This window comes from Macrotis lagotis, chromosome 2 (assembly GCF_037893015.1).
Source record: "Macrotis lagotis isolate mMagLag1 chromosome 2, bilby.v1.9.chrom.fasta, whole genome shotgun sequence".
Classification (NCBI taxonomy): domain Eukaryota; kingdom Metazoa; phylum Chordata; class Mammalia; order Peramelemorphia; family Peramelidae; genus Macrotis; species Macrotis lagotis.
In genome coordinates, this window is record NC_133659.1 from 175,374,367 (window position 1) to 175,518,545 (window position 144,179).

The 144,179-nt window shown below is 38.2% G+C and overlaps 1 protein-coding gene across 5 annotated transcripts; it reads right to left on the bottom strand.

Annotated features, from left to right (window-relative positions):
- Positions 1 to 49,965: 49,965 nt before the first annotated feature.
- Positions 49,966 to 108,074, bottom strand: AKAP1 (A-kinase anchoring protein 1). Of its 5 annotated transcripts, none has more exons than XM_074223653.1 (11): positions 108,005 to 108,074; positions 76,192 to 77,873; positions 73,011 to 73,144; positions 66,762 to 66,888; positions 64,903 to 65,030; positions 57,634 to 57,811; positions 55,685 to 55,835; positions 53,279 to 53,346; positions 50,990 to 51,063; positions 50,624 to 50,686; positions 49,966 to 50,154 (listed from the first exon to the last, which is right to left on the bottom strand). In XM_074223653.1, exons 2-11 carry the CDS (start codon positions 77,849 to 77,851, stop codon positions 50,080 to 50,082), a joined length of 2,658 nt encoding a protein of 885 aa, XP_074079754.1. In that variant the 5' UTR covers positions 77,852 to 77,873; positions 108,005 to 108,074; the 3' UTR covers positions 49,966 to 50,079. The 5 variants fall into 5 exon arrangements, with proteins under 5 accessions (XP_074079754.1, XP_074079752.1, XP_074079753.1 ...); XM_074223651.1 differs by lacking the exon at positions 108,005 to 108,074 and adding an exon at positions 107,879 to 107,949; XM_074223652.1 differs by lacking the exon at positions 108,005 to 108,074 and adding an exon at positions 102,827 to 105,985.
- Between the last annotated feature and the right edge of the window lie 36,105 nt (positions 108,075 to 144,179).

Here is a 144,179-nt window from a genome sequence, read left to right on the forward strand (position 1 = left end):
CTGCAATTATTTTATTTAGTCAGTATGTGTCATCCTTTGATTACATTTTCAAGACATGAACAAAAATATTCTTTTTTTTAAAATTTTATTTATGGCAATGGGATTAATTGACTTGCCCAAGGTCACACAGGCATTTATTAAATGACTGAGGTCTGATTTGAACTCAGGTCCTCCTGACTCCAAGGCTGGTGCTCTATCCACTGCACCACCTAGCTAACCCTGAACAAATACATTCCTGATAACTTTTGTTAGATACATCCCACCTCTAGCCAGGAATCTATCATCTCTATTTTTTCAGTTATGATCCAGAAATAAAAATACCACTCCCAGACCTTATCTTCCTAACCTGTTGTTCTCCTCCCAAATTAACCTTTCTCTTCTACCTTTATCCCCTTCCATGCACAATAGGGAGTAAAATATCAACTGTGACTCTATAAGATTTCACAAGATTAACAATATGTTGTAGGGTCCTTCCAGCAGCATCATTTGTGTTTGAATTAATCATAAAAAGTGGGTACTTGGGGCAGCTAGGTGGCACAGTGGATTAAGCACTGGCCCTGGAGTCAGGAGTACCTGGGTTCAAATCCGGTCTCAGATACTTAATAATTACCTAGCTGTGTAGCCTTGAGCAAGACACTTAACTCTATTTGCCTTGCAAAAAAAAACTAAAAAAAAAGTGGGTACTTGTGATCCATTTTGACAAGACCTGGGAGGTTCCCTGTTATGAATACAATGTCCCTGAGAAGATAACAGACCTCTCTATTATCAACAATCAGGTTGCTAAATGACTGCCCCAGTTCCCTTGAACCAATTATTACTATACTTTTCTGTTTTCTTCCCTGATCCTTATAAATGATCTTTCACCTGAGTTTTTCTACGGTTCTTATTTGAAGGATAATCAGCTTCCTCCTTTAAATTTCCATCTCCTTCTTCTTCAGAAAGAGCCTTAAATCTTTTTTTAGACTCTAGTTGTATAGCTATCATTTTCCTTCCCTCCCTCCTTTGAGTAACATTCTTATACTCTCCAATATCCTAACAAAGATCCCCTCTCCTCTACCTTCCTTTTTTTTCCCCCACTGAAGCCTTATTTCTGTTGTCTTGAGGATGCCCTTTAGCAACCTGGAATGTGGAGGTTCACCTTCAGAAAATCTTTATCTTTTTATCAAGAGGGAAATCAGCCTACATATAGAGATAACAGTCACTTGCCTATGACAGAAATACAAATATCACAGCAAGATGTAAGTCACTGCACAATTTTCCCTACTTTTCATATAGATTGAATATTCAGCTTAGATTGTTTTTGTTTGTTTTAACCATCTGTGGGTATTTGCATTTCAATTCTAAATAATTTTACAAGCAATTATTACCTCTTAACACCTTGACTTTCCCAGTCAGTTTCCTTTCCTTAGTCTCAGTAACTCCACAGTCACATCCACTTCCCCTTCATGTTTGAACCAACTGCCTATTTCATCAATTTGCCCCACCCACCAATCCACTCCAACTATATGCCTTATCCCCTAGTTGTTCCACTTACCTTTTCTCATTTACCTTGTCTTGCCAACTACTTTCTCTTTCTCCTTAGGTCCTACTTTTTAATTCTTCTTGATCTTCCTTAATCATTTTGTATCCTGAGTTAATTGTCTTTGATCTCAGTTCTCTTTTTACTAAGAAGTAGTGGAATCTAAACCTATACAAAAGGCTATACAAAAGTTGTCCTCAAATGACATTTTCAAATATCAACTACAAAGATTCAGCTCTCTCAGTCAGGTTCAGCCCCAGTCATGAAACTCTAATTCAATTTTTCCATTCATATTTCTCAGTCACTGGTAAGAAATATTCTCCTTATCCAGGCTGTGCCAGAATGCAGAGACTTAAGTTGAGACAAATTTTACCCTTTGATCTTGTTTTAAAACTTTTCTTTTAACAACAATGAACTTTGTTTTCTGTCTTCCCACAGCAATTTAACACTCTAATTTAACTCTCACCTAACTTGTGATAAGAATTACATTCTAATTTTTAGAACCTACACCCCTTGATTGAGATAAATCTCCCTAGGACTCTACTTTCTCAAACATAAATAAGATTGAGAAACATTGTGGTAAAGAAACTATTCTAACCTTGTCCTGTTCTAAGAACTACAAATAACTGTATTGGTTAGAGAATTCCAAGAAGCTCTTGATATGTGTCACACTTTCCCCTGCCAGCACATCATATTTGGTCTCTTGTTCTAACTCTTCTACATCAGAATTAAGGGTTAAACTTTATTCAATAGGTAATGGGGAAATGACTGAAGATTTTTAATAGAAGAATTAGATGATCAAAGTTGAGCAGTAAGAAAACTTATTCAGGCCATTGCATAAAGGTTGAATAAGAAATAAAGCAAGAAGAGCAATTAAGGAATGAGAGTTCAAACTAATTTGGTTACAGTTCTAGAGAAAAGAAAAGGGCAGAACTGAGAAATAGGTAGAGGTAGAATTGAGAGGACTTGAAATTTGATCAAATATAGAGGGAAAAGTCCCTTGACAGGGAAGAATCAAAGATGGATTAGAGATTACAAACCTAAACTATTAGGAAGATGGTGATGCCCTCAGCAGAAATTTTTAAAAAGCTAGAAAGAAGGCCAAGTTTGAAGTGAAAGATGAGAAGTTTAGTTTTAAGCATATTAAGTTTAAGGTTTTAAGAAGGATATCTGGGTGGGGATATCCAACAAAAAGTTGGAAAAATCTATAGAAAGTTTAGAGAAGAGGGGAATGAGAGAGAGAGAGAGAGAGAGAGAGAGAGAGAGAGAGAGAGAGAGAGAGAGAGAGATTTGGGAATCACCTGCAAAGGAATGATATCACCTAGGAAGGACTCAGTCCACCACTTTATTTGTTGAATTTCTTTCTTTTCTTCAGGATTCACTTTGGGTACCACTTCTTTCAAGAAACTTTTCCTAATTTGCTTCAGATTATCAAGCCATAAGTATTTATTAAACACCTACTGTGTACTTGGCAATTGTGCTAGGGACTGGGGATGCAAGTACAAAGAATGAAACAATCCCTATTTGTAAGGTGCTTACATTCTAATAGAGGTAGACAAGCAGTCCATATAAAATGAAGCCATAAGAGGGGATGATAATAATAAGGAAAATTGTGTAAAGAAAGGAAAGAGCCCAAAGATAGTGCTGAAGAGAACCAAGAACAAGTAAAAGAAGACCAAGGGACAGTAATATTTCAAGGTTAACTTGAAGATAAGAAACCAACAAAGAAAACAGAGTAGGAGTGATCAGAGACACTAGAGGAGAAACATGAGAGTGTAGTGTCCTAGAAGGTAAAGGAAATATAGATTACCAAGAACAAGAATATGTTGTTTAAAGTGTCAAGTATGAAAACAGGCAAAAAAAAAAAACCAAGTCATTGGATTTAAAGATTACAAAGTTCATTTGTGATCTTGGAGAGAGCTATTCAGCCACAAAGGGAGTGGAAGGCAGAATTAACTTTGGAAATAGCTCTAAATATAGTAAAGAATGACAAAGTGGATTATAGATTTAGAGGAAGCAGAGGACCTGAGAGGCCATCTAACCTTCATTTTATAGATAAGGAAACTAAGGCTTAGACAAGCTAAGTGACTTGTTTGAAGGCACAAAGATAGGAAAGAGCAAAAATGAGATCTGAATTCAGGTCCTCTCACACTGATGATGATGATGTTTGTTCTTTAGTCTTGAAGACCATGATGGTCATCAGGGACACGATGCCATATCAAGGACATATACTGGATTTGAGTGATGATGGCTGTGCTAGGTCATATGCCTCACTTTCTCCTCCAGAGCCATCTGAGTCCAGTGATCAGATATGAATCAGGACAACTAGGTATGGTCCCAGATACAAAGAAAGACTGGTTAAGTGACTTACCCAAGGTCATACAGCCAGTGTCAAGTGTCTGAAGCAAGATTCAAACTTCCTTTCTCCTCACTCCAAGGTCAATGTTCTATCCACTATATCACCTAGCTGTCTTCTCCCACTAAACAATACTCTGAAGCTACTTTAAATTATTCAAAATTAAAACCGGCATCTTCAGGAGTTGGTGGATCTTCCTTCCCTAGGATATTTCAGGCAGACTGAATAACCTTTTGTTGTTGTTCAATCATTTTCAGCCTGTCTGACAATTTGAGATTTTCTTGCTAGAAATAATAGAATGGTTTGCCATTTCCTTCTCTAGTTCATTTTACAGTTGAGGAAATTGAGGACAATAGGGTTAAGTGACTTGACCAGGGTCATATAGCTAGTAAGTGGTTATGGTTAGATCTGATCCAGGAAGATGAGTTTTCCAAACTATAGGCCCAGCTTCCCTGAACAACATGTCAAATTTAAGTGGTGGGAACTCTCAAGAGATCCCTTTTAGTATTTATATTCTATGATCCTTTGATGCCTAAATTACAGACTTTAGTAAGTTATTTAAAATCTCTTGGCCTCAGTTTCCTCATCTGTAAAAAAGAGGGTTAGACTGGAACAGTTCTTTTATATGTCACAGACTTCTGTGAGCATTAATGAAGTCTTCTCAGAATGATCTTTTTAAGGGCATAAAATAAAAAATATATGAGTAAAGAGTCAATCAATGGTTAGAAAAAATAAAGATATATTCCCCCCCCAGTTCACAGACCAACTGAAATTTATTCATAGATTAGATAATATCTAAGATCCTCTCCCACTCAAAATCTATGATACTATCATCCCAAATGAAGTTATATAGAGAGGTGAGAAAAAACCTTTGATGGCCTCTGCAGACATATGATGTCACATTTCCCTTTCATGACTTCTACAGAAGCCAGGAGATGTGCTGAGGGCAGCAGATCCAGGAGAGCAACCAAGGATGGTAGAAGCCTCTTAGGGCAGCTGGGCCTCTTTCCTTTCAAGGCCAATTCCCTGCAGGGCATTTGCTCAGCCTATTCTTTAAGGAGTTAAAGTGGTGGTTCAACATCTTCCCTGGGGATATTGCTCCTCAGTCATCTAATCGTTCTCCCTAGAAAAGATGTGAGAGGAATGTACAGGGTCCCCTTTGCTATCTGGAGTGCACCATGTTCTTGACAATTCTCAGTCCCCTGTGGATTCCCAATAAATATTAATAGATGAGAAATGAGTTGACTAGTCAGGCTGGGTTACAGAAGAAGACAATGAGAACCAGGATCCTTCATCTTCCTTGTATCTTGTTTTAAAACAGTAGGTCTAAACTGGAGGGGCAATTAAATGTCCTTTCCTTAATTTGTCTAATAAAAGACATCTTCATACTACAGGGCCTCTGACTTCTCCCCAGTGTGAGGGATGGGGAGGGAGATTAGAGGATCAACATGCAATTACAGAGGCACTGGATACAATCAACCTGTATATTTATTCAGTAAGCAGCACTCATTTTAAAGCTCCTAACTTCCTATTTCATGACTGACATCAATATAAATCAACCTACACTTTATACGTCATATTGTGGGGGGGGAGGGGGGAAATTATTTGCATGATACATTATACCTTTAAAGCATCAATAGCCACCTGCAAATGGAATTTTTGTCAGTGTCAAACAAAAAAAGATATAGATTCATTCTAATACTGACCTCTATCTGAGATACAAATGGCTTTTAAAAGATAGAAATGAAGTTTTAATTCATCAGTGATTTCATTGCATACTCCTAGCCCTCCCCCCAACCCACCTTCCTATTTGCAAGAATCTGTTTTTCCAAGGTTGTCTCAGGAAAGACTTCCAGATTTCAGTTCATTAAAACAGAGACAGACAGATAGACATACACACACACACACACACACACACACACACACACACACACACACACATATGCACACACACACACACACACACACACACACACACACACAAAACACCACCACCACCACCACCAACAACAACAACAACAACCATCACCATCACACAGTATTTTGGAGCCACAATGTATGAAGATTTAAGTCAGAACAAAGAAGCATTTAAGCTCCTAGGAATATGCCAGGCTCCCAGTTCCTTTCTGGTCCTGACAGGAGGGCTAGCTGATATCCAGAGAGCAGTGTCACATAAGTCTTTTGGATTTGAGGAGTCTAAGAGTCAGATACAGAGTCTTCCACACCAAGCAACTCTTTTGTTTGGTCAAGATCTGTGATCCTATTGGCAAAAGGAAGTCCCTCCACTGATGAAAGAACAACAATTCTTCTGTTTGTTATAGATTTAGAGTAGGACTTCTAAACTTTTGTTTCTTTGTTTTAGTATCATGGACCCCTTTAGCAATTTGGTGAAGCCTGTTCTCAGACTCATGTTGTTAAATTCATAAAATAAAATGCACAAAAATAACAAAAGAAACCAATAATATTGAAATACAGTTATCAAAAAATTGTAAAAACAAAGTTATAAAACTTAGAAAATAGACTTAGGAGTCAACTTGATGGAATTAGTTGAAAGTCTAGTTTCCCTACCACTTCTCTATAAAGAGCTAGAAAATAAACAGGATCAAATCCTAATTGGAAAAATCCAAGAAAAAAAATCATGATGAGTAATTTTTCTAGCCTAGTATGATATAGAGGATAGATAAAGAGATCCATGGATCCTGGGGAAGGAGTTTGGTAAGGAATATACCAGCACTTAGGGACTCAAAGAAAATCTGCAAACAAGAAGGAAATTCTAGAGCAGGAAGAAGTCTTGGGGACCAGGGAGAGGAAGATGCTTGAACCAGTCTCCCTCCATTGCAGGAAACAAGTGTCTCTGGCAACTTTTTAGCCACTGAGTACTGGATCACAGAGCAGAAAGGACTAAGAAAGGAACTTGTACCTAGGAATGATGGAGAAAAACCGTTCACAAGCAAAATGTGTGGCTCTGACCTGGAGCGGGATAGAGTTGGGACTCAGTTCTGAAAACTGAAACCAGGCTGAAACCTGTAGTGGAATAACTAGGACAGAAATCCCAGACAAAAGAGGAAACTGGTACTACAGTCAATATGAACCTGCAGAGCTACCCAGTGAATGGGGTGATAGTAACTGAGTTTAGAAGCAGTCTCCTGGAATTTCTAGCTAGTGACAAGTCAAAAGTATCTTGCTCAGATCTAAACCTGGATCAGAAATTGGCAGAGCTCAGATTAGGAGGGCAATGAGAAGGTTTTATACAAACTCACTTCACTTTCAGAACTCTGAAGCTTGCAGATTCCCAATCTGAGCTGTCCCTGAAATTCTTAAATGTCACAACATTCAATAGCCTAAGAAAGTAGCAGAAGGGCCAGATATTCATTCCAGAAATTCTAAGAAGCTAGTCCTAAAACAAAGTCCAAAATCAAGAAGTGGACAGAAAGAATGAGCAAACAACAACAGCAACTACAACAACAAGAAGAGCTATTATGGTGACAAGTAAGCTCAAGACAAAAATACGGAAGAAGAAAATGATTTGGAAACATCCATGAGCAAAGCCTAAAAAGAAAAACATAGCTTGGGAACAATTTCAGCAAGAATTCCTGAAAGAGATGAAACAAGAATTTTTAAAAAAAAAGAGAGAGAAAGCTAAAAAATAATTTAAAGGATAGCTAGGTAGCACAGTGGATAGAGCACCAGCCCTGGAGTCAGGAGGACTTGAGTTCAAATTCGGCCTTAGACACTTAATAATTACCTAGCTGTGTGTGATCTTGGGCAAGTCACTTGACTCCATTGCCTTGCCAAAAAAAACCTTAAAAAATAAAATAATTTAAAATTCAAAAGAGAATAGTAGAAGAAATAAAGGAGTTGGGGAGTGGGGGGGGGGGGGGGGCACAAAGAAGACCTGTAGAAGAAATAAATGGAAAAGGAATTAATAGGTTGGAATAAAAGATACAAAACCTTAACATTCCCCCCCAAAAAAATTCCCTAAAATTTTAACTGATCAAAGATAATGATTCATAAAACATCAAGAACCCATGGGTGAAGGTACCAAGAATTTAAGTGATGGGCAGCTAGGTGGTACAGTGGATAGAGCACTGGTCCTAAAGTCAGGAGGACCCAAGTTCAAATCCAACCTCAGAGACCTGATACTTAATAGCTGTGTGACCACAAAAACAAAGAAGTTAAATGACTTGTCCAAGGTAATAACTTATTGGGAGGGGGAGATGTGGTGTTCAAATCAAAGGACTTGACTTTAAATCCTAACTGCCACTTAGTAGCTAACTGGCTTTAATCAAGTCAACTATATTTCTTTATCCCTCAGTTTTCTCCTCTGTAAAATGAGAGGGCTGTACTGGAGGACCACTGTGTTCCCTTCCACTTCTAAATCTATACTCTCATCATAATATAAGTTGCATATATCAGAGATAGAATATGAACCCAGAAACTTGACTCTAAGATCATCCACTGAAGAAGGCTTTCTCTCCAAAAAAGCCCTGAGAAAATTAAGGACTAAAATAAAACACCTCAATCACCATGAAGAATTTATATCTAGAACTGAAGGAGACCTTAGATACTGAGTCCCTCATTTTACAGAGGAAGAAACTAAATTCCAGAGAGTTTAACTGACTTGCCTTAGAACATACAGCAAGTAAGTGGGAGAGAGCTGGGATTCAAATTCTTCAGTCAATAAATTTTTATTAAGTACCTACAATGTACTAGGTCAACTAGGTGGTGCAATGAATAGTGAGAGGCCGGCTCAAATCCAGTCTCGGTTATATCCTAGCTATGTAACTTTAGGCAAATAACTTAATCGTGTGCTTCTGTTTCCTCAGCTCTAAAATGATCTGGAGAAAAAAAGCAAACAACAATCCAACATCTGTGCCAAGAAGCCCCTAAAGTTGTCACAAAAAGTCAGATATGACCGAAAACAACTAAACAATATGTGCCAGTAAGTGGTAAGTACTGGAGATATAAAGAGGCAAAAAACAGTCCCAATGGGGCAGCTGGGCAGCAGTGGAGCAGGAGTTCAAAGCAGACCTCAGACACTTGATAATTAATTGCCTAGCTGTGTGACCTTGGGCATGTCACTTAACCCCATTGCCTTAAATAAATTTTAAAAAAATAAATAATTAATTAAAGTCTGATCAGAGATAACATGTAAACAAATCTATTCAAAAAATGATATATGATAGGAGGGCTAGCTGATATATAGACAGCAATGTCACACAGTGTCACACACACATATATGTATATGTATATGTATATGTATATGTGTATGTGTGTATGTGTATGTATATGTATGTGTATGTATATATGTATGTATACGTGTGTGTGTGTGTGTGTGTGTGTGTGTGTATGTATACGTGGTAAATAGGAATATCTGGTATATAACCCCCTCTCTCCTCTGGGCAGACCTATATTGTCTCATGCCTGGACTGTAACAACAACCAGCTGGTGGGTCTGCCTGCCTCATCTTTCCCCGTTCTAATCAGTCCTTCATTCAGACACGAAGATGATTTTTCTAAAGCACAGGTCTGCCCATGTTAGAGAAGCCATTAGAATTAAAAGGAGTGGATTTTAGTTGGAACCTAAAGAAAAACAGGAAGATCAGAAATCAGAAAAGAGAAGGGAGGACATTGTAGGCATGAAGGAGAGCCAGAGAAAATATCTGGATCTGAAAGAGGGAATGTCTTGTTCATGGAATAAGTCCCTTCATCATGTGAGACTAGGTTAAAGGGGAAAAAAAGTAGCAGAAGGTACCAGAGTGATGGGAGATGAGAAAAATGGGGAGAAGAGAGAGCTTATTTGTTCACTGTCAGAGAAAATCTTTTCCTATCCAGGTAGATCCCCATCCTTAGGTCACATAGGAGGCCAGTTTTTCTGGGAATAAGCAGTAAGAAGACTGGGAAAGTATTATGGGAGTAGGATTTGAAGGATTATGAATGTCAAACAAGAATGTCCCTTCCCCCTCTAAAGCTAAACTTTCATCATAATATAACTCATATATATATATATATATATATATATATTGTATTTCATCTTGGAGACAATAGGGAGCCACTGGAGTTTATTGAGTAAGGGAGTGACATCACACATGTGACATCACACACACACACACACACACACACACACACACACAGTAAAGGGAGAGCAAATGGAGGCACCTAGTATAGTCTTTTCAAGAAATTCAGTTATAAAGAGTAGAAAAGAAGTAGGATGATAGCAGGAATGGAAGAGACTAGTAAAGTTTTTGTTTAGAATGGGAAAAACATGGCACATTTATAGGAAGTAGGAAATGAACCAGAGAGGGAGGAACTGAAGGTAAGTAATAACAGTGGGATGACAAAAGGGGCAATTTATTGGAGGAAATGGGATGGAATGGGATCACTTGAACAAGTAGAGGGGTTAGTCTTGCTAAGGAATAAGGTCCCTTTATCATGTGACACTAGTGTAAAGGGAAAAAAAGTAGTAGAAGATACCAGAGTGATGGGAAGTTGAGAAAAGGGAGGAAAAGAGGGAGTTTATTTGTTCACTATCTTTGGACAAGAATAGGTCTGTCAAATTTTCAATCTGTCAGAGACAATCTTTTCCTGTCCAGGTGAGATCTCCAAGCTCAGGTCACTTTAGTCCACTCCTTGACATTCCTTCACCCCCGCACCCCCCTCCCCTTCATCTTCCTAAATGACCCAGCTGGTGAATTCATTCAGGATGAGATAGTTACTGATGGAGAATGTAACTGGCTCCAAGGGTTGTGCTGCACTACCATCTACTGGTCAGATCCCAGAATCACCACAGTAATCATCAAAATTTTTTGCTCATTCCTGTGTCAAGTTTTCCCTAGCCAGGACACAATGCTAATTGAGGATGACATGAAAAATGAACAGATATTAGGAGCCATGCAAATTATACATACACATACACACACACACATATAAATATGTATGTATACATATATTCAGTAAGTCCCTACATCAGCAAACAATGGACATCTTATTAAAGTAGTTTCTAAATGATGTTTATCTCTTCTCAAAAACAGATCATGATATAAGGAAGGTGACACCATGATAAGCAAATGAATTGGATTTGAGTGAGAGTCATTTGAGTCCAGTAGCCAGACAAGGACAATTGGAGATAACCCTGGATGAGAGGCAATCAGGGTTAAGTGACTTGCCCAGGTCACTCAGCTAGTAAGAGACAAGTGTCTGAGACTGGATTGGAACTCCTGTCCTCCTGACTCCAAGGTCAGTGCTCTACCTACTATGCCACCTAGCTGCCCCTGTCCAGTCCCTAGTATCCACACAGAAAGACCCTGGGTCTTGGGGCTGGAGAGACCTCCATTCTGCAGTTTTGCTTTGTTTCAAGTCCATGGAATAAGAATCTTATCCCTAAGCAGCTAACTCAGTCTTGGATATTCAACACTTTCCCAACCCTTCAACCTCCTTTACCTGCTAATTAGTGGGTTGGAGGATAGACCATTAAATTCCTCCCAAAGTTTTCCTTTCCATCACTTTCCATCTGCAGCTCCATGGAACCAGATACCTGTTGAGATCCCCTTATCTCCACCCCTTTTCAGCTTTGTTTTGTGTATGTAGTCACCCTATTAGACTGCAAACTCCTTGAGGACAGGAACTGGGTTCCCCCCCACACACTTATTTATATCCTAACACATACTAGGTGCTTCAATAATGTTTATTGAATTGGAATTAATTAAATTGAATCAAAGAACTTGAGAGGCAGGTGGGCACTGAAAGATCATTGATGTTGTTAGCTAGGAAGATTGGATTCTATATTGAATCATTGTGATTTGAGGCAAGTGACTCAACTTCTGTATAGGATCAAATATACAATCCTCTAGTATTCAAATCTTTTCACAATCTATGCTATCCCTTAGTCACTCACATACCTTTTCAGTGACTATACCATATTCTGATGTCCAATGGCAATGCTGTTCCTCATAGAAGGTATTCAATCTCCCAGTTCCAGGCATATCTCCTTTGCCTGGAAATCTCTTTTCCTATCTCTGCCTCTTGGCTTCTCTGATTTCCTTCAAGTCCCCACTAAAATCCCATCTTCTATAAGAAGTCTTTCCTGCTCCCCTCCTTAACACTAGTGGCCACCCACTGTTGATTACCTTCAATTTTCCTGTATATATCTTGTTTGCAAATTATCTCTCTCTTGTTATACAGTGATTTCTTTGAGGACAGATTATCTTTTGCTTTTCTTTGTATATCCAGAGCTCAGCACCACACCCTGCACAGTCTATTGACTGACTGACCCAGGCAGGTGGGTACCAAAGTTGATAGAGTGCCAGGCCTTTGTCTTCCTGACTTCAAATCTGGCCTCAGATGCTTCTTGGCTCTGTGACCCTGGGGAAGTCACTTATCCCTGTTGGTCTCAGTTTCCTCAACTGTAAAATTAGTCAGAGAAAGAAATGGAAAACTACTATCTTTGCCAAAAGTAAAATAAGAACACAAAGAATAGATATCTGAACAACAATAAAGCTGACCAGGACTCAATTTCTTCATCTACATAACAAATGAATGAATATTTCTGAAATGCTTATTATATGCCAGATACTGCTTGAATGATTCATTTATTAAATAGTTATCAACTGGTTAGAGAGTGTTGCCCTAGGTATTGGAAAGGGATATAATCATATTTAACATAAAGTATTTTTCACACATCCTCTCATTTGAACCTCACCACAGCCCTGTGAGATAGGCATGATAGCTGCAGTGCCAAGTGTGTGTTGGCATCCAGGGCACCATAGTGAACTCATAGGGCCATTAAGGGATATTTTCAGTTTTGAGGGGAAACACAGTGGTCAGACATTGTGCAAACTACTAATTTGAAAGAATTCAGTTTCAAAATTAGATCCCACTCTATTCCTTTTGATGATGTCCTAGAATGTTTGAGGTGTGGTTTTGGAGTTTTTTTCTACTTTCAGCTTCTCCAATAACTTCCTGAACTTTGTCATTTGCCACATCAGATCTTTTCAAAATTGAGTTTTCAGTGGTTGCTAGAATAAAAAAAGATTGTACAAAAATCAATGAAGAACAGGAAATGAGGGTGGAGGATATCCAATCTGATTCCAGGGATGAGAAGTTTTGTAGTGTCCAAGAAGCATACATATCCCATTACTAAGTATTTGTGGTTACTTAAGAATGAAATTTTAAAGTGATGCTTTCTTTCCCATTTGAGTATATTATTTTTTTCAAATAGAGCAGCCAGGTGGTTCAATGGATAAAGTATTAACCCTGGAGTCAGGAAGACCCAAGTTCAAATCTGACCTCAGACACTTACTAGTTGTGTGACCCTGATCAAGTCATTTAACCTTGATTGCCTCAGTTTGCCATCCAAAAAAATAAGCTGGAGAGGGAAGTGGCAAGCAACTCTACTATCTTTGCAAAGAAAACTTCAACTGGAGTCATCTAGAATCAGATACAATTGAACAATAATAACATTTTTTGAATGGCTTCCAGGTTGTTATGACATGAATATTGTTTCAAATATTGAGTTGTTTAGATGTGACTATTTAATAAATAGAAGCACTAAGAGGTTTTTTTGACCTAGAGAACAAAAAAAAATAATGAAGTAATGAAATCTCCATGAACCAAGAAAATTCCATTATGCAGATGAAGAAACTACAATTCAGATTGTGACATGACACAACTCATAAGTTACTAAAATAGGATTTGAATCCAAGATTGCATAATTCCAAGACCAACATTGAACCATGCTGCCATTTCACATTGGTCTCTGTTCTCATGTAGTATATAGGTCAATAGGAGGAGTAGTTGCAACCAAGATAATTATTCTACCCATTGATACTGTATGGTAAATATTTTTTTGGCAAGGCAATGGAGTTCAGTGACTTGCCCAACATCACACAGATAGGTAGTTTTTAAGTGTCTGAAGCTGGATTTGAACTCAGGTCCTCATTATTCCAGGGTCTGTGCTCTACACACTGTGCCACCTAGCTGCCCCATATGGTAAATAAATTAAAAGAAAGGGATACAACAAATTTCACAGGTAGCTAGGTGGATAGAGCTTCGAGTCTGGAGTTAGAATGATCTGAGTTCAAATCAATTTTAGATAGTTACTAGCTGTGTGACTTTGATCAAGTCACTTAACATTGACTTCATCACTTTTCTCCTCTGTAAAATGTGGGTGATAAAAGCATCTACCTCCTTGGGTTGTTGTGAGGATCAAAAGAGATCATATGTGTAAAGTGTCTGGCACATAGTAAGTATGCTTATGATAACTCTGTGCAAAGGGAGAAGTTCATTACTACCTAAAGAGGAGGTCATGGTAGGGGTGGCATTTGAGATACATTTTTAAGGATTGAAATTCAGCAGATAAAGAAAAAGAGGGAGAATGGGAAAGTAAATAGTATATTTTGGAGTCAAGAATAATTCACCCTGACTAAAGCACAATATGTCTAGAGGAGACTGATGAGAGATCATATTAGGTGACATCAGGTAGGGTGGCATCTAGCTATACGGAGAATGCCAGGAAAAGAAACTTATATTTTACTCAAGAAGCAATAGTGAACTTTTTCAATGTATCGATCATGCTGCCTTTATCCTTGATAAAATTATACTATTTGATGCGGGATGACTATTGGGAAGCAAAAGGGGAAGACATATATGGGATACTACAGTGGTTTAAGAAACAGAAAACATTCATTTAAAATATTTTTAAAGAATAAACCAAGTATAAAAACAGAGAGCTACTAAAGACTTCTGAGAAAAGACATGCCCAGGTATGAATACTAAAAGCACTGTGGTCACAGTATACACTTGGAGAGGAGTGTACTTACTAGAAGGTTATTGCAATAATCCAGTCAGGTAATGATAAAACTTATATTAGGGTAGAAAAGGTGAGATAGACAGAAGAAAATGGACATAAGGAATGTTGAAGATTTTTTTGATCAACAGACTTTTGTAATAGATTAAATTTGAGAAGGAACAAAGAAAGAAGCTGAGATAACTTCAAGAGAAGGGGAATTGATAGAAGTTTAGAAAAAATAAGTACAGTTGTGAACATATTACATTTGAAGTAGAAATGGAATGTGTAGCAGTATATGTTCTAGAGACATTTGGAAATGTGAGACTAGAATGCAAGAGAGCTCAGGACTGGATATGGATTTAGGGCTCCTGGAGTGATAGCTGAAGCCATGGAATTGCTTAAAGGAGAGAATGCCAAGAAGAATTATCAAGGATCAGTCAAGACTGGAAAAATCCACACTAAGAGGAAGGGATTAGGAAGAAAAGGAGTTAGCAAAAGAGAAAGAGGAATGGTTAGAGAGTAGTAAAACCACAAGATTAGGGTATCTCTGAAACCAAGGAAAGAGTATCTAATTGGAGCAAGTAATCAATAGTGTCAAAGATTACAAGGAACTCAAGGAAGATGCAGGCTACTTGTAATAAGACTACTTGTGATCTTTGGAAGAGTAATTTCTAATTAGGTAGGGGAGAGGGGGAGGTGATGCAAAGTCAGATAGAGGCATTGAGAACAATTTTTTCAAGGAATTTAGTACTAAAAGGGAAAAGAAATGGGATAATAGCCAAATGGGTAGTAGAAAAATCAAGGGAAAGATTTTTTTTAGTATAAAACCTTGGGATACCACATAATTCAAAGGGTATGTCCCTTAAAAAAAAGATTCACAGTACTCAGTGGATACATGTCCTCTCAAGAACCCCCCCATACACATGATTATCTTTAGTAGTCAGCCAAAGGTAACAATTAGTTCAAAGTAAAAAATAAAAGAATTTAATAAAATGGTAAAGTAAGAAAAGAACCAATAAAACATTTCTCTCAAAAACCAATGGTACACTCTCTCACAAATACATCCACCAATAATGGGGAAAGTGTACAAACTTAGGGAACATACATAGAGGGGAACACACATAGAACACACACATAGAACACCTCCAACAGTGCAACACTATTGATGACTTCTATTAATGTCACACATGGCTCTTGAAGGACTGGCTCCTTGCTAGTCTCCTTTGGATATTACTATGTTGGCATCTCTGCTGGACCCAGCTCTACTGGAAGTTACTCTGCTGGTTGAGAATCATTCTGTCTAATATTTAAATTGGACTACACAGGTTTCTACTACTCTGTTTCCAGCTTCAGGCTTCAAATGAAACTTTTGGTTATAAGGGAATGCCATATTTCCCCCATGTATAAGACACTCCCATGTATAAGACACACCTTAATTTTGGGGTGTGAAATTTGAAAAATAATGTATTAATGTTATCGAACTCAAGTTTTATTCATCATAAAATTCACACAGCTCTTCATCACTGTCAAAACTCCCATCCATTAGCTCATCCTCATCTATGTCTGATGATGAATAACTGTCTTAGGAGAGGCTCTGACTGCTCTTCCGCCTGTGCTCAGGTCTAGGGGTTGACTGCAAGCATTCCTTGGGCAAGTTCGGTGTGTGGATGCATGCTTGGTCCATCCTGTTTCATGAACTTGAAGCACCGATTGTGTTCTCAATACCATTTGAAATCAGTCATTTCTTTTTCATCAGCAACTCTTCTTGCCTCCTGATGAACCATCTTTGTGAACACAGGAATCCCAATGGTCCTTTGCTCTTCAATTTCCTCTCTACATCAGGCCATTTGGCTGACTTGCCTCCCTTGGCCTTTTTCTGCCATGGCGTTTTCAGGAGGGTTTCTTCTCCCCAAAGTCAGTCTTAGATTGTTTTCTCAGTTGGAGAAGGATCAAACATATTCAGCAGCTCGATTTCCATTCACTTCTGCAAACTGGATCACTTTGAACTTGATTTTGGCCCTATAGGGAAATCTTTTCTGAGCCATTTCTGGACAGCACTTGGCAAAACGTTACCTAACATGTGAAACAATTAGTGCAAAGACAACAAGCACAAAAAAAACCCAAACAAACAGGAAATGCAAGTAAAAAAACTACAACCACTGTATAAGATGCTCCCAGTTTTTAGACCCCAAATTATTTGAAAAAGGATGCATCTAATACATGGGGAAATATGATATCTTCCATAGTCCTTTATGGTTCTTTCAGAAAAACCAGAAAAAAGCTTTCTCTATAGAAAAAAAAGAAACAAGGCTTTCCCCCTTTTTCAAAGCAGGAACTCTCAATTCCACATCAGGAAACTCTCAGTCCCAGGTTATAAGGTCTTTAGAACAAAGAACAGAGACTCTGTCTTTTCTTTGGCCTAAACTTCTGGGTCACTGGGATGGTCCCAGGAAGTAATTTGACCTCTAACCCTGGGAGCATTATGTATTCCTTCTGAATTTAATCTCTGAAAGCAGACATGGTCCATTAAATTACCAAAGAGCTTCAGGGTCTCCCAGTTTTCCATCCCTAAACCTCTTTCATATTATCATTTCAATGAGTGAACAGGGAAAAGGAAAAAAGGAGAGAAATATAAATTTGGGGTTAAGATTATTATTTCCCCTCCCATTCCAGTTAATTTCTGGGTCTTTCATATGCTGGCTGGTCAAAGCCTAAAGGGATTTGGGGGTCACATTAGGATAAGGGAGAGCTAAGCATAGTTTTAGACAGTGGTATGCTAGTGAATGTTTGATAGCCTGCTTGGAGGAAGGGAGAAGCTATGCTTGCCACATTTTAAAATTTAATCTACATTATTAATATTTTCCTCATCACTTTAAGTCCAGATGGCCAACAAAACAATAAATTAAGCCTTGATCTTTAGTTTGAGGGGTTTCAAGGGTGTAACCATTTGCACTGAAAATTTAACTATTAGATCTCACAAGCTAATATGAACTGACTCCAGCATAGATCTGCTGGGTAATCCATTTTAGGGGAGTGACAGCCCCTGCTCCTATTACTTTTCTTTACTGTTTATGCTAGCCCCTCTTTCTTTGGAGGGCAACCTGCTCTTGGGGGGGGGGGGATATCATCTCTCAAACTCTCCTACCTCTTTGCCCTTCTCTATTACTTATCCCCGATTTGCCTCTTTTCCTGTGGGAAGTCAGCCAGCTCTGGGGGGAGTTTGATTTCCCCAAAATATCCCACCCTCTTCCTATTTTTTTTTTTTTTTTGCAAGCCATGGGATTAAGTGGTTTGCCCAAAGTCACACAGTTAAGTAAGGATTTTGAACTCAGGTCCTCCTGACTCCAGGGCCAATTCTCTATCCACTACGCCACCTAGCTGCCCCTCTTCCTGCTTCTACTGAAACTATCTCACTGCTTCTCCAAAGAACCTAACCCGTGAACTTTTTATGGTAAATTGTAAAATGTTTGTGCAACTTTTAAATTAAAGTCTAAGCCTTTCTTGCCTTACTGAGTCAGAATGGTGAGTTTTTCACCCCAAACCAAATCTCTAAGCCTCCTTTCCCTGAAGTTATTTTCCTGTCATCACGAGGAGCTCTATATACTTTGTACAGCTCTGCCTCACTTATTTTCAATTCACATGCAAGTCAAGATATCACCTGATGATCTCATTAGTCCTCTTTGAAAATGATGGATATTGAAAATGGACTAATATGGTACATTCAGCCTAGAATATATTCATATGATTTAAGAAGGGGTTATTGTAGCTCTTTTCAAGTAATTGTGTCATTCAGTTGTGTCTGACTTCACGACCCCACTGAGAGTTTTCTTGGCAGATACTGAAGAGGTTTGTCATTTTCTTCTCCAGCTCATTTTACAGATGAGGAAACTAAGGCAAGCAGGATGAAGTGACTTTTCTAGAGTCGCACAACTAGTAATCCTCTGAAATAGGATACAATTTTGGGATTACCTGACTACAGACCTGGAACTTTGGCCACTCAACCACTAAATTCTGAGAGGTCTCAACCCTCTTGGTGAGTTAGGGGTTGTCTCCTACAAGCATGTGAAGACTTTCCCTAGTAGAAAGGGCAAATGAGAACATTTTGTTCTAATGGCCATAAAGCACTTAGAACTTAGTCAGATATTGAAGATGCCAAGGTCATCCACTGCATTCTGAGCCAGTCATTTTAATTTTTGTTTTGCCATTGGACTTCTGACTATGTATGCTGACAACTTTGTGCAGCTGTCTGACAAATCCAATTCACATGCAAGTCGGAGATATCACCCCATGATGCCGATAGTCCTCTTTGAAAATGATGGATAGTGAAAATGGACTAATGTGGTATGTTCAGTCTAGAATACAGAAGACTTAAGGAGGGGTTATTAAAGTTCTTTTCAAGTATTTAAAGAGCTGTTAAATGGAGATTAGAGTTCAGTTTGAGACCAGAAGACAGAATTAGGAGAAATAGATGGAAATTGTGGGGAAACAAAAACTTTATGACATTTAGAACAACCCAAAAGTGAAATGAGTTGCCATAGGAGGTAGTTTGTTCATCTTACTGGAAAAAATCTTTTAAGCAAACTGTAGATGGCCATTTATTGGATATGCTGTGAAAAGCATTCTTGCTCTCTAATGATTTGGATGAGATGGCCTTTGAGAACATCCTCTAATTAGTAGATTCTGTGTTTCTATAGTAAAAATGAATCATTGGCTAAAGTAAATATAACACTGTGAGGAATAATAAGAATTTTCTGACTAATATGAAAATATTTAACCTGATTTTGCATATATAACCTATATTAGATTACTTGCTGTCATGAAAAGGGAGGACTGGAAGGTGAGAAAAAATTGTGGAACTCAAAATCTTATCAAAAAATTAATGTTGAAAATTATCTTTACATATAATTGGATAAAAAAATTTTAAAAAGAATAAGAATGCTTCTTCTGAGAAAAAATGAAAATGTTTGGAGGGGGGGGGAGTGCCTGGGTCAAATGAGATTAGGTCAATTAAAGTCATTAAATGTTTACATGTGCAAGGCATTTAAGTTATAAAGTTGAAAATAAAACAGCCCCTTTTCTTGTGAAGTTTATACTCTCAGGAAAGACATGTATGTAAACGTAAATATTTCCTAAATAAAAATAAGGTAATATCAGAGGAGAAAATACTAAAAGGTAGAGGGAGGAGGATCCAAGGTCTCATATAGATTGAAGGAAACAAAGAATTCTCTGAGACAGAACATTCCAAGCATGGGGACAAAGGAGATGGAATATCATGTGGGAGGAAGAGCAAATCTAAATGGTACAATGGCTGGGTCACATGTAGAGTTCAAATCCAGTCTCAGAAGTTTATTAGCTGAGCAATCCACTTAGCTTAGCTTCTATCTGCCTCACTTTTCTCATTGGTAAAAATGGGAATAATAGCATTTATATCAGAGTTGAAAGGAATAAATGGGATATTTGTAAAAACCAACAGCACAGGGGCAGCTAGGTGGCTCAGTGGATAGAGCACTGGTCCTGGAGTCAGGAGTACCTGAGTTCAAATCCTACCTCAGATACTTAATAATTACCTAGCTGTGTGGCCTTGGGCAAGCCACTTAACGCCATTTGCCTTGCAAAAAATCTAAAAAAAAAAAATCACCTAGCTATGTGGCCTTGGGCAAGCCACTTAACCCCAATTGTCTTGCAAAAAAAAAACTAAAAAAAAAATACCAGCACAGAGGCAGCTAGGTGGCACAGTGAATAGAGTCAGGAGGACCTGAATTCAAATTTGACCTAAAACAATAATTACCAAGCTGTGTAACTTTGGCCAAGTCATTTAACTTCATTGCCATGCCAAAAAAACCCAAACAAATCCCAACAGCACAGTGCCTGGTGTATGACAAGCATAGAGCTTTTTTCCTTTCTCTTCCCTTTGAAGGGGAATATGTTGGAAAGGTAGATGGGGTGCAAGTTGTAAGAAGCTTAAGATGCAAGAAGAATTTGAATTTGTCCCAGGTTATCATGGGGAATCACTGGAGTTTACTATATTAAGCTGATAAGAGATATACTTTAGGAAAAGCACTTTGGCATTTGAATGGAGAGGGGAGATCAATTAGAGAGGGGATTGAGTTTTTAATCTCAAATGGTGGCCAAGTGAGTCGAAAGAGTTAAGAAGAATGGGGAAGAGAGTGAGAGACCTCCCATACTGAATATCCCAGAGTTAGTGACCAAGGCCACAGCCTGCAAGGTCTGTTATTGTTGCCATCCAGGGCCACCTTGCCTTCAGCAGGTGTCCCTATTTTCCAACATCTATCCTCTTCCAGGAATTAATAGATGGAATGACATTGCTCCAGCTTAAGACTTTTAATGTAGTCTTTTCCTTTGACCTCTGGCAGGAACAGAATCATAAATATTGCCTTGGAATTTCCTTGTTCATTTCCTTCCAAAAATCTTTCATAGATCTCCTATTTATCCTCACATTCCCTGGGAGGCAGAAATTATGGGGTGTGTGTGATGACTATCATTTGTATTAGAAGATAAAAGTTGATCCAGTAATCTGTCTGTGTGAGAGATGCTATAACCAAAATTGACAGACTAGTGACCTGTTACCTTATTCTTCTGTACTTGTTGTTTCTTACTCTTTGTGATGCCATTTGGAATTTTCTTGGCAAAAATACTGGAGTGATTTGCCATTTTCTTCTACAGTTCATTATACAGATTAGGAAATTGAGGCAAACAAGGTCATCCAACTAGGAAGTGTCCAAGGTCTGATTTGAACTCGGGGAAAATGAGTCCTCTTGACCCCAGGTCTGACACCCAATCTACCTGTACTTATAGTAACTGATGAGTCATGGCTGGGTTCCATGCAGGGGACTGGTTGCTGTTTTAGACTCTGCCTTTTGGATGACTGAAATCTCTACTATAAAAGAATCCATAGTTTTTAAGAAATGACAACTAGGTTGAGTTTTTTTAATGATCTTCTTTTTCCTGCTTCCCAGAGTTGCACCATATTTTAATTCCTGAAAACTTAGGAAGTCAAAGGCCTCTGGTGGTAGCTTAATAGTCCCAATAACTTGTGATTAGTAATATTTATATAGCAATTTATATAGCAATTTTGCTATATAGATTTGCTATATAGATTTCATTTTATCCTCACAATAACCCTAGGAGGTAGGTGATATTATTAATCCCTCTTAGAGATAAGGAACCTGAAGCAAAGATGTGACATGGCAGTCACACAGGTAGAGTCTGAGGCAGGAATTAGACAAAGCTTCTAGACTCCATGTCCAGAACAAGTAAATTTGACCAATCCTCTCATAGGAAATCAAGATCCATTGAGGTAAGAAGTGCTATGCCCTCCTTGAGAAACCAGGATCTTGTAAATTATTCAGCAGCCTAGGATAGGATTGGATAAACATTCTCCTCAATGTTGGATGGGACCTCACCTAACTGGGAAAGCTTAATTAATTTTGGTGAATTCAGCCCATTGTTAATTATATAAGTAATCTGAGGAAAGGTGGATCCCTTTGTCTAGATTGCCCAAGGTAGTTGTAGTCTGGGTAAAGATGTCTTGTCCCAGAGTAACAGAGATACTGCCCCATCCCACCATTAGAATAAATCCATTTCTCATAATAATCATTCTATCATTGTTAACCAGAGTTTAGTAGGGAATATTGTACATTTGTTCAACAATCCCCAAGGTCTGTCTTTGGCTTCTGAGAGGGCCACTTACCTCAATTTATTATTTGCTAACCATAATTAATTGATTATTACCTAGAAACTATGTTTCTCAGACTTTTTAATCTGTCACAAGACTGATGCAGAGAAAAGATGTAGAGAATTATGAATGCAGAAATTAGGTAGAGATATAAATGGACTACCCTGGAAAAAATAGAGAGAACTATGACTGTAGCAGAAACTAAATCTGTAATCTTAAAGGGCTGTTAAATCTTGTTAAATTGGGTGGAGGTCTCCTAGGTCTCCCTACTCTTGAAATGTAGAAACACTACTATTGTTTCATTGTTTAATGTAAAATTTGCATCCCAATCTGTTTAGGCTTCACTCTCTACCTCCCAGACAAGACTGGGACTTCACCTTTTGCCCTCTAGATGAGGAACAAATATAAAAACTTGGGTTAAACTCTGTTCAAGGACACCAGTCTTCTTTGATTTGCTGGCCCAGACAAGCTCAGCTTGACTGCTCTTTTGTCTCTTTCTTTACCTACCATTTTCTTATGTGTTGTAAATTCTTTTAATAGTTTTTTATTTTCTTTCCACCCTCACTTTTCCAAGGCTGAATAATGATTCCTCATGGGGGGGAGCCAAGATGGCAGCGTGAAGGCAGCATTTCCCGAGAAATCCAAACCCCCAACCCCCCCCAAAAAAAGGATGGCTTTAGCCAAAATTTAGAGAGGTAGAACCCACAAAAAGACTGAGTGATACATTTTCCCAGTCCAAGATAACTTAGAGGTTCCATGGGAAAGGTATTTTCACCAGGACAGGGGGCTGGAAAAAAGTTGAGGTGCTGTGTGGTGTGGTGTGGTGTGGCACAGCCCAGCCTAGAGATCACCAGCAACAGCTTGAAGGGGCTTGGAGAGAACTCTGCTGCACCTGGGTGAGTGTGGAGTGAGGAGCAGGGCCACAGAATCTGCAGCAAAAATCAGGAGAAAGCAGCCTGCACCCCCAGAGACAGTAAGGGAAGTCTGCAGAGATTTCTCTGCTCTCCCTGGGGTAGAACTCTACTGTTTGCCTACACTCACATATTGCAGTTTGGGCTTCCATACTAAATAACCAAGCTGGATCCCTCCTTATAACCCCAGGGCAGAGGGGAGTACTGGGTCATCTACATAACAAAGCACAGGCTAGAGGGTATAAGACCTTGGAAGAATAAAGATCCCAGTGGGGTGTCCCCCCCCAAAAAAAACAACTCCAAAGCATTGGAAGTGCTGTAAATTAGTCTTGGTCTGAGAAAAATGAGTAAACAACAGAAAAAGAAGAATCTGACTATAGAGAATTACTTTAGTCCCATGGAAGATCAAAACACATACTAAGATGATGACAAAATTGAAACTTCCATATCCAAAACCTCCAAGAGAAATAGAAAATGGGCTCAGACTATAGATGAGCTCAAAAAAGACTTTGAAAAGCAATTAAGGGAGGTGGAGGAAAAATTGGGAGGAGAAATAAGAGTGATGCAGAAAAATCATGAAAATCAAATCAAAAGCTTGGTGAAAGATATACAAAAAAATACTGATGATTCCTAATAGGAGGAACCGAACTCAGGTAGCCAGCAGCTAAATGACTATGCCCACATAGCTATAATAGGCTACATGAATTGGAAAAGATCTCAATGCTTCTTACTGATCCAAACCACATCTGATTGGAGAACTTTGAAGGTTGAATTAGAGAAGGGTTCCATGTGAACAGCAGTTGAACATGTTTAGTGGGGCTATGGCCTCCTTTGACCTTGGTTGGATGGAAAGGAAGTCAGGTTTAGAACTCTGAATCCGGAGCAGTACACACAAGGGCCAGTGTGTCTGGTAATGCCACGGATCCCTGAGAAGCCAGAGAAGCCACCAGGACCCCTGTGAAAACTCTTTTCTTAATGAAGGGGAAGGCTACCCTGGAAGGATTCACTGTGAGATAGGGTGCCTTGGAAAGCATTGAGATTCTGAAGCCAAAAGAATGGACATGGGGAAGGGGGGGTTAAGAATGAATGTGAGATGTCATGGAATACTATCGTTCTATTAGAAATCAGGAGGGACGGGATTTCAGGGAAACCTGCAGGGATTTGCATGAACTGATGCTGAGTGAGATGAGCAGAACCAGAAAAACACTGTACACCCTAACAGCAACATGGGAGTGATGTTCAACCTTGAAGGACTTGCTCATTCCATCAGCGCAACAATTGGGAACAATTTTTGGCTGTCTGCAAAGGAGAGTACCATCTGTATCCAGATAAGGAGCTGTGGAGTTTGAACAAAGTACAAGGACTATTCCTTTTAATTCGGAAAAAAAAAACAACCCAGATGTCTTATGGTTTGATCTGGTTACCTCTGAGAATTCTGTTCTCTTTAAGGATATGATTTCTCTCTCATCACACCCAATTTGGATTGAGGTACAACATGGAAACAAAGTAAAGACTGATGGAGTGCTATCTGTGGGGTGGGGGTGGGGGGAGAGAAGCAAGATTGGGGGAAAACTGTAAAACTCAAATAATATCTTTAATAAACATTCTATTGCTTTTTTTTAAAAAAAAAGAACGAATGTGAGTTCAGAATCAATGTGGGTTCATTCTGGGTAAAGAAATCACCAGGTTCTCTGACTCAAGTGGGTAAGACAAAACAAATTCTAATTCACAGGTTATTGTAGAAATTCACAGGTTACTACAAAAAAGCTCACAGTTTTTTTTGGAGAAGCCGCAAGACAGTGAGTTTCAGGAGGAAGTAGTAGGATTAAGCAAAGTAGAAACAGCCCACAAACTAGATGGGTGAAAACATTAAAGATAGTTAAGAGGGAGGAAAGAGAAACAGTCATGAAGATGATAATTGAGCTTAGATCAATATGGCTCTAGCAGCTTGGATTAGAGGATGGGAGAGTTTGTGTAATCATGTTCCCCAGAGCAGGCTGCCCTCCAAAGGAAGGAGAGCCATCAGGGTATAAGCAGTAAGGAAGGGTAATAGGACAGAAGAGTCTGCTATGATGAACAGAAGCTAAGGGAAAGGAAGACTAAAGTGAAGGTAGGAAACAAACCACTTATCCCTAAACAGACAGGGAGCAAAGAAAGAGCTAGACCTAAACTGCAATCAGAGGTTGAGCAGTAAGGAAAGGTATAAGGAAAAAGCAATCATGGGAAATTACACTCCCCAAGAGCTCACTCCTCCAAAGTTGGACAAACCAGCAGGAGATTAGTAGTAAAGAAAGCAAAGGGTTGTGAGAGATTATTTGAGGGATGATATTCTACCAGAGGAGGGCTATCCTCAAAAAGAAGAGGAACAACCCAACTGAGGAGTGAGTAAGCTTTGAGAATGTAGGGAGATATAGGTGGAGGCAGGTAGCTCAGAGAACAAAGATGAAGCAATGAGAGGTAGCTTGATGAAGGGGTGGTAAATCAAAGACAATCCTTTTAAGGATTCTTTTTTTATTAGGGGTTTTTATGCTGGGGAGGGGGGGAATTTACCCAGAGTCCTTGCCAGGGATGAGCAATATAATTTACTAAAAGTTCTTGGACAATGGGATAAGGAGAGGTCAGTGTTAATGTTAGGTACATGATCAACGCAGAAGGAAGAGTTGAATCATAGAATATATTTCTCTTAACCTTTTCCCTACTTCAGTTCCAGTATGGTGAGCTCCTACTTAAGACCATTGTGAGAGATTTACCCTACTGTCAAAATTTTGTCATCTATTGATATGGTTCCACAGAAAAGCTTTGAAGTAGAGAAAATGTTAAAATATGTTCTTTAAACATCAAACTGTTTCCTCTGCACTGACCATGTATCTTACATCAACACTGACACTCTTTCTTCACCACCCCCCCATCCCATTGTCCAAGTTTTGATGAGTTCAATGAACTTTTGGTAAAGTACCTTGCCACATCTTGGCTAGTGCTGGTAAATTCCTGCCCCAGGTACAAAAGATCCAACAAAACAATATTTCTCTGCCTTAGGCTTAAAGGAATGTTTTTGACTTAACACCCCTCATTACCATCTCTCATTACCTCATTTCTGCTCTTTGAGCTACTGTCCCTAATAAACATATCATTACTTCATCCTCTGCTCTCTGAGCTGCCTGCCCCACCCTATATCTCTCTACATCCTCCTTAAAGCTTGCTCACTCGATGAGCAGAACCAGAAAAATATTATATACCCTAACAGCAACATGAGGGTGATGATCAACCCTGATGGACTTGCTCATCCCTTCAGTGCAACAACCAGGGACAATTTTGAGCTATCTGCAAAGGAGAATACCATCTGTCTCCAGAGAAAGAATTATGGACTTTGAACAAAGATCAAAGATTATTACCATCAAGTTAGGGGAAAAAAAGCATTATATTATTACATAATTTTACTATCTCATACTTTATTTTTCTTCCTTAAGGATATGATTGCTCTGTCATCATATTCAACTGAAATCAATGTACAACACAGAACCAATGTAAACACTAACAGAATGCCTTTTGTAGGGGGGGATGGGAAGCAAGAATGGGGGGGGAAATGTAAAACTCAAAATAAATAAAATCTTTCTTTAAAAAAAAAGCTTGCTCACTCCTCAGTTCTTCCTTTTGAGGGCAGTCCTGCTCTATAAGAATGTCATCCCTCAAATAACCTCTCACAACCCTTTGCTCCTTTACTACTGCTGGCTTGTCCTCTTTTGAAGGAACCTGCTTTTGAGTGTAATTCTCCGTGTCTCTTCTATACCTTTCCTTACTGCTCAATCTCTCATGGCAATTTAGGTCTAGGTTATTCTTTCCCTTAGCTCCCCTGTCTACTCAGGGATAGGTGGTTTGTTTCCTACTTTCACTTTTGTCTTTTTCTTTTTACTTGGCTTCTGTTCATCCCATCAATCTCTCCTGCCCCTATCACCCTTCCTTACTGCTTATACCCTGCTGACTCCCCTTCCTTTGGAGGGCAGCCTGCTCTAGGGAGTATGATTGACCAAACTCTCCCACCCTCTTCTCCATTTTTCTGGATCCATGTTAATTTAAGCCCAGTCATCATCTCATAGCTATTTCTCTTTCCTTCCTTTTAGCTGTCGATGTTTTCGCCAATCTACTTTTATGTTTTCTTTGCTTAACTCCAACATTTCTATTGAAACTATATTGTTGCTTCTCAAAAAAATCTAATCTGTGAACTTTTCAAAGTAACTTGTGAACTTCTGCAGTAACCTGTGAATGAATTTAAGTCTTTTCTAGTCTTCCCTGAGTCAGAGAAGCCTAGTGATTTTCTCACTTAAGAGAACATGTCTCTCTCTGATCTCCTCACCCAGCTGCTGCTCTGGCAGCAAAGTGAAAAAGACTGATTATAAAAGGTCAAATTATTCTGTTGATCACCTATTGTCTTGATCTTACCATGTCTTTCACTGGGCTCTCTGGGGATAGAGAGGAAGCGGTTTTTGCATAATCCCCCCTCACTTTAATCAACTTTATGTGCTTATCACATCATTCTCCTAATGACATGATATTCAAAAACCAAAGAACTACTGCTAACCTATATCTGAACAACACTTCTTTATCCGAGATACCAAAAAAGTTGAAGACCTCCATTCAATGTGACTTTTGGATAATTCTGATTCTCTGGTCTTCACTTCTACGCCTCACTTTTCCCTACTTCCACTGGACTTACACACAGATCCCCACTACAAAGATATCTTCCTCACCTCTCTGTGTATTCAGGATTCTAGGGGGCAAGGATTTTTTTTTTGGGGGGGGTTGTATTTGTATTCCTAGCTCTTAGCACAGTGACTGGCATATAGTAAGTACTTAATGTTTGTTCACTTTTTCTTAAAGCAAACCTAAATTTGACTCTTTCCAACTTTTATCTGTTCATTGTTCTTAATTCTAGTTACCTATTATTTGTAGAAATTGTTAAATTCCTTTAGTCTAATATAAGAAGATATTAGACTATAGAACAAGGGTTCACAACCTGGGGTTCATAAACTTTTAAAAAAAAATAACTATTGAGGTGGCTAGGTGGTGCAGTAGATCGAACACCGGCCCTAGAGTCAGGAGTACCTGAGTTCAAATCTGCCCTCAGACACTTAATAATTACCTAGCTGTGTGGCCTTGGGCAAGCCACTTAACCCCATTGCCTTGCAAAAACCTAAAAAAAACCCTATTATCATTAATAATTGAGACAGAAGTGGATAAGTACCAGACCTGGAATCAGGAAGACCTGAGTTAAGATCCTGGATAAAACACTTTAAACCCCAGACAAGTCAGTAAATCTGTCTGCCTCGATTTCATTATCTGTAAAATAAGAATAATTATTACACATCTTCCAAAATGTTGTACAAATAAAACAAGTAAATATGTAAAATGCTTTGCAAGCCTCAAAGTTCTATTAAATGTCAACTATATAAATGATAACAAAAACTAGTTTCCTTTTTAATTCTATAAATTTATTTTAGGTACTTAATATTACTCTGAGAAGGGATCCATAGACTTCACCAGACTGTCAAAAAGACCCATGACACAAAAAAAGTAAGGAACTTTGCTATAGGGCACTGAGGTTTTTAAAACATCTTAAAGGTATTTTTCCCTCAGGATATGAGGGTAAAGGTATGAACCAATTTTCAACTTAAAAGGATTTTTCTGTATGTATATGCTCATATCTCAAGTTTTTGTACTCTAACACACATCACTTGACTTTAAATTTAATAGGTAGAATGAATTTTAATATCTTCCTTTATGAATCCCCAGATACAACTCTGGCTTGCCATTTCTCCAAAGCCAGGAAAGACTTTGTTACTAAAATTATGTGGTAGATACAGTGGGGGGTGGGGGTGGGGTCCCTAGTATCAAGATGAGCTAGGTACCAGATGTGTTACTCAATAGCTAGGTGTGCTTTACTACAAATCTCTTTGAGTCTTGATTTCTTCATCTGTAAAATAAGATTGAAAGCCCAGTGACATATTCAGAAGACAAAAATGGGTCAATTGTGATTACATAAAATTTTCAAGTTTTTGCACACACAAAATTAAATTAAAAATTGAAAGATAAACAATTAACTAGGTGGGGGGAACCCATCAATATTGGCTAAGATAATAGAAAAAGAAAAATGACAAATGTCAGAAGGGATGTGAGAAAATGGGTACCCTAATATAATCATGGTGGAGCTATGAATTGGTCCAACCAGTTTGAAAAGAAATTTAGGACTATGTCCTGAAAAACTATTAAACTATATATATCCTTTGATCCAGCAATTTCTTATCTGGGACTTTAATTGAAGAGGGGAAAGTCCTATATGTACAAGAATAGTTTTATCAGCTCTTTTTGTAGTGTCAATTAGAAACTGAAGGAATGTCCATCAATAGAAGGAATGGCCAACGAAGTTACTGAATATGACTGTGATGGGATACTACTACTGTGCTATAAGAAATGGTGAAATAGAGGGTTTCAGAAAAATAGGATGCAAAGTAAAGTGAACAAAGCAAAGAGAATGATTTAAAAACAACTTTGAAAGTCTTAAGAGTTCTGATCAATGCAATAACCAATATAATTTAAAAGGACACATGATAAAACAACATATTCACCATCTCTTGATAGAGACAGCTGATGGACTCACAGTGCAGACTGAAGCTTGTTTTTTCTTTTCTTTTTTTTTGGAACATGGCTAATATGGGAATTTATTTTGCATGTCTATACATATGTTAAATGTTTCTTTTAACCTCAGTGTAAAGGAGACAGGGAAGGGAGACAATTTAGAATTAAAAATAAAATAATTATTTTTTAAAAAAAGAACAAAATAGGACATAACATAGGATCTTTCAACAGTTAACAAGATCTACTTAAATATAACAAGAGAATATTCAAGAAGCAGAGAATACTCCACATTTATTCCTTTAGTCTACCAGTCAATATCAGAGAGTCCTTGGTTCTATGAGGTTGCTACCAGGAAGTGTTAGTCTCCAGAGCCAAATAAGATTTGAGCATAGTCTTAATATCTTTTAGGGAAAAATTATTCTAACTTGCATGGGGGAGGGGGAGGCAAAGGGAAGAGAGTTAGGATATTCCTCCTATAACAATCCAATATACAAGATATATTAGAAATTGATGCAAATATATAAGAATGATGGCCACTACACAAATGATCAAAGGATATGAAAGCATACTTCTCAAAGAAAGAAATCTAAGTTATCAACTAAACTATGTTTTTTAAAAAAAGTTCCAAATCACTATTAAGGCAATTCAAGCAAAACAACTCTTGAAGTTCCATACATCACACCTATCAAATCAACAAAAATAATAAGACAGGAAAATGAAAATGGTTTGGAAGGGCTATGGGAAGATAGGCATTCTGGTGAGACAGCTATTCATTGATCCAACCATTCAGTTCAGAACTATATAAAAAAAACTGACCCATAAACTCTAAAATCTATTCACCAAATAAACCAAGGAACTGTATCTATATCTATATCTATATCACCCTATCAAAGTATATTCAATACTTGTAAAGTTTCAATTATAAAATGATCCTTAAAGATTCTTAATGAAAAACTTACATAACTAGAGGAATATTCAGTATCATGACACTATAGTAAAACAAAGTGGGGGTGTCAATCAATTGGAAAATGATCAAATTATAGACCACGAAATAGTATTACATGAAAAAAATAAAAGTCAACAGTTTTCAGAGAAACAAGAATATGTATACAAGAATGTGTATATGTAAACTGATACAGCAAAATAAATAGAACCAGGAATACAATTTATCCAGGAATAATATCATTGTAAAGACTAACAACTTGGAAAGACAAGGTCTTTCTGAATGCAGTGATTAGCCACAGACTCTAGAGGATCAATGATAAAGTATGCTTCACTTTCCCACCTCCTGGTGCAGGGATGAAGGACTTGACACAGAATGAGGTATTTCTGGGATTGGCAAATATGTGCAATCGTTTTTCTTTCTCAACTGCTTTCTTTTGTTACAAAAATCCTTGCTTTCCTCACTTTTTATTTGAAGGGGGTCAGGGAAGGTATTAATAATGCTTTCAAAAAAAAAGAACAAGGGGGATCAATGAAACATCTTGAAAAATTTTTCCTAAGTAACAAAAGAAAATCCAAGGCTAAGCAGAAATATAGAATAACTGGTAAACTTTTACATACTTTTTATTTAAAACAGGCTATCTATCTATCTATCTATCTATCTATCTATCTATCTATCTATCTATCTAACACTCCTGAGTTTCAAAAATAATTTTTTGTTCTGCTTTATATTCAGAAAAATTTTCTTTTTTTTTGATGTTGATTAAATTGAGGATAAATATTCTAAATAAAAGTCCCATGTTTCAGCAAAAAAAAAAGCCCACACACAAAGTCATCTCCCCAAGTCTAGTTCTAGGATTCCATAGTAATTTAATGATTTAGTAAGATAATTCTTTTTACATCATAAATTTTAAATTGCACCTCCTCTTCACCCCCCCCCAATTCCAGAGGCACTGGAGTTCTTAGAATGTTAATAATTAACTTCCAAGTTTTAGAGATTGCTAACTGAAATATTTGGCCTAACAGGATTTAACCTGAAACAGATGGAACATGAATACATGAGAAAGGATTTGGAGTTGGAGCATGAGTACCTAGGTTCAAAATTTGACTACTTATTAGGTCCCTGAGCTTGAAGTGTTGGGGGGGAGGGGTTTGTCAGAGGAGAATAACCATGTCCTTACAATCTGAGAGGAGATAATCACACCCCCCCCAAAAAAACTATAGGAGAAGAAGGGGATGAGGGGGAAGGGAGAAAGTTCTTGGCAAGTCCAAAAGTAGAGTTAGCTTGTAGGAAGTGGTGGGGGAACCATGCTGAACTCCCTCTTTGAACAGAAGCCCTGTTGCCCATGGCACTACCTTCCAGTCAGTGTCCAATTGGAGAGGCAGGGTACTGATGAGATGTATCAGGAAGTGACTCTTACAGCTTAATGAAATTTCCATATAGCGAGTGTCCTGGGACAAGTAGAAGTGATGGAGCATTCCAAAAGTAAAACCAAAAACAAACAAAAACTACACCAAGGGGTAGCTAGGTGGTGCAGTGGATAAAGCACCGGCCCTGGAGTCAGGAGTACCTGGGTTCAAATCCGGTGTCAGACACTTAATAATTACCTAGCTGTGTGGCCTAGGGCAAGCCACTTAACCCCATTTGCCTTGCAAAAAAAAAAACCCTACACCAAAACAATCTCTACCCTCAATCAGAAAATGGCAGATTTGTAGATCATATAAATTCTAAGCTCCTTGGTGTTTAACACAGTGCCTGAACAGTTGGCACCTTCGGATCTAGGATCAGGGAAGAATTTATAATCTAACAAGAGACACAAGAAATCACAAGAGATGAGATCACAAGAGACAAACTTTGTTTAACGTTCTAAATCCTTTGTACAAACAAAATTAATGCAACTAGAAAAAAGAGATAAAGCAAAATGAATAAAATATTTGAGAAATCACCCTATCAAAATATATTCAGGACTTTTAAAGTTTCAATTATAAAATGATCCTTAAAGATTCTTAATGAATAACTTTAATAACTAGAGGAATATTCAGTATCATGACACTATAGTAAAAAAAAATTACAATAATGCTAAAGGTTATTCACAGTTAGGAAGCTATACCAATTTACCACAGGGATATTTTTCAGAGCTAGATAGTGACCATTCATTTACAGGAACAAAAGATAGAGAAAGCAAGGGAAATATGGAGGGAGAAAGGTAGGAATGAAGGGAGCCCTCAAACTAGATCATGAAAATTACTAATCATCAAAGTCATTTGGTATTGGCTAAAAAATAGAAAAGTAGATGAATGGAACAAATTAGAAAATGGAGAATTAGAAAAATGGAACTAAATAATATAATGTAAAAATCTCCAAATCACAAATTTCTTAGGAAAAAACTCTATTGGTAACTGAAAAGCAGTCTAATAGAAATCAGGTCTTCATTATGCTCTGTAATAAATTCAAAATAGACATTCTGAATGTTAAAGTTCATACCATAAAAAAATTGAGAAGTATCTGTGATAACCTGCATATTACTACATAACTGATGGGACTGGTGAATTGGTGCAACAATTTTGGAAAAACAATTTGAAATTAAATGAGAAAAGTTGGCAAATTACCTGTACTCTGACCCTTCAATCCCATTATTTGGTTCTCTATGTCTGACCATCTTTGTTTCTTTAGCTGGATTACTTCTACCAGGATGTCCTGTGCCTTCCTACACTGCCCTTCCTTAGTGAGCTCAATAACTCCTTTGAGTCCAAGTATCATCGATGACCACACTCCCAGTCTACAATCCCTCTCTTGAGTCACATCACCTGCCTGCTATTCTATCACAATCAAATTCAAAAGATCTGCTACATAGCTGACAAAGTAATTTTCCAAGGTTGATATTTGTCTTTTATTTTTGAAGATGATCATTATATCAGAGAGAACGTGACATGTACATGAATTGGATTTTAGTGAGGGGATGTTGGGCTAAGTCACCTGACACCCTTTTTCCTCCAAAGCCATCTTGATCCAGTGACCAGATTTGTATCAAAATGACTACAAATGGACCTGGATTGTGAGGCAATCAGGGTTAAGTAACTTGCCTAAGGTCACATAACTATTAAGTATCAAATGTTTTAGGCTGCATTTGAACTCAAGTCCTCCTGACTCAGGGCTGGTGCATTGTGCTACCTACTTGCCCTAATTTTCCAAGAAACTGGTCTGCATCACTCCTTGATCAATAATGTTCAGAACTAATACCTAATATCTACAGGAAGACTGCTTAATTTGACATTCACTTCTAGTTCACAAGCTGATTCCTATCCTTCCACCTTTAATTTGCAACAATCAAGATATCATTTTCTTTATAGCAGACCAGTTGACTAGTCCTTAAATTCAACATGCCATATCCTATTCTGAATTTCTACATAGTGCACCCCATTCTTTTCTTATAATAAATTTCAGATGACAACTCCTCCTTGAAGTGTTTCCGAACTTTATCAGCCTCCCCTTAACTGCCCCCTTTCTATTCTTATGTCTGTATAAATTCAAATTTCATTCTAAATAAGTCCTGTAAGGCTGTGACCTTGATTTTTGGTCTTTTCAATGCTAGTATATAGGATAATGACTGCAGAATAGGAGTTTTTTCAACACACACACACACACACACAAACAGTAAGAAGTCCACTCGAGTTTGTTTATATATGAATAATATAGAACCTCAAAGCTGTATAGAATTCCTCCTAAACAGGAATTCCCTGCTACAATCTGCCTAACAAGTAGTCATCCTCTTTGGGGAGTGAAAGATTTAAAGCTTCGATGGGACCCCAGAGGCCATCTAGTTCAACCCACCTATTTCACAGAGGAAAAACAAGGTCCAGAGAGGCTTACTGCAGAACATTTTAGTGCCAGCTCCCTGGCATTAAGCATTGTTTTAGGGCTACTATTTGTAACATATGAACATTCATTATAAGTGTTTAAAACAAAGCCAGGGGCGGGTAGGTGGTGCAGTAGATAGAACATCAGCTCTGGAGTCAGGAGTACAAGTTCAAACCTGATCTCAGACACTTAATAATTACCTAGCTGTGTGGCCTTGGGTAAGCCACTTAACCCCGTTGCCTTGCAAAAAAAAAAAAGCGAAATCTAGGGAAGAAGAGGGACTATATAAATTCTTTTCGGCTTCATTGTAAATTCCCTCCATTAAAATAGAAAACATACAAGTACAATTACATGGTCTAACTTCCAGGATTAAAAAGACAATCTTGCTATATTCTGCTTTAGTCAGAACACATTTGGAATACTGTTTTGAATAGTCCATTTTATTTGAGCTTGTTTTAAAAGTTTTTCCCCAATCACATTTTCAACATTCATTTTTTTGTAACTTTGTAGTTCCACATTTTTCTACCTCCCTCCCCATGACAGCAAATAATCTGGTATAGGTTATACATGTATAGTCATGTTAAACATATTTCCATTAGTGATGTTGTAAAAGAAGAATCAGAACAAAAGGAAAAAAAATGAAAAAAGAAAAAACAAATTAAAAAAAAAGTCAAAATAGTATACTTTAGACTTCATTCAAGCTCGTTTTTTCCTCTGGATATGAATATTTTCCATCTCAAGTCTTTTAGAATTGTCTTTGATCACTCAAGTGCAGAGAGGAATTAAAGCAGTGTTCTGATTTGGTTCACTTTGCTCAGCATCAGTTCAAGTAAATTTTGGGGGGTACAAAATTGATAAAAAAAAATTTTACTAGCAGTTAGCATCTTCTTAGGGTTCAAAGGCTTGCAAAGAACCAAACAACTACTTCATTGTATCATCACAACAATCCTGGGAGGTAGGTGTTATTCCCATTTTACAGAGGAGACAACAAAGTAAGGTGGGTTAAGCGATTTGTCCAGGGTCAGAGTTACTGTCTTGAGGCTGAATTTGAACTCAGGTCTTCCTGACTCTACTGTGTCACTTGTTTGGATAAGCTGGATAGTATCTGGAGAAGGGCAACTTAGAAGCTGAAGAACTTTAAGTTCATGGCATATGAGTATTGTTAAGGGCTACTACTTGAAAATATGAACATTCATTGTAGTATTTAGTCTATTGGGGGAAGGGAAGAAGACAAAGAAGACAAAGAACTTTGGATCTTGAGTCTAGAGAGAAAACTCAGGAAAAGGTATGATAGCTAGCTTCACCTAGTTTACCTTTCACAGGATTAGTCCCAGCCCTGAACGATCTCTTCCTTGGCATTCAGACTGCAATGACTATGCTCTGTCTCATACCACTAGACTAGAAGGAACAAGGAACTTAACAGTGTCTTATACATATGTATTTCTAGAACCTGTGCATTCATAGCAAGCACTCCAACGTTTAACAAAAAAAAAGAAAAAGGTGTCAGAATAACAAGCAATGGCCTCCATTTAGTTCAAAAGCCTTTTTTTTTGACTTACCAGGAAAAGAATGGAAATCTAGCCCAGGCAAAAAAGGCCTTGAGAAAACTAAACAGATTAATTGTTTCTAGAGCTTAAAAGAATACTTTCCAAATTACAGGAAAGTTAAAATATTGTCTTCTATCTTGTGTAACCATTGTAGAAGCCTTACTCCAAGAATAAAAAAAGTTCTCAAATTTCTCTAGTTGTAATAAAAGGGGATTCCTAAGTGCCCCTATCCATATCTATTTCATTAAACCTTTTACTAAGCCTAATTTCCTCAAAGAGAATCTTACAAGATTCTAATTATCTATCCCCATAAGTTGAATTGGGCTTTTTAAAATCTTTAACTTTTATAATGGAATTTTTTGGTTAAAGATTTTATTTTACAATTTTCCCCCAATCTTACTTCCCTCCCCATCCCCCACAGAAAGCCATCTGTCAGTCTTTACATTGTTTCCATGTCGTACATTGATCCAAATTGAATGTGATGAGAGAGAAATCATATCCTTAAGGAAGAAACAAAGAGATAACAAGATCAGCCAATAAGTTTTTTTTTTCTAAATTAAAGGAAATAGTCATTGGACTTCGTTCAAACTCCGAGGTTCTTTATCTGGATACAGACAGCCCCAAATTGTGTCTGATTGTTGCACTGATGGAATGAGTGAGTCCTTCAGGGTTGATCAGCGACCCCATGTTGCTATTAGGGTGTAGTGTTTTTCTTGTTCAGATCATCTTACTCAGCATCAATTCATGTAAATCCCTCCAGGCTTCCCTGAATTTCCATCTCTCCTGGTTTCTAATAGAAGTGTTCCATGACATACATATACCAGTTTGCCAAGCCATTCCCCAACTGAAGTTCTTGATTTCGAATTCTTTGCCACCACAAACAGGGCTGCTACGAATATTTTTGTACAAGTGATGTTTTTACCCTTTTTAATCTTCTCTTCAGGGTAAAGACCCAGTTGTGGTATTGCTGGATCAAAAGGTGTGCACATTTTTGTTGCCCTTTGGGTGTAGTTCCAAATTTCTCTCCAGAAAGTTTGGATGAGTTCCCAGCTCCACCAACAATGTAATAGTGTCCCAGATTCCCCACCTTTCCAACATTGATCATTGTCCTTTCTGGTCATATTGGCCAGTCTGAGAGGTGTGAGGTGGTACCTCAGAGAAGCTTTAATTTGCATTTCTCTAATAAGTAATGATTTAGAGCAATTTTCATATACCTATGGATTGCTTTGATCTCCTCATCTGTAAATTGCCTTTGTATATATATATATCCTTTGACCATTTGTCAATTGGGGGTTGGCTTTTTTTAAAACTATGACTCAGTTCTCTGTATATTTTAGAAATGAGTCCTTTGTCAGAAACATTAGTTGTAAAGATTGTTTCCCAGTTTACTACATTTCTTTTCATCTTGGTTACAGTGAAAAGCTTTTTAATTTAATGTAATCAAAATCATTTCATTTGTTTTTAGTGATGTTCTCCATCTCTTCCTTAGTCATAAACTGCGTCCCTTTCCATAGATCTGACAGGTAAACTAGTCCTTGATTTTCTAATTTGCTTATAGTATTTTTTTTAATATTTAAATCCTGTATCCCTTTGGATCTTATCTTGGTATAGGGCGTGAGGTATTGGTGTAATCTAAGTTTCTTTCATACTAACTTCCAATTTTCCCAGCAGTTTTTATCAAAGAGAGAGGTTTTTATCCCAATAGCTGGACTCTGGGTTTATCAAACAACAGATTACTATAATCGTTTCCTGCTATTGCACCTAGTCTATTCCACTGATGCACCATTCTATTGCTTAGTCAATACCAGTTTTGATGACTGATGCTTTATAATATAATTTTAGATTGGGTAGGGCTAAGCCCCCTTCTTTTGTACTTTTTTTCATTAAATCCCTGGAAATTCTTGACTTTTTATTTCTCCATATAAATTTACTTACTTTTTCTAACTCATTAAAGTAATTTTTTGGAATTTTAATTGGTAGGGAACTAAACAGGTAGTTTAGTTTTGGTAGAACTGTCATTTTTATTATATCCTATAATGGAATTTTTAAGATGTGAAACTTAATAGAAAGCAAAATCTTTCATAATTTTAGAGAACGCAGTTTAAGAAGAAAGGTTTAAAGATGATGATCCTAGAACAGCACTAGGGGGAGCCAAAAACAAGTAACTGGAAGAAACTGAAGGAACTCTCTAAGCAAAGATGAACAGATTAATAATCAGAGTTTTTGATGAGAAGTATCTAAAAGCTATTTCAGTGACATTCTGTCACCCACAATCTATTATCCATTAACCTTGTCCTCACATACCCTTATATCATAGTACTTATACTGACTGTATGACTATGGGTAAGACAGTATTGCTAGTAGAAAATTGAATCCAAACCCCTCATTATATGGAGAGAAACTGAAGCCCAGAAGGGAAATATGATTAATTCAGTCCAAGAAGCCTTGTTGATGACTGAGCCTGGACTGGAACCTAGATGTGATGATGGAACATGCTGAGATCTTTCTACTATAAAATCAACTTTTTTTTTTTGACCATCTTCTGGCACCCTCAAGACTAGAGAAATCTTTGTAACTATGACCACTAAAGTAGTTATATATTGGCAAATCCAGTTAAATGGGACTTTTCTACTGTGGTCTCATCTCTGACCTTGCTTAGCTAAACCGTCAACTCCATCTGGCTCATACCTAACTGTCCCTTATCAATTAACTAACCAGTATTATCAAAGACCTACTTTGTGCCAGACTCTTGGGATACAAGAACAAAAACTGAAATAATCTCTATTCTCAAGGATTTACATTTTATCTTCCCTATATTAGTGATGTCACATAGAGATTTCTGATTTGTCTCACTTCTTACTTTCAAGGGCTATCTATCCTGTTCTGCTAAATGAGAAAAACAACAAAATTTTTTAAATTTTGTGATCATCTTTTATTCTCCCCCCCCAAAATGCTTCCAATGGAAGGGAAGATTTAAAATAAAGTCTAGGGAGTTAGCAGCTACCACCAATCAAAAAATTTAGAAGCCTTTAAATCAGTTAAATGTGCAGATATGAAGAAAATAAGGCCTGGTATAAGTAACTGACTGCTCAAGACCATAGATAATGGATCCTAGGATGTGAATCTATGGATCCTGATTCTAAACCTAGTACTCTTTCCCCATCATGGTATAATACCTCACCAGTAACAACCAACTTCCTATAACAAAAGGCTAAAATGGAAATGAAATTGAAAAAAATTCATACATGCTTAAGATAGGAATGGAAAGGGTTTTCTGTTCCTCAGAGAACATTTGTTAAAAATGAAAAAAAGCTGGGGTGACTAGGTGGCGCAGTGGATAGAACACTGGCCCTGGAATCAGGAATACCTGAGTTCAAATCTGGCCTCAGACACCTAATAATTACCTAGCTGTGTGGCCTTGGGCAAGCCACTTAACCCCATTGCCTTGCAAAAACTTAAAAAAAAAAAAAAAGAAGAAAAGCTAAAGGAAATTTTAAAGTCAAAGAATAATACTATCTCCATCCTACAAACAATACCACAAAGATATACTGGGGAGGGGAGCTGTGGAAAAGATATCAAGGCCTCCAGTAAGAGATGGTATAAGAAAACTGGGCCAAGATTAGAGTGCCTGGGGCTAGAATAAAAATTCACAGATTTCTACATAGGCAGTGGAGATATTCTAGATGTAGCTACTCAAGGAAATGGATGATATAACCAGTTGGGAAGACTAAAGTTGCATACTGAGCTGCCAATTGGACTTGGTACCAATACTTTGTCCAGCTCAGGGCCCCTAGACAAGAATACAATTCAAGGCTAAAGTTATGGGAAAAGGGAGGGCCTGACTGACCCAAGGAAGCATCTCACCTGAAAGTAATAAGGCAATGACCTCTAGACTGTAGTGGAGGGAGAACTCAGGTTCAGTATAACATCATCCTATTGGGGTCTAGGCACCTGCTCTAAACAGTTCAAGAGAGGGGAGAGACTAGCTGAGGCATGATGTCCTGATTCTAGAACTGAAGCAATAGACATGAGCAAGCAGACAACCTCTTACAACAAAGAAATACTATACACGAGCAAATTCCAGTGAAAGAAAACTGAAATAACCCAGCAACCTCAGAAAAAGAATGGATGTTCCACAATGACTCTATCAGTGGGTAGTAAAAAAAAAAATGATGTAAGAGAGTAAAAATAAAAAAAAAAACTAAATTAGAATACTCTGAACAACACTAACCTGGGGAGGGGGAAGGAAAGAGAAGATGGTGTAAAAATGTGAACTCAAAAGCTTGCAAAAGGATAAATGCTGAAATCTACCTTTGCATGTAATTGGGGAAAAAAGAATACTTTGAACAAGAACAACTTGGAGAAACAAGTGAACAATCTGACTCAAATAGCTGACACCATGTAAAAGACGAGAGCAGACCTGATGATTCAATGAAGCAATAGGAACACACTGTCAAAAGACTGAAAAATTAGAACAAATGAGTTCCACCTTCAAAAACAACTGACAAGAAAATAGCATGAGAAGAAAACTTACCATTGAACTCGCTAAAGACTGACCAAATATACAAACTTGGAAGCAGGGGGGCAGAGCCAAGATGGCCACAAGAAGGGATCTAGTCTTAGGCGCTTTCTGATAAAACTTGAAACTAAGGACTCTAACTAAACTTTTGAGAGACAGAACCTACAAAGGGACCCAGTGAGGCAGTTCTCCTACTCAAGGTAACCTGAAAAAGAGCATAATGGTTCTGCTCCCCGGAGTCAGAGGGGCGGCCCGACAGAGCAAAAGAACATCAGCCTCCCGGAGTCAGCCCCGGGGCACTTGGAGCCCCGGCTATCAGCAGCGGGGGGAGTCTCCTGAGCTGCACCCCGGGGAGCACCGGGAACAAAGTGGGGGAACAGTGGGGGACCTCTGCCAGAGCCAGCACGAGGAGCCCAGCCCTCAGGGCACACAGCAAGCAGCATCTTCTTTCCGCAGCCCAGACCCAGGAAACAGAAGCAGGTGGAGCCAGTAAGCAGGGGCCTTCAGGGCATGAGCCCATTGAGCTGAGGGAGGGGAGTGAAGAGAGACTGCAGAGCTCTGTCCTCTGCCCCTGGAACAGGACTCTGGGGCTCTGACCACATTCAGATCCTGATCGCAGTCTAGGCCCCCCCATAGAACAGCAGGGCCCCCCCCACCTCAGCCCCATGACAGAGGGGGGTGCTTATGGTCATTCGCAGACTAGGAGGGAGGACAAAGCCTCACACACTGAGACCCTTGTGGGAGTGTCCCAAAAGCTCAGGAAACACCCCAAAACCAGGCCCAGGCTGGGAAAATGAGCAAGCAGAGAAACAAGAAGAAGACCATTGAGAAATACTTTGTATATGAGCCCAAGAAGGATCAAAATGCTCAGTCTGAAGATGAGGAAGCACAAGCTCCTGCATCTAAATACTCCAAGGAAACAGAAATTGGGCTCAGGCTATGACAGAGCTCAAAAAAGACTTTGAAAATCAAATGAGGGAGTTGGAAGAAAAACTGGGAAAAGAAATGAGAGAGATGCAGAAAAAAACATGAAAATGAAGTCAGCAGCTTAGTCAAAGAAATCCAAAAAAATGCTGAAGAAAATAGCATGCTAAAAACCAGCTTAGGTCAAATGGATAAAACAGTTCAAAAAAGTTATTGAGGAGAAGAATGCTTTAAAAAGCAAAATTGGACAGATGGAAAAAGAGATAAGAAAACACTCTGAGAACAAATCCTTCAGACAAAGAATAGAATTCAGGGAGATTGATGAATTTACCAGAAATCAGGAATCAATACTTCAAAACCAAAAAAATGAAAAATTAGAAGAAAATGTGAAATAGCTCATTGAAAAAACAACTGATATGGAAAGCAGACTTAGGAAAGATAATTTAAAAATTATTGGAATACCTGAAAGTCATGATCAGGAAAAGAGCCTTGACATCATTTTCAAAGAATTACTACAGGAAAATTGCCCTGATATTCTAGAAGCAGAGGACAAAATAGAAATGGAGAGAATCCACCCATCCCCCCGAGAAAAAGACCCCAAAAAACCAACCCCTAGGAATATTATAGCCAAGTTCCAGAACTCTCAAGTCAAAGAGAAAATATTACAAGCAGCCAGAAGGACACAGTTCAAATATCATCGAGCTGCAGTCAGGATCACGCAGGACTTAGCAGCAACTACATTGGAAGCTTGTAGGGCTTGGAATATTAATATTCCAGAAGGCAAAAGAGCCTAGAATGCAGCCAAGAATGAACTACCCAGCAAGGCTGAATGTCCTCTTCCGGGGAAAAAGATGGACTTTCAATGAACCAGGGGAATTTCAAAGGTTCCTTTTGGAATGGCCAGAGCTGAACAGAAGGTTTGATCTTCAGATACAGGACTCAGGTGAAGCATGGAGATTGGAGGAGAGGGGAGAAATATGAGGGACTTAATGAGGATGAACTGCATGTATTCCTGCATAGAAAAATGACACTGATAATACTCATATGAACCTTCTCAGTTAATAGAGCAGGTAGAGGGAGATTTTATAGTTGAAGCACAAGAGAAAGCTGAATTCAAAGATAAAATATGGTGTAAAAATGGAGTCAATAGAAAAAAAGGTTAATGTAATGGGAGAAAGAAAAAGGAGAGGGGGGAATAGGCCAAGATATTTCATATAACAAGATTTTTTTTTTTATTACAATGAGCTATTGCAATGATATGGAAGGGGGGAGGCAAGGGGGAATAAGGGAACCTTAGCTCTCAGAGGTGGCTAGGAGAGGAAACAGCATATATACTCAATGGGGTATAGGCATCTGGAGTAAGAAGGAGTGGGGAGCAGGGGGAAGGCGTGGGGATGTGAATAAAGGAGGAGAGGATGGACCATGGGGGGAGAGTGGTCAGTTATAACACATTTTCTTTTTTACTTCTTGCAAGGGGCTGGGATTGGAAGGCCTGTCCAGGACTATAGGGCCAGGTGGATTCTGGGCCTAAGGGGTGGTATGGGGGCTCAGGGCTTCTTGGCCCCAGGACCAAGGATCTGTCTGCTGTGCCACTCACGGACCCTACAGCAGAGTCAGAGTGAAAGGAGAGAGAAAATATAGTACATGGTAGTGGAGAAATGCGAAAGGAGGGAGTTGCGATCAGCACTGGCAATATTGGAAAAATATGGAAGCAACTTTTGTGATGGACTTACCATAAAGAATGTGATCCACCCATGACAGAGTTGGTGTTGGAACAAAGACTGAAACACATTTATTATTATTATTATTATTATTATTTGAGGGAGGGTGAAGGGCAAATGGGGCTGGGTGGCCTGCCTGGGGCCACATAGCAGGATGATTTTTGGGTGTCTGAGGTCGGATTTGGACCCAGGTGCTCCTGGCTCAAGGGCCAATGCTCTGTCACCCAGCCACCCCTACTATGATTACTATTTTATTTTATCTTGGGTCTTTTTTTCCTTCTTTTTGGTTTTTGCAGGGCAGTGGGGATCGGATGGCTTGCATGTCACATGGCTGGGTGATTGTTGGGTCTATGGGGCTGGATGTGGGCTCGGATGCTCGTGGCTCCAGGGCTGGTGCTTCGTCCATTGTACCGCCTGGCCATACCTACAATTATTACTATTATTTTTTTTTAATTTTAATTTTTCTCTCTCCCCTTTATCACTCAAGCAAGTCTATATTCATGGGGGAGGGGTATTTTGCTTACTCTTAAACAAGAATATTTTATTAATGTAAAAAAACATTTGTACAAAATGAGAATTAAAAAAATAAAATTAAAAAAAATATCACCTTAAAAAAAAAGGGGTCGGCTAGGTGGCGCAGTGAATAGAGCACCGGCCTTCGAGTCAGGAGTACCTGGGTTCAAATCTGACCTCAGACACTTGATAATTACCTAGCTGTGTGGTCTTGGGCAAGCCACTTAACCCCACTGCCTTGAAAAATCTAAAACAAAACAAACAAACAAAAAACTTGAAAGCATATTCCAAGAAGTCATAAAACTTCAAAGAACTGTTTGAGCCAGAGGACAAAGTGAACATAGAATTGTCATCAACTGAAAGAACACCAAAATGAACATACTCAGAAACATTATAGCCAAAATCCAAAGTTTTGAGATAAAAGAAAAAATACCGAAAGCATCCAAGGAAAAAAGTATGAAGGAAGCAAACAGTTTCACACAAGACTTAGTACTAACAACCATTAAGAAAATCTTTCAAAAGGAAAATAAAAGGTTTGCAATGAGTAATTAATCCTACAAAAGTGAGTATAATTTGATGAGGGGAGAATGCCCATTTAATAAAAGGAATTCACACTTTCCTACTGGAAAAACTAGAATTGGTTATAATCTTTGCAACACAAAATTCAAGAACAACCAACACATAAAGGTTTCAATATTTGAACAATTTAAAAAGATTAAATGATTAGTGTTACATCCTAGAACTGGGGGTGGGGGGAAGAGAAGCTAACTGTCTCTTTAAAATCTGACTGCCTTTATAACCAAAGAGGGATCAGACAGACAAATTCAGGATTTTAGTATAGTTTCAAAGACAATGAAGAAAAATACAGGAGGATGGAAGAACTTACCAGTCCTCATAACTGAGGTACATCAAAAGAATACATAACCATAGAAGCAGACAGGAAAAGAATATACAGAAGTATATACTTACATATTCAAGTCCATTATCAATTTAATATTTATTTTTTAAGCATTGTGCCAAGTCCTGGAGATTCAAAACTAAGTACAGCTATTGATGGAAAACAGAATTACCTGGAAAATTTAGAGCCTTCAATAAAGGAAGGCTTAGGGAGGAGTTTATTGCTCTACCTTTCAAGACCTCCAATCAGAGGGTGGAAGCAACCGAGGAAGTTGAAAAGGTTTTGAGTAGCCAACATATCCAAAAGGTAGTGTTAAATTAGTAGGAAAATTAGAGATGGGGAAACAAAACCAATACTACAGTACAGATTATAAAAGAAGACAAAAGATAAAACCCTTAGGAGAGAAGCAGTGGACTAGAGGTACAAAATCAGATATGCATTCTCAGATGTCCTTTGGATTTGTTTTTCTTGAATTTACATTATAAAGGGAGGTTTCTACTATGGAAGAAATGAACTGGTGGGGAGTCACAGATATGGGGGGAAGTATATCAAGAAAGGTTTTGATTGTGATTTTTTAAAAAATCCTTTGGAAAAGTTATAAAAACATTAATCTGCTCTCACAAATATCAACTGATAGCAACATTATAGAAATCCTGGTTTAATATGACAGGATTATTATATTCCAATAATAAATATAAAACATATTTAATTGGTTGCAAAAATAATTATTATTCTTGTAGTTGTTTACAATGTAAGAATAAAGAACTCCTGAGAAATTTCCACCCTTCTCCCAATTCCTCCTCCTTTTTCATCTTTCTCCCATACTCTTGCCCATACAATCTTTACACTTCACACCATTTCCAAAGCTGAACACAAGTGAAAAAAATCCAGTTCTGCCATGGTCCAACTGCTAGCACTCTCAGGATTTTTAGTGTGCTAATGTTGTTAAGATAGAAGTCACAAACAGGCACACCAAACACATCATCGCTCAATATTGACTTTGATACATTTTCTCAAATTAGTTTAAAATGACTGTTTTACAATATATCCCAGGAAACCTCAACCCGATTTTTAGACATTCATGTGTACATATGTAGGTATACACACATGTATGTTTACATATATATAGCTATATGAATTATCTAGCATGCACACATATGCATACACATGCAGCAGCTAGATGTCATAATACTATTACAGTATTTTTGCCATGAAAATTGCAAATGGGTTTACAAGTAGTTAGACATGACTTAACAGCCATTATGCACACACACACACAAAGATCCTGTGATCTGATATGGTTGTTCTCACCAAGGAAACACATGACAATCTATTCAGGGTGGCTGGCTGATCAAGTGTAACTCTGGTTCATGTCCTCCCATTAGTTTACCAGGAAAGGGTCCAACCCAGTGGATGATGAGGTTCTTCTATGACTTCTCCTGGCATTGTAAGAATCTCTCTGGGGAAGATACATTTGGTTGTTCCTCACTCATGCCACCTGGCCTACCTATCTTATTATTTTATCATGTATATCTCCAACATCCTTCACTCTATTCTTCTTGTATCCTGCTCACACCTACCATGTGCTTCTCCCAGAGACTTCTGATTTTCATTTCTTCAGACTATAATGTTCCATGATTCACTATCAAACATCAAGCCCAGTAAGAGATTATCTGAAAAACAGGTGTCTTGTTTCAGGAAGTTTTAAATGGGGCAGAAGAAGGGACAAGAAAGACAAGAGGGAGGAAAGATACAGTCAATGAAGCATTTTTAAAAATATACAAAAGGGATTCTTCTTTCACAGCAAGACTAACATGGAAATATGAGCAATATGACTGTACATGTATAATCTATATCGATTATCAGCTGTCTTAGGGTGGAAGAAAGGATGGGAGGGAGAAAAACATTGCAAAAATAAATGCTGATGGGGCAGCTAGGTGGTGCAATGGATAAAGCACCAGCCCTGGAGTCAGGAGTACCTGAGTTCAAATCTGGCCTCATACACTTAATAATTAACTTAGCTGTGTGGCCTTGGGCAAGCCACTTAGCCCTATTTGCCTTGCAAAAACCTATATATGCAAAAACATGTGGAAAAATAAATAAAAATTAAAAATAAAAATAAACCAAAGAGCTACAAAGTTCCTAAGGGGGCAAAAGACAAGCAGGGTAAATTAGTTACCATTAGGTTACATTTAAAATCAATAAAAAACACTGTAACAGAATTTCACTATTTCATATCTTTCTTCTGTTCTTTTTATGGTGAAATGTTCATTGTTAAATGGTTAAAGTGCACAATAAAATGAAGCAACCATCAATAATGCATTTGGTATGCTGTGTATAGTTACATAGTTATAGTCTTATGGTTAAATTCTTATCATTCAGTATATCAAAATAGAAGTCAACTATATGAAAGTTGTCCTGAAAATCCAGCTTTAAACAGCCCTCAAACTTTTGGGACATACTGTACTGAGATCAGCCTCCTGGATGATGTCCAGAAGGGCAAGAACCTGGAGCTCCAAGGCATATCTTCTACCAACTCAGCTGTGAGACACAGACAACCAGTCTCATTCTAGGTGTGACTTATTTTGTCCCTTCTATTTTCACTTTGGGAGAACAATCAAGGCTGGGCATCTGTCTGTTTCCTCCTTGGGTTGGTTGAAGTTAGGACAATAGTTGTGAGATCAGAGACAAGAACTTGGACAATCAAAAAGAGAAAGGGTTGGCTATGAATGACAGGTCTCTGTTTAGAGAGTTACCTGGAGGGTGGAATTCCTATGGGATTCTTACTACTCTCAACTCTCATGTTGGGAACAGGAGATGCTCCTTTGGGATGCTAACTATTCATTGATCTCTGCCCTCCAAGTTTAAGGTAGAGTGAACTGAGCTAACTGAATTAAGGTTGTCATTCATTTAAAAGAGCCCAGCAGCATTTTCAATAAATTGCAGATATGACCATCCAGAATTGAAGGAAGAAGGAAGAAAGGAAGAAAGGAAAGAAACAAACAAACAAAAAGAAACAAACAAACTTCAGAATAACCTAAGTCTCTATGAAGGGCTAAGGGTCACCCTTAGATTAAGTTATGCTCCTGAAGCCCCATTTCCAAAAGACTTACTTTAAAATTAAAATAAGGACCACAACAATTTTATTCTGTTAGGAATTTTGTTCATCAGGTTCATTCTTGAATGATTAGATATCACCCGCTACAAAACAAATAAATAAATAAATAAATGAAAAGATATCATTCATTACTTTGGTTTCTATTTTAATAGGCTGAGCAGCATAGGGTATACTAAGAGGGTGGCCTACATACAGAAAACCATACTGATTATTTAGGTGCTTTTTAAAAAATTGAATTTTTAAAATTATAAACAAAAATATTTCAATATAAACACTAGTGAGAATGTTGGAATGTTGGAAAACGAACTGAATTTCTCTCATCTTCAGGTAGAAGAGACAAAAGATAATGGAAGACATACATTAGAAAGGGAACATATATATATATATATATATATATGTATATTTAGCCGAGTCAAAATTGTCATAGCCTTCTATTTACTTAGGCTAATAGACAAATCACTAATTGTTCACAGATCTATTGCTCATTAGAAAAGAAGGAGGTTCCCTTATTAAGTAAAGGGAAGGATTTTGTATCCTTCCCTTAACTTCCTTTAAAGGACACTTACTTTCTCTGATTATGCCATTGTTTCAGACACTCCATAGGCTCCTTGGAGTGGTGGTTATCAGGAGATATATCCCACATTAGATAAAATAGACATATCCATTGTCATGGGAGAATTTTAAAGTGTATTAGAAAAAGAAATAAGAGTTTTAATTCAGATGAGATTTTCAAAAAGGTTATCAGTACTAGTTCAAACTGAGCCCTCCCCAGGCCTTTGAGTCTCCAATTTTACCTATTTTCAGGAACAAACAGAACCATTATCAGCAATATTACCATGTACAAACAAGACAAAAGCTGTGTAGATAAGCTGTTAATGTTCACCATGGAACTGAAGACTAATGGGGTACATGACAAAAACTTTACACATAAGCTTCCCATCTGACTCCTATTACCCCCACTCTACCACTGAGGCAGTCACTCAAGAAAACAGACTCAAGTTTATATAATTCATGTTTTTTTATATAAGTTTTAAGTTAGCTTAAATTATTTTGACAATTTTTAATTGCACAATCTTTTGCCAGTCTAAAAAGAGCAAAGAACTGATCAAAAAGACACACCACTGCAGTATTAATTCCAAATGATTACTTTTTACAGATCTGTACAGCAGAATAGTAAAGAATTCCTCAATCCATACCATATAACAATCCTAATCATGCCTTACTGTGCATAGCAGGGTGGAAAGTGTCTTGTCAAGAGGTCTTGGGAATGACAGCTAGAAGAACTAGGCTAGGCACAGTGAACTGTGTCTACCTAATCAAGGATTATGCGGGGGAGGGGGGGTGGCAAAAAAGCTGAGTTCCCTTTCTTTTCCAGTGTACAAAATATTACAGTGATTCTCTTCTTTATATATTTACAGACTCTGCACAAATAGAGAATGGTTACAAATTACAATTAGGCTTGGCAATCTGATAGGTTCTCTCCTTTGCCCACCTTCCTGGCCCCACTGAGGGGGAAAAAAATCTCCACAGGCCAAAACTATGGCTGTTGTCCTGTACCTAACTTCTGTAAAGGTTGGTTTTCTGTTGATCAACAGATAAAGTCCTTGAGGAGTGTAAGTACAATATGTGAAGTGCCAGAAAGTCTACTTTTTAAAGAAGCTGGTTGTATACATTAACACTAGACACAGACTTTAGGAAGCTTAGAACAACAGATTTTAAAAATAAACAAACTCTTTCTTGAGCAGACAACATAGCTCTGCTTAAAATGCTATTGTATTCATAAAACAGGAATGGCCACAACTTTTTTTTATGGGGGGAGGAAGGGAAGAAAGTATTTTGATTTTATTTAGACCCTTCCCTAGTTTGTGGGATATTTTTATTTTTTTTCCTAAGTTTGAAATCACATTAGGGAGTTGTAAAGCTTTGGCCTTGTGATTTTAAAAAATATCCCTGATTTCCACTGAGAGGAAGTTATGTTTCCTTAAAGTGACCACATTATGGCCAAAAAAAAATGACTACCATTGGGGTAGGACAACATTTTGTATTCTGATGTGAAACAATTCTTTCCCATGAGTGCCAAGTCCAATTCTAATACAGTGCAAAAAAGGATTTAGGAGGTGGTTGCCTGTGGAGGGGGGGTATCAAAGGCTTGTATAGTAGCTGTCTATCCATTGAGCAAGTCCTCTTTCCACCAGTGTTTGGTTTATAGACACCGCCTGAAAAAGAGAAGGTCATTGAAAGCAAACAGTTACAATAAACTTCAGATAACAAGATACTGATGCTATTCTAAAGTCATACTGCAAGAAACTGTTATGTAAAATGTCTATTATATGAAGCCATTCTCAAGATATTATTTATATATATCTATATTTCAAAATGTTATTCAAGATGCTCTCTCATTTTCAAAATTGAAAGCATTATCTGAAAAATATCCCAAAAGGACTGAGGTATGACAGACTCAGAAAAAATAAATCAAAAAAAATAATTTTTACATCCAAAAAAGGCTTTCTAGAAAGAAAGAAAAAAATTAAAGTCACTAAAGTTTAGCACATGAAACGAAAAGAGTAAGAAACAGGGACCAACCAAGTCTAGTCAAAAATTGAAGAATTCTAAAAGAACACAAAATTTTTTGGTATTGTTACTACTAACAAAGTTTTTCAATAAGAAGAATTCAAAAGTCATTACCTCATCCCCAATCATGCTCCATAATTGTATGAGAGGCAGACCAGTGGAATTGTAATTGGTAACCTGGAGAGAGAAACATAAAATTTAAGACAATCACTCCCTATAAACTTTAAAGATTGCCAGTCCAACTGGCAATGACTGAGTAAGGGCAAATCTCCTCAAAACGTAGAAACTTCCTAACTATTAGAGGAATCTCAAAATGAAATGGGAAGCCTCTGGAGGCAAGTTCCTCCTCACTGTAAATCTTCAAGTCAAGGTGAATGACCACTTAATAGGAGGAATGTTATAGAGAGAAGTCTTGTTCATGTATGTATGGGACTCGATGGCCACTGAGTTCCCTTCTAATAAAAAATCAATTATTCATACCTGAGCAAGCAGTGGTGTACCTCTGGTCATTTCATTCACGGCTGCATCAGCTTCTGGTGAAAAATGATCCTCATCTTTGGAAAGAGAAAAGAGGCAGGAGGAGAAAATCTGGATTAAAAATCTCACTTGGAGAAAACAAAGATACTGATAATTCTGTTCCCTGTTCTACATTCTTGGTCAGAGAATCCTAGTGTTATGTCAAGGAAATGCTGCAGATCTTTAGATGATTTTTATGGAGAACAATAAAAAAAAACACAATCCTTTTTGACTATCCACAATTCCTTCAGAATCTAGTCTCAACCTGCTTTTCTTGTGTAATCCCCATAGCTTTGGGACAACTTCGACCCCTACTTTACTCAGTTCAAAAATTATCTAATATGATCACAACTTCAATCTGCCACTTGAGAAAACAACAGTCTCCCCTCTTATTCTTGTCCCCTTCTGTGTCAGATGAGGACCCACAGGGTTTGATCTTCAAGCCTTTCTTCTCATTGGTCTTTTCTATTAGCTATGAATATGCTCAGGCTTCATTAGTCCTTAAAAAAAAATATACTATACCTCCATTTCCTCTAAAATCATCCCAACTTCTTTTTCCCTTTTAAAAACCCCTATTTTTTTTTGATCCAACCATCTTTAATAGTTATCATTCTATATATTTTCTCACAGTCTTCACAACATTCCCTGAAAAGATCATAGACTGGAAGTACCTCCACTTATTACTCTTTTCTAAACCCTTTTTCTTTTTCTTTTGGTTTTTTTTTTTTAGTTTTTTTGCAAAGCAAATGGGGTTAAGTGGCTTGCCCAAGGCCACACAGCTAGGTAATTATTAAGTGTCTGAGGCAGAATTTGAACTCATGTACTCCTGACTCCAAGGACAGTGCTCTATCCACTGCACCACCTAGTCACCCCCTAAACCCTTTTTCAGTTTGACCTCTGACCTCAATTTACCGAAACTCCTTACTCCAAACTGACTAATCTTTTATTAGCCAAATATTTTGAATTTTTCCTCAGTCTTCATCCTTTCAACTTTTACTTCTATTGATTGTCCACTTTTCCTGTTTTTCTTCTTTCTTAATTTTTTAAAATTTTCTTTAATTTATTTACACATTACTAAGATATTCTTGTTTAAGAGTAAACATAATATCCCCTCCCCCACAAAAATATAAAACTTCTTGAGAAATAAAGTGAAAGAAAGAGAAAAAAATGTGTTTCAGTCTGTGTTCTGATACTATCAGCTGTCTTGGGTGGATCAAAAAAAAATCCATATTTCTTAAAAAGAACTGGAAGAACTGGCTTCACTTAATGACCAGACACTTCCTCACTGTCTGGTGATGTATCAATCCCATGGAATCTGGCTTCTATTTCCGTTCTATTGAAACTGTTTCATTAAAGGCTGCCAATGACTACATCAAATCCAATGCTATTGTTTTTTTAGTTATTTCAATTATGTTGGATTCTTCATGACCCCATTTGGGGTTTTTGTGACAAAAGATATTAGAATACTTTGCCATTTTCTTCTTCAGCTCATTTTACAGGAAGAAGAAACTAAGCAGGGTTAATTGACTTACCCAGCATCACACAGTAAAAGATTTAAGGCTGAATCTGAACTTGGGTCTTCCTGACTCCAGACCTGGAGTTCTATCCATTTACCTAGCTGTCCCAACTGAAAGTTACCAATGATTTTATTGCAAATCCAATACCCTCCCCCTCTTAATCTTTTCACTTGTATGAAGTACCTTTCCAACCTTCCTTTTCTTTCCCATTTTCTTTTCAACTAAATTCAAGTATATCCAAAACAAATTTTATCTTTCCTAATTCATAGTAGGATTAAAATCTATTCCCCTTTTCCTGCCTCTACCTCCTCAGTGAAATTTTCACTTTTAAGACCCATCCCTAGTAAGATTTGCCCATTTAGTCTTTCCTGAATTTAACTTTGACTCAACTCTACAGTAATCCAGGTATTTTGCATTGTACAGTTGGGAAAACTAACCATCAGATAGTGACTTGTTCAGCAAGTTATCATCAGGTGGGGTCTGAACCCATTTCTTCCTGATTTCAATCCAACAGCCCCTCTGATTTAGATGAAGACCACAGAAATGCTCAGAGGTGTTTGGTCTGGCAAAAATGGAAGAATCTGGCTTATACTAGGAGGACAACTGAATCTCTGAGTAAAGGTTTAAAGAGACACATGATAAAAAAAATGGAACTGTTTTCACCTCTTTCTAGAGAAAAGTCTTTAACATTTGAGACTTGAAAGGAGGAAAAAAAAGATAGTAGTTAATCTAATACCTGACAGAGGTGTCACATTATCTAATAAGACTTCTGCTCCTTGGAATGGCAGTGTGACAAAATCAGACCTGTGGAAAGGAAATAGAAACTTATTGCTAGAAATTGAAAAGTTTGGCTTTTAAAACATGCTGCTGTGTGCCTTCTGCTGTAGTCTAGATTTTTCTAACACCAGCTTCTGGGAAGCTGGACTGGGTCAGCACTCAGTAACCATGAGAACTTGCCTTAGCTAAATCTTTACCCTGATTTAGGGAAGAGAAAGACCCATGGCAATGAATCCATAATGACAAAACAGGGTTTGTGGGAGTAACTAAAATGGGAAAATCTTGTTCATTTCCTTTCCTATCATGACCCTTCTTCCCTCTACAGGACACCCTCTACAGAATTCTTCTTGCAAGAAATCCACTGGGTAGCATTCCCTTAGGATGGCAGTCACTTCAAATGATTAAGCATTTATTAACTATTCACTAATGTAAAGGTATCATTAGTCATTGGGCACACAAAGACAAAAATTAAAAAATATGTCCTGCATTCAAGGAATATCCCTTTTATTGGAAGAGAGAAATACAAGTAAGTAAACAGGTAAGTAAATCCAAGATAATAATCTGAGGAGGGAGAAAACACTTAAATATGATCCAAGTGAGTTTTAAAATTATTTTTTAAAGTCAACTATGGGGTAAGCTAGGTGGCAAAGTGAAAAGAGTACCAGTCTTAGAATCAGGAAGACCTGATCAGGTTCAAATCTGACCTCTAACACTTGACACTCACTAGCTATGTGACATTGGGCTCTTCACAAAAACATAAAAAAAAAATAAAGTTAACTATGAATTATCCATGACAGACAGTATGACTGGCTTTAGTCAGAAGATCAGGTTCCAGTCTTGACTCTGAGACGTACTATGTGAGACCCATGGAGGTGGTAACTCATCTAGAAGTGCCCCAAGTCACAATCAGACTATAAGATCCAGATCAGCTTCTATATGTATCAGAGGGAGGAGTTTCTATAACAAGAATTCCCTAGATAAATAAAATCACAGGTCTGGACTCTCCCTCCCCAAACCCTCCAATTAATAAACTAATGATAATGAATAGGAGAGTCCTAAAAAGCAGAATATCCAAGATTTCAAAATGGTATGATTAACTTTACATTTAGGTACCAATTAGTGAGAATAATCAGGAGGACAGGAGTTGAAATCAGTCTCAGTCATTTACTAACTTGTGTGATCTTGGGGCAAGTCATTTAACCCTGACTGCCTTGCATCCAGGGTCATCTCCAATCCTCCAAATTCATTTCTGGCTCTGGAGGAGAAAGTGAGGCTGGTAACTTAGCACAGCCCCCCCTCACTCAAATCCTCATGTGCTTATCACGAAACCAACTCCCTGATTTCATGGTCCTCTTTGAGGTCAAGGGACAAGCATCAAAAGAGAGAATGATAAATCTCCTGAAGTAGTCACATTATTTGAATTCATACTGCCTATTTCCATTATAAAACCAATGACCATATTTTATGTGATTCTAATTTTAAATAGTACAAATTCCAATACCTATGTCCACTTCGAGGGGATATATTATAGTGGTTTGCCATTTCCTTCTCCTGCTCATTTTAAAGATAAGAAAGCTGAAGTAAACAGACTTGCTCAGTTAAAAAGTATCTGAGGCGGGATTTGAACTCAGGAAGAGGAGTGAGGAGTCTTTCTGACTCCAGGACTGATACTCTATTGATTGTTCCACTTAATTGCCCCATATAAGTAAGTATATACAAATAGATATAAATACATATTTGTATAAGTATATATATGTGTGTGTGTGTGTGTGTGTGTGTGTGTGTGTGTGTGTATGTATACATACACATGATCTTAAAAGTATGAAATCCTGTTTATAAGAGGGAGGAAAACAGTAAGTATGGAAGAAATATAACATTTTTTCTTTTTCTGTGTGTGAGACAATGGAGTTAAGTGTCTTGCCCAGGGTAACAGTAAATGTCTGAGGTCACATTTGAACTCAGCTGTTCCTGACTCCAAAGTTGGTGGTTCTATCCATTGTGCCACCCAAATGCACCGAGAAAAATATCCCCAAGACATAAAGAAGTAAATTTCATGACAAGAATTAACCTAAAAACTATAAAACTCTGAAATTTAAAGTAGTCAAACAAGTGAATTTGTACTTAAAATCACAACTCCTCTTGGACTATGTTAATCTCCTTTAATCTACATTAATCTAATACTACACATTAATCAAACTGAACATTCATGATTTTTTAAAGTTATTTAAAATCAACCAGGCAAGAAGTACTAGGGGAGATTAGCCTGCCATTCAAAGTTTATAATTCAAAAAAACTTCTGGCTTGGCCAAAAACAGATCTTGGCTCAGATCCTGCTCAGAAGTGGCTCAAGGATGTGTAACCTGACCTGATTTGTCGAAGAATTTCAGTTTTCACTCTTTTGTATCCACCATAATCCACGTAACGAATCTCAACTTCATCACTCTCTTTGTAGTAGGCAACAACTTGGGCACGCCACCAGGCCCCATCCACCCCAGGGGCAGCACAGATGACAGCTACTGTAGATAAGAAGCAGGATGAATAAGGGGAAAGAGATCAATAAGGTCGAAGGACAGAAAAAGGATAGTTTTGAGAGGAATGAATACAATACGAACAACCTTATATGTAATTTAAATCAAATGAAGATCTACCTTACACACATCAAATTGGCAGAGATGACAGAAGAAGAAAATGACAAAACGTTATGAACAGCTTCTGGAAAATATGCACACCAACACCGTTACAAGAGCTGTGAATTGCTCCAGTCATTCTGGAAAGCAATTTGGAACTATGCACAGAAAGTTACCAAACTATGCATACCCTTTGACCCAGTTAGACCACTAGTGGTTAGGTTCATACTAACAGAGACCAAAAGAGGAGGAAAAGGACCTATATGTACAAAAATATTTATAGCAATTCTTTCCTTTCCAAAACCCTGAAAACTAAGATGATGGTCACTTATTATGGACAAATTGTGGTATATGAATGTAACAATTTATCTCAGAAGTAATGATAAAAGCATTATTTTCAGAGGAAACCAGGAAAACCTATATAAAATGACAGAGGGAGAACAATTATACAATGGCAATAAATTTAAAAAGGAAAACTATTTTGAAAGACTTTATAACTGATGAATGAAATCACAATTTTCAGAATCAAAGATAAAATGCCACTCACTACCCCCCCCCTTCTCTCCTGCCAGAAAGGTGAGGGACATTAAATTCAGAGGAAGACACATTTTAGAATCCATCTTATGGTCAAATGGAAATTTGTCATTTTGGACTCTACATTTTTCATGAGTGTTTTTCTTAATCGTTTAATGGGGAGGGAGGGGGAAGAAGAAATATATACTTGTTAATTGGAAAAGAATGAATGTAGAGAGACACTGCTAAACTCCCTGAATGGGGAAGGGGTAATTAAACTGAAGTGACAGCAATTTCACTAGTGAAACAGAAAGTGATTGGTTTCATCATGTGAAACAGACTGGTAATCACTTCCTGCTATACCCTCCCCTTTTACTCAATAGTACCAATATCACCAATTACCTCCCCCCGCTTGACCTTACTTGCCAGGTATTCAATGCTTGTTAACAGCTAGAAATATTCCCTCTCCTCTCAGCTATCCAACAAAAAATTAAAATATTCCTAAGGAAAAAAGTCAAGCTGATACAACCACTTAGGACAAGACACAGGAAGACTAATACAGCACCTTCTGCTGTGTTCACATTCTTCTATTAATAGAATTCAAATTCCTTTTCTCCTCCTCACAAAAAAAAAAACCAACTTTTTTCTTCTTCAAATACTTACCCAGACACAGTAAAAGACAACAACACTGGCTGTGTATCTCACAGAAGTTTCAGGCAGCATATCAATTGACTAGACTAGAAACTGGGCTTCCTGAACCTCACATGCTCCATTGTGTTAAGGGTTATCTTATTCATTATAAAATGATATTTATATGCTCAAGTTTTATAGTCCTTTGGGTATAGGTCCAAATTGCTCTCCAGAATGAGTGGATCAATTCACAACTCCACTAATAGTACATTAGTGTTTCAATTTTCCCATATTCCCTTCAATATTTACCAATTTTCTTTTCTGCCATATAAGCCAATCTGACTGGTGCTAATCAATAGTGACTGAGTATTTTTTTCAGATAACTATGGATAGTTTTGGTTTCTTCATCTAAAAAATGCTTGTTCATATCCTTTAACCATTTATATCAATTGGGGAAAGTTCAGTTCCCATTTTTAGCCTTTACTAGGTGTCTCAGGTTCACCCAATCCCTTACCAACTCAGAACATATTTGGTAAGTACTTGCCTTCTACTGGTGTAGGTAAGGTTGGAATCCCAGGCTGAGAATAACAAAGATACATCTGCTGATCCAAACTGCGAAGTGCATGGAAGGTGGGGTGAGTATGCTGCTGCACAAACATGTGCCCAGCATTCACCTGGTTGACCACAATCACTTCCACAGTAACACCATCAGGGATCATGAGCTGCCAAGATAAGAAGAAAAACAAGAATATATAGAATGAAAATGGCAGGTGTTCTAGACTGCTAGCACTTAGTACTTGGGAGACAGCAGTCCTAAAGATGTATAGTCATATTGGAGAGTCAACATCTCACTTTTTTTTGGACACTGAATTTTCATTCAATTTGTCCCAGGTCTAAGTTTCTGTAAGTCTTTCCACTGGATCAGTCCAAGGGGAAATAAATAGTTTCCTTTACAAAAGGACCACCCCCAGACATATTTAATGCCTTATGCCACTAGAGATAATATTTTTATTGAAAAAAATAGTCTAAGAAAGAAGAATCAACTTTGCCAAAAGAAATTGGGGTGGAACAAGAATCAGCCCTATAAAGAATGTCCCAAAAGTCTGACAGATTTAAACAGTCTTTAGTTTGAGGCATCCTATTGACCAGATATAGAACCCTTAGTCTCTATTACTCTTTAAATTCTCTTCTGTTTCCTGGGGCGTTCCCTCTCATCCCCAACCTTTAATTGTCTTTTGTCCCTTCTTTCTATCTCTACTGAAATCTAGGGAAAGGGGAGGAGAAACTAGGAGGTTGGGCTACTACTTCCTAATAGACAGCTACCAACAGTGGGCAAAGAAAAGTTCCTTTAGAATTCGACCATCATAGGGGCGGCTAGGTGGTGCAGTGAATAGAGCAATGGCCCTGGAGTCAAGAGTACCTGAGTTCAAATCCAGCCTCAGACACTTAATAATTACCTAGCTGTGTGGCCTTGGGCAAGCCACTTAACCCCATTGTCTTGCCAAAAAAAAAAACAAAAAAAAACCTTAAGAATTTGACCATGCAGAGCCAAGATGGCAACAAAAGCGGATCCTATCTTAGGCGCTCTCTCATAAATCTTCAAAACTAAGTACTCTCTTAACTAAATTTTCGAGACACAAAACCCACAGAGGGACCCAGTGAGGCAGTTCTCCTACTCAAGGTAAGCTGGAAAAGAGCAGAAAGGCTCTGCTCCCCGGGGTTGGAGGGGCAGCCCGCCAGAGCAAAAGAACTTCAGCCTCCTGGAGGCAGACCCAGGGCACTGGGAGCCACTGCCAGGGGAGTTTCCTGAACTACACCCTGGGGAGCACAGAGCACAAATTGGGAGAACAACTGGGGGTCTCTATTAGAGTAAGCCCGTGGAGCCCAGCCCTCAGGGCACACAGCCAGCAGCATGGCTTCAGCAGCCCAGATCCAGGAAATAGAAGCAGGAGGAGCCCATATGCAGGAGCCCCCAGGGCATGAGCCCATTGAACCTAGGGAGGGGAGTGAAGAGAGAGACTGTGGAGCTCTGTCCTCTGCCCCTGGAACAGGACTCTGGGGTTCTGACCACATTCAGATCCTGATTGCAGTCTACCCCCCTCATAGAACAGCAGGGGCCCCCCACCTCAGCCCCATAGCAGAGTGGGGCGCATATGGTCATTCACAGACCAGGAGGGAGGACAGAGCCTCACACACTGAGATCCTTGTGGGAGTGTCCTAAAAGCTCAGGAAGCACCCCCAAAACAGGATTAGGCTGGGAAAATGAGCAAGCAGAGAAACAAGAGGAAGACCACTGAGAAATATTTTTCCTGTGAGCCCAAGAAGGATCAGAACACTCCAATATGAAGATGAGGAAGCACAAGCTCCTGCATCTAAAGACTCCAAGCAAAACAGAAATTGGGTTCAGGCTATGACAGAGCTCAAAAAAGACTTTGAAAATCAAGTAAGGGAGATAGAAGAAAAACTGGGAAAAGAAAGGAGAGAGATGAAGGAAAAAACATGAAAATGAAGTCAGCAGCCTAGTCAAGGAAATCCAAAAAAATGCTGAAGAAAATAGCATGCTAAAAACCAGCTTAGGTCAAATGGATAAAACAGTTCAAAAAGTTATGGAGGAGAAGAATGTTTTAAAAATCAGAATGGGCCAGATGGGAAAAAAGATAAGAAAACTCTCTGAGGAGAAAAAATCCTTCAGACAAAGAATAGAATTCAGGGAGATTGAAGAATTTGCCAGAAATCAGGAATCAATACTTCAAAACCAAAAACATGAAAAATTAGAAGAAAATGTGAAATATCTCATTGAAAAAACAACTGATATGGAAAACAGACTTAGGAAAGATAATTTAAAAATTATTGGAATACCTGAAAGTCATGATCAGGAAAAGAACCTTGACATCATTTTCAAAGAATTACTACAGGAAAAATGCCCTGATATCCTAGAAGCAGAGGGCAAAATAGAAATGGAGAATCCACCAATCTCCCCAAGAAAGAGATCTCAAAAAACCAACCCCTAGGAATATTATAGCCAAGTTCCAGAACTCCCAAGTCAAAAGAGAAAATATTACAAGCAGCCAGAAGGACACAGTTCAAATATCATTGAGCTGCAGTCAGGATCACACAGGACTTAGCAGCAACTACATTGGAAGCTCGTAGGGCTTGGAATACAATATACCGACCGGAAGGCAAAAGAGCTTAGAATGCAGCCAAGAATGAATTACCCAGCAAGGCTGAATGTCCTCTTCCAGGGAAAAAGATGGACTTTCAATGAACCAGGGGAATTTCAAGTGTTCCTGTTGGAATGGCCAGAGCTGAACAGAAGGTTTGGTCTTCAGATACAGGACTCAAGTGAAGCATAGAGATTGGAGGAGAAGCGGAAAATATGAGGGACTTAATGATGATGAACTGCATGTATTCCTGTATAGAAAAGTGACACTGATAATACTCATATGAACCTTCTCAGTTAATAGAGCAGGTAGAGGGAGCTTTTATAGTTGAAGCACAGGAGAAAGCTGAATTCGAAGATAAAATATGGTGTAAAAATGGAATCAATAGAAAAAAAAGGAAATGTAATGGGAGAAAGAAAAACAGAAATTGGGCTCAGGCTATGACAGAACTCAAAAAAGACTTTGAAAATCAAATGAGTTAGAAGAAAAACTGGGAAAAGGAATGAGAGATGCAGGAAAAACATGAAAATGAAGTCAGCAGCTTAGTCAAGGAAATCCAAAAAATAAGCTGAAGAAAACAGCATGCTAAAAACCAGCTTTGATCAAATGGAAAAAACAGCTCACGAAGTTAGAGAAGGGGCAGCTAGGTGGCACAGCGGATAGAGGACTGCCCCTGAAATCAGGAGTACCTGAGTTCAAATCCGACCTCAGACACTTAATAATAATTACCTAGCTGTGTGGCCTTGGGCAAGCCACTTAACCCCATTGCCTTGCAAAAACTAAAAAAAAAAGTTATTGAGGAGAAGAATGCTTTAAAAAGCAAAATTGGCCAGATGAAAAAAGAGATAAGAAAACTCTCTGATGAAAACAAATCCTTCAAACAAAAGAACAGAACTCAGGAAGAGTGATGAAATGGAGAGAATCCACTGATCTCCCAGAGAAAGAGATCCAAAAAAAACAACCCCCAGGAATATTATAGTCAAGTTCCAAAACTCCCAAGTCAGGGAGAAAATATTACAAGCAGCCAGAAGGACACAATTCAAATATGGAGCTATAGTCAGGATCACACAGGACCTAGCAGCAACTACATTGGAAGCTCGTAGGGCTTGGAATATAATATACCAGAAGGCAAAAGAGCTTAGAATACAACCGAGAATCAACTACCCAGCAAAACTGAATCTCCTCTTCAAGGGAAAAAGATGGACTTTCAATGAACCAGGGGAATTTCAAATGTTCCTGTTGGAATGGCCAGAACTGAACAGAGGGTTTGATCTTCAAACACAGGACTCAAGTGAAGCATAGAGATTGGAGAAGGGGAAATATTCCTGCATAGAAAAATGACACTGATAATACTCATATGAACCTTCTCAGCTAATAGAGCAGGTAGAGGGAGCTTTTATAGTTGAAGCGCAGCTGAATTTGAAGATAAAATATGGTGCAAAACTGGAGTCAATAGTAAAAAGGGAAACGTAATGGGAGAAAGGAAAAGAAGAAGGGGGAATAAGCCAAGATACTTCATTAGATTTTTCTTTATTACAATGAGCTATTGCAGTGATATGGAAGGGGGGAAGGCAAAGGGGAATGAGGGAATCTTCACTCTCATCAGAGGTGGCTAGGAGAGGAAACAGCATATATACTCAATGGGGTATAGGCATCTGGAGTAAGAAGGAGGGGGGGGGGATGTGAGTGATGGAGGAGAGGATGGACCATGGGGGGAGAGTGGTCAGATATAACACATTTTCTTTTTTACTTCTTGCAAGGGGCTGGGATTGGATGACCTATCCAGGACCATAGAGTCAGGTGGATGCTGGGCCTAAGGGATGGTAAGGGGGGCTCAGGGCCTCTTGGCCCCAGGGCCAGGGATCTGTCTGCTGCACCACTCAGCTACCCTACAGCAGAGTCAGAGTGAAAGGAGAGAAAATATAATACATGGTAGTGGAGAAATAAGAAAGGAAGGAGTTGCAATCAGCAATGGCAATGGTGGAAAAATATGGAAGTAACTTTTGCGATGGACTTATCATAAAGAATGTGATCCATCCACAACAGAGTTGGTGGTGTTGGAACAAAGACTGAAGCATATTTATTATTATTATTATTATTATTGTTGTTGTTGTTTGGGGGGGGTGCAGGACAAATGGGGCTGGGTGGCCTGCCTGGGGCCCACAAAGCAGGGTGATCCTTGGGTGTCTGAGGCCGGATTTGGACCCAGGTGCTCCTGGCTCAAGGGCCAATGCTCTGTCCGCCACCCAGCCACCCCTACTATTATCACTATTTTATTTTGGGTCTTTTTTTTCTTTTTTTCTGGTTTTTGCAGGGCAGTGGGGTCAGGGTGGCTTGCATGTCACACAGCTAGGTGATTATTAGGTGTACGGGACCAGATATGGGCTCGGGTGCTCCTGGCTCCAGGGCTGGTGCTCCATCCATTGCGCCACCTGGCCTACAATTATTACTTTTTTTATTTCAATTTTCTCTCCCCTTTATCACTCAAGCGAGTCTATATTTTTTGGGGGGGGAGGGGGCATTTTGTTTACTATCAAACAAGAATATTTTATTAATGTATAAAAAAACATTATTTGTATAAAATGAGAATAAATAAAAAAAGAAAGAAAAAAGAAGAATTTGACCATCACTGAGGGCCAGATCCCCTCCTTATCCCAAGAGAATTCTAAAGGTTTTGCCCTGTATGCTGCACATTTCTAAAGTCTATTAAAGTCCTTTCTAATCCCTGAGGCTACAATTATTATTTTTTTCATGCCTAATTATAAAATAATACAGGGCACACCAAGTAGAAATGCCTTCTATGATGAGTCTTACCCTGCTTCCCTTCCTTCAGTCAATATTCTCCTTCCCTCCCCCCACTTTAAGAGACCTGTTTCTAACTCTACCTTTTCCCTACCACTGCTAGCCAAGACTACAATAATTTATTTTAATTTATCTCATTATTTATTTAATTAATTATTTGATTTATTTCATTATTTAATTCATTTAATGAATAAACTTCTCCATTACCCATTTAACAATGAACCTGAATGAGCATTCCTATAAAAATGTATTTCTATTTAGATTTATTAAATATTCTCTTTTACTTGTAATGTTTCATAATGCACATAAAATAATACACCAATCTTCACACAGGCATTCTGACCCCTCCCCAAATATAACCTATTCAGGGATACCCTCCAATCAAAACTACTTAGATTTTGGAAAAATGCTCCCAAGCATCAATAGATCAGAACAGGAAAGCCCATTTCATTAAGAACAGGATCAACATGTGACATAAATAAATAAAATTAAATGGATACTGTTCCAGAAAGAAAGAAGATTCAGGTCTTATCTGAAATTTTATCAGAGAATCTATAGAGGTTACACTGAAAAGCCTTGTAAATCAATGCATAATACCTATAGTAGTTTCTTGCAAATAGTAGTATTAAAATATTCATTTAATGAATAAACTTCTCCATTACCCATTTAACAATGAACCTGAATGAGCATTCCTATAAAAATGTATTTCTATTTAGATTTATTAAATATTCTCTTTTACTTGTAATGTTTCATAATGCACATAAAATAATACACCAATTGGGAGGGCAGGGTCATATACATACATACATACATATACATGCACATACATATATATATTATTTAAGGCAATGGGGTTAAGTGACTTGCCCAAGGTCACACAGCTAAGCAATTATTAAGTGTTTTTGAGGCCACATTTGAACTCAAGTCCTCCTGACTCCAGGGCTAGTGCTCTATCCACTGCGCCACCTAGTTGCCTCTTCAGCCTGGCTATAACTGGCATTTAATATCTGTGAGAATGGATCTGTGGAATAACCATTAACTGAAATATTTCCTCATCCAAACCAAAACCCTCAAAACAGTTTTCACTGAGCAATGAGTTTCATCTGTGGGCCAAAGCTAACTAAATCTCATACCTACAAAGTCTCTTAACATTAAGATTAGGCATGTCTATACAGAAGTATATCTGAAGTACATACTGGGAATTCAATTCATATGTGCCAAAAGATAATACCAAGAAGGACAGACTTTGAACATTCATTATAACATGTGTCAGACAGGAATCTTACACTGGCTACTCAGGGTCGAAAATAAAATCTCCTCCTCCCATGTGTTAGAAAAACAAATGAATACTTCTTCCTCTTACCAAAAATGTGGAATATTTATGTTGTCCATAGCCAAGTTAAACAAAAAATAGGAGGTAAATAAAAGTAACATTTTATTGCTTGTATACTCTGCTCAAAGTCAAAGTAAGTACATTGATAACTAGAGATAATGTGTGTTATTTATCAGGATGACTTACAGTTTAATAGTATTTCACATTTAGGGTTTTAGTTTGTTTTATTTTTAAAGTTATTATATCCCATCATTACATCTTTCCTGGGCTTTTATCCCCATATAATTTTCTAACCCCTCCAATAAGGATGTGAATAGCTCAGCTACCACCATTAAGAAACTAACAGGAGGGAGAGCACATACCCACTTCCTGCCATTCCCTCATTGTAGAAACATTCCAAAATAGTCTATGAGTTCAGATCTTGTCTTGGAAGTGGAGCACAGCTTAGGGAAAGGTAGATAAGAGGAAAGAAAATAAGATCCTAGTTTCCTACTCTTTATTTATCAAGGAAACTTACCCAGGAAGTCATTGGAAGAGAAGGCAAAGTCAGCGAAGGAAGGGGAGGAGCATAAATATTGGTCAGGTTCAACTCCTTGAACTTCTTACCAATTAAACTAAGTGCTTTGTCTACATGATGCTGAGACCCTAAAATAGAGGGGGAAGGGGAAGAGAAAGGGAGAAAAACATTCATCAAGAAACGAAGGAAAAACTCTTACTACTCATTCAGTATTCTTTTCTTTAAAAGAGTTATGTTTCACTAATGCCTTTTGATTTTATATCAAAATCATTTCTGAAAATACCATCCTTCTTACTTCCTCCATACTTAAGGCTTCCCTTATAACCAAAAAGAGCAGTTAAGTAAAAATAACACAATGACCATACATGATAATGTTTACAACATTCTCCCCTAGTAGCTTCCTCTCTAAGAGGGAAATGTTTCATTCTCTGTTCTTTGGGTCCTTCATTGTTTTTGTTTTTTTCAATTAGAGTTCAAATTGGTTTCCTGTTATTATAGTCATTGTATCTATTTTTCTAATTCTACTTATTTCCCTTCCCCTCTGCATCAGTTCATACAATCTTTTCCTATTTCTCTGAATTTCTCATTTGTCACTTCTTACAACACAATTATTACAGTATTTTTGTACCAGAGATTCAACTATTTCCGAAATCAGTGGGCATCTGTTTTCTCTTTCTATGCTTTCTCAAAAAGTTTGATTATGAATAGTTTACTATATGTTGGATTTCTGTCTTTGACTTCCGTGGAATAGCAGAATGGTTCAGTCAAAACTATATGGAATAGCTTGGTCTCTTTTCCAGAATATCAAATCATTACCTAGAATAGCTGAACCAATTCACAGCTCTCTAACAACACCTATTCTTCCTACAGTTCCTCCAACGCGAGTGCTCCTATTTTTTGGTCACATCTGCTAATCTGATAGTATGAGATGAAACCTCTGGTTTATTGTTGTATCACTAATTTAGTGATGTGCAGGAACTGTTTTATATGTTTTACAATTTACAATTCTTTTAAAGATCAAGGATTATGTCTTCAATGAAATAAGAGAATCAAGAAGTCTTTAACAAAGAGTTTGCAAAAAAACATTTCAAAGGCATTATTAAGGTCTTTTCTTCTCAAAACTAAATTAACCATTCAAATAATAGTCAAGAACATTAGTAATGATTTGTACTCAGGAGAAAGCCAGATGTATGCTTCAGAAATTCAAAGGAATTTCCTATACCAGAGGGATGAAAATTAAACAGAAATATCAATGTCCAGTAAGAAAAGAATTATAAGCATTAGGTTAGAAAGGGGAAATACCCCTGAATCATCCTCTTTTTGTTTTTAAAAACAAATTTATTCCAAGATTTGGTTCTAAGAAGGTTCATAGATAGTTTGGCAAAGTAATTCCAGATCTAGTGTACTTATTAAAAGCGTGACCTTATTAGACTCTAAAACCTGTAAGCTCCTCTTTTCTGATGAAAACAGTTGAGAAAGAATGACTGAAGGAAAGGTGGGATTGGAAGAATAATTTTTTTCTTCCAAGGATACCATATCTGCTCCTACCTTACAAGATTTCTGAGGATCTGATGTTAATTGATTTTTTTTTTTTTTTAGGTTTTTGCTAGGCAATGGGGTTAAGTGGCTTGCCCAAGGCCACACAGCTAGGTAATTATTAAGTGTCTGAGACCGGATTTGAACCCAGGTACTCCTGACTCCAAAGCTGGTGCTTTATCCACTATGCCACCTAGCCGCCCTTGTTAATTGATTTTCAAGCACTAAGACAAACCACAAAATTATGCTTAGGACACATGTAAAGCCTTGGCTGCATTTTGGAAGAGAAACTAGGACATATAGCAAAAAAGCGTCCCACTGACCTTCTATATGGCAGATCTGGAAGTTCTGAGTATAAGGAAGTGTTGAAATATAGATCTTGGCACCAGATGTTTGTTTGAGGAAACTCACATATCGTCCCTGTTTGCCAATTAGCCGGCCAACCAAATGCTTCAAGAAAGGATAGAAGAGTTACATGGGAATTCCTTATCAATAATATATTTTATTATTTTTTTATCTTTTGGAGGGGGGGGCAAAGCAATGGGGTTAAATGGCTTACCCAAGGCCACACAGCTAAGTAAATTATTAAGTATCTGAGGCCAGATTTGAACTCAGGTACTCTTGACTCCAGGGCTGGTGCTCCATCCACTCCGCTACCTAGCCACCCACTTATTATTATTTTAAATAAAGCAAAAAGCTTTATCTTATTTTATGTCACATAAAGCAGTTGAGGCAGATAGCTTAAGGCAGGTAAAATGACATTGTTTTTTAAGGGAAAAGATGTTAAGGGAAAAAAAATTCCAGAGAACCATTTTCCCTATTTATTATCAGTTATACAAGAAAAACAAAAGGAGTCATAAGATACCATCATTCACTCCAACTATACAGTGATCACACACCCTTCCAAGTTAAATTACTAAGGCAATTTGTTTCTCATAATTAATTAGCAGAGAGAGCTCAAATGGAAAATAATAACCCAAAAACTAGCTAATATCCTCAGGCTGCTGCCACCAATTTTAAGCAGCCTGGAGCTTTCAACACTTTTGTTTGCAAATCTGGGCACTCAAGTTAGGAATTCAACTCTGAAGAAGCAAAACAACAATCATCACTGAAAGAATAGGCCTTAAAACCAGGGTTTCTGCCTCATTCCCAAACAGATCTCCCTTCTCCTAGAGACAACCTCAAATTTTGCCCAGGTATTCTCTGTAAAAGAGAAGTCTGAATAGGAGAGTCAGACTAAAGGAGAAAATACATTAATGGGTAAATTAAGTTTGGGAAACCTATCTTTTGGTCCCAGAATATAGGCATTCATTCAACTATGGGTGTCTACTAAGTTACTTAGTACATAAGGAAATGCCATGATCTGTGAGCATTATGAGCAGGCAAATTTCTTTTGAGCCAAAAACCCCTAGTGGAGATATTTCATTTAAATGCCACTTATTTAATGTGGCTCCTTCTGGTCCAGGAGTCAACTCAAGAGGTCTTTCTCTATTTTTTCCCAGCTGTTTCTTTCAATAGCATTGCAGCTTTAATAAAAAATACTCTAAGTTTGATGACTGTACTCCCAACCTCAAAATGATCAGGCCTCCCAAATGAGAAGAGACCACAAGGAGATAAACCACCCTATGTGGGGTTAAAGAAAGGGAAGGCCATTTGTATATTTATAACATCATTCCTGGGCTATAGTTGGTCAAATATTTAATTAATTCACCCCTATAAAGCTACTACAGTTATTGAATTTCAATTCCCCCATCTTCCCCCCTCCCCAAGTTGCCTTGACAATGCCAGAGTGATATGGCCCAGGCCCAGATTACCTAACCCTGAGTTAATGGAAGACGGTTTTTTTAATTTTTTTTTAATTTTTATTAAAGATATTATTTGAGTTTTACAATTTTCCCCCATCTTGCTTCCCTCCCCCACCCCCACCCCACAGATAGCACTCCATCAGTCTTTACTTTGTTTCCATGTTTTACCTTGATCCAATTTGGGTATGATGAGAGAGAAATCATATCCTTAAAGAGAACAGAATTCTCAGGGGTAACAAGATCAGACAATACGATATCTGTTTTTTTTTTCCAATTTAAAGGGAATAGTCCTTGTTACTTTGTTCAAACTCCACAGCTCCTTATCTGGATACAGATGGTACTCTCCTTTGCAGACAGCCCAAAATTGCTCCCAATTGTTGCACTGATGGGATGAGCAAGTCCTTCAAGGTTGAACATCACTCCCATGTTGTTGTTAGGGTGTACAGTGTTTTTCTGGTTCTGCTCATCTCACTCAGCATCAGTTCATGCAAATCCCTCCAGGTTTCCCTGAAATCCCATCCCTCCTGGTTTCTAATAGAACAGTAGTGTTCCATGACATACATATACCACAGTTTGCTAAGCCATTCCCCAACTGAAGGACATTTACTGGATTTCCAATTCTTTGCCACCACAAACAGGGCTACTATAAATATTTTTGTACAAGTAATGTTTTTACCCTTTTTCATCATCTCTTCGGGGTATAGACCCAGTAGTGGTATTGCTGGGTCAAAGGGTATGCACATTTTGTTGCCCTTTGGGCATAGTTCCAAATAGCTCTCCAAAAGGGCTGGATGAGTTCACAGCTCCACCAACAGTGTAACAGTGTAACAGTGTCCCAGATTTCCCACATCCCTTCCAACAATGATCATTATCCTTCCTGGTCATACTGGCCAATCTGAGAGGTGTGAGGTAGTACCTCAGAGAAGCTTTAATTTGCATTTCTCTGATAATTAATGATTTAGAGCATTTTTTCATATGGCTATGGATTGCTTTGATCTCATCTTTAAATTGCCTTTGCATATGCATATCCTTTGACCATTTGTCAATTGGGGAATGGCTTTTTGTTTTAAAAATATGACTCAGTTCTCTGTATATTTTAGAAATGAGTCCTTTGTCAGAATCATTAGTTGTAAAGATTGTTTCCCAATTTACTACTTTTCTTTTGATCTTGATTACATTGGTTTTATCTGTGCAAAAGCTTTTTAATTTAATGTAATTGAAATCATCTAATTGGTTTTTAGTGATGTTCTCCAACTCTTCCCTAGTCATAAACTGTTCCCCTTTCCATAGATCTGACAGGTAGACTAGTCCTTGATCTTCTAATTTGCTTATAGTATTGTTTTTTATGTCTATGTCCTGTAACCATTTGGATCTTATCTTGGTAAAGGGTGTGAGGTGTTGGTCTAATCTAAGTTTCTTCCATACTAACTTCCAATTATCCCAGCAGTTTTTAATCAAAGAGGGAGTTTTTATCCCAATGGCTGGACTCTTTGGGTTTATCAAACAGCAGATTACTCTAATCCTCTCCTGCTTTTACACCTAATCTATTCCACTGGTCCACCACTCTATTTCTTAGCCAATACCAAACAGTTTTGATGACTGATGCTTTATAATATAATTTTAGATCGGGTAGTGCTAAGCCACCTTCGTTTGCATTTTTTTTCATTAAGCTCCTGGCAATTCTTGACTTTTATTTCTCCATATGAATTTACTTACAATTTTTTCTAACTCGTTAAAGTAATTTTTTGGAATTTTAATTGGTAGGGCACTAAACAGATAGTCTAGTTTTGGTAGAACTGTCATTTTTATTATATTAGCTCTCCCTATCCATGAGCAGTTGATGTTTGCCCAGTTATTTAAATCTGATTTAATTTGTGTGAGAAGTGTTTTATAATTGTTTTCAAAAAGATTCTGAGTCTGTCTTGGCAAATAGACTCCCAAATATTTTACACTGCCTAAGGTTACTTTGAATGTGATTTCTCTTTCTAGCTCTTCCTGCTGTTTCTTGCTAGACATATATAGAAAAGTTGAGGATTTATGAGGGTTTATTTTATAACCTGCAACTTTGCTAAAATTGCTAATTGTTTCCAGTAGTTTTTTTAGATGATTTCTTGGGATTCTCTAGGTAGACCATCATGTCATCTGTGAAGAGTGAGAGTTTTATCTCTTCCTTCCCAATTCTAATTATTTCAATTTCTTTTTCTTCTCTAATTGCTGATGCTAACATTTCTAATACAATATTGAATAGTAGTGGTGATAATGGGCACCCCTGTTTGACCCCTGATCTTATTGGGAATGCCTCTAGCCTCTCCCCCTTGAATATAATGCTTGTTGATGGTTTCAGATAGATACTGCTAATTATTTTAAGGAACAGTCCATTTATTCCTACACTCTCTAGTGTTTAATAGGAATGGATACTGTATTTTGTCAAAAGCTTTTTCAGCATCTATTGATATGATCGTATGTTTTCTGATAGGTTTGTTGTTGATATAATTGAGTATACTAACAGTTTTCCTAATATTGAACCATCCCTGCATTCCTGGAATAAATCCTACTTGATCATAATGTATTATCCTTGTGATGACTTGTTGTAGTCGTTTTGCTAAGATTTTATTTAGGATTTTTGCATCTATATTCATCAGGGAAATAGGTCTATAATTTTCTTTCTCTGTTTTAACTCTTCCTGGTTTAGGTAACAGTACCATGTTGGTCTCATAGAAAGAGTTAGGCAGAGTTCCATCTTTCCCTATTTTTCCAAAGAGTTTATATAGGATTGGAACCAATTGTTCCTTATATGTTTGGTAGAATTAACTTGTGAATCCATCTGGCCCTGGAGATTTTTTTTTAGGGAGTTCAATAATGGCTTGTTGAATTTCTTTTTCTGAGACAGGGTTGTTTAGGTATTTAATCTCTTCATTTAACCTGGGCAACTTATATTTTTGTAAATATTCATCCATTTCACTTAGATTATCAAATTCATTGGCATAGAGTTGGGCAAAATAATTTTGAATTATTACTTTAATTTCCTCCTCATTGGTGGTGAGTTCACCTTTTTCATTTATAATACTAGCAATTTGGTTTTCTTCTTTCTTTTTTTTAATCAAATTGACCAGAGGTTTATCAATTTTATTGGTTTTTTTCATAATACCAACTTTTGGTTTTATTTATTAATTCAATAGTTTTTTGCTTTTGATTTTATTAATTTCTCCTTTAATTTTTAGAATTTCTAATATGGTATTTGATTGGGGATTTTTGAGTTGTTCTTTCTCTAATTTTTTTAGTTGCATGTTTAGTTCATTGATTTCCTCTTTCTCCAATTTATTCATATAAGCATTTAGAGCTATAATATATCCCCCTGAGAGTTGCTTTGAATGAATCCCATAGGTTTTGGTATGTTGTTTCATCATTATCATTATCTAGGATAAAATGGTTAATTCTTTCTATAATTTGTTTTTTGGTCCACTCATTTTTTAAAATGAGGTTATTCAGTTTCCAATTTGTTCTGGGTCTATATCTCCTTGGCCCAGTATTGCATATGACTTTTATTGCATTGTGATCTGAGAAAGATGTATTCACTATTTCTGCCTTTCTGCAGTTGATCATTAGGTTTTTATGTCCTAGTACATGGTCAACTTTTGTATAAGTTCCATGTACTGCAGAGAAAAAGGTATATTCCTTTCTATCCCCATTCAGTTTCCTCCATAAGTCTACCATATCTAATTTTTCTAACAATCTATTTACCTCCCTAATTTCTTTCTTGTTTGTTTTATGATTTGATTTATCTAGATCTGATAGCGGGAGGTTGAGGTCTCCCACTAGTAGAGTTTTGCTGTCTAGATCTTCCTGTAATTCTTTCAGCTTCTCCTCTAAGAATTTGGGTGCTGTCTCACTGGGTGCATATATATTCAATATTGAAATGACTTTATTGTCTATGGTACCTTTTAGGAGGATAAAGTTTCCTTCCTTATCTCTTTTAATGCTTTCTATTTTTGCTGCTGCTTCGTCTGAGATAAGGATTGCTACCCCTGCTTTTTTTACTTCAGCTGAGGCAAAATATATTTTGCTCCAACCTTTTACCTTTACTCTATATGTATCTCTCTGCTTCAAATGAGTTTCTTGTAAGCAGCATATTGTAGGATTCTGGTTTTTAATCCCATTCACATTCAAGGTTATGATTACTAATTCTTTATTGCCCTCTGTGCTATCTTTCCTCTGTTTGCATTTTTCCCTCTTTTCCCCCCCTTATCCATATTCCCCAGTATTTTGTTTCTGAATACCACCCCCTTCAGTGTGTTTGCCCTCCTATATCACACCCTCCCCTTTCTTTCCCCTTTCCCTTTTTCACTTTTCCCTTCCCTTCCTTTTGTTATTTTCCCTTATTTCCCCCATTCCCCTTCCTTTTCTCCGTCCCCCCCTCCCCTTTTCCCCTTTTAATAGTTGAAAGGTTAGATGTTTTGTAAGTTAACTGAGTATGTGTAGGTTGACTTTTAGCCAAGTCTGATGAGAAGAAGATTCAGGTGTTTCTCCTCTGCTCCCTTCCTTAATGGAAGAGGTTTTTAAGTAATTATTAGGTTAAGGACATTTAGAGAATCATCATTCTCACTAACATCCAAGTGGTTCTAAGATAGCTTGGGACTCTGCTTCATATTCTTCTTTTCTCAATATACTTTGACTCTAGACAATCTAGAAAAATCAGTTATCTATCCCCAAACTCTAGTCAGACCTTTCAGCTTTCCAAAATAGCAGCCTTTAAGGGTCCATTCTTACCTTTGGCACTTCTATCTCCCAGATTGTGAGCTCTACCTTATTAGTCTCAGTGCCTGCCTGGGAGCTCGAATGACTTTCTGTCTTCCTAAGGCCACATCCACTATCCACAGAATCCATGCTGTTCACATCTGAACCTGCAAGGGGGAAAGAAATTCGTATGTTACATAAAAAAAAATCACCAATAACCCATAAAGCAATCAATTTTTCTAAGAAGGTATAGAGCCCCCCCCATACAACTCTCAAGTGGTGAATGTCATTTCAGTCTGGAAGGACTATAATAAATCTAAATGCCTAAGTGTAGATAGGAATGGGGGTGTAGGTAGATCTAATTTTAGTCTGCCACCTACAATTTTACTTGCATTATTAGGAGGAACACATTCAACCCCAAAGGCTCTAGGTTCAGAAATGTTGAAACTAAAACCAAAAATTCAGATACCTCACTTAAAGAGGTAAGGTCAAGGTAGGAGACTGGTTCCTTAGTTTAACTTGTTGGTTTAGTCAGGAACCATCAAAATAAACCTCTTGGGCACAGATGAACCAATTTCTCTTCTTGTTATCTGGTTCTCACTTAAGCAACCCATCAAATAGGTCTTTGTCAATTGTTTCACCACCTTTCCCCAACCCAACCACTCTAAGAAGGGGAGATCACCTAACTCTTGGGTACTAGAGCCTGCATACAACCTCCATCTTCTCAGGAAAGCTTTTCCTGAAGGTTCTGGATTCTTGAGTCCCCCCTTCCTGATTAGAGGCCTTTTCCCCTACCAGAAACAAGAAGAAGGAGAGAGGCCAATTTTGGTTTTGGTTTATATTCTATAAGTTCTTCTGAAAGTCATGCTTATCCTGCCTAAAATTCCCCTGATATATTAAAATTTTTACAAGGAACCTTAGAGATCATTTGGTTCAAACTCCTCATTTCTTGAGAGAATGAAACTCAAGCTAAGAAGCAAAATGATTACTCTAGTTCCATATGTACTAAGCAACAGATTTCCAACATAAAATCCTAACTAAAAATCCTGAGGTTTTCTTCTTCAATGATTCTATTTTAGGGCCCTAACAATTTAAGCCAAATGTAACTGAGCAAGGACTAGCTATAAGAAAAAAAAATTCCTATACAACTCAGCTTTTACATTGTTCCTAGCTAAAAGGTGACTCAAATCATTACTGGGTTTCTATTTGCACTATCTTTCCTTGGATAATGTCCCACATAAGAATTTGAAGAGCAAAGACTATTGTTTCATATCCCTTCCAAAAGAGGGTAGTCATGACCCTGTATTTTTGATTTGTCAGTAATCTCTCCTTTAAGGGTTCCAAACATATCTAACTTCCAGTCCCCTGCTGTAATTTTAAAAGATTTCTGCCTTAGGTAGTATACATTTCCATAATACCAGAAAGCAAAATGACAGGAGAGAATCAAGTCTATCTTTTATATACAAATAGCACCTCTAGAAGCACTGCCCAAATGGAGTACTATTTTAGCAATGGATGGGGGGGGGGGGTAGGAGTGGAGGGTCCTTAAGTATAAACATGATCCTGGCTCTTTGATCTGTTTTCTAGCCCAGAACTGAGGAATCACTGCCTCATCAGGTTTCTTGACTATGAAAGGGTAGCCTGTCTCTGGTAGAAAATTTCCCCCTCTATGGTGGTCAAAAAAAAAATCAGAATGGATTGAAGTTTTTCCATCCTGGAACAATTGGCTTCCAAACCCAAGTCACTCTAACTTCAAGTCAATAATTTGAGCTTCTAGAGAGTTCCTCCTATTGTCTAGAAGTAAAGCATGTTACTTCAATATAAAGAAAAAGCTACCTAGGAATTCAAATTGCCCCCCCCCAAAAAGATTGAACTGACTTGGGGAATAGACCCACAGACAAAAGAGGGATGATCACTAGTTGGGGATGTGTTAAAAATAGATAATGGTCCAGATACAAGACAGACTAAGTAGCTTCTGAGTTCCCTTCCTATTCACACTAAGGAATTAAGGAGTTTCACATCTAAAGTTGAAGGGAACAGTAATAAACAAAGACCTATGAAAGAGTCCAAAGTTATATAAAAGGTTATTTATCATACATCATACTGTACCCAAAAGAACAAAATCTAGCCATCCCATATCCTTTTGAAGCCAAATCATTTTCTATCATGTGGATCAAGAATGTGTGTAAACCTAAGAAATGATCACGTGCCTTAAATCGATTAAAATGAGGGTTTTGGTCATTGTGTCATCCCAAGACATGATCTGACATATTTTGCGAGATTGGAAACTGTTGATCAAGAAATAAACCATTCAAACATTCTATGTCTAGATCCATTTTTAAGAAGCCTGAGGGTTAAGAGACAGTTTTTAATCACAGGAAGCAGCCTTTGGAAAGGGATTATAACTGCCCAGTCACAACCCAAGATTGGTTGACTGCTGGCTAGAAATTCACCAGATTTCTACAAATGAGTGGTTATAGGGAAAGTCTCAATATCTTAGGCTACTAAGGGAAGTGGCCATCTGTTGAACCTTGCTCCCAATAAGGGAAGAAAGGACATAAGTAAAATCATAGAAAAATTCCATGTAAAGAAAGCATTAAAGAAATAAGACTATTTAAAAAAACCTTTCTTCTCTATATTTAATTTCCAAAAGAGCAAGTATCCTCACTCCTTTAAAGCATAAAAATAGACCTACAGTCTGCTTTTGGCTTTCAATAATAAGCCTAATTTTCAGAGGTTATCCTGTAGAGGAACATATTCACACTGTTTCAGTTAAGTTTTCATATATTTGACCCAACAAAGTCACCCTAAGAGCCCTCAGATATACTTCAATTACACAGCCCAGCAACTAAGGATACAGTATCAGAAAATTTCTTGAATCAAGAGTTAGAAGAAGGAATTTGAAAAGGCACCATCCTAGGGGGCGGCTAGGTGGCGCAGTGGATAAAGCACCAGCCCTGGAGTCAGGAGTACCTGGGTTCAAATCCAGTCTCAGACACTTAATAATTACCTAGCTGTGTGGCCTTGGGCAAGCCACTTAACCCCATTTGCCTTGCAAAAAAACTAAAAAAAAAAAGGCACCATCCACAAAACTCAAGTCATAAGTATGTTAAAAAAAAACGCTAAAAAAAACAGATTTGTTAAGAAATGGGGGCCAGAATAAAGGGGAATCCACTTAACTTTTATATTCTATGTGACTTTAAAACATTCCTACCTCCAGACTGATCAGCCTCTGTCTCTGTGGTCCATCTATCCTCTGTCCCCAAGTCAGAGGACTCCCCTTTCAACACTCCATTGCTATAGGACACAGTCCTTTCCAGCAGTGGAGGGGTAAGTGGCTTGTTGCTGGGGCTTAGATTGGGCTCCAAGGAAGAATCTTCTAGCCCAGAAGTGCCTGTAGAATCTGAACAATTACCAGAAGAGGATACTGACTGAGTCCTCTGGCTGTCCTCTGACGTGCAAGTGACACAGCTGGTATCCTCTACCCTGATGTTGGCCTCCTCAAATGACTCACTGTGGTGGATGGCTTGGGGAGGGCATGCTGCCAGGGAGATACGCTGGGCGGTATTCTTTGGCTTGCCATCAAGGGCAGCACTGGACATGAGGCTGTTCTTCAGACAACTCACATAGGTCTTCTGCTTCTGAGCAAGATCCACTACCTGTGAGACAGGCATTTCCCGCTCTACTATCTCTCCTGCTGCCATTGGTGCTTCAATTATAGCCCTGCTGGAATCTGAAGTGTTCTGACCCAAGACAGGTTTCTGGCTGACTAGGGCAAAGTTCTCCTCCTCAACTGGGCCTTCAACCCAACTCTTTGAGTGTTGACAGTTGTACTGCTTAAGGTCACCCACTGTTTTCCCTAATATTTCCTCCTTTGCTGCTAAGATCACTTTAGAAATGATTTGCATGGCTGCCTGCTCAAAATCATCTCTGATCTCTAGAGAGCTTCCTTTCTTCAGTTCCCCAGAAGGTTGATTCCCATCCAAGTAACCTTCTTCACATCTGCTGCCTCTGACCTGATGAGTCAGTGCTTCTTCTTCCAATAACAATTCTGTTTGAGTTGACTCTATTAAGCTATGCAATACTTTCCCCAAGCACTCTTCATTCTGCACTGACCTGACTCCCCGGCATCTATTCTCTTTTCCTTTTTCTTTTTCTTCTTCCATCACGGTGTCTTGTCTGGGAACTCTGTTCCTGGATTCAGAACCAAGATCATGTGACAAGCTACCTTCTTCAGTCACACCCTCTCCCATGGCTGCATCACCTATTCCTTCTATTCCATATGTATCCTTTACCTTCTCCAAAAGGTCATGCTGCTCAGAAGGAATCTCCAAATGGCCTGGACAGTCTTTCCCAGGTATCTGTTTGAATGAGGAGTCTTGTTTATGTAATTCTATTTCTTCATGGGGGAACAAAGAATCCTTCAGGGGTGGAAGTGAAGATTCTTTAGAAATAGATAACCTTTCCTCTTGAGATGCTGCTCTTTCCAACTGTCCACTGTCTTCCTCACATGGACTCAATCGGAGCTTTGTATCTGTGGTACCAAAGAAGGTGCTAGAAGAATCTGATTTTCTTGGAACCTGATGTAGCTGTGATGGTACAGTTACAAGTTGTGCGGAAGATTTACTTCTCTCTTTTTCTGGAGCCCGTGAACCATCTGATGGCAAAGGCACTACTCTGGTGTAGCAGACTTCTTCCCTCAAGAGGGACTCCTCGATTGGGGTGTCTGTCCTAAGATCTTTGGCTGTGGCCCCTGCCTGCCTGTCTCGAATGCTGACATGCTCTTTTTTTCGAGAGAAAAACCACCACCAGCCGATGAGTGCCAACACTCCAGGCAAGGCTAAGGGGAAGACTGCACGGAACTGTATGGCCATCCTGGAGATTCAGCTGCTACACCTATAGAAAATGAGAAAGTTGCATAAGTCAGAAGATCAATTATCTAGCCAAACAAAAACTTTTCACAAGTTACCTACTCTGATATTTCTAGCCTACTATAGCACAAATGCAGTGGGGAAAATTCAGTATCAGTTATTCAATGAGCACTATAAAAATATCAGTTTTTTATCTTTCCTGCCCAATGTACATCCCAGAGATCCCTTTACAATGACTTAAATCTGAATCTCATCACAACTCTAATGCCAACCTCCCCATTTAAATTAAAAGTATACCTCATTTCAAATCACTGACTAAAAATAAAGCCTGTAGATGTCAAGATATTGTTCTTTCTGGCAATTCTGGCTACTGAAGTGACATCGTGGTATATAGTAAAGAGAGTTCTGAATGTGGAGTCAGGAGAATGGGCTTCAAATCCCACATCTGAAACTTACTAACGGGAAGAAGATGGGCAAGGCATTTTAATGTTTCAGTCTCCCCGCCTTCAGCTGTCCTTTGGGGCTATCTGATAAAGTTGTGAGGATCAAGGTGATAGTGTTTTGTAAACCTCCAATCACTACATAAATATCACTTATTGTCTTCCTGTTCAATGAACATTCCATTTAAAGATTAATCTACTAATTTCAGCACAACTGACATTAACCTCCCCATCCAAAAATTCTCAAGTCAACTAGCAATAATAGTACTTGCACAGGCTTTAGGAAAATAAAGACAAAGATCAATTAATCCCCACCTCCAAGGAAGAAAAACTGCATCATGTACAAAGATGTCAAGAATGATGGGGAACCCCAAGGCAAGATCTAGACAGCATTCTAGACACATGAATAAGGAATTTGAGTAAAAAAAAGTACTATTGTAGTTGGAAGCAAAAGAAAGGAGAGAACACAACATGAGAGAAGCAGAATCTGAGCTGGAAGGAAGAAAAGGATTCTGGGAGGCTAATGCATGTTCCAGGCCTATGCAAAAGTTAAAAGATCTGGTATGTTGAGAGTTTGAGGCAATAGCCAGCTGGTTGGAATGCAGAGTAGAATATGGCAAGAACAAAATAAGGATGTTAAAGGTCAAAGTAAGGGATTTCTATTTTATTCAATACAGAATAGGCAGTTTTTAAAGTACAGTATCATGGTCAGATCTGTGACTTAGGAGGATTTTGGTAGCCATGTGATGAATGCTTTGAAGGTGAAGAGAACAGCTATAAGGAAAAAAATTCTAAGGTTCTTATAAGAGTCCAGATATATAGTTGCAAGAGACTAAAACTAACATATCAAAGAATCAGAGAAAAGGGGACAGATATGACATATACTGTAGAAGTTACAGGATACCACCAACTAATGGCATATGAAGGCTGAAGAGTCCAGGATGACTAATCTCCATTGTCTAAGAGACTAGAGTGCCAGGTGAGGGGCAGAAGAGAAGAAATGCTGGGAAAAGGGACCCTCAACCCTCCATCCATGTAGATTGAGCAACTCAGTTGGAATACTGGTGGGGATATCTAGGTATTAAGGAAATGCAGACTAGATTTTAATAAAGATGAAACTTGGAAGCCATCTGAGTAGTGATAATTGAAACCATGGGAGCCATTCATGTGGTACTAATTGAACCCAAAGGAGTTGATGAGATCACCAAGGGAGAGAATATGGGGATAAGAGGGCCTTCTGGATTACTTACATTTAAGGGTCAGGAGGAAACTGAAAGATACAGAAAGGAAGAAAAGCAAGAGAAGATAATCTAGGAGGGATTAGTCAATGATAAACTACAGAGATCAAAGAAGATGAGGACTCAGAAAAGGTTAACTGGATCATTCTTTGGAGAGAATTTTTCAGTAGAGTAAATGGCTACTAATTCTGAGTGTTGAGGTTGAAAAATGGAGAGAAAGTACAAGAGAACAGAAACTTTTCTTAAGAGTTTTAGCAAAGAAAAAGGGCAGTGATAGGGTTTTTTATTTTTACACAAGATTTAAGTATGCTTATACTTTCTTGAACCAATCAACAAATGGGAATTATTTATCAGAATCTGGGGAGAGAAATACATGGAATATAGTCGTGGAGCTCCAGGAACTTCACATTCTTCAGGCTGTTGGTTAATTTGCCAGCTTTTCTTTGTGATCACCTGCTTGATTCTCTGAACTCCTCCTTAGCATTTAATGCCTATACTCCTACTATCATACCAACCACAGACTCAAGATATGCATATACTGTCTTCCCTATACAATTCCTTAGGCATGGATAGCAACCTTTTTGTATTTACTATGTGCATGAAGTCAGTATGTGATAATGACAAGTTCTGTCCTCCTTAGACAATTTTCCTCATGTCCTCTCTTCTTAAGTATCCTTAAAGATAGGGTGTAGTCAACTTGATTATTCACACTAATTGCTGAAACAAACTCAGTAACTTCGAAATTGAAAGAACCCAGATCTCATCTGAGTTTTAAATGCCAATCTACCTCTAAAATGAAGCTAAAATAAGTTAAAATTAAGACCTCTTAGAGCAAATATTAAGAAAACTGGTTCCTTAATGATTGCCTATTCTTCTGTCTTTCAAGAAAAGGAATGGGAAAACATGGAGGTTGAAGACAAAATTCAAAGATCCAAGATATACTATAATATTGATAGTTCTTTTGTTGTGGCAAAGCAATCAGATGCAAAGACAAGTAATGTTTTTCTTGGGGCAGCTAGATGGCGCAATGGATAGAGTCCAGCTGCAGAATCAGGACGGTAGACACTTAATACTTAGCTGTGTGACCTTAGGCAAATCACTTAACCCCATTGCCTTGCAAAAAAAAAGTTCCCCTAGAATTTGCCTTTTTTAAGAGGAAGGGGGTTGTCTACTGTTCTAAGGGAGGTGTTTTTAATGCCAAAGGAAACTCTCCCATTGAATAAAGACCCTCTATCCTCCATCATATCCTTCAAGCAACTCAGCAACTTAGTCCTAATGAGTTATTTAGGAGACTAGGAGGTTAAATGACTTGCCCAGGGCTACACAAGTCAAAATATCTCAGAGGCAGAGCAGAAACCCCAAGTCATCCTAATACCAAGGAGAGGCCTATGCTGTCTCTCTATCAGTTTATAATGTTACTAAAAAAAAAGGAACTCAGGGATTCTACCCAGCTATAATTGAATTTATTAAGTACAGTCAGGTACTCAAATAAGTTCCACCTTTTGTGAAACCAAAACCTCATTTGACAAAGAAGACTCACAGGTATCACTAGTATATTTTTTCAATATAAAAACATCATCAGAAAAAGGAAGGGGGGGGGGCAGAGCCAAGATGGCGACAAGAAGGGATAGAGTCTTAGGAGCTCTCTGATAAAATTCATCAGCTAAGGACTCTTAACTAAACTTTCGAGAGACAGAACCCACAAAGGGACCCAGTGAGGCAGTTCTCCTACTCAAGGTAACCAGGAAAAGAGCAGAAAGGCTCTGCTCCCCGGGATCTGAGAGGCAGCCCGCCAGAGGGGTGGCCCACCAGAGCCAAAGAACCTCAGCCTCCCGGAGGCAGCCCCAGGGCACTGGGGGTCTCAGCTCACAGCAGCGAGGAAGTCTCCAGAGCTGCACCCCAAGGAGCACTGGGCACAAAGTGGGGGAACAACGGGGGACCTCCGCCACAGCCAGCACGAGGAGCCCAGCCCTCAGGGCACACAGCAAGCAGCATCTTCTTTCCCCAGCCCTGATCCAGGAAACAGAAACAAGCGGAGCTGGTAAGCAGGAGCCCCTAGGGCATGAGCCCATGGAGCTGAGGGAGGGGAGTGAAGAGAGACTGCAGAGCTCTGTCCTCTGCCCCTGAAACAGGACTCTGGGGCTCTGACCACATTCAGATCCTGACGACAGTCTAGGCCCTCCCCATAGAACAGCCCCTCCCCCACATCAGCCCCTTGGCAGAGGGGGACGCTTATGGTCATTCACAGACCAGGAGGGAGGACAGAGCCTCACACACTGAGATCCTTGTGAGAGTGTCCCAAAAGCTCAAGAAACACCCCAAACCAGGCCCAGGCTGGGAAAATGAGCAAGCAGAGAAACAAAAAGAAGACTATTGAGAAATATTTTGCAAATGAGCCCAAGAAGGACCAAAATAATCAGTCTGAAGATGAGGAAGCACAAGCTCCTGCACCTAAAGACTCCAAGAAAAACAGAAATTGGGCTCAGGCTATGATAGAGCTCAAAAAAGACTCTGAAAATCAAATGAGGGAGTTGGAAGAAAAACTGGGAAAAGAAAGGAGAGAGATGCAGGAAAAACATGAAAACGAAGTCAGCAGCTTAGTCAAGGAAATCCAAAAAAATGCTGAAGAAAATAGCATGCTAAAAACCAGCTTATGTCAAATGGATAGAACATTTCAAAAAGTTATTGAGGAGAAGAATGCTTTAAAAAGCAAAATTGGCCAGATGGAAAAAGAGATAAGAAAACTCTCTGAGGAGAACAAATCCTTCAGACAAAGAATAGAATTCAGGGAGATTGATGAATTTACCAGAAATCAGGAATCAATACTTCAAAACCAAAAAAAAATGAAAAATTAGAAGAAAATGTGAAATATCTCATTGAAAAAACAATTGATATGGAAAACAGACTTAGGAAAGATAATTTAAAAATTATTGGAACACCTGAAAGTCATGATCAGGAAAAGAACCTTGACATCATTTTCAAAGAATTACTACAGGAAAATTGCCCTGATATTCTACAAGCAGAGGGCAAAATAGAAATGGAGAGAATCCACCGATCCCCCAGAGAAAGAGATCCCAAAAAACCAACCCCTAGGAATATTATAGCCAAGTTCCAGAACTCCCAAGTCAAAGAGAAAATATTACAAGCAGCCAGAAGGACATAGTTCAAATATCGTGGAGTTGCAGTCAGGATCACACAGGACTTAGCAGCAGCTACATTGGAAGCTCATAGGGCTTGGAATACAATATACCGGAAGGCAAGAGAGCTTAGAATGCAGCCAAGAATGAACTACCCAGCAAGGCTGAATGTCCTCTTCCAGGGAAAAAGATGGACTTTCAATGAACCAGGGGAATTTCAAATGTTCCTTTTGGAATGGCCAGAGCTGAACAGAAGGTTTGATCTTCAGATAACAGGACTCAGGTGAAGCATGGAGATTGGTATGTAACAGTGTAAAGACTAAATAAGCTCAGAAGATACTACGAGTGTATTATGGGGTGGGGGGTTGATAGTAGGAAAGTGACAGGTAAAAGCTTCCTAAAGAAAGCAGGATTTAGGGGCGGCTAGGTGTTGCAGTGGATAAAGCACTGGCCCTGGAGTCAGGAGTACCTGGGAAATATGAGGGACTTAATGAGGATGAACTGCATGTATTCTTGCATAGAAAAATGACACTGATAATACTCATATGAACCTTCTCAGTTAATAGAGCAGGTAGAGAGAGCTTTTATAGTTGAAGCACAGGAGAAAGCTGAATTCGAAGATAAAATATGGTGTAAAAATGGAGTCAATAGAAAAAAAGGGAAATGGAATGGGAGAAAGAAAAAGGAGAGGGGGAATAGTCCAAGATATTTCACCTAAGATTTTTTTTTCAATGAGCTATTGCAATGATATGGAAGGGGAGAGTCAAGGGGGAATGGAGGGAAACTTTGCTCTCATCAGAGATGGCTAGGACAGGAAACAGCAAATATACTCAATGGGGTATAGACATCTGGAGTAAGAAGGAGTGGGGAGCAGGGGAAAGGGGGGGGATGTGAATAAAGGAGGAGAGGATGGACCATGGGAGGAGAGTGGCCAGATATAACACATTTTCTTTCTTACTTCTTGCAAGGGGCTGGGAATGGAAGGCCTGCCCAGGACCACAGGGCCAGGTGGATTCTGGGCCTAAGGGGTGGTATGGGGGCTCAGGGCTTCTTGGCCCCAGGATCAGGGGCTGCTGTGCCACTCAGCGACCCTACAGCAGAGTCATAGTGAAAGGAGAGAGAAAATAGAGTACATGGTAGTGGAGAAATAAGAAAGGAGGGAGTTGCGCTCAGCAATGGCAACGGTAGAAAAATACGAAAATAACTTTTGTGATGGACTTATCACAAAGAATGAGATCCACCCATGACAGAGTTGCTGGTGTTGGAACAAAGACTCAAGCACATTTTTTGTTATTATTTGGGGGAGGGTGCAGGGCAAGTGGGGCTGGGTGGCCAGCCTGGGGCCACATAGCAGGGTGATCATTGGGTGTCTGGGGCCACATTCGGAACCAGGTGCTCCTGGCTCAAGGGCCAATGCTCTGTCTGCCACCCAGCCACCCCTACTATTATTACTATTTTATTTTATTTTGGGTCTTTTTTTTCTTTCTTTTTGTTTGGTTTTTGCAGGGCAGTGGGGATCGGGTGGCTTGCATGTCACACGGCTGGGTGATTGTTGGGTTTACCAGGCTGGATGTGGACTCGGGTGCTCATGGCTCCAGGGCTGGTGCTTCGTCCATTGTGCCACCTGGCCATACCTACAATTATTACTATTATTATTTTTTTATTTTAATTTTTTTCTTTCCCCTTTACTTTTTTCGCCCAAACAAGTCTATCTATATTCATGGGGGAGGAGGGGTATTTTGTTTACTTGTAAACAATATTTTATTAATGTAAAAAAAACATTTGTACAAAATGAGAATAAAAAATAAATTAAAAAAAAATAAAAACATCATCATCAAATATTCTCTTTTAAAATGCACATCTTTCATCAACCAGATTCTGGCAGAAATCAAGCTGCAAACTGAGAAGTAAGGTAAGGGCAGAGGATATGATTTATAATCTTTGTTTGAGGGTTTGGGTAGGTCTAGTCCTTACAGTAAAGCCTCTTCAAAAGTTCAGATTTCAGGGGCGGCTAAGTGGCACAATGGATAGAGCACCAGCCCTGGAGTCAGGAATACCTGAGTTCAAATCCAGCCTCAGACATTTAATAATTACCTAGCTGTGTGGCTTTGGGCAAGCCACTTAACCCCCAATTGCCTTGCTAAAAACTAAAAAAAGTTTAGATTTCAGTGAATATTCTGGGGTGGGGGGGACAGAATGAAGATGGAGCAATAAGAGAGGAAAGTGTGAAATGAGGCAAGACTTCCTTGACATTTAGCTGATTTGTACTAATGAGCCCATCCTCTATTAAAATCCTATTCTAGTGCTTCATCCTGGTAGCCCTAGTTCTCAAGAAACATCATCCCTTCTTCCAAAAAAATTTTATTAGGTTCCTACTATGTTGCTAGGCACTGTGCTAAACAATGGAAACAACATAAAGCCACAACCCTCTACCACACTCTCACCTCAGTGTCCCCCCCACCAAATTTTAATACAGAATAACTAGGTATATACAAGGTATGTAACAGTGTAAAGACTAAATAAGCTCAGAAGATACTACGAGTGTATTATGGGGTGGGGGGTTGATGGTAGGAAAGTGACAGGTAAAAGCTTCCTAAAGAAAGCAGGATTTAGGGGCGGCTAGGTGTTGCAGTGGATAAAGCACTGGCCCTGGAGTCAGGAGTACCTGGGTTCAAATCCAGTCTCAGACACTTAATAATTACCTAGCTGTGTGGCCTTGGGCAACCCACTTAACCCCACTGCCTTGCCAAAAAAACCTAAAAAAAAAAGCAAGATTTAAGAAGAATCTTAAAGGAAGCCTGGGGACAGAGATGAGGAAAGAGAGTGTTCCAGGCATAAGACACAATCTAGTGTAAAGACAGAGTTGAGTGTTCTTTTCAAAGTAGCTTCATGCCAAGTACACAAGAGGGGAGTAAAGTATGAGATTTGGACAGGTAATTAAGGGATCAGAATGTGAAGGACATTAAGTGCCAAATAGAAGCTTTTATAATTGATTCCAAAAGCAATAGGGAACCACTAAACTTGACTAGGGGAAGGTGAGATGTAGTCAGATCTAAACTTTAGGAAAATCACTTTGACAACTTCGTGAAGGATAGACTGGAGAAGGAAAACAATTGATACAGAGAGACTAGCAAATTATTGCCATAGTAAAGATACAAGGTGATAAAACACCTTGCCCCAGTGTGGTGTGGTAGAGAAAAATTTGTATGAGACATCTTGTGAAGATAGAGATGACAAGACTTGAAAACAGACTGACTAGGGGGGATGAGTGAAAGAGTGATGAGTCCAAGATGACACTAAGGTTGCAATCCCGTGTAACTTGAAGGATGGTAGTAGTCTTAACAGAAAGGGTGAAGTTGGGAGAACGTGAGGAGAAAAATATAGTCTATTTTTAGACATGTTGAGAATGAGGTATCTGCAAGGTCATCTAGGTTGAGAAATACAATAGGCAACTGAAGCTCAAGGAACAGTTAGAACTAAACATATATAATCTGGGAATAATCTATATATATATAGAAATGTTAATTGAATATATGGGGGCATTGATTACTGATGAGATCACTAAGTAGGATTATAAAGGCAAAAAAGGGAACAGAACAGATCCTTGGTCTTTCAGAGAGAGTTCTGGCAAGTCCAGCCTACCAAGCTGGACTGATAATATCAGCAAGCATTTATAAAACATTTAAAGGTCTGTAAATGTCATCATTTGATTCAATCACTACTATTATTCCTAACTTGACAAATGAGAAAACTGAGGCAGGCAAAGGTCCAGTGACTGAGACAGCAAGTGGCTAGGCCAGTCTCTGAGGCTGGATTTGAACAATGGTTTTTGTGCCTCTAAAGTCTGGCAATCACTGCACTACCTAGCTGGAAAGACCGAGTTCATTGGGTACCTATTGTCCAAGAACCAATTTAATTATATGAAGCTGACTTGTCACTGAGTGATGGCTTTTTTCCCCCTAGTTCTAACCAACTCATGAAATTCTAAAGGTGAATGGAAGTAGAAAGGGGATGGGGGGGGGGATTATAATCCCTAGAAATCTGAAGGCAGTTAGATGGTTCAGTGAGATCTGGGTCTGGAGTAAGGAAGACTTGAGTTCAAATCTGATCTCACACACTTACTAGCTGTGTGATCCTGGGCAAGCCACTTACCCTGCTTGTCTTAATAACACTGAAGAAAGAAATGGCAAACTCCTCTAGTATTTTTGCCAAGAAAACTCCACAGACAGAATAATACACCAGACCAGAGTAGGACATGAGTTAATAACCAAACAACAAGAAGTCTGAAAGTCAATATCACCTAGATATTGCACATGATCACCAAACTACAATGATAAGCAATCCCACTAAAATACAAAAATGTGGAAGCAAGACTCCTTTTTTTAAATTTCCCTCCTCACATACCTTATTTGAAAAAGTCACTGATATTCTAAGGATTGGAAGAACAGACTGCAAGAAGTATAAGAGAAAATAACTCCAGGGAAATTTGATGTCAGGTAACTAATCATATTTTCCTAAGTACCCATCACATTTTCTAAATAGAGCCACCATGTCTTCTCTCCCCCCAAGATTGCTTGTTGCTGTTTAATGCTTGCCCTTCATTTTCATTTCAAAGAAGACCACCACATCAGGGAGGTGATGCCATGACAAGTTCATGAATTGGATTTGAGTGAAGGGATGCTGTGTTAAATCACCAGCCTCACTTTCTTTTCAGAGATATCTGGGTGCAGTAGCCAGATATGAATCAGGACAACTGGAGATAGCCCTAGATGTGAGGCAATCTGCTTAAGTGACTTGTCCAGGGTCATACAGCTAGTAAGAGTCAAGGTTGGATTCGAACTCCTGTCCTCCCTTAAAGATCAATGTTCTATTCACTGCACCACCTAACTGCTTGTTGCTATAGTTCTGACTTGAAGGACCTTGTTTTTGTTCAGCTCTCCTACTTCACAGTCAATGTAGGGTTATAGCTAATGCCAGACTTAAATTGAGAATGTCTAGAACCAGCTCTCAAAGCAATTGGATCAAGCATGATGACTTTTCCATTTATACCTTTACTCGGCATGAACATGGCACAGAATTAATTCAGAACTATATACTTAAATTGATGATGATGATGTCCTTCTTGAAGACCAAGACAACAGGGAGGTATGCCATGAGAAGCAAGTGAATTAGATTTGAGTGCCAAATCACCAGCCTCACTTGTGGCAGTGTCCAGATACAAGTCAGGATGACTACAGGGTTAACTGACTTGCCCAGGTTCACACAGATAATGTCAAGTGTCTGAGGTTGGATTTGAATTCCCAAACTTCTAACTCCAAGGCCAGTGCTCTAGCTACTGTGCCACCTAGCTGCCTAGGGGCAGCTGGCCTTGGAGTCAAGACAACTGGAATTTGAATCCAGATTCAGACACTTGACACTTATTAGCTGTAGTCACTTAACCCTGACTGCCTAACACCCAGGGCCATATTCAATCATCCTAATTCATATCTGGCCACTAAATCCAGATGGCACTGGAGGAGAAAGTGAGGCTGGTGACTTAGCGCTCAATTCCAATTCACATGCTTTTCATGGCATCACCTCCCTGATGTCATGGTTTTCATTAAGAACAAAGCAAAAAAAAAAGCCTAAAAAAAAGAACAAAGGACAAGGGGAGGCTAGGTGGTACAGTGGATAGAGCACCGGTCTTGGAGTCAGGAGTACCTGAGTTCAAATGGAGTCAAGACAACTGGAATTTGAATCCAGATTCAGACACTTGACACTTATTAGCTGTAGTCACTTAACCCTGACTGCCTAACACCCAGGGCCATATTCAATCATCCTAATTCATATCTGGCCACTAAATCCAGATGGCACTGGAGGAGAAAGTGAGGCTGGTGACTTAGCGCTCAATTCCAATTCACATGCTTTTCATGGCATCACCTCCCTGATGTCATGGTTTTCATTAAGAACAAAGCAAAAAAAAAAGCCTAAAAAAAAGAACAAAGGACAAGGGGAGGCTAGGTGGTACAGTGGATAGAGCACCGGTCTTGGAGTCAGGAGTACCTGAGTTCAAATCGAGCCTCAGACATTTAAGAAAGGATCATCCCACCTTTCCCTCAATCTCCCAATCTGCCTGTTCTCTCAAGAAACTATTCTTCTCACCTAGTGTGCTGTTCTTATCAGGCCCAAGCCATCTATGGAATACTGCTGCTCATGTTCATATTGGTAGAAGAGGAAGAGATAGGGAAAAACTGTACCAGAAAGTAAATATAAGGACCATGGATTTTGAAGGAAGGACTTTAGTTATCCAACACCTCCTCATTTTATTTCTCAATTTCTTAGCCTAAGCTTTGCACTTAAAACCATTATAGGTCTGTCAATAGTTGTACCTGACACCCAGGTACCCAAGAATCACTTCAGGTCTGCAATTAGAATGCTATTCCATTTTACAATGCTACCCTCTATGGCACTATTTACTATCTATCAATCCTGATCGTAGCAAAGCTAACCAGCCTTGCCATTGAAAAGGGTTGGTTCCTGCTCAAGTCCTTGCAGAACTCTTCCCTGCCCCTTCCTTTTACCCTCTAGTATCAGAGCCTAAACCTGAGATGTGCAATATCTCATGCGAATACTCAGTAATTCTCATAACTGAACACACTTAACATCCTAGTCTGGACAAAGTACTGGAGGGTTTTGTCTTGCTCCAAATAGATTCAGGCCCTTACTGCTACTTCATCTCTTGTCTTTTGGGGGGTACCCCTTTCTGCTATTGTTCTCACTGAGAACAAGGACCCTTCTCTCTAACTACCTCCTTCCTATGGAGAAAGGCCTAGGGTTTTTGCCACTAGGAAATGAGTTATGGAGGTATAGGAGGTACTGCAATGAATAAGCACCAGATTCAAGATAAAAATACCAGATTCAAGCTGGACCTCAGAAATTTACTACTTGTGTGATGCTGACCAAGTCACTTATTTCCTGTCCACATAAAACTAGGAGGAAATGGCAAACCAATCCAGTATCTCTGCCAAGAAAACACTATGGACAGTTGGTTAACAGGGTTATAAACAGTTGGACATGACTGAAAACCAAGAGTTATTATCTCTCCCCCCAAGAAAAAACAAAAAAGACTGCTTAGCTTCCAAATTCAAGTTAACATTAAGAAGATAATGACTTAAGTGCATCAATAGATTTTCTTTATAATTTTACTTTGAACTAAAGATTTTCATCTCATCTCTCTTTTTTTTTTTTGCCATGCAGAATTTTTTAAAAAGTACAACATCATCAATATAAGTTTGGTTCTTGGAGATGATCTTAATTTCAGGTCCTCGTATTAAAAGGCCCACTATATGGAAGGTACAAAAGATACCAGGACTGCCCTCAAGGAATTTACTCTCTACTGAGTTATCCAATTAAGACAATCTACTCTTTAATCTTTAATAAAATAATCTTTAATAAAAAAAGATATTAAAGGAAGACAGAAACCATTTCTCCAAGTCACTAACTTACTGTCAAATAGAAAAAGGATTAGATTTATTCTCAGCTCCAGATGGCAGAACTAGAAATAGCAGATAGAGAAGATTTTAGGCTTGATATGAAGTAAAGTTATCCAGATGTAGAATTAGTTGCTTGAGAAAATAGTCCTTCAATAAAAGATCTCTGACTTCCAAAGAATTATATACATGAAAAAAACACCAATAGGCTTTCAAAAGATGTCTTTAAAAATGCAATTTTTTCTTTATCTCCATGTCTTTAACATTAAAGATGCATTATCACAGTGTTCAAGGATATAGTCTTAGACTGGTTTTCAATTTTCTTGTTGAGCCAGACTTGCCTTAGTCCTTAGAACTTGTATTATATATTTTTTTAATTTAAGCCTTTTTACAAAAGGAATAAATGAAGCTATCAAGTGAATTTTTTAAAAAATAATATAATTCAATGCTATTTTCTTGTGGCATAGCAAAGACTGTTATAAAGGAAATAGTTTTTTGTGTATCCTCAGATTCTAAGAACTCAGTAGGGTTTCAGCCTATCGAAACCTTTGTGCTACCAAGAAAAGGCTGTCAGTAAAGGAAAATATCTTTGGTTTTCCACTGCTTTGATCTTTAGGGGCAATATATATAGAGAGCACTGGTTTTATGAATCAAGAAGACCAAAATTCTAATCCTGTCAGACAATTAGTTGGGTGGCTCTTCTACAAAAGTCTCATTCTTCACACCATTCCCGCCCTGCCAAGATTAAGGATCAACTGTCTCATGTCCTGCACTACATGCCCAAAAAGATGGTTCTAAAATGAAAATGTGGAAATTCCTCTGAGAAATTCTGAAAGGAAAACATACAGAATGACCATAATGAAGTAAAACAAAACACTAAAAGTTATTTCTACCCCTTTTTGATAGAAAGGTTGGAAGATTATAGGTATAACATGTTCAATAGCTGGGGTTGTACCTGTATTAAATGACTTACCAATTTGTTGTGAGGGAAGGTATAAAATAGAAGAGGGGTATATATGAAGAAATGATTGGCTTTAAAAAAAAGGCACAGATAAAACTTTAAACAAAAGGAAAAGCTGAACCCTAAAGGAAAGATTAAGTTGTTTTAGATCTGAATGCATTAAGTTTCTGCCTGCTTATTTTTAGCAGGACCATTTGCCTGGGAATGGAGGCTTGCTGACTTGATTAGTTGCCAAAACAGTTGTACAAGCCTAAAAACAGGCCTGTGCCACGCCCCCAGACTGTCACACCATTCATGTGCTTACTAAGTTAGGCGGAATGCTCCTGAAGAGGCCTTGTAGTGAACTGAGTCCTGGAACACAAGACAGAACAATGGTCTGATGCCACAGGCCTGCTCAGAAAAGCAACAGACTCTCCAGAAAATATAGTTTTGAAAGCAATCCACTGTCTTCAGCTACACTTTAGGTATTAAACTGGCAGAAGAATGAAGAGCCCCAACCCCCCACTAAGTCAATAGGGCTGTTGAATTATTACCAAACATACTATACATGTGACTGATGGGATCTTGGCCAGTAAATAGTCAGGGTGAAGATTAAAGAATAATAACTCTTGCACAGTGGCAGCCTGTGCAAATGTAAGGGGAAGCATTTTATGCTCTAAATGAGTTGTCAGATACTAGAAACAGAATTTTTCCCCCTATTTAGTTCCAAGGACACAGGTTTGTGTCCAGCAGCTCTCCTGAGTTCCCAGGGGTAGAGAGATACTCTACAATTTGTTCCTTTCATTGTTAACCAACTTAGAACAGGAGAGGAGGTTTTCTTCCTTGTTTAATTTTAACGCATGTATTCCCTCAAAATGAAGAGTCCAGATCCATATGCAGAAAATAAAAGATTAAAAAGTGGGTAGAATGATTTCAAATATATATAATCAATATCATGTTGCTTTTCTGCCGGAGGAGGAGGAGGAGGAGGGGAGAGGAGAGAGGGAGAGAGAGGGAGAGAGAGGGAGAGAGAGAGAGAGAGAGAGAGAGAGAGAGAGAGAGAGAAAGAGATATCAAACTTATTAAAAATGAATGTGGCTAGAGCACCAGACCTGGAGTCAGGAGTACCCAAGTTCAAATTTGACCTCAGACACTTAATAACTGCCTAGCTGTGTGGCCTTGGGCAAGTCATTTAACCCCATTGCCTTGTCCAAAAAATGAATGTTAAAGCTTTTTTATGTAATTGACAAATATTTAATGAAATAAATTTCAAAATACATAATTTTTAAAAGTAGGCAGTAAAGATCAACCTTAGAATGTAAGAGTGGTTAGGAGCGAAAACAGATTTAGTTCAGCCCTTTCATTCTACAACCAAGGAAATAAAATAGAGCTCACAAAGGTTCATTAATTGTACAAGACTACCTTAGTGGAGAGGACACTAGATCAGGAAGATTAGATTCTAAATCCAGTTCTGCTAATAGCAAGTCAGAAGACAAAAGATTAAAAAAAAAATCACTGCCCCCCTCTCTGGTCCTGTTTTTTTTCCCCCTTCCAATGATCTCTTCTAGCTCTGATTTCATGGTTCTAAATTGCCATATCCTAGAGTGTCTCTGCCTATACTTGTTTTAGGAGGACAATAATCTCACAGTACCCAAGCACCTTTTCCTGAAAATTTGAGAGAACCCTTTGGTATGAATTTCCAAATGTTAAATATGAAGTAGTGAAAAGAATGCTGGAAAAGAAAGAATGGTGTCAAGACAAGCTGGCTTCTGTCAAATCCTGCTTTAGACATTTACTTAGCTATGTGGCCATATTTTTCTAAGTCTCAGTTCCCTCAATTATAAAAATAGGGATAATACATCTAGGTCTTAACTCACCAGATTATTGGAGAGAATTAAATGAGAAAATGTACAAGAACACTTTAAAGCAGAGGTGGGAAACCTTTTTCTGCCAAGGGCAGCTTGTGTATTTACAGTATCATTTGTCTGCTATATTTGTCAAACATTTAATTCACCCCTAAAAAGCTCCTAGATTTGTTGAATTTCAAGTCCTGTCTGAGGTTGCCATGGCAGCACCAAACCAAATGATTTTGCAGGCCATAGGGCCTGCAGACAGGTCATTCCCTGCTCTTGCTTTAAAGTATTTTTCATATGCTAGCTATCAGTCCTTGAAAACTTGTCAAATTTCATCTATATCTGAGTTATTGGCAAAACTGATATTATACTACTTAAATACAAAATTATTTCCAGTGAACTAAGAGCTACAAGTTTAGAAGTCTGTGCATTTCAGCATCCCATTAGGATTACCAGTTAAAAAAATCCATGCATCATTTATTTAATAATTATTCAAAAAGTGATAATGTGGCAATCAAATATTAAGAAATGGTCCCTGTCTACCATGAGCCTAAAATCCAACAGTGGATAAAATATATATAAGTCATGACAACACATGGCATTACATAAAACTACAAGAGAACACTGAGTTTGGGAGTCTGAACACATCATTTTTAAAGTCAGGCCCTAAACTGTAGATATACTCAATTATATCAATAACAAACCTATCAGAAACCATATAATCATATCAATAGATGTTGAAAAAGCTTTTGACAAAATACAGCATCCATTCCTATTAAAAACACTAGAGAGTGTAGGAATAAATGGACTGTTCCTTAAAATAATTAGCAGTATCTATCTGAAACCATCAACAAGCATTATATTCAAGGGGGAGAGGCTAGAGGCATTCCCAGTAAGATCAGGGGTTAAACAAGGGTGCCCATTATCACCACTACTATTCAATATTGTATTAGAAATGTTAGCATCAGCAATTAGAGAAGAAAAAGAAATTAAAGGAATTAGAATTGGGAAGGAAGAGATAAAACTCTCACTCTTCACAGATGACATGATGGTCTACCTAGAGAATCCCAAGAAATCATCTTAAAAACTACTGGAAACAATTAGCAATTTTAGCAAAGTTGCAGGTTATAAAATAAACCCCCATAAATCCTCAACTTTCCTATATATGACTAGCAAGAAACAGCAGGAAGAGCTAGAAAGAGAAATTCCATTCAAAGTAACCTCAGACAATATAAAATATTTGGGAGTCTATTTGCCAAGACAGACTCAGAATCTTTTTGAAAACAATTATAAAGTCAGGCTCTGCTTACTTCTTGGTGACCTTGGGTAAGTCACTCACTCTGCTGCACTGAATTTCAGTTTCTTCATCTGTAAAATGAAGTTAGACTATGACCTCTAAGAACTCTTCCAGCTCCAATTCCTATGATTTGTGTAAGTGAGAGGTAAAAGTGCTAGCAGATTTCAGAGGAGGACTGGGATATTTGGAGAAGACTTGCTAAAAGACAGGATCTGAGATGGAACTTGAAGGATCACCAAGTTTTTAATAGGATTGGGAGGGTAGGGTACCAAGAAGTAGGGAGAAGGAAAAAGAGAAGTCAAAATAAAACATCTTTAAAGTATCAGTGAAAATAAAAGGGTCAGAGAAAAACAGAAAAGTAGAAATAGTGTTGGGGAGCAGACTGTAGAAAACACTGAATGCCAAGCTAAAAGTTGGATCTTCATTCTATAGGTAACTAGAACCAGGGAAGACTTACAAGAAAAGTAAGAATGTATCCAAGTAAATCATTGTCTAAGCTTTCATGTGCAAGCTGAACCCATGAGGAATAATATACTCTGTTTCCTCCAGGCAAAATGTCCTTTTCCTCTAAGGAAACATTTTAAAAGCCAGTCAAAAGGCAAAGACATAAGAAATAATAAATGAAACAAAGTGAACTACTTCACTGGCAGCAGATACCTCCTACCTTCCTGGAGATGGTATTAGATGCTAGTCACTGAGCTTGCAGATGCCACGTTTGGGCCCTTTCCCCCCAGCCACATGGTTGTGGAGCTGCCGTCCAGGCAAGCGTTTAGAGTCCTGGAGCCATGCCTCAGGTTTCTATGAGGACTCCAAGAGTATGCCTGCTGTTCAGAGTACAAAAGTGGCCCTTAATAAATTGACTTGTAGTAACATCTTAAAAGTTCCAAATTAGCTCACAGTGGGACTGTGATGCTAGTTACACCCTATTGTTTCCACACCCTTGATTATGATCATCTAGGAAAAGCAGTCACATAGCCTTGGTCCCTTGCCTGAACTCTTAAGGAGTTGAACTACTGAACTTGTTAAAATCAAATCCACCCTATTCACACCAGAGAGGAGCTGTAGATTCCTGATAAATCATTTACAGCACTCCTCAGATGGGGTCCAAGTTTAATCTGTACTTATTTCAAGGTGGTAGGACTTAATCAGTTAAAAAATCTCTACCCTTGGGGCAGCAAGGTGTCAGTGGATAGAGCACTGGCCCTCAAGTCAGGAGGATCTGAGTTCAAATCCAACCTCAGACACTTAATAATTACCTAGCTGTGTGGCCTTGGGAAAGCCACTTAACCCCATTGCCTTGCAAAAACCTAAAAAAAAAATTTCTACCTTTCACTCCCTACCAGATGAAGATCTCAGATGCCAACAGAGGTCTAGAGAAGATACAGTTGATGTGATCTGAAGACCAGATGGTTACAGAACCATCTCTAAATAAGATCAGAGCTCTCAAAACTTGTGGAACTCTTTCTAGTCTGGAATTATTTAAACTAGAACCAAATAAGTAAAACCAAGGTAGAACTAGAACCAATAAGTAAGTAAAAGTTATAGGAAAGCATATTTTAGCCTCGAGGCAGTGAGCTCTTTCTTACCAGAGGGTTCTAATTCAAGCAAGAGGTTAGAGGATGTCCTTGGTTTCCTGTAATAAGAGATTCTTGAACTTGGCAATAGTTGTAAGGTCTTAGATGTCATCTGGTCAGACTCTTGAGATTCTAGAATTTTCATTCAGGAGATATCATCATCATACATGTGCTACAGTGGAAAGAATGCTGGATTCCAAGTCCAAGGACCTGAATTTGAATCCTAACTTAGCATTTGATCTGCCTACTTAAGTCACTTTAAATTTTGGGCTTGACTCTTTATCTGTATGACTCTATATGATTTAAAGTAACCTGCCAGAAATATACTCATAGAAAATAGGAGCATGAAAGCAACCTTAGACCAACTCAGAGAAGCAGTTTAACAATTGAGTGAAATCATCCTGGCATTCTTATTCTAACACATTCTCTCCTTCCATCCTATTGTTCAATGATAGATCAATGGGGGTGGAGGTGCTGGGAATCAATACTTTTTATTAAGATCAGCTTGTATTCAAAGCAGAGAACAGAAGCTGCCAAAGCCTTCCCTCTATTCATACATTCCAATTTCAAAGAAAATACTCAGCTGTTTTCTGACAAAGCTCAATTCTATACTAGCTTAAATATTTCTTAAATATTAAGTGAACTCTATAAAGAACTCACATCATCTGAGTGGTCTCATGGTCAGATAGGACCACAAGGTTTATTCAGAATAAAAGGAACAGAGCTGTTGGTTACTAAAAATAATGGGGCTGAGGAACAAACCTAACAACTCCCAATCCTAACAATATTAGTACTGCAAGGGGGCAGGACAGAATAGTAGAGACCATGAGTCAGTATTTGTAGAGGGACAGAATAGTAGAGACCATGAGTCAGTATTTGTAGAGGGAATCAAGGGTGAATTTGCTGTGAAACTCTAGGCAATTTCATACTACTATCAATTCTTTTCAGAATCTAAACTATAGTACACTAAGACATATGCCTATATTTCTCAGCTAGATTTTAGTGGACAAATGAGATAAGAGCTAGCCAAATTTTTTTAGACAATACACTCCTCCTGTTCTAGGGACATTCTAACCATCATTATTCTCCTTCTTGTACGACACATTCAAGAAGACATGTTTGTTCTTGATAACTACATGAAGATCCAAAGCACCTGAACTCCTCAATCCTTGTACCAGCAGAGATAGGGTTAAGAATTCTATCTCTAAACAACTATCAGTACAAGTTATGTAACACAGGGAAGGAAAAAGGGAGTCCTCAATGCTTCAAGGTCAATGTGCAGAGGCTCCCAACAATAATCCCCTTCCCAAAACAAAAGAACCAAAATCCCATGAACCTAACATCAATTTTTGATACATTTTATAAAATCCAAGAACAGAAGCTGCTTCCGAATTTTATGCCAAAAAAATAGTATGTAGTAGTAGTACGACAGCATGCATGCAAATATAGGCAAACAGGAGTTCATTCTATGTCATGTTTTCTTTTTTTTTTAGGTTTTTGCAAGGCAAATGGGGTTAAGTGGCTTGCCCAAGGCCACACAGCTAGGTAATTATTAAGTGTCTGAGACCATATTTGAACCCAGGTACTCCTGACTCCAAGGCCAGTGCTTTATCCACTATGCCACCTAGCTGCTCCTATGTCATGTTTTCTTGACAAAGCTAGCTTACTAAGTAGCTACCACCTTGTCCTTTTCCAGAACCTATCCCAACTTCCCCCCCACTCCACCAAAACCCTTCAAAAGGTGTTTCTTTCTCCCAAAATGTCTCCCATATTGATATTTTTCCTCCTGACTCCCCTAATTCAGCCCAGGGTATTTACATTAAGGGGGGCAGCTCAGTTCCCAACAATGATAGCAGGTAAACAGTAAGAAAGACCTGTTTTACAGGAAAAACTATAGATGAGTCCTAGTTCTTTAAAACTGCTCAGTGAAACAGTCTTGGCTCCTCAGCCAACATAAACCCCAGCAGACACATAGCACCTTATATGGATAGAAGCCTCCCCCACCATCAGGAACAAATGCATGGGCTGCAGTTCTCAATTCGGGAAAGTAAGATTGAGAGAAAGCAAAATACTTTATTTTAAAACTCAAAAGATTTCAGCACCATCCATTATTTTTATTTTCCAAGTGTGATGCTCTATTCATCTCTGCTATCCCTTCAATCCTTTTGCTTTCACCTAGTAGTTAGTTAAAATAACTTGACATATACCAGAAACACAGAGTGGGATGGAGAAAGAAGGGATTCTGTGGAAAATCCCATTTTGATTTCTTTTATTCTTTTCCTTAAAGCCCCAAAGACTATTTTGAGTCCTGGACTAAAGTTACTCTGGTTAAAAGCAGCCTTGGACCCTTTGACCATACTGAAGCAGCACGCCTGAAGTGGGGCTTGATGGCTAAAAATAGTCAGGCAGCACATGCTTGTAACCTATGTCAAAGTCAGAGGACAAAGCAGAAAAGTTATATTCATAGCCAGGCTGTGCTTCCTGAGAAGGATGAGAGCTGAAAACAAGTCTGCATGCAAACCTGCCTTAGTCCTAACCATTCATTCCAGCTAGGAAGTAAATACTCACAACAGGTTCCATGTTTCTTCTAACTACTCAATCAGTTTTCAGAAAGAATATAAGCCAAGGGTGGGAAGTTATATAGAGACAAAGATAAAGAGAAGAAGCCTATAAAAAGCACAGGCTAAGTCAGTCAATAGATAGAACAGTGTTTTGTTACCAGTTTGCAGGCAGAAAAATTGGCCACTAAAAAAAAGAAAAAGAAAATTCAAGAAAATAAACAAGTTGTGTAATTCTATTAAGTAAACTAGATCTAAGAAGAGATCAGGAAGTGTACCCCTCTCCCTCTCCTCCTCTCTCTGGGAAGGGATTAGAGGAAAGCTGGAAATCAGAAGATTACAGGTATAAAACCTGAATATATTAATCATTTTTTAAAAAAAGCTGACAACCATCACTTCCTACCTCTTTCCCTTCCCAGATCAAGTAGTTTTTGAAGTGTATAATCTCCCTAAAAAGCTCCAAAATCCCTATACTGGTCTCTTAAAGCTTGGCACTTACCTCTCCCTCAGGTATCTGGCTCACTATCATCTCAGTGAATGTTAGAGACCAATCCTTGTGAACCAGATATAAAACTAAGGGTATTTATGGGAATAGGGACTAGCCTATTTCATTGGCATAAGGAACTCTTAGGGAAGTAAAGCACCTTCTACCAGTGTCCTCTAGAACAAGAGGACTAACTTGTCCAGAGTGATACAGCTACAGTGTTATCAGAAAAGGGACTTAGATGCTGGACTTAAATATTCACTAAGCTCTGGTGTCTCATAGGAATATTTATGCTGTACTTTAAAGTTTTCAAATTATTATCTAATTAAAGACTGATAACAATCCTAAAAGGTCAGTACTACAGTATTATCTCTAGGTAAACAAAGGCTCACAGAGAAGCTGGCCCCCCAGTTTCTAATCTGTGGGATAGTAAACTAAATTCAGTCTAGCACACTTTCCATTAAACCATCTTGCCTCTACAGCTCTTGGAGTAGGGTTCTGAACATGGGATACACAGATTTTAAGGAGTCCATAAATTCATATGGGGAGGGGAGGGAAACTAGCATCTTTATTTCCACCAACCTCTGTCTAAAATGAAGCTGAGCATTTTTCTGAGTGAGGATTCATGGGTTTCACCAAATTTCCGAAGGAGTTATGATACAAGAAAAGGTTAAGAATCCCCAATCTAAGGGATGGCTTCAAGATCACCAGGAAACTAGTTAGTGTTTGCTGTGTACAGGTGGTAGATGTTTAGTCTGATTAGGCTAATTTCAGAACAATTTTCTGGGCTATTAGAGACTAATGACACTTAAAGGCAATAGCCAATAAAAACTCACTGCAATAGCTCCTTTTGTAAGGGCCTTAACCTATGGATAGCACATGAACAATTCATTATACACCTAGAACAGTGCTTTGTATAAATAGGAGCTTAATAAAATGTTGGGAAAGATGGAAATCTACAAGGTATGCAACAAATGAACAGTGAAGAACAGAAAATTCCCATAAAATATTAAAGTGTTATTTGAATGGAAAAGAGGAGAATTGAAATGGATTCTTTATCTTGAACTTTCTTTGGTTCAATCATTTTCATAGTCTTTAGGAGTTCAAACAGGCAGGACCAAATGACCCCCACCTGGAGTCACATTGGCCTCACTTATTCCAGAAAATAAAGAATCTAATAGTTTTCCACATAGAATACAAAAGTGAAAGCAGGAAATATGGCTAAAGTTTACTTTAACAGTTTTAAGTACCTTTTATCATCTGGAAAGCACTATGATAAAAATATCCTATCATGTTTAGCTAAGACAATCCCTGTCCTATTACAGCTTACAGTCTATACCCATAGTTCACCAAGTGTAGTCTGAGGATCTCTAGGGATTTGAGGTCCCCAAGACCCTTTCAGAGGGCTCCATAAGCTCAATATAATTTTCATAATTTTTAATTCCTAATATATAAAGATAAAAGTTCTTCGGGGAAATTTTCCTCAATATTTTTAAGCTTGTAGGAGTCCTAAGACCAAAAAGCTTTAGAACCACTAGCCTATACCACTGTGCTAGATTCCAAAACAAAGAACTAGGACCAATGTGTACAAGTCACAGGGAGTCAGTTCAAAGGAACTCAGAGGAAGAACTTTGTAATAACTAGAACTATTCAAAAATAGAATAGGTTGCTATAAAGAATTAAGGTCTCTGTCACTGAATACTTATCAAGGATACTGTGGAAAGGAGTCTTGCAGCCAGATAGAACAACCTTTTAGTTTATTTCAATTCCAGTCCTAAGGTATAGCAATTAAACAGAACCTACTTAACATCAGAATCCCTTAAAATCTAAAATTTGATCACAGCTGATCTAATTCTTTTTTTTTTTTTTAGGTTTTTGCAAGGCGAATGGGATTAAGTGGCTTGCCCAAGGCCACACAGCTAGGTAATTATTAAGTGTCTGAGACCGGATTTGAACCCAGGTACTCCTGACTCCAAGGCCAGTGCTTTATCCACTATGCCACCTAGCTGCCCCTAGCTGATCCAATTCTAATGTCAAGTGTGGAACCAACCACAATAAAAGTTTAATTAACTAAAATGCTACTCTCATGCTGAATTGAATTCTCTCTCAGTGACTGGTTGCCGACCATAGTGTTCTAATACCTAAATGTGTAAGAACGAAGGCCTGGGATCAGAGAGGGAACAGATTAAAATAATTCAAACATCAGATTATATTTCTTTTTATTGTTTATAATTCATCTGATTTCGCAGAAATTAACCAGCCTGTGAATCCTAAAAATAAAAAAGGGGTTCAGTTGGGTAAAAAGTTAAACACAAATTCTTAAGAACTCTCATATAAATCAAAATCAAGAGCCAGAAGGCGTTATCACAATATAAGTTTTCACAAGCCGAAAGTGTCACACCTGCAACAGGTTCAAAGTTAGCATACCCTTTCACTTTGCTGTCACTATTCTGTAAGTGGTTAATCCCTAACTAACTTGATCTCTCAAACTCCTTCATAATTTAATGGCTCCTTCTCTCCCAACCTGTATATCAGGGGCTCAGTTGGTGCCTTTTTGTGTTATAACAAATAATTTGCAATCAAAGCTATCAGATTTGTGCAGTTACTTGTAACTGTTTTCCTATTTAAAGAGCTTTACGTGTTCAGACGAATATATACCTATAAGGCATGACAAGTAGGTCTGTCTACCTGCCTCCCTAGTTATTTAAAGAAGGATAAAAAGGAGGGGAAGAAATTGAAGGAAAAACATTACTAAATGGCACAGTATTTGAGAGAATCAACGAATTGATATTGTCCTAAAACAAAATGTTTTTCTGCTCTGAGCAGAATATGCTTGTACAGATGGAAGAACTCACCAAGAAAGCAAGCACCTACAGTTTTTGTTGGCAAAGGACCAAAAGAGGGTCTAAAACCACACAAATCCAGGCAAGGGGCTAAATGGGAAGTGCAGATATTGCATCAAAAAGTCAGTTTGGAAGAACATCCAAAGGCAAGGAACAGAAAGAAAGGAAGGAGCTTTCACTATTTTGCATTTATATTTTGTTTTGTTTTCCTTAGGGAGGGGATAAGTGAGAGTTTCCAGGAAAAACCTGAACCTGGAAAAAATCCACTTAACTATTACTAGACAGCAGCTGTTTCACAAAACAAATGCTGAATATTTAAAAAACCCCTGCAGTCTTCTCCTTTGAAGCCTTAAGCACAAATTCAAGAAGGTAAAGCAAAGAAATATTCAGGTTTTCAGACTAAGTCCTTTTCACTATTTGGCAGTTATACAGTGGCTTTACCTCCTATTTAAGTCAGTTAACAACTACCCTCCCCTTACCATGATAATAAAGACTAGACCCTAATGTATGGCAAAAATAAAATCTACTCTTATTATACGCCTTCTCTGGGCCAGTCTTGTAGGGAAAAAGTCCTGATAGTTGAAAATGCCACTCTCTCACTTTCACCAAAGTCCTTAAAAAACTACTACAACCTAACACCTCTGATGCAGGACTAGGCCTAAAATAAACAATGAGGAGTTCACATTTACATATTGCATTAAGGTTTGCAAAGTGCTCTACAACCATCTTATTTGATTAATAAAATAACTTTGTGGTGTAGGTGCTATTATCCCCATTTTTATAGAGAGAAAAACAGAGGATCAGAGGGATTAAATGAGGTCACACAGTTGGTGTCTGAGCTGGGGGGAGGGTCTAAGGAGAGATTCAAATTCAATTCTTTATTGAGTCTAGTTTGCTATTCACCATACACTACTGGTTCCCTAACCTGTCCTCATTTCTGAGATTATTATAAAGGTTTTAAAAAAAACTAACCACTGTCTTTGCATTTTGCAAGAAAAAAACTCATATATTCTATGCAGGGTTTTTTCATTAATCTCAGTCCTCCAACTAGGGAGCTATAGTAAATCAAAATTTTGTAAACCTCCAGTCATAGTTACCATTTATAAAACATTTTAAGGTTTTGAAAAGTGCTTTACAAATATTACCTTCTCATTCTCATAACAACTCTAGGAAGTAGGTGCTACTATTATTGCCATTTCACAGATAGACGGAGGATAGAGAAAGCTGCCTGCCCAAAGGTCTCACAGCTAGTAAGGATCTAAGGCAGAACTGGAGCTCAAATCTTCCTTGAGGCCTTCTATTGATTCTGTCATCTCTAAATTTGTTCTGTAGGACTGGATGCTAAGAAACCATGTAAGTGAGTCTATAAAGAAAAGGAAATAAAACAGGTCAACCAATGAAAATGTCAAAACTTAAGTCATATAGAGCTCACACTGTTAACCCTTCAAAGTTTCTGTTCAAGTCCCACCTACTACCAAAAGCCTTTCCTAATTGCTAATGTCATGGAGTCATCTACTCCCTGTAACCATTTTTATTTATTTTGCATATGTTACATTCCCTTCATAAGTACCTTAAAGGCAAAGACTTTTTATATTCACATACTTCAAAAAATATCAGATACAAAGTAGCACCTTGAGTAGGGAGCACATCAGTGAGAGAAAAGGCCAGCAAGTCTCTTCTCTGCCTACTTCAGCCCATGGTTGCCAAGACCAATGGTTTGGCTTCCTAGGAGACACTAAGCTCCTCACTCAGTAGAGTAGAGGACTAAGGCAAAGACAAGAGAAATGACTTGCCCCACCTTCCAAAAGTAGCAATTCAAGGGTCTTCCAATTCCAAACCCACTCAGCACAAAGATTAAAAAATGCCAGAAAACAAAGCCAAACTAAACATTAATGTACTGTCATTATCCCAGCATGAAATAGAGATAAGCTCTCCCCCCATCCCCCTTCTCACACACACACACACACACACACACAAGAACTCAACCTCACAGCAAATACAGGTAAAAAACTAACATCAAGTATTAAATGCCTCTATGTGCCAGGAAATGTCACTTGGGAAGTTTGGAATACCTATATATAAATAAATACAAGATCAAGGGGGAGCAACCAGCTCTTGCCCAGCTAGTAGGCTCTGAAATGCTAGCAAGATCCAAGTCAATTTTCTCAGGAAGCTAAGTATTAAGTTTACCTAAGCAACCCTGTCAGTCTGAATTCAGGCTTTTAAGAAATTTCATAAACCTAAATATATTAATCAAAAGCAGCTATAGTTGCATAATTCCAGTCAAGTCTTCAAGCTCCAGGACAATGTGGTTCACTATGGTTCCGAGTGAAATAGTTTTAAATATTTAAGTTCAGAACCTTAAACTGAAATCTGATCACCATCGATCTTTGAGAAACCACACATGGGTATGGATGGGCCTTTTAACTCAAGGCAGGGAACCTCAATCAGCTAGCTACAAAATACTGTTAGTGCCATGGGTGACTGTTAGTGCCAAGGGGGGGAAGGAGGGGAAAGGGTGGGCAGATGGGATAAGTGCTATTTCAGATATATTCAAGAATTTCCCATGTTTAAAAAATGCTCCAAGTTACTAATAATTATAGAGATGCAAAATTAAAGCAACTCTAAGATTCAGCCTCATGTCTATCATTGGCAGAGTGGACAAAAAAAGGGATTCCGAGAAAATGAGACACATGGAAGAACTGTGGGTGGAGCTTTTAACTGGCACAGTCATTATGAAAAGCAATTTTGAATCACATCCACAAGTTACTAAACTCTGCCTATTCTTTGACCCTGTGATACTATTATTGGGCATATTCCCCAGGGATCAAATTAAAAGCAAAGATTTCTATACGTAAAACATTTATAACACTTTTGAGGTTGGGCTTTTTTTGGGGGGGGGGGGTAGTAGCAAAGAACCAGACTAAGGAAGTGCTGCTCAATTATGGTGTATAAATATAAAAGATCTCCAGTTGCAGAGAATCCTGGAAAGACTAACCCAGAAAAAAGTGAACAGAACCAGAATATTTATACACTAATCACATTATAAAAATGAACAAACAGCCAACAGAATTACCAACCATGATTTCAAAGGAATAACAATGAAGAATGCTACTCATCTGACAGAGAAAGGGATGAATTAATATGATGAGACATATTCTTGAATTTGGCCAATAAAGGAATATGCTTGACTATATATTACATGGGGTTTGTCTTATTGGGGGGGGGGGGGCTAGCTTAATAAATGAGAGAAAAATTAAGCAACCATTTAAGCACTGTGAAACTCACTCAAGTGAATTAACTACAATTTCTGAAGTATTATTATCTAACAGCACACTTTTATAAAAATTAATCTAAGAGGGGCAACTAGGTAGCTCAATGGATAGAGTATGGATTCCGGAGTCAGGAGGACCTGAATCTCAGACACTTATTACCCAGATGTGACCTTGGACAAGTCACTTAACTCCTTTGCCTTGTCAAAAAAAAAATCTAAGAATTCTAGTACCTTTAACTGATTGGCATATAGGTGGTCTTATTGTTGCTGCTCTTTTTTTTTATTACCATAAGTTTCAAATAAGTTCTCTTTTCCACTGTAAAAAGGGATGATACATTTTAGCTTGAAAAATAGTTTCAAATCTAAGGCTATGCTACTTAGTTCTCTGAATAACCTTTTCTCTTCCCAATAATTTTATATTTACAACACATATGTACACATTGAATTCCTCACAGGCTGTAAGCTTCTTGAAAGTTGTGGTTTCTTTTCCTCCTTTTTGCTCTGTATTTCCAGTATCTAACATATAGTAGGCACTTAACTACTTGTTATCTTCACTTCTCTTTGCCCCTGTCTTCTTTTCATCCTTATACTTATATACCCAACAGCTAATCCAGCAAAGGGCACATAGTAGGGGCTTAATAAAAAGCTTGTTAATTCATGTTTTCAAAAAAAAGGTGGGGGGGGTTCAACTAAAGAATCTCAACCTAGCACAAAACTACATAGTCATGTAACCAGGAAGAAATAAATGTCTCTTCAGAACAAATCCCATCTATATTCACTTTAAATACAAATAATTACAAGTAGATTATTATTTTACTTTGAAATAAAGATTATCCTGTTTTCTTTGCCTCATATGGATTTAAAAAACTGAAATTTTGGTCCTCTTAAATTCTGGTTCTTTTAGTCCTGCAATTTCATCAAAAGGTGAAAGAACTGAGACTTCTTCAGATGTGAAATGGGAAGAAACTCCATTTTACTCTTGAAACCAGATGAAGACAATCAGTTTTTATTGTTTTTGTTTTAAATGGTACAAAGCATTGTTTAAGTATTAAAAATAATTCTTTTCATTTCTAGCCAATCAAAGCTTGCTTTCTATATATATACCATGAGCAATAAATAGTTCAAGAACCAACAAGTTTTGGATTTAGTTCCTATTTTCAGTATCTCAGATTCCAACACGATTTTTTGCTTATTTAAATTGTGTGAACAAAGAGCCCTTCCCTTATTGGTGATAAAAACCTGGTGGGGGGGGGAGTGGAGTGGAGATTGTGCAAACTGTACAAAGCCTGTGCAAACTGTACAAAGCCGTTTCTGCAGAGATTGGTTTCACTAAATATAAAAACACCAAGTAGGCTATACTTAAAGGAAGACAGTTAAACCAGGCTCCTCCCCCCCCCCCCAAATCTACAATAACTTAAAAGGTTTCTCTCCCTCCACTAAGAGCAAAGTCCACTAGTTATCAGTAACGGCAGATGGGGAAAGTGGGAACCTGCTGGACAGGGCATCTGCTAACAGAACTAGGAGCAAAATGTCAATCTGTTTCTATTTTGACACCTGACCTTGCCCTCACCGCACACACCTTCTGCTTGCAGCTCACCTCCACTTTCCATTTCTGCCCCCAGAAAAGTGAGGGTGGAGTAAGTTTTCCTTATGAAGGGGAAAGGAAAAAAACAACCAATTCTCAATTACATAACCTTCAGGCACTTCCCGTACTCCACGAACGTTTCAGAGTCAAAAATACAAAACAAAAAATCCGTTAGTCCCGTACCCTTTATGCCAGCTGCCCTCCAATAGCGAGCGCTAAGAAGAGCCACTAGAGAAAAGAAAGGCTGGTCAAACTCAGTGCCCCTCCTCCTGAGTCGAGTCCCGCCCAAGCACCTTCTTGCTAGCTTTGTTTAAAATTGTAATTCCTAACAGGTGCGTGTGCCCACCCAAAAGAGCCAGGGCTAAGGGTCGTAGATGCAGACCCTGAGAATTAATCAACTCTTCTAACACTTGGGGGGGTCCAGCCACTAAAGCTTCTCAGAGGAAGCACACAACTCCAGCACTTTTTCTCCAGGCAGACTCCTCCCTTGAAGTCTCCACCATGTCCCATTTCTTCCTCTCCCCAATACACTAGCCAAGAATGCTTTTCCTCTGTGATTTCTCTCTCATCACACTCAATTTGGATCGATGTATATCATGGAAACAATGTAAAGACTGGCAGATTGCCTTCTGAGGGAGGGTGGGGGAGGGATAAGATTAGGGCGAAAAATGGTAAAACTCATAATAAAATATTTAAAATAAAGATAGAGCACCAAAAAAAAAAAAAAAGAATGTTTTTCCTGGCTTCTCAGCACTGATCTCCAGGTTCTCGAGGCAGTTTTGCAAAAAGACTTCTCTTGCACAGGGCAGCCCCTATCCGAGTACCAAGTTCCCGCCTGCCCCTCGGTGACCCGGGCTGGGGCCTAAGGGCGTTTGACGCTTCTGGTTAGTTGAGGTTCAAGGCCAGCCTCTGGAGGGCCGCGGGTCAGTCCGCCGACCCCCACCCCACGGAGGGCTGCGCCCGGGCATCCGGCTCTGCCCCTCTGCCCCTCTGCCCGCAGGAGCTGGGTACACACGACCTTTGCACAGTGAACGACCGCGGGGCTGGGCGACCTTGGGTGGGACAGGCGCGGCTCGGCGCTTCCTCCGGAGGGCGCGGGGCGGGCGGGGGCCGGGGAGAGAAGCCAGAAAGTGAAGTTACGGAGGGGGGCGCCGGGGCACGGCCGGGGGGCCGGGGCCGGGGCGAGCGCGGCCCGCGGCAGGAGCCCGCACACATGGCGGGACGGGCGGCCCCGCGCTTCGCAGCCGGCGGGGGAGCCGGAGAGCCCGGGGCCAAGACCCGCCGCCCCCCGGCCGGGGCAGGGCGAGGGGCTCCCCCCGCTCCGATCACCCCACTCACAGGCGCTCGGGCGAGCTGGCTCCGGGTGCAGAGTCCGTCCACGTGCGGCAGGCCCGCCCCCGCCCCCAGCCCCGCCGCCTCCTCCCCGCGGCCCCGCTCCGCTCCGGCCGCTCCCCACGTGCTCACCCGGGCGGCTGGAACTCTGAGACTTTAAATAGTGGAGGCGCGCGCCGGCGCCGTGCACGCGCCGACAGCTCCCGCCTCCCTCCCTCGCGCTCAACTCTCCGCCCCGCCCCCTCGCGCAGCGCGCGTGCGCATCCTCAAGCTCCGGCTTCCCGCCGCCTACACCCACCTCCCCGCTGCCTCCCTCTCCCGCACGCGCAGCTCCACGCTTCCCGGCCTCCGTGCACGCCCCGCCCTCACAGACCTACGCACGCACGCGCAGATCCACGCTCCCAGCCTCCCTCTCTCCCTCGTCTCCCCCGCCCCTAATCCAAGTCCTCGCTACCCGCCTTCGCCCCCTGCGCACGCGCGAGCCGAAGGCTCCCTCCTCTGCTCCCTCGCTCCCACCTCTTCCCAGCCCCGCCTTCGCGCTCCGCGCACGCGCATTCAGTCCCCGCCGGGAACTCCCTTGACCCTGGCTGACTTCTCCGCTCCACCTTCCCTGCCTCAGACCCGGAGGTCTAACTAGTACGGATTAGAACGTCAAGGGTGGGCGGGGGAGGTGCAGGCTGAGCGGCCTCAGCCCAGTCGCTTTCCCTCTCTTGGCCTCACTTGTCTCTTCCAAAACATGACAGTGGACTCGATCGTGCCTCGGGTCCCCGCAGCCCTAACACCAAGCCTTTCCGTCTGACATTCTCTTAGCTCTTTCTGAAATTCGGAGCACACCAGACCACATCCACCAGCCGGTCAAAGAGACTGGGTACCAAAGGCAAAAACAACACCAAAACCAATCCCTGCTGGCAAACAGCTAGGCACAAATAAGATACTGCACAGGGCAGATTCAGACAGGCAAGACCCTCAAGCTAAAAGTTCTGGGGAGACCTCCCCCAAGATGACAGAGGAGGGCTCTGCCCTTGAGGACCAGTGGACCTAGAGCTCAAAACAAAAGTCTGGGGAAGATGAAACATGCTCCACCAGTTGTCTTAATTGTGGGATGATGACCTATGAGAAAAGAGGCTCACCAGAGGGGCATTAGTCACTGTTGGCTCCTCGGCTACCTAGGAAACCAGAGGAGACTATCCCAGGAGGGCAGAGAAGAAGGGATTAGTCTTAGAGGAAACTGCCGCTCTGGGAAGGCTGAGTTCCATCTTAGAAGACTCTCTAGTCTGCTCTTCACTAAATCTAAGACTAGCTAACTTGTCTCAGGAATTCTGTGAGAAATGACTAGAGAAGAATTATTTTTAAAACACATCATTAAAATTGAAATCTTTATATAATTCTTTCAGATCAGGCTTTTATTAAATACAAACATTTATTAGGCTTGGTTAAAATTCATCAAAGAATTTCTTTTTAGTTTAATTGCATTCTCCCCACGTTTGTTAGACTTCCTAAGAGTTCTATAACTTTTTGATGGAAAAAGATGTCTGTCTCCAGGATTTTTAATGATAGTAGGTCTGTAGAGTTGGCAAATTTCCTCGGTATATATTCTACTGGATTCTCATCAGCATTGGGCCTTTGTGAGGAATGTTATGGTTCATAATAATAAGATATGCTCACCCTAACCAGAAGAACTGATATTTTATTAGTGTTTGTGAAATTGTAGGTATTCTATTAATCAAGGGTAAATGTGGACAGTTAAGTTATAAATATTAATTTTTTAAATGTAGGGGAGATCTAGAAGGCTTGCTTTTTACACATTCTTATACATATATACACACATATATATTAAAGCTATAAATAAGATATTAGAAAATATAGAGAGATTAAATGAAATGCTAATAGATTAGGTAGAAGGGTAAATTAAACTCAAAGAGAGGAAGGGTAGCATACTTATATTTCAGTACTTTCCATAAGGCATAATGCTGAGTTCTCTTGGCAACTTCTAGGGACACATGTAGCTCACATGAAGGGTTTGCTGTTTTCTGATGATATAGCAAAAGTTCCTTCACACACACACACTGTGCTTTCTCACTCCCTATCTGGCCTGAGGGTTGAGATTAAGAGGATGCATCTGATAGGATTGACTACTGATATATATAAGAAGGAGCATTCACAAAGCAGGCTTTTAAAGTAGTAACCCATAACTTAGTGAGAGGTAGAGGAGAGGCCTGCCTTCCCTCAATCTGGGAACCAATGACCTGACACAGAAAGCATATCCTGCCTAGATGAACGTCAACCTATTCCTGGGCCTTCGGTCCTTGGAGACTTCAATTGCTCTATGTTTCACCTCTCAGCATCAGAGGTAGAATACTGATCCTTCCATAGCTCCCTCTAATCCTTTTTTTTTTAGGTTTTTGCAAGGCAAATGGGGTTAAGTGGCTTGCCCAAGGCCACACAGCTAGGTAATTAAGTGTCTGAGGTCAAATTTGAACTCAGGTCCTCTTGACTCCAGGGCCAGTGCTCTATCCACTGAGCCACCTAGCCACCCTGCTCTCTCTAATCTTGGAAGCAGCCTCTTGGGTTTGAGAAGTTAGGTTCTCCTGTGTCCCCCAGTTGAAACTGATTCAAAGCAGAAGTTTTCTGCACTGGAGAGAATGACCACCAACATGAGAAATTTGACTCCTGATCTGCCTTGCTAGAAGGGAGACAGCGAAGAACTGAGTCAAAGGACCCATAAAATGCTTCTTTGATGGTTTAGGTATCAATCTCACAGGAGAAGTAATAATAGTTACCAGTTACTGCTACTTGGTTAAGTCTGTCATTTTCTACCCTCCAAACAAAACTATCAAAAACCTTGTTAGGGAGGATCTAAACCACTTGACTCTCCACTCCCTAGAAACCTAGTATCTTCATTTTCATGGAGGTCATTTCCAACCTGCCTCTGCTCAGGTATCAGGAAGGGAGGATTCTCAGATCTACCCTCTTGCCCAGGTCAACAATTAGATGTTAGAATGGAGAGCAATTGACACAAATCAATCAAATCATGCCACTCCACTCAAAATAAGTCACAAGTTGATTGTCCTCAACTTTGTCAGGAAAGGATAATCATTAGAGGCATAAAATTAGATGTGACCTAGTCTAAACTTTCATCAGTCATAAGATTTCGACTTAAATATGAAAAAAATTTTTGATCAATTTAGAAGTTCTTGAAAATTATTGAATGAACTAGAGTGTTATGTACAGCAAGTCTTTTACAATTGGTTAAGGGAACTTGTTTGTACCATGAGAGTCATCTAAAAATCATTCATTCAGTTTGGATTCAGCTCCTGATAACTTTGGGTGAAAAGCCTACATAGCTTCTTACAAAGCATGGTGGGGAAAAGGGAGAAGAATAAGACTTACCTAGGTCTTGGTCTCTTACTCCTTCCCCTTATATTGACAAAGAGGACCATAAGAATTTCAAAGAGGTCTGGAGGATTCAGGATTTCCTAGACCTCTTAGCATCACAGGAACAGGCTGAGGAAAGGTAGATTCAAAGCTCATCAGAAGGGCTACACCATACCTAATGGATACATCTTGAGAACTACTATAAAAAAAGAAATTCCAGGAGCTGTGAGTTATGGATAGTTTGACCCCATTTTGCCCTGGGTCCTCTAGCTATGTACTACTAATGGAAGAATGTAGCACAGACTTTTAGGGGAAATATTTTCTACCCACCATACTATGGTAAAATACCCCTTTCTAAAAACTAATTAAGTTTGGCTGGCTAGTTGCTAACAACTGATAATCACGAGTAGAAGCAGTTAAATTGTGGGGATTTGGGGGCGGGGCTTATGGGCAATAACATCCTTCTATGCCTACTAAACCCTCAAGGCTTCCCCTGAAACCCAGAGGAACACTATATTCTCAAGGGACTCCACCTCCCAGTGTGATCAGGTTTGAGAGGGTAACTCCTCTATATGTGCTGCAAGCAGAGGAGAGTGCTTTTTAAACTTTTACAACTATGCAAAGTGTTTACAGGAATTCTAAACTGAGGATAATTCCCTGGCTTCCCTTTAACTCATTGCCTCTGCTTCCAAGGCTTTCTAAAATGAAAAAAATAACTGGACCCAGATCAGGACAGCTAAATTCTAATCTCAGCCATGTCACTAAATAGTTGTGTGACTTTAGGTAAATGACTTCACTTCTTTGGTCATTATTTTCTTCCTAGATTCCTTTTAGCTTTTAAAATAACGCTAGCAAGGAAAATAAATTATCTGCCTATGCATTCATTTAAAAAACATTTGTTAATGACAAAAAGGAAGGTTGCTTATGAATGAATTTTTTAAAAGCATTTGAGTCACTACTATGTGCAACACACTGTGCTGAGTAGACCCTAGAAATTCAAAAACAAAAAAGAAAACATTTCCTGCACTCACTTTCTACATTTATATACTTTAAAAAAAGGCATCAAACCTTCAAATTAACATATCATAAGAGGAGATAATATTTTTAACCAAGAGACTCTTTTCAGCAACATTTTCCTTCCAGGAAATATAATTAACATGTCTAAGGGGTTCCCATTAGACCTTGGTTGTGATTTCTAAAGTAAGGGTCTAGAAAGGGGGTGACTTGGCTGTAGTTCTCCATAAGAATATCCTCTGAATCTTCTATATTGCTTCTCCATTATCCTGTTTTTAAAAGTTCAAATGGATTTCATTTATCAAATTTATCTATAACTACAATTCTGAAAAGGTATGTCACTCCTGGGGAGGATTAAGCAGAGTCTCAATCTGTACCTAATACTAAAGACTCCCTATAAACTCCATTTGGCAGTGTTCTCAGAGGTCTCCAAGTGGCAAATAAGTAAGTCTCAAGTAATTCTAATCAGTATGCTAAGAAAATTCCAAAATTACAGTCTTTAGAGAGGACCCAGGCCTACCATAGTGGGTGGGTCTGGAGGTTACTGCCACTCCCAAATACAGAAATTGTCCAAATTTACCTTATAGAATTCCTTATGTTAAGGTCATGATCTTTAAAGCTGCAAAGCACCCTCACATCTGCCTCCAGTTGTTTAATCCCCTCAATTATTCTGTGGATCCATTGGTAGGTTATAGTAATTTCTCAACCCCTGAGTTAATGGCAGATGCTTCAGGTACAGCTAGAAGGACTTCTGCCAGAATCACAGCAGCCAGAGGGTACAAGGCACCACCATCAGGACTTCTAATCACCCTGACCTCCTTTTCCCCTGCATCATCCTTCTCCTATTCTGATGAGGTCATTTGAATCCAATGCTGATTTTGCCAAACCTGACTTGTGCCAATCCAGTGAGTTAAATTCAGTATTGGAATAAAATGAACTGGACATGTAAATATATAAAAAAAAACTAGAATGGCACTACATCATAAAACTTCCAACTAAGCATAAAATAGAAATTATTAAGATAAAAAAATGAGCAAAATTTAAAAAACTCCATTGAAATGATAAAACCAGGCCCTGCTTAAAAACAAACTAATGAAAGAAATAATGAACTATTAGCTAATATGATATCCACTGTCAAGATCTTATTATTTTTTTAATTTAAGGCAATGAGGTTAAGTGACTTGCCCAAGTTCACACAGCTGGGTAATTATTGTCTGAAGCCAGATTTATACTGTGACCTTGAGCAAGTCATTTAACTCCATTGCCTTGCAAAAAAACAACAACAAAAAGAATTGACTAAGAGAGGGAATAACATTCATATTCGACTGGCTGTAGAAATCTATCTTAGGGGCAGCTAGGTGTTGCAGTGGATAGAGCACCTGCCCTTGAGTCAGGAGGACCTGAGTTCAAATCCTGTCTCAGACACTTAATAATTATCTAGCTGTGTGACCTTGGGCAAGTCACTTAACCCCACCAACTTGCAAAAACTTAAAAAAAAATCTATCTACCCTAGAGGAAAGTAGAAGAGGAAAAGGATCAGAGAAAGGGGATAGGGGGAGGAGATCACACATATTCTAGAAGGGAGGGAAGATTGTGGGAGGGGGGTAGTCAAATGCAAAACATTTTTGAGGAGGGCCTGGGTGAAAGGAGAGAGAATAGAATAAATGGGGAAGAAGAGAATAGGATAGAGGGAAATATAGTTAGCAATAGTAAATGTGTGTGTGGGGGGGGATATTGAAACAAGTTTCTCTGATAAAGACCTCATTTCTCAGAGAACTCAGTTAAATGTATAAATAATAAGTCATTTACCAATTGATAAGTGATCAAGAGATATGAACAGTTTTCAGATGAGGTTAGCAATGCAATCTATTTAAACCATTTTTTAAAAGTGTCCTAATTAACTTTTTTTTTAAGTTTTTGCAAGACAATGGGGTTAAGTGGACTGCCCGAGACCACACAGCTAGGCAATTACTAAGTGTCCGAGGTCGGATTTGAACTCAGGTAGTCCTGACTCCAGGGCAGGTGCTCTATCCATTGCACCACCTAGCTGCCCCTCTAATTTACTATTGATAGAAGAAATGTAGGTTGGAACAACTTTAAGGTATACCTATTGGATCAGCTAATAGGACAAAAGGAGAAAATGACAAATGTTGGAAGGGATATAGGGAAATTGAGACACTGATGCATTATGGGAGGAGTTATGAAATGATTCAACTATTATGTAGAGCAATTTGAAACTTGCCCAAAGGGTTAAATTATCATGCCTACCCTTGGGTCTAGTGCTGGGGCTATATTCCAGAAGAGATAAAATACAAAAAGAAAAGACCCTATACATAGGGATATTAATAGCAGTTCTTTTCTGTTGGCAAGGAGCTGGAGATTGAGGGGATGCCCAGCAGTTGGGGAATGCCTGAACAAATTGTGATATGTAATTGAAATGAAATTCTGTTCTGTTATGGGAAATGAGGAACAGGCTGCTTTCAGCAAAAAAAAAAATTACAAGAGCAAATACAATGGGAAATGTACTATAAACAAAGTAATAGCAATATTGCAGGATGATCAGCTGTAAATGACCTACCTTTTCTCAGCAATGCTGTTACCCAAGAGAGCTCTTGAAGGACTTATAATAATGAATACTATCCATCCCAAAGACAGAGTTGATGGTACCTGAATACAGACTGAAGCATGCTTTTTTTTTCCACTTTATTATTCCTGAGCTTTCTCTTTGGGGGGGCGGGGAGAGTTTACAACATGACTATTATAGTAATATTTTTCACATCTACACATTTTTAACCTATATCAAGTAACTTGCTTTCTTAATGAAGGGTAGTGAAGTGGGAGGAAGGAAGAGAATTTGGAATTGAATACTGAAACCTGCTTTTGTATGAAACCAGGGAAAAAATTAAATTAAAATTAATAAATAATAAAATTTTAAAGTCTAGAAATAAATGTATCTTTCTTTATTATGTTAAATAATACCTATCTAAAATGAAAAGCAGCTAAAGAAAAGAAGAAATGCCAGGAGCCTCTCCAATAAAATCAGGTATAAAGGAAGTATATTTATTGTCACCACTATTATTTGAACAGTTCTAGAAATACCTTCAAATAAAAATGAATTAAGGGAATAAGCACAGGCAAAGTAGAAACAAGATTATTAGATAATTTGCAATCATGGCAGACTTAGAGAACCTTAGAAATCCAAGTATTTAAAATAATTAATGACAAAGTTTCAGGATCAAAAACTGTATGTATATATCACCAGTCTTTCCAAAAACATGCAGCAGGAAAAGATAAAAAGAGAAATTTCATTCAAAATAACTACAAATGTTTAAAGTATCTGTGAGTCTATCTAACAAGAATTATATAAATACTAGCTCATAGCACATTTTATAAAAATAAGGAGACTTTAATTAGAAATTGGAAATAATTGCTCATAATTAAACCACGTCAATATTATTAAAAAAAATCACAATATTAAACCAATTAATTTACAGATACAGTGATTTACCAACCAAATTATAAAAGTGTAAAAAATAATTACAAAATACTTCTGGAGGAACTAATTGCCAGGAATTTACAAAGAAAAAAATGGGAAAATTGGGAAGCAAAAGTACCAGATCTCCAACTATATTAAAAATCAGTAAACATAGAAACAATTTGATATTGGTTAAAAAATACAAAAGTTTATCAGTGCAACAGATTAGGGACACCAAACTCAGAAAACATGTTGTTCAATAAACCAAAGGACTCCAAAGACTCAGGTGAAGCATAGAGAGTGGAGGAGAAGGGTAAAATATGAGGGACTTGATGATGATGAACTGCATGTATTCCTGCATAGAAAAATGATACTGATAATACTCATAAGAAACTTCGCATTTAATAGAGCAGGTAGAAGGAGCTTTTATAGATGAAGCACAGGAGAAAGCTGAATTTGAAGATATATTGTAAAAATAGAGTCAATGGATAAAAGGGAAATGTAATGGGAGTAAATGAAAGGAGAGGTGGAATAGACTAAGATATTTCTTATAATAAGATTTTTTTATTGCAATGAGCTATTGCAATGATGTGGAAGGGGGAAGGCGAGGGGGAATGAGGGAACCTTCACTCTCATCAGAGGTGGCTAGGAGTGGAAACAGCATATATACTCAATGGGGTATAGACATCTAGAGTAAGAAGGGGAAAAAGGGGACAGGGGGAAGGAGGGGATGCGAGTGATGGAGAAGAGGGTGGACTGTGGGGGAGAGTGGTCAGACATAACACATTTTCTTTTTTACTTCTTGCAAGGGGATGGGTTTGGACGACCTGTCCAGGACCACAGAGCCTGGTGGTTGCTTGGCCTTAGGGGTGGTATGTGGGCTTGGGGCCTCTTGGCCCCAGGGTGATCAGTCTGCTTCCATTCAGCTACCCTACAACACATTTAAGAGGGACAGAGTGAAAGGAGAGAGAAAATATAGTGTATGGTAGTGAGGAAGTACAAATGGAGAGAGTTGTGATCAGCAGTGGCAACAGTGGAAAAATATGAAAGTAGCTTTTGTGATGGACTTACCCTAAAGAATGTGATCCACCCATGACAGAGCTGGTGGTATAAGGACACATTTTTATTATTTTTATTTTATTTTATTTTATTTTATTTTATTTTATTTTATTTTATTTTATTTTATTTTATTTCATTTCATTTTTTTGTTTTTTGTTTTTTGCAGGGCAATGGGGTTGGGGTAGCTTGCCCAGGATCACACAGCTAGGTGATTGTTGGGTGTCTGGGGTTGGATTTGAACTCCGGTGCTCCTGACTCCAGGGCTGGTGCTCTATCCACTGCGCCACCTAGCTGCCCCTATTATCATTATTATTATTTTTAATTTTAATTTTAAATTTTTTCTCTTTCCTGTACTTTATTGCTCATGAGGGTCTACATTTTGGGGGGGTTATTATGTTTACTCTTAAACAACAATATTTTAGTAATGTATAAAAACATTTGTACAAAAATAAAATAAATTTAACAAAAAATAGGGAAAATATTAAAAATGCATATTTAGCTTAAAAGGAAAAAACTATATTCCAAAAAAATTTAAAAATTTAAAATAAAAAAAAGACACTGGACCTGGAATCAGGAGGATCTGAGTTCAAATGTGTCCTCCTCAGACACTTAATACTGTCTTAGCTGTGTGACCTTGGGCAAGCCATTTTACCCCATTACCTTATACAAGCAAAAAGATAGAAATCAGCAAACAAGAATTTTATTTCTTGTTTTGTTGGTTGTGTGTGTGTGTATTTACATATATATATATATATAAAGTAAAGGAGAAAATGTTAATAATAATGCTTAAACTTGAAATTTTTGTGGGGAATTGTAAAGATTTATCAGCATACTTCTGCTGTAATTCATATGAAAGCCTCTTTTCCTGTGTTTTTTTGGATGGAGAAATGTTCTTTTTTTTGTTAAGGTTTGTCAAGTTTATGGGAGTAAAGAAGAAAAATTTTTAAATGGAAATCACACTTAAAACTGGAGAATAATCATGTTCTTTGAACCCTAAAGATCACTGGGTCTTTCTATCTTGCTTGTAGCTGAACCTCCTAGATGCATTCTCTCTTTTTAGGAGAAAGAGAGTTAAAAACTGGGATAAGAGAGATCACAGATGAGTATCTACATTTTTATTTAGTTTAATGCCTCCTTATTAGTCCTTTGCATTCTGTCCTTGTGATCCTGGGCTTCCTAGCCTGGGAATTTCTCAGACGTTAACATAAAGCAAAACATTTAAGCAAAAAAAAATCCCAACTGAAAATAATAGACAACATTTTGTTCATATAGTTCCTGTTTCAAAGCCAAAGGGAGGGAGGTATGTTTTATTATCTGTTCTCTGAGACCTTCACTGTTTTTCAGTAATTCAAGGATCACTTTCCCTTATAGGAGTGATACTATTGATAGAGTAGTTAGGTGGCAGAATGGATAGAGTGCTGGACCTGAAATCCAGAAGACTCATCTTCCTGAATTCAAATTCTGCCTCAGATACTTACTAGCTGTGTGATCTTGGGCAAGTCATTTAACCCAGTAAAATGAGCTAGAGAAGAAAATGGCATCTCACTCCACTATCTTTGCCAAGAAAATTCCAAATGAGTCACTCAGATTCAAATATGACCTAAAATAACAAGTATGTATCGAAACTATCTCTGTCTTTGACTTCCTTAGATTATATACCCAATATTAGGATCACTGGGTCAAAAGATATAGAACTTTTCTCACATAATTCCAAATTATCATCCAGAACTACTGGATAATTCTTAGCTCTACCAACATCCTAACATCCTATCACTGTCTCTGTCTTCCCATAGTCCTACAACAATAGTCCTATTTTTTGGTTGTTTGCCTTTTTTTTTTAGCTTTTTTCAAGGCAAATGGGGTTAAGTGGCTTGCCCAAGGTCACACAGATAGGTAATTATTAAGTGTCTGAGGCCGGATTTGAACTCAGGTACTCCTGACTCCAGGGCTGGCGCTCTATCCACTGTGCCACCTAGCCACCCCTTGTTTGCCATTTTTCAAGGTATAACAAAGCAGTAATTTTTAAAAAGGTTTTATTGTTCTTTTCTTTTTTCTACATAACTATTACTTCCCACTGACTCCATCTTTCCCTCATAAAAAACAAACAAAAACCCTCCCTTATAATGAATAAATATAAACAATCAATCCACTAGTCATGTCTGAAAATGTATGCCTTATTTCCTCTTTTTAGTCCACCTTTCCTCCTTCTACTGATAGACAAGAAGCATTCACCATCAGTTGTGATTGGTTTTTACTTTGATTTTATTCTGAAATTGTCATTGATTTTGGCATTGATTAGAATTCTGAAAGTTCTTACATTTGAAGTCATTTATGGAACTTTTTCCTCATTCATGTGTCTATTAGGAAACTCCTCTTTTGTGCATGTATCTAAGAAATCTTAGGCACACCAGAGAAAGGAGTGTTTCCAGTCTATTTGATATATGCTGACTATCTTCTCCAAATACATGTGACATCCATATCTATTTTTTCTCATTCACCTATAGGATAAGAGGTTGATTTTATCCTCACCCAAAGCTAATCATTTTCATAACCTTGAATTCTAAAATTCTTCTCCTTAATTCCAAAGCTCTTAGGTTTGCAAATGATAGTGATAAAAAAAGGAAACTGTATTAATGAATCATTTAAAAAATAAACAGAAGAAAGCAGAAGGAAATTTAGAAAGGGACTCAGATAATCAGAAAATTGATGTAGCTACCATAACTTTGAAATGTACTAAATCACAATGATCTTCAGTTCAATTTTTTTCCCCTTTGTCTTATTCCTCTTAAATCTGTTTTTCATCTTTATTAGTGTCTCTTCTTCCCAATCTTCTATTCTCTTCTAATCCCGTGTTCTGGTCTTGCTTTTCTCCATTCAGTTTTAACCCTATGGTTAGCCCAAAGGCACTGTCCCAATATTTAGATCTCTTGAGGCTTCACCATTTACACCCTGCTAGTACTTAGCCCTGCGTAACCCCTGCCATCTACTTTTTTAGCTCCTGCTCCCCAAGCATTGACTTCTTCAAAGGATGGCACAAAGGCCATGCTAAAAGGAAGATCCCTCTGTGGAAAAGGGATTAGAAATGACACAGTTAGACTTCACTGTTGAGTTACTTGAATAAAACATGTTCTCTGGCCTGAAACAGACATCTGTACAGCATTTCTCAGAATCATAGGAGATCAAAATAGGAAGGCATCTTAGAGATCATTTAGTTCAATTCTCTCACATAACAGAGAAGGAAACAGACTCTCCAAGAGGGAAAGTGACTTTGCAAGATCATATGGGTGGTTAACAGCAGAGTCTGCATCCCAACTCAAGGCTTTTGACTCCAAGACCAGTACCTTTTCCACAATAGCAAGTTCTCTGCCCTGCCAAAGGGAAAACTCACATGATTGGAACAATTTCCCTATGTTCATCTCTAAAAATAAATTCCTTCATAGGGTACTTTTTTACTTCTATTAAGTTGGAAATGGTCCTACTAAGGGGTAACTTTTCATGTATGACAAAATGATGGGACAGCTAAGTAGCACAGTGGATAGAGTGCTGGACCTGGAATCAGACACTTATTAGTTATGTGACCCTGGACAAGATACTTTGCCCTAATTAACTCAGCTTCTCTTTATTTGTAAAAGAATTGAACATGACTGATAAATGAATAAATGACAACAATTAAAATGAAATGATGCAGAGGACAGAAGGGCACTATGGGACAGATACTTGTAATTCTATCTAAAGTAGAGAAGTGGGGAAGTAAAATAATATATAATGCTAGCAAAAGGTCTGAGTGGGTGATGAGAAGGGTAATAGATGCAGAAGAACTGCCAACTGGAGCGATACCAAAAGAGATTTTCTGGTTTTACAAGGAAAGTCACTCATTGTGACCGGCTGTTGCACTTTTATAAGGAAAGTCCTGGTATCTAGTCTTCTGAGACTTGGCAAATGGTCTTATGAGACTTTGCTGATTATTTCCATTCTGTCTTTAGCAGTAGCTTCTTATGGGTGAATGAGGTGTTTTGTTTTGTTTTATTTTGCTTTAAAAAAAAAAAGAGGGTATATTTTAAAATTTTTAGTGATGTGTAGTAAATCTACATTTACTATAGCATGATATGATAGCAAATAACTGGAATGGACCCAGGAGATTTGCATATGAATCCCAACTCTGCCACTTAGTAGCTGTATGAACCTGGGCAGGTTGCTGAACCTTTCTAAATCTTGCTTCCACAGATATAACATATAGATACCTATGCTCCCTGACTGAATAGGTTGTTGTGACATCACTGCATTCTTAGTGAACTATGAATTGGTTGAGTTGTTCTGAAAGCAATTTAGAACTATGTCCCAAAGTTACTAAATTGTGTGTACCTTTTGTCCCACCTATAGTACTATTAGACCATACCCCAGAGAGCAAAAAAAGGGGAAAGAACCCACATACATAAATATATTTGTAGCAATTCTTTTTGTAAGTAGCAAAAGAACATACATTTTACCTTGAAGAAAATTTGGCGATTTGACTTCATGGATATGACACAAGAGTTTTGTTTTTCTTTTTTCTTTTTTTCCCATTTGGGGAAGGGGTAGAAAGGTAATAGAAGGATAAGGTAGCAAAAAGAAAGGCAGGGGGGAGTTCATTGAGGCATCTTTTAAAAAAAGAAAAACAGAGAACTAAAGTCCAGAAAGAAGCACAGACAAGTAGGATGGTTATGAAAGAAACAGATTAGACATTTAAAAAGAAAAGCTGTACATAATAGATACCAATATTCAGTCTTCTTTTTCTGTTAATTTTGTATATGGAAATTCCCAATTTATTTGGGGTTTATCAGTAATTTGTAATCTGTAAAGTGATCTAACAGTTTTCTTTAAAAAATTGTTAATACCTTTTATTTAACAAGCCTTTAACTGTACCATTTCATCAGGATATAAGGAGGATTTAAAGGTTCCCAATCATCCAGCTCACAGACAGGAAATCACAAAGAAGATAAAAAATCTCTGGTATTGTAGACTGAATACTAGTTTGGGAAACAGGAAGAACTGGGCTCAAATTCTGCCTTTGATTCACTAGCCACTGAGTCTTTTTTGGAGCTTCAATTACCTTATCTGTAAAAATAAAGGAGGGCCAGCTAGGTGGCACCGTGGATAGAGTACCAGATAGAGCACCTGCTCTGGAGTCAGGAGTAGCTGAGTTCAAATCTGACCTCAGACACTCAATAATTACCTAGCTGTGTGGCCTTGGGCAAGCCACTTAACCCCATTACCTTGCAAAAAGCAAACAAAAAAAAGTCTCATAAAAATAAAGGAGAGGATTTACCTTTAAGGTCCCTTTAGTCAATAAATCTATAATACTATTAATTTCCCCATAAATATTTAAACAAATTATTTTTCTGGTTATGAATTTCCCCCATTCATAGTGCTGAAATATGAAACCTAGTTTTCTGTAATACTTTTTATGATATGACATTTATATTTAGATCATTTCTCTACTTGGAATTATATTAAGATTCTAAACTAATGCCTTTTTTTTTTTTTAGCTGAACCACTCTTTAGTTTTGCCAGCAGTTTATGTTGTGGGATTTATTTATCACTAGACTCCTGGGCACTCATGTTCCTAAATCTCTATTCTCTAGACTATTCCACTGATTTCCTTATTCTGTTTGTTTGTTTATTGTTATCTAGAATCAAATTATTTTAGTAATTATTGCTTTGTAATTGCAATAAAATTTGAGATATGGTAAAGCCAATTCTTTGCCTTCCTACTTTTATTTTAACTTTTGATATTCTTAACCTTTTAGTTCCTCTAAATATATTTTATTATTAGATTGTCTAATAACATGAAGTATCCTGATGATGATGTTTTAAATAATTTCCCAAAATTTAGCAACTTTTTTGTTTCAAATTTCTAAAAATAATTCCAAGATTATCTCTGAAACTTATTCAGATCAATTTTTTCTGATTATAGCTCTCTCCCAAGTTTTCCTATTTCTGCTCTCTTTTGACTTTGCTCTAATATTTTTTGTTGTAACATTGAAGTTTTCAGTTCGATCTCCTTCATTATATTTTTTCTTCAGAATACCTACTGCTTTGCTCATACTTTCTAGCTCTTACTCTAAGCTAGTTAAGAGTAAACTCAAAGATTTTGGTCTCATGATCACTTTAGACTCTTAAATATTACTTAGAATTCTCCAAATAACTTTTGTTAATAATAATAATGATAATAATAATAATAATAATAATGATAACTACCATTTATTAAGGGCATACTATATGCCAGATACTGTGCTAAATGTTTTATAAATATCATATCATTATATACTCTCAACAATCTGGGAGATAGATGCTATTAATATCTACATTTTAAAGTTGGGGAAACTAAGTCAAAAAGCTTAAGTGACTTGTGAAAGGTTATAGACTAGCAAATGTGTGATGTCATATGTGTCATGTCTATCAATATTAGAAATTTAAACATATTTGTATTATTGCAAAAATAGTTTTGATCTTGCAGACCCCCCTAAAAGAGCCTAGAGTATAACCTTGGATTCCCAGACCACACTTTGAGAAGAATTGCTCTAAGTTAATGATTCTTTTTTAAATTTGCTATTAAGAATGTCTCTCAACTACTCTTGGAATTCTTGTAGTAATCTTATTCTTTTTTTCTGGGTTTCTATTTATAATTATTATAAAATTATAATCTGGAATTTTCTCCTGATTCTCTTAACTCATAATATTCTCCATCAAACCAAGAGTTTTTTTCCTCTTTTTTTTTCTATTTCTTCAAATATCTCTGCTATTTGTCTTTTTTTACTTGTTTGTTTTTTCTGTGCAGATTTTCTTGTAGGGATTATTTTCCTTTTTCCACTTTTAGTAGTTGAGGTTCTTTTTTGTTATGTGATGCATTTCTAGCTATTTTGAAGTGACGGGGAAAGCTAAACTTACATAAAACTTCTCACTGAACCATCTTGTTAATAATCTCTCCTTGTTAGTTTTCTAAAAAAGGAAAAAAGAATTATGAATATTAAGTCCTTCACAACTTGACTTCATTGGAATGTGATGAGGCAGACTTGTTTTGAAGAATTCTGGAGATTAACTGATTTTGATTCTAGCAGCATCCCTCTAATGTGTCCAAGTACTAATATAGGATTATGTACTGAGGAAAATTTATTAAATCTTAAATGTTCATTAGATTTCATTAACTTGTACACAGATTTTTTTTTAAAATATGTTGCATGAGTATAGCTTTACTGACAGGTTCAAAGAACTAGACAAATTCACATTAGCCTATAAATTAAAATATTCTTCTATCTTTCTCATCCATTCTAGTATCTGTGATTTGGCAGCTGATGGCCAAGAACAGCAGAAATATGAAGAATTTTAATAACAGTGGTGGATAGTAAAAGGGGAAGTGGATTTTGATTCAAGATTGTACAATCTTATGATTCCATTGAAATAGAGATCTTTGGGTAAGAGAATTCCATCTATTAAAATACATCATCAAATGTTCTGCAGCCTATATATTTATGAAGTTGTTTGGGCAATTTTCAGATTAATTGAAAAGTCATATAGCTAGTATGTTTAAGAGGCATAACTTGAGTAAGTATCATAATGAATTGAAGGACAACCCTCTCTCCCAGACCCCATACAGTCTTGCATTTTTTTTATTATGTTCTTTCATTTTTTACTAAAACATTATATGTAACATCTCCATTTCTTTTAGGGTTTTTTTTCCAAGGCAATGGGGGTTAAGTGGCTTTCCAAAGGCTACACAGACAGGTAATTAGTAAGTGTCTGAAGCCGGATTTGAACTCAGGTACTCCTGACTCCAGGGCCAGTGCTCTATCCACTGTGCCACCTAGCTGCCCCTCCATTTCTTTTCATTATGCAGTTATATGATATTTTATAGCTTTTGAGTCAATGAACTTACATATCCACTCCACCCAAAAAGTCAATTTCTTTTTGTAAATTCATTATTTATTCATTTTTAACATCCCTTTTTTTAATTTTGGGTTCTACATTCTCTTCTTCCCTGCCATTTCTCCCCTCTTCAGTCATTAAGAGGGTAAGAAATGTGATATCAATTACAGATACTCTTGCCAAACCATGCAGAACATTTCTATATTAGCCATTTTGCCAAAAAAAAAAAGATAAGAAACATAAAGTAAAAAAAAATATGGGGGGCAGCTAGGTGGCACAGTGGATAGAGCACTGGCCCTGGAGTCAGGAGTACCTGAGTTCAAATCCAGCCTCAGACACTTACTAATTACCTAGCTGTGTGGCCTTGGGCAAGCCACTTAACCCCATTTGCCTTGCAAAAAAGCTAAAAATAAAAAAAATATATGCTTCAGCCTGTATTCAGACTATAGCAGTTCTCCCTCTGAAGGTGGATAGCATTTTTCTTCCTAAGTCCTTCAGAATTATCTTGGGTCATTGTATTGCTGAGATAGCTAAGTCATTCAAAGTAGATCATTATTCTTTATTGCTTATACAATTTTTTCCTGTTTCAGTTTACTTTTCATCAGTTCATATAAATATTCCCATATAAATATTCCTGCTTGTCATTTCTTATAGCACAATAGTATTTCCGTTACAATGATATACTACTATTTGTTCAGCCATTCCTCAATCATTGGACATCTTGATTTCCAATTCCTTGCCACCACAAAAAGAACTACTATAAATATTGTTGTACATATAGGACCTTTTTCCATTTTTTTCTGTTTTAATCTCTTTGGGATACTGACCTAGTCATGGTATTTGTCTTATTGTTACTAGTCTAGAATCTGAATCTTTCAGAGCTACTAATCTATTGACTTTTACTAACTTGTGTAATCACAATGAAGAAAACAAGTGTGGTGGGGATTTCCGAATTCTCCAGGACAAAGAATGGAGATACACATGACATATAATGTAACAGAAACTCATTGTTTACTTAATTCAATTCAATAAACATTTTAAAGTGTCTGCTAGTGCCAGGCACTCTGCTAAACAGGGGATTTTAAAAAAGATAAAAGACAGTTCCTCCTTTCAAGGAGCTTGCAATCCAATGTTTTATCAGCATTCAAGAACTGTTCAGACTCTGAGAAGGAAGAAAAGGTTGCAGGTCCCTTGGTCTCTTGGACTTGGGTGATAAATTTGTTAGATGCAGTCACTCTTTAATGCTATATTCCTACTTTGGGGAGACTGGACAGCTCTCAAGTTCAATAGACACTACCTGCATGAGCATCCCATCTGCCAATATGGTTTCCTTCTTTTATACTCTTGATATGTCTGGTTTCTGCATATGACAACTACATTACAAAATGATTTGTTACACTATAGCCCTCCTAGGTCATTTAGGTACCTATATTACAATATATTGGACACACAGAGAGAAATCCAGAACAAGAAGTGAGGTGTCATTCACAAGGCAGGTAACTCTGACCACCTCATGACCAATTATTGTTGGAGTCAGTAAATGGTTCAGTGGAAAGAGAGCCCTGAGCCTAGAGTGAGGAAGACCAAAGTTCAAATCAGACCTCAATCACTTCCTAACTGTGTGATCCTGGACAAATCATTTAACTTTTGTATGTTTTCATTTCCTCAATTGTGAAATGGTGATAATAATAGCACTTGCCTTCTGGGAATAAAGAAAGAATTTTTATAAAGTGATCATTGGTAGGCATTTAATACATATCCTTATCCCCTACCCCTTCACCTGTTGATGAACTACAAGTTGCATTTTTAATTTCACATTAATTTCTTCTAAAAGATACAATAGAGTCCTAGACTTAGAATCAAAAGACCTAGATTCAAGTCCCATCTTTGATAATATTTGCCATTTGACAATATATAATTTTATTTATCTGTTTTTCTAATTACATGTAAAGATAGTTTTCAACATTTATTTTTATAAGGTTTTGTTAGCATTTTTCTCCTTCCTCTTCCCTCCCTCATCCTCTTTGACAGCAAGCAATCTGATATAGGTTATATATGTATAGCTATGTTAAACATATTTCTATAAGTCATGTTATGAAAGAAGAATCAGAACAAAGTGGGGGGGGGACTATGAGAGGGAAAAAACAAAGCATAAAACAAAATTTTTAAATGGAAAATAGTATGCTTTGGTGTGCATTCAGACTCCATAGTTCTTTTTCTGGATATGGATGGTATTTTCCATCAAAGGTTTTTTAGGATTGACTTTGATTATTGAACTGCTGAGAATAGCTAAGCATATCATAGTCTGTCATCTCATTAGGTTGCTGTTAATATGTACAATATTCTCCTGGTTCTGCTCACCACTTCTCTGCATCAATTCATGTAAGTCTTTACAGGCTTTTTTGTTGACTGCCTGTTCATGATTTTTTTTTTAGATTTTTGCAAGGCAAACGGGATTAAGTGGCTTGCCCAAGGCCACACAGCTAGGTGACTGAGATCAGATTTGAACCCAGGTACTCCTGACTCCGGGGCTGGTGCTTTATCCACTACGCCACCTAGCCGCCCCTGTTCATGATTTCTTACAGAACAATAGTACATCCCATTTCAGTCATTCCCCAATTGAAGGGCAATTCCCTAAGTTTCAATTCTGTACCACTACAAAAAGAGATACTATAAATATTTTTTTACATGTGTGTCTTTTCCCCCTTTTTTATGATCTCTTTGGATTACAGACCTAGTAATGGTTTGCTGGATTAAAGGTATGCCCAATTATATTGCCCTTTGGGCATCATTCCAAATTTGAGCCTCAGTCTTCTCATCTCTGAGATGGAGTTAAAATATACTACTAGTCTCAAGGATTGTTGGGAGGGAAACACATTGTAAACCTTAAAGCTGTGAATAAAAATGTCCTACCCTTCCTACTACTTACTCCTATCTACTCGCTTCATGCTGTGATCTGTAAGCATGAAGGAAACATGCAAACTAACTTAAATTTTTAAGAAATTATTGTTACTGATTAAACAAAAACTCACACTAGCTCCACATATGTAGTACTTTATTTCATGATTAACTGAGAAAAAATATTTAAAAATTATTTGATTTTTGTACATCCCCTTTATTAGAGAAGGGATGAGACAGAAAACCTAACCTGAGGCTACTCTGAGTGTAGTTGAACACTGGGGATCCCTCCTAGATTCAATAGCTATTCCATCCAATTCTTCAATCCTTTCAATGTCAACATTCCCCAGTAAAATTAGCTCAGCCCTTGTAAAAGTTCAATGCAAACTTGAGAGTGTACTGATGGATGTGTAACAATCAACTCTCCAAAGAGAAAAAATATTTTCTAGCAAGGTATACTTTAACTTTTATCTACAATATTAACCTTTTCTTCATTACTTTATTAAGTCCAGACAATCAACAAAACAGTAAGGCAAACCCTGATTTGTAGCATTTGCTGAAGTTTAAATGCTTCTGAAAATGCTTAACAATTTGAAAACTTAACAATTGGTTCTTGTGCTGGCTTCAACGTAGTACAAGAAAAGTGGGAGAAATGAACATCAGATACTTGTAGTTGTTTAAATGTGATGTTTAAATTGTGATGGTTTTCACCTCCTGAGGTTTCTTTTTCCTTCTATTACTACTTCTGACACTTGATGGTATACTTCCAGAAAGGCAGTCATTCAAAAGCTCATGCCATCCAAGTACTAATGATAACTTAATTATATATTTAAAAGGAATAACAAGTTGTGCATAATAGATGTGCAGTTTCAGTTTCAATCATCTTTTTTATTCTATTATGCTATGGTAATGTTTGTTTTATTCAATAAATTAAAAATAAAATAAATATATGTAAATAAATTGAGGTATGTATGTGTTTATATAAACAGTTCGTGTCCTGTGTATGTTTCCCTGAGGCTCTTGAGTGGTCCATTGTTGGCTTCTGAACTGGGACTCAGACAAGAAGGGATGTAGTGATTATGTGTCCTGTTGATGTGTCCAACCTCAGGGAGGTCTATCTCAATCCTATATGACTAAGTTCAATACCTAATCAGGGAGGAAGATTTCCCATATGTGACAGATGTTGATACCTTCCATAAGTACAGGAAAATGAACTGGATAGTGAAATTGAGTTCAAGTCATTAAATCTCTCCAGGACTCAGTTTCCTCATTTCTAAAATTGGCAAGGAAATTATAATGAAATACTTAATAACTTCTTAACAAATCTTCCTTCTTTGTTCTCTTTCTATGCCATCTTTCACTTCCTTGTCATAGAAGTCCTGTCATCCATCCCTCTGCTCAAAGTCCTTCAGCAGTTCCTTGCTTGTCTAGCAAATGAAGTATAAAATTTCATAACTCAATACTCAAGTCCTTATACTATCAGGTTCCTCTATGCCTATATATATATATATATATATATATATATATATATATATTTATTTAATTTTTTAAAATTTATTTAAGGGAATAGGGTTGAGTGACTTGCCCAAGGTCATACAGCTAGGCAATCATTATATGTTGAGGCTGGATTTGAACTCAGGTCTTCCTGACTCTAGGGTCAATGCTCTATCCACTGTGCCACCTAGCTGCTCCCTACAGATATATAAGGATTCCTAACTCTTTTCCACTTCATGGACATTTTTTCGTTCTATTTCCTAATTATTAAATTCCCTTGTCCCATCTCCACTATTGGAATTTCTATATTACTGATATTCACATCTGGAACATTATGTGATGTTTTTATTTTTGTATATTTTTTATTTTATTTATTTAAGGCAATGGGGTTAAGCAACTTGTCCAAGGTCACACAACTAGGCAATTATTAAGTGTCTGAGGTCAAATTTGAACTCAGGTCCTCCTGACTCCAGGGTCAGTACTCTAACCACTAGCTCCTTGGAATTTCTAAACCATATCATTTAGCACCCAGGTAAAATGACTCCTTTTATCTGCTAAATCTGTAAAGACATTCTCTGTCTTGGACTGCATGATATAATTTGCTTGGAACCACATTAGGAGCTTATTTTACAGTAAAAAGTTGTTGCTTTAAGGGGTTTAATGAGTCAACCTAAAACACCAGCCTCGAGGCTCTGCTTTTGTTTGTTTTTATCTATTTCCTCTAGACTGACTCAGAGGGGAAGAGAGACAGAGTTGTTGTCAGTCTGTGGTCCATAGATGCTAATTGGTGGCCTCATAAAACCCATTTCCCTAGCTTCCTCATGTTGATAGCAAATGTTGGTAGAATTCAGAAACAATAACAAGGTTATATTTATGTAGAAGCAGCCAGATAGAGGACAAAAACTGACTTTTGTAATATAGTTGCCTGAATGACCTAGGAGGGATATAGTGTAACAAATCATTTTGTAATGTAGCTGTCATATACAGAAACCAGACATATCAAGAATTGGTTGATCTTGAGGGAGATGATGTCTCAGAAGAGAAATGTGGTGACTAGAGTCTAGGGCTTAATGATGATTTGTAAGGGGTGTGTGTGTGTGTGTGTGTGTGTGTGAGAGAGAGAGAGAGAGAGAATTTTCATGCAAGTCTTGTGGTACAGACTACCTGGCAACTAGTTTGGGATCTTGGTAATAGAGAATGAAGAAGGATTTGAGCAATAATAACATTGTCAAGGGTTAGTAGGCAAGAAGTCATCTTTTCAGGCTTTTTTTGCAAGGCAAATGGGGTTAAATGGCTTGCCCACGGCCACACAGCTAGGTAATTATTAAGTGTTTGAGACTGGATTTGAACCCAGGTACTCCTGACTCCAGGGCCGGTGCTTTATCCACTGCACCACCTAGGCGCCCCTTCAGGCTTTAGTCATTTTCCTGCCATTTCCTGAAAATAAAAAAAATCTCAATGGACTTCTTGTTCAAGGAAAAATAGGAAATACAGGCCTTGAAAGGGAGTTGCTGTCATCACAATAAGGAAGCAAGAGTAGCTGAGTGAAATGGCTGGTAGAGAGCAGTTAGAGCCCAAGGTTGTACTAACCTATTTATTATGTATTATACTCTGAAGCAAAGTGTAGGAGGAAATAAAATCTTGAAGATTTTATGTACACATCCCAAAAGGAGGGAAATAGTGAAAAGAATATAACTGGCTATTGAAGTCTCTTCTTGGATAGTTTTCCTAGCACTTCCCTTCTGATGTGTGGTCCCTGGGGAAGTCTTATGCATCAGGGGGTGCTGTAGGTGGCCTCAGCTCTTAGGCTCAGAGTAAACCAGAAGTATGAACAATGGCAATATTGTCACATGGACAGTGAAAGTAATTGATTAAGTCTTTAACAGTACCTTCTCAGTCCTTCCCCATGCTCTCCAGTGTGACTATGTATTGTAGACAGGGAATTCTATTGAAGAATTTATTTAAATGTAGATAGGGTGAATAAAATATCTCAATTTCAGTCCTGTAGTAACCCTTGCTTAAAGCTAAATAGCAGAATTCTAAGATTTGTCCTGATATGTTACAGGATACCAAGGTTCTATTGGTTCCTATTGTGCAAGACTCAATTGCTGAGCTAATTTCCAAATAAATCATATAAAGAGATCTGCTTGAACCTAATTTATACCTCTGGCTTCTACCCAAAACAAACTTATACCAGGAGTTCCCCAGAAGTCAACATGCCACAGGGATGTTAACAGACTTTCTCACTACAATTAGAAGCATAAACTACCTCTAACATTTTTTTGTTTGTTTTTGCAAGGCAATGACTTGTCTAAGGTCACAGAAGTAGGTAATTATTAAGTGGTTGAGGTCAAATTTGAACTCAGGTATTCCTGACTCCAAGGCTGGTGCTCTCTCCACTATGCCACCTAGTTGTCTACTACCTCTAAGATTTTTCATATTTTTTTTTGCTATTACATTATAGCTTTCTATTGTTGGTCTCTTTGCTGCTGTTGCCAAAATATCCTCCATGATCTCTAAGTTTAGGCCTGCCATAGCCTCCATTGTATTGTGAATTTATGGGACATTCCAAGTCAGAGGTTAAGGAATCTTAATAGTCATCAATTTGAAGTCAGCATATGTGAAACAGATCTCTTTATCTTTTGTGCCTCAACTATGCTTTCCCCTGATTTTTCTATCTTCTTTCAATCATTGTCCAGTTTATTCAGGCTAGAAACTGGGGTCATTTCTGACTCATCTCCCTCTTTCTTCTCTCTATATTTTTTTTCTATACATTGTTATAAATGACTTATAATTATAAATACTTAGTACAAAGTGATTAAGATAATTTTTTTATTGATTAATCAACTTTTCTGCAGAAGAGGGACAGTTTTCCTAGTAGGGAAAAAGGCACTGAATTTCGACAATGTCTAGTCTTATGTGCAGCTCCTCCCCTTTAAGTCAAACATCAGTCTGAATCATCAGGGTTACAGTCTAATCAATATACTCACACCCCCCCCCCAATACCACTCTCCAATATACTTTACCTGCCCTGGAAATGAGCACGGGGGGTGGGGTGGTGTTGGGGTGGTGGTGGTGGTGGTATAGTAATATGTATGAATCTCATTAAGCAGCTGTACTTGCAGAGGTCAGAACTCTAGGTCAACTCAGGACCAGATGGAACAGGCCTGATCTAATCTCAGGTTTGATCAGATTGAGGTCAATTCTTTTGTTTCCTCTTACACTCACATACCTGCACATAGGTTCAATAACCACAGGCGGATCCCAGTTTTTGTAATATTTATATATATTTTTAAACTAACAATCTCCTCTTACATTCTATGGAAGCCAAAAACCCTACATTCCTCACAACTATTAAGTCAACATTTTTGTCAATCTTTTCTTTTGAAAATCTCTTCTAGGGGTGGCTAGGTGGTGTAGTAGATAAAGCACCGGCCTTGGAGTCAGGAGTACCTGGGTTCAAATCTGGTCTCAGACACTTAAGAATTACCTAGCTGTGTGGCCTTGGGCAAGCCACTTAACCCCATTTGCCTTGCAAAAACCTAAAAAAAAAAAAACAAAAATGAAAATCTCTTCTATCTCTTAATTTTTCTTTTAAAATGTTTTTTTAATATATTATTGTCATTTCCCCAGAGAACCTATCATCAATAGAATCATCTCCTTTTCATAGATAAGTCAAGCATGAAAAATTATATATTGGTCATATCTGAAAATGTCCACTTCATTTCATACCCATAGTCCACTACCCCCTTTTCCAAGAAGCAAGCTGCACATCTCACCACCAGCCCTTTGAAGTCTCACAACAAAAGGTTATTACATCAAAAAAATGAACTCTTTTAGTATTGCTTTCTTTTATATCAATAGTGTCAAATTCAAATAGAAATGGAAGCATCTAATAGAACATAAGGACCTGATGAGCCACATATTATTGTAGTTTTAAAATGTAACATCTATATTTTATTGTATTTTTATTATTTTATTAAATATTTTCCCCTTATATTTTAATCTGGTTTTGGTCTTACTCCTGAATGTTGTGGGTCATATGTAGATGGGCTGCATGTTTGACATTATTGGGATTATGTGTAAATTATTTTCCTAGTTCTGCTTATTTCATTTTTCATCACTTCATACAAGTCTTCCTAAGTTTCTCTGAATTCTTCATATTTCTCATTTCTCTTTGTGCAATAACATTTCATTCCATTAATAAACCTTGTTCAGCCATTTGTCTTTTGATGGGTACCCACTTCATTTCCAATTCTTTACTATCACAAAGAATGCAACTATGAAAATTTTTATTCGTGTGAGAGTTGATATCCTTGGGATTTATGCATAGTAGTCTGGTCACCCCTTAATTTCCCACTGCAACTTCCTACCCAAAGACTTCACTTTATAATTCAACTTTCATAATAGTCTCCAAAATCATCTCCTTACCTCTAATTTCTCCAAAATCCACAACATTCAGAACTGTCCTTCCTCCAACAAGTTATTAAATTCAATTCAAAAAGTATATAATAAGTACCTACTAAGTTCGAGACATTCTGCTAGATACTAAGTATATTAAAAATAAAAATGAAAGCAGTTCCTGTCCTCAGAGAACTTGCATTTCTACTGGGAGGAAGAATCCTGAATTCAAATTTCAAATGAAATGTATACTAGAGGAGGGCCATGGAGAGAACTCTGACAGGGAGGATTAGGGAGTCTTCTGTAGAGATGTTTTGTGAGAGCTGATTCTTGGAAGGAATTAAGAATATGAAAAGGTGCAGGTAAAGGAGAACATTCCAATAATGAAACTCTTTCCTCTCCAAACTATCCTCCACAAATCTGCAAAATTGATATTCCTTAAACAAGCACAGAACTGACACATATCATTCCCCTGCTTAAGAAACTTCTAGGGTTTCCTGTTTCCTTTAGAACAAAATATAAATACCTCAGTTTCAAATTTAAAGCTTTTTCTGACTCCAATCTTTCCTCACTCCCCATCCCACATTCTAATGTCTCAGCATTTTTTCATTGTCTTTTCTCCATTCCTACATGTTCTCTTTTCTTATCCCAGCCTCTCTGAACTTTCTCCAAGGCTTATTTCAAGTATCAGTTCCTCCATAAAGCTTCTTAGATGCTTTTTGTTAAAATTCCCTCCCCTTTCCTTATTTTATTTTATTTAATTTGTATCTACTTGAAATTTTACTTCTCTGTGTATCCATGCCCAGGGCCTGGAGCAAAGTGGGGGTTTAAATCAATAGGTATCAGATTGAATAGAATTAGTGAACTGAATTTAGATGAGGAGCAGGCATTTTTTTAAGGGACCCCAGGCAATATTCTCTTGAAAAGGAGGAGGGGAGAGAGAAAACCTGGATTTCCCAGAAACCCTGTCCTACAGGTTTAATCCTGAGGACTTGCCAGGTAAATCTTTTCCTTCCTCTCTCACCTTATTTCAGTGATTGCTATATTCGTTCTTTCAATCATAGATATATTTTATCTCACTATAATGACAACAATGATACAGTAACAAAAATAGCCCTTTGCCCCAAAGAACTTCCATTCTACTGCTGAGAAACAACATATACACAGATAAGTAAAATACAAAGAAGAAAACAAAATAACTACTATAAAGTAATGGGAGTGGGGTGAAGGAAAGTTCTTAGAACTAGAAACATCTAAGTAGCTTCATTTGGAAACTGACATTTGAACTGATCCTAATGGAAAGTGTTATCAATGGCTGATCATAGTAAATACTTAGTTCAGAGTGATTAAAATGGCTTTTATTAAGATATCTTTTGTTTTTAGATTTTTCAAGACAATGGGGTTAAGTGGATTGCTCAAAGGCCACATGGCTAGGTAATTATTAAGTGTCTGAGGTGGGATTTGAACCCAGGTACTCCTGACTCCAAGGCTGGTGCTCTATCCACTGCTCCACCTAGCCACACCTATTAAGATATCTTAATAAAAGGATCACCTCTTTCTAGGAAAGAGACCCTGAATCACAGCAAGACTGGTCTTATATGTAATTTGAAAGGCTTATTTCTCCCCCTTCATACCAATCACTGGCCAGGGTCACAATCTAATTGATACATTCATTTCTCCATCCTGCTCATTATAATAATGAGCACACAGAAGTGGACAGTAACCTCCTTGAGCAGGCACAAAGGAAGACACAGTCCTTAGGTTAAGTTGGAACTAGATGGGAGGGACCTGATCTAATCTCAAATTTTGATCAGGTTGGGACCAATTCTTTTGTCTTACTCTCAAAAACCTACCCATAGGCACTAATACAGGCAGACCCCGGTCTTTGTAATATTAAATTAACAATCTCCCTTCACATTCTTGTGGAAACCAAACACTTAATTCTTTTCCAAAGAAAGAGAATGTCTCATTATACAAGTCCTCTCCTCTGCTTCTTCTGGTTTTCTATCATGGATTCTATATTGCTGGTTTCTGATTAACATTATTTTGAAGGCAGTCAGGATTAATAGACTTGATCAGGGTCACAAATCTAGTAAGGGTCTAGGGGTCTATTTTGAACTCAGTTCCTCTTGCCATGAGGGCAGGTACTCTATTCACTGTACCACCTAGCTGCCCCAGATCTGATAACTTCTTGCTTCCTATATGGTAGTGAAAAATAACTTACAACAGCCGGTCCTGTCGGAGCCAAGCTGGATAAGAATAATGAATTTGTAGTCATAGGACTTGAATTTAAATTCTGACTCTACCAGTTTCTAGCTCCAGTGATCCTGGACAAACTACTTGATCTTTCTGAGTTATATTTTCATCATCTTTAAAACAGAGACAATAGGGGTGGCTAGGTGGCACAGTGGATAGAACACCGGCCCTGGAGCCGGGAGTACCTGAGTTCAAATGTAGCCCTAGTCACTTTAATAATTACCTAGCTGTGTGACCTTGGGCAAGCCACTTAATCCTATTTGCCTTGCAAAAACCTAAAAAGAAAAACAGGGACAACAGTAGCACCTGCTGAGGCAAAAGGAGAAAATGCACATAAAAAATTTTGCAAACCTTAAAGTTTTTATATACACACACATATACACACACACATGGGTGTGTCTGTGTCTGTGTCTGTGTCTGTGTGTAAGCCACTGAAATTTGTGGAAAGGCAGAAGGATGTTTCTGGACCTGTAATTTAATCAGTGTAGGGTACTTCTGGTGTGCAAACTCCCTCCACAGGAGCTTTCACTAGGATAGAACATCCAGGATTTTGTGTCAGACACTAAGCTGGGAGGGTAAGACCCTCAGGGTTTCTCAATAATTAAGGCAGATAAAAAGGAAAAGAAGCAAAAAGAGTATAGCCAAAAAAATTAAGCTGAGAATGTAAGAGTTCTGGGTAAAACAGGAATGATTGCTATTAGCAAGACTGAGTGGATTTAGCTTGAGACCCTGTGTTGACCAATGAACGGGGAAGAAAAGAAAGAAGAGGAAGGAAGGAAGGAAGGAAGGAAGGAAGGAAGGAAGGAAGGAAGGAAGGAAGGAAGGGAGGGATGCAAGGAAGACAGAAAGGAGGGAGGAAGAAAGGAAAAGGAAAAAAAGAGAGGAACTGTGTGGTCCAACTTGCCAGCAGCAGGACCACTCTTGCTACTCACAGTGGCTGATGTTTGTCCTTATTCTTGAAGAACTTCAGGGAGTAATGCCATGATATGCCATGAAATGCAGATGAATTGGATTTAAGTGAGGGAGATGTCAAAATCACCAACATCAGTTTCTCTTCCAGAGTCATCTGGGTCTGTGGTGGTTCAATGTAGAAGGTCTGAGAAAGAAATCTCTGATACATACTGTCTCTCATTTAAGTAGGCTTTATTGAACACTGAAACACAATGACTAGGCTGAGAAAAGCACTAACATTGAAAGGATTGGGGATGGACTTCTTATATATGAAGATATAAACAAAAATGTGCTTAGCAGGTATTTAAGTCTGTTAAGGTGAACTCTGGATGTGAGAGTGGCAAATGGATCCAACAAAGGGCAGTTAGAAAAGGTAGAACTTGTAATAAAGTCATAAAACATAATTAAGGTGATCTTTGGATGTCAAAGGGGATCCTAGGCAGACTAGGGGCCTCAAATAATAAAGTAATATAAAAAGACAATGGAGTCTCAGGCAGGCCAGGGGCAGATGGTGCTAATAAGGGAGCAATTAGAAAATGTAGAACCTGTGATTAAGTCATAAGCATGTTTTTTCTAATCAGAATTTTGGGTTCCACAAGGGGACTCAATAAAGAGGGTTGGGGTCTCATCAAATCCACCCTGAAGAGATATGAGAGTGAAATGCTTTTCATGGGAGGAAGGATCAAAGGTCCATCTTCTATAATTGCTTCAAGTTGACACAGGAATGACAGAAGTAGAGGGAGCATTTCAGACCCAATCTTCAGGGAGAGATCAGAACTGATAACCTGAAGAGTCCAGGGAAATGATTAGAATTTTCTGATAACTGGGGTGGCTAGGTGGTGCACTGGATAAAGCACCGGCCCTGGAGTCAGGAGTACCTGGGTTCAAATCCAGTCTCAGACACTTAATAATTAACTAGCTGTGTGGTCTTGGGCAAGTCAGTTTAACCCCATTTGCTTTGCAAAAAACTAAGAAAAAAGAATTTGCTGATACTCTTTACAAGTGATCATCTGGAAAGCTTGGAGTCTAGAAGTGATAAACTTAATAAGAAGATTAAAAAGACATGGACCAAAAAGAAGTAAAAGGATTATGAGCAAGAGAATAACAGCAGGATTCAAAAAGAAGAGCTAGAAGTCTCAAAGAGGGAGAGGGAGAAGGAGAAATTAGGTTGGAGTAAATATTTTGAATTTTATTGATTTCTTGAAGTATTCTTCTGATATGGAGTTCTATTTTATGGAGATTATTAATATAGCAGGAAGTATTAGCTAAAATGAAAATATCATCTGAGAAAGTAAGGAAATAATCAAGAATAGGAGGCATGAGCAAGAGTTAATTCTTTAAGCCTGTGAGAAGCACCGAGGAAGACCCTTTCCCCCAAGATGGTGCCAAAGGCAAAGAAGAAAGCAGTTGTCTTCCCCCTTAAGACAGAAGCCAAGTCCAAGGCCTTGAAGGCCAAGAAGGCAGTGTTGAAGGGTGTCCATAGCCACAAAAAGAAGATCTGAACCTCCCCTACCTTCTGGAGACCCAAGACATTAAGACTTTGAAGGTAGCCCAAATACCCTCAGAAAAGTACCCCTTGGAGAAGCAAGCTTGATCACTATGCCATCAAGTTCCCCTTGACCACTGAGTCTGCTATGAAAAAGATTGAGGATAATAACACCCTAGTCTTCATTGTGGATGTCAAGGACAACAAGCACCAAATCAAGCAGTCAGTAAAGAAGTTGTATGACATTGATGTGGCAAAGATCAACTCTGAACCAATCTGATGGAAAAAAGAAGGCCTATGATGCTTTAGATATTGCCAACAAGATTGGAATGATCTAAACTATCCAGCTGTCCTGCTTCACTCACAATAGAAAAGTTTCCAGGAAAAAAAAAAGAAATAATCAAGAACAATATGGTTATCTCCAACAATGTTGGTCAAAGAATTAAGTGACTCATAAATCAGAAAGGGTGTGAAATGTGTCATTTGCAAAAGGAAAACAGTAAGTGTTAAGTTGGAAAGGATACCTTCATATGCCAGTAGCCCTATCTGATATGCAAATGCTCAGCCCCCTCGGACATGTATCAAAGAACATTTTCCCAGAATCCATGTTTTAACTCAGGAATGTTGAGAATGAGTGTTATTGTAAATATTAGTGGGAGAAACTACCTGGACAAGTGGACACTGGCCAAACAGTTGACAGGGAATCATGAGGTAATCTTGACTTCAGAGAGGGTTTGAGTACTAGTAGGGTTGGTTAGACCACAAAGAAAGACAATTTCCACAGGAGTACAAAGAGAGCAGGAGCATTTAGGTGAGCTATTAACTTGATTGCTTAGAAGAGTGGTGAATTGCAGCAACTAAGAAGAATTCTAGGTCATTGTTGTTTGTGGTTGTGGAGGTATATGGGGAGGCTCCAACAGTTTGATTGGCATATGGAAGAGTTGACTTCCTTTTTGTCCAGACATCAAAGAGATCATTGGTGGATCCTCTGCTTTTTCCAGATTGGAATTTTAACTTACTTCCACTGGAGGTAGCCATCTCTTTCTCCAAAATCCTTGGCTGAGAAGCTAAGCCTGTGGATCATTAAGTTTGAAAAGAGATAAGCAGGGACAGCTAGGTGGCGGTAGATAGAGTACAGCCCCAAAGTCAGGAGTACCTGAGTTCAAATCCAGCCTCAGATGCTTAATAATTACCTAGCTGTGTGGCCTTGGGCAAGCTACTTTAACCCCATTGCCTTGCAAAAACTGGGAAAAAAAAGAGAGATAAGCATTCCAGTGAAACAAACTTCCAAGTATTGGACAGTTTTTTGTTTGTTTGTTTCTTTTCCATGAGGGAAGGCCTTCTGTTGTGAACCCAGGATCAGGAGAATGTTGGTGACAAATCCAACAGTCTTAAACTCCTCTCCATCCTATGGAGTTCTTTATCTGAACTAAGGCTCTAGAATTCCAGTTGTGAGGAAGCAGACTCAACCCTAAGCATGGTGAGGTGGAAATCAAGAAAAAAGGGATAAACAACAAAACAGAGCAGGTTTGATCTAAAGGCAAAAGAAAGATTGCGGGGGGTGGGGGGAGGCAATTCAAAAGACAACTACTTGGACTTCAAGGAGTAGCACTGCAAGGCACTTCTCTCTGGAGTCTATTAAGAATTCCTCTTGAACAAAAACTTTAAATCCTCCTTGACTCACAGGAATAGTTGGAGTCTTCTAGAGAAGAATTTGGGGAGGAAACAGGTTTAATCCTAGAGATGTGGGCCCACCTAAGGAGACCTTCCAGTCTTACTGCTATTGGGGTAGAAAGAATAACTTGATATGGTCCATTTCATTTAGGTCCAAATGGCCCCCCTTAGTGACCTGCCAGGACTTAAATTCTCCTGGATTCATGGTGGTAGGGGGTGTTCTGGTTGGCAGAAGGTTTTGGGAGGTGTTGTTGGCACTTATGCACTTGACCTTGCTAGAGGGCAAATTACCTGGTAGAATTTAGGGTCTATAAGAATGTCTGACATCTCCACTTTAGTTTTTCCCCTGGGGTGATGTGAGCTCATAGGAGAAGTTTGATCCAATCACTCCTTACCTCTTGGCAGGGTTTAGTTAGGATCTTCTTAAGGGTATGATTCATCTTTCCTACCTTTCCAGATCATTGTGGATGCCATACTAAATGCAAATGGTACTAGATGCTGAGTGGCAGCTATATTCTGGGTAATTTGAAAGATGAAGGCAGCGTCATTGTTGCTCTGTAAGGATTGAGGTATGCCAAAGCAAGGTATTATTTCCTTAAGGCACACTTTGGCTACTTCTTGCCTCAGGAAAGGCCTCACTTCAGGTTGGAAAAGTATCTATAAGAAATCTAAAGCCTTTAAAAAGTGGCATAAGGGTGAAATCTTTTCTAGGGGAGGTATCATCCTCTGAATTGGTTTAAGTAGGGATGGAGAACAGGCCACACACCACCATTTCAGGGTTGGTGTGAGAACAGAAGGGGCAGGACCTGCATACCTGTACACTAGTTTGTGTCTAGTAAAAATAGATTTTATGAGGCTAAAGAGGGTATTTTTGCCTAGGTAGATGACTTGACTGAGGCCAGAGAGCAATTTCCACACAACATTTCTAGGGACTAAAAGTTGGACATTGGGATTTTTGTACCACTCAGAGCATTTGAGAGGATAGCTTTATTCTTGGGGATATTGGGACTCAGAATCGATATAATTAGGAGTCAGTGAGGCAAGGGAATAGGGTGCTAGTGCAATGATGGGAGTTTCAGCAACTGAATGGGGGCTAACTTGTTGATTTATCTGCTAATGAGGGAATCATCATTTTGGTGCTCTTCAGACATCAACTTCTAGGGCTTTATGCACTGCTTGAAGGAGTTATAAAATTTCTTTACTGTTTTTGATGGGCATATTGCAGGTTGTCAGATATCCCCTTTTTTTCCAAACAGCTCCATGATTTTGTAAAATATGGAAAGCATATTTGGAGTAAGTATAAATATTGAGGCATTTGAGGCATTTACCTTTTCCCATTTCCAGAGTTTGAGTGAGGCCAATTAGCTCAACCTTCTGAGTATAGTTGTTAGAGGGAAGGAGTCTTCCTGGACATTATGGAGGGAGACTATGGCATAATCTGATTTTCTAACTCCACAATCAATGAAGCTGGATCTGTCTGTCTACCACTTTTCTACAGGCTATCTAAAGAGGATTCTTTTTAATCAGCCCTGCTGGAGTTGTAGTCTCTTCACAGCCATGTTTGGGTCCTCCAATAGTAGGAGGGACAGTGGGCAGATTGAGGATGTAGCAAACAATGAAGAAGTCAGAGAGAGTCTAAGAGTAGAGTGAATGAATCCTTAGAAAATCAATAGTGAGGGGCCCATAGTGGATAAAGCACCAGCCCTGGAGTCAGGAGTACCTGGGTTCAAATCTGGTCTCAGACACTTAATAATTACCTAGCTGTGTGGCCTTGGGCAAGCCACTTAACCCCATTTGCCTTGCAAAAACCTAAAAAAAAGTCAATAGTGGTAAAGACTGTCAAAGGTTAGTTTAGAGATTTCCTCTATTAAAATTGCAGTAACTGCAAATGCCCTAAGACAAGAAGGCCAGTCAGAAGCAACAGAGTCTAGCCTTTTTCTTTCTTTTTTTTTTTTTGTTTTTTGAATTTTATAATTTTCCCCTAATCTCACTTCCTTCCCCCCACACCCCACAGAAGGCAATCTGATAGTCTTGACATTGTTTCCATGCTAAACATTGATCAAAATTGAATGTGTTGAGAAATCATATCCTGAAGGAAAAAATAAAATATAAGAGATAGTAAAATTACATAAGATACCTTTTTTCTTTTTTTTCTTTTTTTGAAATTAAAGGTAATAGTCTTTGATCTTTGTTCAAACTCCACAATTCCCTCTTTGGCTACAGATTGTATTCTCCATCACAGATAGCCCAAAATTGTCCCTGATTGTTGCACTGATGGAATGAGCAAGTCCATCAAGGTTGATTATCACCCTGATGTTGCTGTTAGGGTGTACAATGTTTTTTCTGGTTCTGAGCTCATCTCACTCAGCATCAGAAGCCTGGAAGGATTTGCATGAACTGATGCTGAGCAAGATGAGCACATCCAGAAAAACATGGAGAATACCATCTATATCCAGACAAAGAATTGTGAAGTTTGAACAAAGACCAAGGACTATTACCTTTAATTTAGGGGAAAGAAAACTGATATCTTATTATGTAATTTTGCTATCTCTTATACTTTATGTTTCTTCCTTAAGGATATGATTTCTCTCTCATCAAATTCAATTTAGAATAATGTATACCATGGAAACAATGTAAAGACTGGCATATTGCCTTCTGTAGGGATGGTGGGAGGGAAGCAAGATTGGGGGGGGATTATAAAACTTCAAATAAATAAAATCTTTAAAAGGAAAAAAAATCCTTCCAGGCTTCTCTGAATTCCCATCCCTCCTGGTTTCTAACAGAACAATAGTGTTCACATACATATACCATAGTTTGTTAAGCCATTCCCCAATTAAAGGACATTCACTTAATTTCCAATTCTTGGCTACCACAAACAGGGCTGCTATAAATATTTTTGTACGAGTGATGTTTTTACCCATTTTTCATAATCTCTTCAGGGTATAGACCCAGTAGTGGTATTGCTGGATCAAAGGGTATGCACACTTTTATTGCCTTTTGGGCATAATTCCAGATTGCTCTCCAGAAAGGTTGGATGAATTCACAGCTCCACCAGCAATGCATTAGTGTTTCAGATTTCCCACATCCCTTCCAACATTGATCACTGTCTTTTCTGGTCATATTGGCCAGTCTGAGAGATGTGAGGTAGACCTCAGAGATGCTTTAATTTGCATTTCTCTAATCAGTAATGATTTAGAGCAATTTTTCATATGACTATAAATTGCTTTGATTTCCTCATCTGTAAATTGCTTCTGCATATCCTTTGACCATTTGTCAATTGGGAAATGGCTTTTTTTTTTTAATTTGACTCAGTTCTCTATATATTTTAGAAATGAATCTTTTGTAGAAATACTAGTTGTAAAAATTGTTTTCCAATTTACTACTTTTCTTTTGATCTTGGTTACAATGGGGGTTTTTTGTGCAACAGCTTTTTAATTTAAGGCAATTGAATCTATCTAGTTTGTTTTTAATATGTTCTCCATCTCTTCCTTGGTCATAAACTGCTTCCCTTTCCATAGATCTGATAGGTAATCTATTCCTTGATTGCTTAGTTTGCTTATACTATTGTCTTTTATATCTAAGTCCTGTACCCGTTTTGGCCTTATCTTGGTATAGGGTATGAGATGTTGGTTTAATCCAAGTTTCTGCCATACTAACTTCTAATTTTCCCAACAGTTTTTATCAAAAAGAGAGTTTTTATCCCAGAAGCTGAACTCTGGGTTTATCAAACAGCAGATTACTATAATCATTTCCTGCTAACTCTTTTGCACCTAGTCTATTCCACTGATCCACCACTCTATTTCTTAGCCAATACCAGACAGTTTTGATGACCGATGCTTTATAATATAATTTTGGATCAGGTAGAGCTAAGCACCCTTCTTTTTCACTTTTTAAAATTAAATCCCTGGAAATTCTTGACTTTTATTTCTCTATATGAATTTACTTACAATTTTTTGTAACCCATTAAAGCAATTTTTTGGAATTTTGATTGGAAGGGTACTAAATAAGTAGTTTAATTTAGGTAGAATTGTCATTTTTATTATATTAGCTTGGCCTATCATGAGCAGTTGATATTTGCCTAATTATTTAAAATCTGATTTTATTTGTGTGAGAAGTGTTTTGTAGTTGTTTTCATAGAGTTTGAGTTGGCCTTGGAAGGTAGACTCCCAAGTATTTTATATTTTCTGAAGTTACTTTGAATGGGATTTCTCTTTCTAGCTCTTGCTGCTGTATCTTACTAGTAATATATAGAAATGCTGAGGATTTATGAGGGTTTATTTTATATCCTGCAACTTTTGCTGAAGTTGCTAATTGTTTCCAGT

Coding starts and splice junctions, on each gene's coding strand:
- AKAP1 (XM_074223653.1), bottom strand. CDS start 77,851: ATGGCCATACAGTTCCGTGCAGTCTTCCCCTTAGCCTTGCCTGGAGTG. Junction 66,889..73,010: donor GGGAGATAGAAGTGCCAAAG/GTAAGAATGGAC, acceptor CCTTTCTTGAAG/CATTTGGTTGGCCGGCTAAT. Junction 50,687..50,989: donor GTACACCACTGCTTGCTCAG/GTATGAATAATT, acceptor TTCTCTCTCCAG/GTTACCAATTACAATTCCAC.